General features: G+C 45.4%; 2 protein-coding genes and 2 non-coding genes across 9 annotated transcripts; 2 read left to right on the forward strand and 2 right to left on the reverse strand.

Annotated features, from left to right (window-relative positions):
• Positions 1-23,491: 23,491 nt before the first annotated feature.
• Positions 23,492-23,676, forward strand: LOC127483655 (U2 spliceosomal RNA). Its single transcript, XR_007910080.1, has one exon. It is a non-coding gene; the product is annotated as a U2 spliceosomal RNA (small nuclear RNA).
• Positions 23,677-32,467: 8,791 nt separating this feature from the next.
• TAF5L (TATA-box binding protein associated factor 5 like) lies at positions 32,468-56,629 on the reverse strand. 2 transcript variants are annotated; one of them, XM_002717393.5, is made up of 5 exons: positions 56,372-56,629; positions 47,043-47,187; positions 43,429-43,533; positions 39,795-40,519; positions 32,468-34,439 (listed from the first exon to the last, which is right to left on the reverse strand). In XM_002717393.5, the coding sequence occupies exons 2-5, from the start codon at positions 47,182-47,184 to the stop codon at positions 33,642-33,644; spliced, it is 1,770 nt and encodes a 589-aa protein (XP_002717439.1). In that variant the 5' UTR covers positions 47,185-47,187; positions 56,372-56,629; the 3' UTR covers positions 32,468-33,641. The 2 variants fall into 2 exon arrangements, with proteins under 2 accessions (XP_002717439.1, XP_051676652.1); XM_051820692.2 differs by lacking the exon at positions 56,372-56,629 and adding an exon at positions 56,087-56,206.
• LOC127483614 (U6 spliceosomal RNA) lies at positions 35,600-35,706 on the reverse strand. The gene has a single exon (XR_007910055.1). It is a non-coding gene; the product is annotated as a U6 spliceosomal RNA (small nuclear RNA).
• On the forward strand, positions 56,600-83,369 carry URB2 (URB2 ribosome biogenesis homolog). 5 transcript variants are annotated; one of them, XM_070055513.1, is made up of 10 exons: positions 56,600-56,797; positions 58,360-58,494; positions 60,877-61,053; positions 63,930-67,260; positions 69,755-69,915; positions 72,193-72,303; positions 73,690-73,932; positions 76,251-76,338; positions 79,295-79,434; positions 82,232-83,369. In XM_070055513.1, the coding sequence occupies exons 2-10, from the start codon at positions 58,369-58,371 to the stop codon at positions 82,427-82,429; spliced, it is 4,575 nt and encodes a 1,524-aa protein (XP_069911614.1). In that variant the 5' UTR covers positions 56,600-56,797; positions 58,360-58,368; the 3' UTR covers positions 82,430-83,369. The 5 variants fall into 5 exon arrangements, with proteins under 5 accessions (XP_069911614.1, XP_008266494.3, XP_069911615.1 ...); XM_008268272.4 differs by having other exon boundaries at positions 56,658-56,797; positions 58,356-58,494; XM_051820686.2 differs by having other exon boundaries at positions 56,705-57,022; positions 58,356-58,494.
• The last annotated feature ends 60,164 nt before the right edge of the window (positions 83,370-143,533 follow it).

Here is a 143,533-nt window from a genome sequence, read left to right on the forward strand (position 1 = left end):
CTCAGTGTTTGCTACAGTTAAGCCACAAAATAACAACAAGCCAGCAATTATTTATGTTCCTCCTATGTCTCCCCACTGAGGTGGTCAAAAGAAGGGAAAAGAGGGGGTGAGCATGAGGGTTGTCTTCCAGAAACGTCCTCAGGAGAGAGCACACCTGAAATGATTTGAACCGTGAAGCAACAGAAACAAATCCTGAGGGGGTAGCGTCAGGCGCCTTGCCTCAGTTGGGTAGGGATTTCAGGGGGAGACATCAATGAGACCACAGTTACAGATGAAGAAGAGTTGGAACGGAGGCCCAGGGACCCCATCTCAAGATCCTGGCCTGCCTCAGCCAGGAAGAGGGCTGAGCCCTGCACCCAGCCGGGCAGGGCTGGTCCTGACCTCACTATGGGATTGCCATCCCCCACCGGCGGATGCAGCCACCTCCCCAGACGAGAGGTCCTGGGGGGACCCAGGAGAGAGAAAGCCCTCAGCCAACCCAGCCCCCTGTCCGTCTCATTGTTCCTGGGGCCTCAACGGGACCAGGTGGCATGGAGGCCATTTCTACCCTCAGCTCCTGGAAAGTGGCATTTTTTAAATCTTCTCAATGAGGGGTGTGATGACCTCTTGCATCATTCAGCTGGCTGGCGGGGAGAACGTGCACACAGCCAGAGTGGCTTAGCGAACACTGACAGCACAGCTGGAAAGAGATCTTCAGAAGAATGAGCGTCGGCTGAGAAAAAGCGCATGGGCCGGCTGCTGTCCCCAGCCTTCTGTGTTGGGATGTGACTGCAGGATACACACTGCGCCCCTCTTGTCCTCACTGCACGATGGCTTATCCTGGTCTCCCATGGGGTGCAGGGCCCAAGTTCTTGGGCCATCCTCCACTGCCTTCCCGGGCCACAGCAGAGAGCTGGCCTGGAAGAGGGACAACCGGGTGAATCCAGCGCCCCAACCGGGACTAGAACCCAGTGTGCTGGCGCCGCAAGGTAGAGGATTAGCCTACTGAGCCACAGCGTCAGCCCAGCCCCTGGTGGTTTCTAATATCTTAATCCCTCTGTCTGGTATTGCTGGTGCCTCTCTCACTTAGGGCAATATGTAGACAACATGCCTCTTGAGAGGTAAGAAAATAGGTGTTCCAGGGCTGGCGCTGTGGCATAACGGGTAAAGCCGCCGCCTGCAGTGCCGGCATCCCATAAGCTCCTCTTCCGATCCAGCTCTCTGCTATGGCCTGGGAAAGCAGTGGAAGATGGCCCAAGTGGTTGGGGCCCTGCACCGGCATGGGAGACCCAGAAGAAGCTCCTGGCTCCGCTTTGGATCAGTGCAGCTCCGGCCATTGTGGCCAGCTGGGAAGTGAACCAGCAGGTGGAAGACCTCTCTCTCTCTTTCCTTCTCTTTCTGTGTAACTCTGAGTTTCATGTAAATAAATCTTTTTTAAAAATAGAGGATGTAGAGTTGTTAGCTCTGGAGGGAAGAGGGCCTGTGTTTGACCTGTTCCTGTTGCTAGAACACAAACACATGCCTTTAGGGTCACTGTTGGGGCCACAATGAAAGGCATCATTTCACAAGGCCACGTGGAAGAAACTTTGTATGTGTCAATATCACAAAGAGTTGTTCTTACGTGAATGACCAGTTTACTTTTATCATAGACATGGTGAGTGATGACATTACTGTAGTTCAGAACCCCAGAGCCGGCCTTGGGCCGGTTTGTCCTCAGTGGCCCTTTGGAGGTTTTAAAGCCCGTGGGAGGCGCCGGCGAACGACGCGCCCCTGGATAAGCCAACCTGCACAACACCCCTTGTGGCGCTCCCTGAGAGCGCCTCCTTCCTCTGCCTCTGCAAGTCTGGCGCACCTCTCAGGACCTCGGCCGAGGGCAGCCCCAGCGGCGACCTCCGTGGAGCCCCCTGCAGCCTGACGCCCGCTTCTCTGCACTGGGGACCCCGCGCACCTGGCGCTCACACTGGAGAGCTCAGGATCCAACGGGGGGCGGGGGGGGGGGGGGCAGCGCTTGCAGGTGTGGCCTATTGAAACCGCCAGGCAGGCGTCACGTGTTTTGTAGAATTGCAAGAACGAGACTGATTGTTCCTGAGAGTTCCTCAGCCAAAAGAGGGCGTTTTATTAGCTGTGGGGTCTCGAAGAGCCAGGCACGGCCAACAGAACTCCGCATCCCGGGTAACCCCAGCTCCATGTGGCCCGGGAGGGACGCACGAAGTCGCCAAAGCTCTGACCTTGGGCCACGTCGTCCCCCCACCTTCAGTCCGGCTCACCGTGGCCACAGCCTCTGGGAATCGTCTGACGAGGCCAGCTCAGCGTCCCGAGGCCGCCGGCCCTCAGAAGGCTGAGCGCTCCGAGGCTTTGCCTGCACGAGGGCACAGTTAGGCCGGTGCCCGGACACCCGCGGGCCTCGGCGGGAGGAGGGGGCATCCCGCTTTATTACTCCATTTCTGCACGAGACGGGCGGCTGGCGGCACCTGTTTGTTTCACTCCCTGTGCTCCGTGTCCCCGCAGCCTCTCCGGAGCTCCGTGTTGGGTGTGCCCTGCGGCTGGAGGTCCCCGGCTCAGGGCTGTGGAGACGTGGCGGGGACAGAAGTGTGTAGACACGCGGACCTCCGCGCCGGCTCTGAAACGAGCATTACCGAGCAGGGGCGCAGAGGCCAGCGATATTTTTTTTTCCCCGGAAATCCTGGCGGGTGCGGGTGCTGCAGGTGGCAGCCATACCCCCGACACCCACCCCGGGAGGAGGCTCCCACCCTCTGCACTCTGTTGCCGGGTGGAACACCGACTATTCTACTTGAAGAAAGCAGTCAGTTGCTGAAAGCAGCAGACTGAAGGCGGTGCAGCCCCAGGAGATGAATTCGCTGTGATGCTAGAGCCCTCTCCTGTCCAGCTGCCTGGACTTTCTGAGGTCGGACAAATTGTAACCTCTTGGATTTTCATAGAAACTTTCACTTCCATCCCAGGTAATGTATTTTTTTAAGGAATACCAATCCCAGGACAAAATTATAAATGTGCACGTTCTGTAGTCTTGTTCGTGGCAAAACCTGAAAACTGGAAATAGACTTTATGCTCTAATGGCTGAACACAGGAAGGTGGGTTTACACCGGAGAATCTAATACAGCTGTTACGGTAAATATGCTACATGTATGTTGTCCTCAGGGGCGCTGCATTGTTTCAAAAACTTGGCAGCTTTAAGTGCAGAGTCATGTGTGTAGTTAAGAATAAGTGAATACAATAACACTTAAAAATTATCTAAAATCTCTGTCACCTTGGGTTGGTCCATGTTTTCTTAGCTGTGACACTGAGGGCAGAAGCAACAACAAAAAGATAAACTGGACTACATCAAACAATATTATCAAAAAGAAAGCTTGATGAAAATCTACAAAATGTAAGAAAACATTAGCACATTATATATCTGATAACAGACTTGTAAGTAAAATATATGAAGAACTCTTACAACCGAATAACAGGACAGCCCTATTAAAAGAGGAGAATATTTGGATAGTTCTCCATAGAAGATGTAAAAATGACCATTAAGCATATCAGACACTTAACATCACTAGTCATTTGGATGATGTGCATCAAAACCACAATGAGATACCCCTTTCCAATCCACCAGGATGGCTGTACTTAAGAAGGCAAACATTAACAAATGTCAGCAAATTAAAAACCTCATTCTTTGCTAGTAAGACGTAAAACGATCCCAGTGCCATGGAAAATAGTTTAGCAGTTAGTTCCTCAGAAAGAAAACCCAGGGTTTCCATAAAACCCAACAATTTAGTTCCTATGTAATATTCCCAAGAAAAATGAAAACACGTGTCTACCCAAAGACTTGTATGCAAATGTCCCAGCAGCATTATTTATAATAGCCCAAATGAGGTTGAACCTGAATGAGGTTGAAGTGAGGACTGGCCACACATGTCCTCTATGTCCACACCATGGAGTCTTATTATTTGTTCACCGAAAGGAACGGAGTCCGGTGACATGCCGTGACACAGACATTGTGCCAGGTGGAGGAATCCCGAAAGACCACACAGAACTCCACAGAGACAGGAAGTGTGTTAGTGGTTGCCCAGAGCTGAGGGTGGGTGTGGAGGGAGACACTTGTCCCTTAAAGGGGTCTTTATTTCTAGTTGAGGAAATCAGTGTATTATACTATGAGAGCCAAAATGTTACCACTTGTACACCAACATTAACAAAATGAAATGGCTGCAAGGGTAGTATGGGTCAAGGGACCAAAGGTGCAGGATCGCCCATGGCGGAAAAGGCCCAGTGACAATCTCCCATTAGCATTCCAGTGGCACCTCTCTCTCGGTGTTAAACTTGAGCAGATTTTCAAGCAGCTTTTTCAGCAAAATAATTTTTACACGACCACTGCTGTTGTTCCCTTGGTCATCTTCTGAGGTCTCTAAGCAGCATGTGTCCTCTGATGAGCTCCTGAGGTCTCTAATGAAAATTTTTCTTGGAATCTGTTTTGGTGGGCAACATGTTCCTAAGAAATAGATAATGAAATCATGAATTTTCTGAGTTCCATTCTTAGAAAAATCTTTATAAAATATGTCAATCACTATGTTCCTAAATTTGTAGATATGAAATGCATGAAGTTTGTATACCTTAAAGAAGAGGTTTATTGGTTATAAAAGAAAACAAAAAAAAATTCAGCCAGTGCCATGGCTCACTAGGCTAATCCTCTGCCTGCAGCGTTGGCACTCCGAGTTCTAGTCCCAGCTGCTCCTATTCCAGTCCAGCTCTCTGCTGTGGCCTGGGTAGGCAGTGGAGGATGGCCCAAGTGCTTGGGCCCTGCACCCGCATGGGAGACCAGGAGAAGCACCTGGTTCCTGGCTTCAGATCAGCGCAGTGTGCTGGCCGTAGCGGCCATTTGGGGGGTGAACCAACGGAAGGAAGACCTTTCTCTCTGTCTCTCTCTCTCTCATTGTCTAACTCTGTCAAAAAAAAAAAAAAAATTTTCAATTCCTCTCTCCTAAATTCCATTTTCACCTCAGTTGCACCTTCTTCCCTAGTTCTTATACAAAGCAGCCTTGTATTATTCCAGATCTTAGAAAGCCTTTACCTTTTCCTTGCTGATTCTGGTGTTAGCTGTTTGTTGGCTTGTTATATGTGGACTTTATTGAGCTGAGATATATGTTCCTTCTATCCTTAATCTTTTCAGAGTTTTTATCATGAAGACATATTGAATTTTATCAGATGCCTTTCCTGAATCTCTTGAGATGATAGTATTTTTTTAAAGGTTTATTTATTTATTTGAAAGGCAGAGGCAGAGAAGGAGAGAGAGAGAGAGTCTTCCATCTGTTGGTTCACTCCACAAATGGCTGCAATGGCTGGAGCTGAGCCGATCCAAAGCCAGGAGCCAGGAGCTTCCTCCTGGTCTCCCATGTGGGTGCAGGGGCCCAAGCACTTGGGCCATCCTCCACTGCCTTCCCAGGCCACAGCAGAGAGCTGGATCAAAAGTGGAGCAGACTTGAACCTGCACTCTTACGGGATTCAGGCACTGTAGGTGGCAGCTTTACCCATAGTGCTGGACCCAAGATGATAGTATTTTTGTCCTTCATTCTGTTGATATGGCATATGACACTTATTTATTTTTTAAATACTTTATTTATTTACTTACTTGAGAGGCAGAGTTAACAGAGGGAGGGAGAGACAAAGATTTTCCATTTGCTGGTTCATTCCTCAAATGGCTGCAAAGCCAGAGTTGGGCTGGTCCAAAGCCAGGAGCCAAGAGCTTCCTCCAAGACTCTCATGTGAGCACAGGGGCCCAAGCACTTGGAGCATCCTCCACTGCTTTCCCAGGCCACAGGTGGAGAGCTGGATCAGAAGTGGAGCAGCGAGGACATGAACTGGCGCCCATATGGGATGCTGATGCTGCAGAGGCTTAGCCTACCACGCATGCCACAGGGCCAGCCCCCACACTTATTGATTTGTGTATGTTGAACAGTCCTTGTGTCCCTGGGATGAATCTCACTTGATCATAGTGAACAATCTTTTTAATGTTGTTAGATTCAATTTTCTAGTGTTTTATTGAGGATTTTCATGTTTATGCTTATCAAGGATATCAGCCTCGGGGCCAGTGCTGTGGTGCAGCAGGTTAATGCCCTGGCCTGAAGCACCGGCATCCCATATGGACCCGGGGTTCAAGGCCCAGCTGCTCCTCTTCCGATCCAGCTCTCTGCTATGGCCTGGGAAAGCAGTAGAAGATGGCCCAAGTCTATGGGCCCCTGCACCCATGAAGAAGCTCCTGGCTCCTGGCTTCGGATCAGTACAGCTCCAGCCATTTCAGCCAACTGGGGAGTGAACCAGCGGATGGAAGACCTCTCTCTGTCTCTCCTCTGTGTAACTCAGACTTTCAAATAAATAAATAAATAAATCTTTTTTTAAAAAAAAAGATATCAGCCTGTAACAGCTTTCTTGTGAAGTCATTCTAAATGGGGCAGTACGAGTGGAAGAATGAGGTAGGCAGCCACAAGGCCAGCGAGGGGCACCAAGGTAAAGAAGGAAAATCTGAACGTACTTACTGGGGACGGAATGGAGAGAGATACATGGGAGACTCAGGATCAACCTGCAAAGACTTGTTACACTAGGATGTGGTCTGTACTCTTGGTAATGATGATCCACTGAATAGCAGTTGAGTTATATCATGACAAATAGGGTTGAGAAAGGCTATACTGGCCGGAACGTAAAAATACCTAACAATTATCTTCCATAGAGGTCCTGTGAGGTTTGAGGCACCTAGAGGACTTAGAAGCCATGTCAGGATGAAGGTTTTGGAACAGGAGTAGACAAACTTGCTCAGGAAAAGCACATGGCATCAAGAAGATAAGAGGTCTACAATTCATTACAATTTAATAAGGCAAATATCCAGAGAATTCGGACATTCAGAAAATGAAAAAACGATCGAAACACTATGGGATTCAATTTTTCAAATATAGTCCAACATTTATTTCAAGAATATAAAACAGAACTTCATTAGTACAAGGAGAATATTTACTCCTGGAATATTCTGGTAATATGCATTTTTAACTTAATATAAATATTTAATCCTATGACAACATTCAAAATGCTACAAGATGAGTCCTTTTTTTGGGGTAAAGCTGCCACTTGTGGCTTGAGCATCCCATATGGGTGATGGTTCGGGTCCTGGCTGCTCCACTTCTGATCGAGCTCTCTGCTATGGCCTGGGAAAGCAGTGAAAGATGGTCCAAGTGCTTGGGCCCCTGCACCCACATGGGAGACCCAAAAGAAGCTCCTGGCTCCTGGCTTTGGATCGGCCCAGTTCTAGCCGTTGTGGCCATTAGAGGAGTGAACCAGCAGAGGGAAGATCTCAGCCTCTGTCTATCTCTCTGTAACTCGGCCTTTCAAACAAACAAATAAATATTTATAAAAATGAAGAGATTTTGAGAAAAAGAGAGCGAGAAACTGGAAAAATCAGCCATCCCACTCCCCATATGCTTACAATGCCAGGGCTGGCCCATTCCAAGGCTGAGAGCCAGGGACTTAGCACAACTCTCCCACATGGGTGCAAGGGATTCAACTACTTGAGTCATCGTCTGTTGCCTCCCAGGGTGTGCAATATCAGGGAACTGGGAGGACAGGAAGGAAAGAAAACCAGGCACTCCAAATTGAGGTGTGGGTATCTGAATCACTATCTTTACATACAGGCCAAGAGCCTGACTCCTAAATGTTTTTTCCCAAAATTTTTACTGAAAAGAAAAAAGGTCAGATTTAATGATAATGTATTCGGGAAGTCTTTCCTTAATGTCTCAATACCAGTAGGCACATACTTGCATTAAGTATGTATGCCGCTCTTTCACAACTAAGAAATATCTTCTAACAGTTACAGAAAACCTTAATAGGAAGGGCCGGAAAATCATTATTTTAGCTTCTAAAATGTGCCAGGCAGTTATTTTCACATTTTCTCTCATATATGTGATAATATAAAAATGGTTGTGATGATGGTTGCCTCATTTTGTAAGTCCTGCTCACTCCCAAATGTTAGGAGTAAAATGATAAGCCAATGTGATCTACTGTTTACTGCCCAGAATGTCCTCCTCCTGGCGCTTCCCAGGGAAGGCTCCCTCTCGCCCTCTAGTGGCAGGGTTACAGCCAGACTCACAAAGATCCACTGTGGCTGCAGAATTCCATGCTCACTCCTACCTTCCTCCAAACTGCAAACTCCCTCCGTAGTCTCGACTCTTAAAAATATTTAATTTTTAACAAATGTTTATGTGTTTTTACTTTTTTGGAAAGGTAGAGAGGTAGGGAGGGGGGACAGAGAGACAGAAAGAGAGATTTTCCATCCACTTGTCTATTCCTCAAATGCCTGCAGCAGGGGCCGGCGCTGTGGCGTATTGGGTAAAGCTGCTGCCTGCAGTGCCGGCATCCTATATGGGTGCCAGTTTGAGTCCCAGCTACTCCACTTCCGATCCAGCTCTCTGCTATGGTCAGAGAAAGCAGTGGAAGATGGCTCAACTCCTTGGGCCCCTGCACCCATGTAGGAGACGCAGAGAAAGCTCCTGGCTCTTGGCTTTGGATCAGCACAGCTCTGGCCATTTCAGCCAACTGGGGAGTAAACCAGCCGATGGAAGACCTCTTCTCTCTCTGGCTCTACCACTCTACCTCTCTCTGTAACTCTCTTTCAAATAAACAACAAAATAAATCTTAAAAAAAAAAAATGCCTGCAGCAGCCAGGGCTAGACCAAGCTGAAGTCAGGAACCCAAACTCCATTCAGGTCTCCCATGTGGGAGGTGGGGACCCAAATATTAGAGCCATCATGGGCTTCCTCCAAGCATGAACATTAGCAGGAAGCTGCATCAGCACCACAGTAATCAGGCTTCAAACTGACACTCTGATATGGGGTTTGACTTAAGCCACTGCACCAAATGCATGCACCTCTCTCAGATTTCCCTCACTCAACACTCTCTGCCGTCTTTATGTAAAGCACTTTGAGTGACTTAATCTGATGCGACCATGATAGCAGTATTCCTCATCTTGTATATTCAGTGTCTGACTGTCACAGGACATCACCAGCACTCAACAGCAAATATTATTCAGGGTGAAAAGATTTCAAATCTCACCAGAAGGGCCTCAAGTGCCAGATCACTGCTTTGCTTTAGGAAATTTGCAGTAATAGTTAGTCTACTGAAACTTAGCATATATAAAATCCATATTCTAAATAGCCTAACTTCCCATTTTTCTGGATACTTTTGCCACTTATTTTCCTTCAGGTTAAAAAAAAAATCCTGAAATTTAAGACACTGAATATTACTATAATCCCTTTGTCCTGTATTTGTGTCTAGTTTTCAGCTTGCAATTTGCTTTCACATTTTTTAACCACATTTTTCATTACACATCCCCAGGAATCAGTTATTAGCACTACTTTCATGGTTGTGGTCATTGGCATTCAGATAGTTTATATCATTTTTCCTCAAGACTCCATAGCAAGTATGTGACAGGCAGCATACTAACACATCTTAGGACTTCACTGGAGTTACTGCCACCACTACCCAGCAGCGCTTAAAATCTCGGGCCTCTCCTGTCTCGTCTCCCAGTTGACACCGTACTCCTGCGGTGGTAGCATGACTACCATAATGGTACTCGGTGCATTTTATTTTCAGAATGGTTGCTATTTATCCAAATACCGCTAAACCATACTATTGAAGTCCCACATATTTAATGCTACCCGTTATTTTCCTTTTCTTGAAAAGTTCTTTGCAGATCTCTAGGTACAGATCTAAGTGTAATAATGCTATGGAGAGTCAGGTGTGTTCTTATGTTCCAGGTTGCCAAAGTGTTTTTTTCTATATCTCATTGGCATTACGAGACATCTACAGCTACTATATAATCATACATACAGCATAGGTTGAACTAGAATAAATCTACATATTAGAGAAATGTAATTTCAGAACCCAACTGATTTCTGGTGTCCTTGAGGCCTGTGTGTGTGTGTGTGTGTGTGTGTGCTATGTTACATTGGCTTCATTCAGTAGCCAAGCAGATTTGTAGAACTGTACTGATGCAGCAGCACAATGCTTAGTACACAATGTATTGCCAATGATGAAAGCGTAAGAAAACAACTCGTAGTGGGCATATGCAGAGATGAGAAAGAAAAGTCAGACCATGCCCTTCACAGGAACTCTGATGTGTGTAGAGACCTGCATTCAACATGAGAGTGCCTACGTTCCGCTCCTGGCTCCCGATCCTGATAACCAGCTTCCTGCTAATGCAGATTGCAACAGCTGATGGCTCAGGCATGTGTTCCGCCTCTCGTGATGGAGACTTGCATTGTATTTCTGGCTTCTGGCTTCTTTCTTTGGCATGTCCCTGCTGCTTCCAAGAGAGACATTTAGGGAGTCACTGGGATCATGGGAGCTCTGTGCAGCTGTGTGGCTGTGTATCTGTATAACTCTCTGTCCTCTCTCTCTGTTGTCTTGCCTCTCAAATACTTTTTAAAAAGACAGAAACAGAAGCATCTCTCCTTGAATGTTTTAACACACCATGATGCTTATATGTAAAAATCATAACAAGAGACAGTATTTCAGAATCCCAGGGTAAATCAATTGCCCCTTGTGATCTTAAAGTAGACATCACATCTATAAAACGTAGTGACAGATCCACTAATGAGAACATCTAATACTGTGAATTTAAAATATATATATATTTATGTACATGTATATCTCTATTCATGAACATTTCAATAAAATACAAGCAATGGAAAGAAAAAGCTTCAGAAGTTTGAAGAGGTTTCAGGAAGAAGTTGGTCATATGAAGAAAGACAACAAAAGGGAAACACCAAAAAGAAATTGGTTTTCTATTTGAATCTATGTCACAGTTGGGACATGTATACCAACAGGCAACTAATGCATTAAGAATGCCTAAATGCTCCTTTGTATTTATCAAAGGTAAAGCAAAGAATGGGATTTATTAAAATTCACTGCTAAAAGTGACCTCCTGTGTACAAGGACCATAATCCTAATGGAGTCTATTACACTGACCATAAACGGTGTTATTAGCAGAATCGGCATCAAAGGCTGGTTTTATCCAACTTAAGTAGCATGGCTTTTCAGGACTGACAGAACTAGCAGCAGCTAGAAGAGAAGACAGAACCCAGTTTTCCAGCCCCTCGGTTGAAACAGTTCAGTCCAGGGTGAAATGCCCTAGTTCAAGAAAGCTAGATCATCTATGGGCATTGCAGTGTGCATCATGGCAAAACCTGAGAAACAGACAAGAACAAGAATCCTCACAAAAACTTTCCAACTGCCAGTAGAGAAGCGTTCATGAGTGATCAGGGTACTTATACTCACTAATCTACAGCTGGGGAAGATAGTTTGAGCTATTCTCTCCACGTTATGGACCAAACAAGGTATGAATTCAATTGATCTGCCATTTTAACCTCCTTTGGAAAGAATCTTTGGAAAGGTAACTCTGTTAAGAGTATATATACTTAGGGCTGGTGCCATGGTATAGTAGGTTAAGCCTATACCTGTGGTGCTGGCATCCCATCTGGGCACCAGTTCGAATCCTGGCTGCTCCACTTTTGATCCAGCTCCATGCTAATGGCCTGGAAAAGCAGTGGAAGATAGCTCAAGTGCTTAGGCCCCTTCACCCATGTGGGAGACCTGAAGGAAGCTCCTGGCTCCTGGCTTCAGATCAGCCCAGCCCCAGCCATTGCAGCCATCTGGGGAGTGAACCAGCAGATGGAAGACCTCTCTCTGTCTTTCCTTCTCTCTGACTGTAACTCTGCCTCTCAAATAAATAAATAAGTCTTTAAAAAATAAAGAGTATATATACTCTGAACGATATCGCATGTCCTGACAAAAGCTTAAGAAGAAAAACAGAGGGAATGGCAAGTTGCCACAAAGTGCAATGACATAAAAATCCATGTGGGTGTAGATATTGGGTACAGCAGAGAGAATGCCACCCGGATCTGATCCAGCTTCTCTCTTATGCACATCTTCAGAGGGTATAGGTGATGGCTTAAGTACTTGAGTCCCTACCATCCATGTGGGAGTTCCTCCCTCCTGGCTTTGGCCTGGCCCAGCCCTGGCTGTTGCAGGTATTTGGGGGGTCACTTAACTATCAGAATGTGCTAATAGCTGCCCTTCTCTCAAAGGGAGGAAAACAAATTCTTTCACATAAAGCATGTGTGTGCACACACACAAACTAGTCTGGCTTTCATGGCATTCTCACGACAGAGAATCTAGTGGTAGAAGGTCAGCCGTATTATAATAATATAGATTATTTCCATGTTCACCCCCAAAAGGAAGAGGATCAGTGAAGAATATACCAACTCATCTGCAGTATTCCCTTTTGGGTCTGAGTTGCAATTTCAAGGTAAGTAGGAAAGACTTAATGATGTCAATTTTATAAAATACAACCTTGAGATTATCCCATTCCACTGCTAGAGTCTATCTGGGTCCACCTTATAGATCAGGTTGGTGCAGCTAATCTTGTGTACTACTGCATGATGTCATTTTCTGAACTCTTCTGGCAAATGTTTACAGAAATAATGCTTTTTAAACTGATGAGGCATATGACATCAAAATCTATGCTAGCAAACAAAATTTTAAAAAAGGAAAGCAAAAACAAGGACACATACTGTCTTAGAAGATTTCATTCAATTACATTGGAACTTTAATTTTTAAACTTTCAGAAGAATATCCACTCCATTATTTCAACTATATGACTAATATGGGAATAGCAAAACTATGGAGATAGTGGAAAGATCAATAGTAGCCAGGAGTTAGGGGAGAAGGAGGGATGAATAGGCAGAGTACAGAAGACTTTTAGGATACTGAAACTATTTTATGATATTACAGATGTAGCTATCTGCCACTATATATGTATCCAAATCTAAAACATAAAAGGATAACAGCAATACCGAACCCTAATGTAAATTAAAGACTGTGGGTGATAATGATGTATGAATGCAGGTTCAATGATTTTAACAAATGCACTGCTCTGTTGGAGGATACTGATATTGTGGAAGGCTGGGCACGTGTTGGGGCATGATGTACACGGAAAATCTCATTCATTCTCAATTTGCTGTGAATATAAAACAGCTTTAAAATGAGGCTATTAATTTTTAAAAATCATACGTATGGAACCTACTATTATCTTATAACATAACATTATCAAACTTCAAACTAGGAGTTAATTAAAAATCAAGGTAACAGAATAGGGGTACCACCTCCCAAACTCACCTGTTTGAAAATACATGGTACATATGTGAAATACATAAAGCAACAGGCATATGGCACAGCAGTTAAGGTGCCACTTGGGATGCCACTTGGGCTAGGGTTAGAGTTTGGGATGGGAAAAAGTTTAGGGCTAGGATTACGGCTTGGCTTAGGGCTAGGGTTAGAACTACAGTTACGGTTTTCAGCTAGGATTAGAGCTGGGCTTAGACCTATGGTTAACTTTTAGGGTCAGGGTTAGAGCTAGGTTTGCTGTTAGGGTTAAGGTAATCATAGAGGTAGGGTTAGATGGGGTCATTGTTTGGATTAGGTGTGGAATTAGACCTATGGTTAGGGTTGGATTTAGGGCCAGGTTTAGAGCCATTGTTAATATAGTCACAAACATGTTTTGTGTTAGGGTTAGGGCCAGGATAAGATATATGATTAGGATGTTAGAGTTAGCATTAAAACTTGGGTTAGAGTAAGGCTTGGTCTATGTTTAGGGTTAGTGTTAGGTCTTAGGGTTAGAGCTATTATGGTTAGGGCTAGTTAGAACTACGGTTAGGGTTAGGTTTACTGATATGGTCAGAATAAAGTAAGGGTTAGGGTTAGGGCTAGAGATACAGTAAGGATTAAGGATAAGGTTAGGTCTAGAATTTAGTGGTAGTGTTACACTTAGAGTGAGCAGTAGGATTAGTATTAGGTTTAGGGTTAAGGTTAGAGTTATAGTTAGGATTATGTTTAGGGCTAGTATTAGAACTATTAGTATTAGAACTATGGTTAGGTTTAGGTTTAGGTTTAGGGTAAGGGTTAAGCCAAGGATAGAGCTAAGATTAGGGTTAGGTTCAGTGATAGGTTTAGAGCTAGGGTTAAGGTTAATGCTAGGGTTAGAACAAGGTGTAGGATTAGGTTTAGGGTTAGGGTAGAGCTGGGTTAAGGCTAGGGTTAGAGCTAAAGTTAGGGTTAGTTTGAGGGCTAGGACCAAGCTACTATACCCTAACATGCATAACAAAAAGTATTGGGTACAGGATTGTGTGTATAGCATGTTGTATTTGTGTAAAAATACACACATTTTTATATACTAAATACGCAAATTAAAGTTGATTAACATTAATAAAACAATAAAAGATAACTTCCTGTGTAGAAAAAAAGAAGAAAAATTTAAAGATACCAAAGGATGACTTACAAGGAAACTAACAAATCAGAAAACAAAAGGTGATTGAGCATCAGGAAAGATAGACAAGCAGAGGTCAGCATGTGGTACAGGAGGTTAAGCTGCTGCTTACGTACCGACACCCATCATGTACATGTTGGTTTGAGACCCAGCTGCTTCATTTCCAATCATATCCCTGCTAATGTACCTGAGAAAGTAGCAGAAAATGGCCCAAGTGCCTGGACCCCTGCCACCCAATTGGGAGACCTGATGGAGATTCAGTCTCCTGGCTTTGGCCTGCCCAGCTACTATGGCAATTTAGGGAGTAAGACAAGGAATAGATGACATGTCTGTCTGTTTGTCTCCCTGTTGCTAAATAAATAAAAATAAGTAAATAAGCTTTAAAAATACAAAAGTAATTACAGACTCATATCACATAATATCAAGGTTAACTTACTGTGTTTGAGAATATATTCAAGAAAATATAAACAGAAACATGAAAAATTTATATGAAGATTCTTTAAACACTGCTGAAAGGCACAAAAAATGGATTTACACCAATGGAAATACATCCAGTGTTAGTGGATAGAACTCAGTATCATAAAAACATTAGTTCTAAGTTAGTTTATAAATCTAATTCAATCCCAATAAAAAATCAATATTCTTTTCTATAGATCGAGACATTTGATACTAAAATTCAGATGGAAAAGTAAACATACAACTAGGAAAACATGACCAAAAAATGTGACAAAGTTTCAACCTCACCAGTAATTAAATGTTAATGAAAATCACAAGTTACCTGTCTCTCCCCATTAAAACACCACACATAGTGTCAGGAAACAGCATACCCACATACTTACTGATGAAATTCTTAATTGTACAATATTTTTGGAGGGAGATCCAATAACTTTTAAAAAAAAATTTAATTATTTATTTGAAAGGCAGAGTTACAGAGATGGGGGAGGTGGTCTTCCATCCGCTGTTTTACTCCCAAAATAGCCACAATAGCCGGAGTAGAGCCCAACCAAAGTCAGGAGCCAGGAGCTTCTTCTGGGCCTCCCACATGGGTGCAGGGGCCAAAGGACTTGGGCCATCTTTTACTGCTTTTCCAGGTCATTAGCAGAGAGCTGGATCAGAAGTGAAACAGCTAGGACAGGAACTGGTGCTCGTATGGGATGCCGGCACTGCAGCCGGAGGCTTTACCCATTATGCCACAGTGCTAGCCCCTCGATAACTTTTTTAAACAAACAAATAAACAAACAAGCAAGCAAAAATATTTGGGAGGTGGGTGCTTGACCTAGTGGCTAAGATGCAAACATTACACATTGAAGTGTCTGGTTTCAGTTCTCGACTCTGGCTTCCAATTCTAGCTTCCTGCTAATGCAGACCTCGGAGGCAGTGGTGCTGGCTCAAGCAGTTGGGCCCCTGCCACCAACATGGGAGAACTGGCTTGCATTCTAGGCTTCATCCCTAGTCCAGGCCATTGTTTGCATTTGGTGAGTGAACCAATGAATGGGAGTTCTCTTTCTCTCTCTTCCTCTCAAATAAGTAAATAAACCAACAACACTTGAAAATATATATTTCTCTTTCATATTCCATTTCTAGAAACTTAATGTAAATAAGTTGCTAGTAATGTGTAGCATCCCAAATGACTCACAGTTGAAGACTGATGAAACAAATATGGTAGCACCCTATAAAGTACTATTTTGAGGCCATTACAAATTATGCCGAAGGGGCTGGTATTGTGGCTCAGCGGGTTAAACGACCACCTGCGATGCTGGCATCCCATATGAGCACTGGTGTGAATCGTGGCTGCTCCATTTCTGATGCAGCTCCCTGCTAATGAACCTGGGAAAGCAGCAGCGGATGGCTCAAGTGCCTGGGCCCCTGCCACCTACGTGGGAGACCACCCCACCTCGAGTTCCAGCCTGTTGACTTCAGCGTGGCCCAGCCCTGGCTGTTTTGGCCATTTAGAGAGTGAACCAGCAGATAGAAGATTTCTCTCTCTCTGTAACTGCCTTTCAAGTAAATAGATAAATCTGTAGAAGAAATCATGCATTAGAATAATGACAAGAGAAAATATTTATGATATACTGTTAAATGTAAACAGGAGGTGACATTAATAACATCTTTAGTGTGATCCTGATTTTGCAAATGAAGACAGTTGTTGAACAGCCAAACTCTGCATGGTTGTCTGAAGGAAGTGTGCTTACCTATAATTCTAATATTTCTCTTTGTGATGATTGTTTATTTCCAAATACTCTCTAATAGTAAAGAACTTCTGTTTTAAATTAAAAAAAAACCTTATGTATTATAAGACATATTCTGTACCAAGGGTCAAATACTTACATAAGTATTTGAAATTAGGATGTAATGTCAGTTCCATTTTCCAAAACAGCAGTACTTCACTGCACCTTCAAGGTGATTAGGATAAGGAGGAATATGTGCACAGACACTCACTCTCTTTCTCATGCTTCTGAACATAGCCTGAAACCTTCCTTTGGCTTCATCAACAGAGAGCACCATGCCTGCCTACAAACCCTGCACTTCCTAATTTCTGAAGCAGATTCTGTGAAATATAGGGATGTGCATGGGCTTAAATGAGATTGGAAAAACAGCTGATGGTGGTTCTGCAGTTAAATAAACTTTGGAAATAGTTGCTAAAGTATCTGTCAAAAAGTGAAAAAGGTTGACTGTCTCATATAAACATGAAAGCAAAATGTGTCATGGGTTTCTTAGCTAAGCCACTTGGGATGGAGCCAGCAGGACGGCAAAGCTGGTTCAAGAAGGGTCTGAGGGTGCAGGCATTTGGCACAGTGGTTAAGATGCCACTCGGGGCTGGCATTGTGCCATAGCCAGTTAAGCTGCCACCTGCAGTGCTGGCATCCCATATAGACACCAGTTCAAGTCCAGGCTGCTCCACTTCCGATCCAGCTCCCTGCTAATGTGCCTGGGAAAAGAGTGGGAAATGGCCAAAGTACTACGGCCCTTGCACCCACCTGGGATACCCAGAAGTAGTTCCTGGCTCCTGGCTTTGGCTTGGCCCAGCCCTGGTCGATGTGGCTATTTGGGGAGTGAAGCAGTAGATGGAAGATTTCTCTGTCTGTCCTTCATTCTCTGTAACTAAAAAAAAGGAAGATTAGGGGAAAGAGAAAGGAAGGAAGAAGAGAAAGAAAGAGAGAAAGAGAGAAAGAGATGCTAGCTGTGAAGATGCTGTCCAAAGCCAGGAGCCAAGAGCCTCTTCCAGGTCTCCCATGTGGGTGCAGGGGCCCAAACATTTGGGCCATCTGCCACTGCCTTCCCAGATGTATCAATAAGGAATTGGATCAGAAGCGAAGCAGCCAGGACACAACAGGCACCCATATGGGTTGCTGGCACTGCAGACGGCAGCTTAACCTGCTGCGCCACAGGACCAGCCCTGGGCATAAACTACTACTACTTTTTTTTTTTTTTAAATGGAAAGGGTTTATGGGGGGAAACCCAACAGACCAGAGAGAAGGGGTGAAGAAGGAAAAGAGGGAGAAGGAGAACGTAAGAGAGAGATCAAGAGAGAGAGATCGGGAGACAGAGAGAAAGAGAGCCACGTGTTCAGGAACAGGTCCTCTTAAAACTTGGGCACAGACTTCTTACTCTACCTTTCCCACCATTGCTACCGCAGCATCGTGAGGCCTGCTGGACCAGATGGCCCAAGCAGGGGACTTTGCCTGCAGCCTGAGCCCACTGCAGAGCAGAGCTCCTTCCTGCTCCAGGCCGTTCCCAGTGAGGAGGCTTCTGTCTCACACGGCAGATGGACTGGAGAGGTGGTCCTCACTGTGGAATGTGTTGCCTCCAAAACCCAATGAGGCCTCTTTCTTTCGGTGAGGGAGGCTAGATGTAGCAAATCGGTCTTTCACTTTTCCAGAGTATCCCAGCATGCCCCTGACTACTGCACCCCTAAAACACTATCTTATGGGGCGAAACCCCTAATCTTTCTCCAATTTGTCACTCATTGGGCAAAGCATGTGTGTCTCACAGAGGCCTCCAGTACACTAGCCACTTCCCGCTCATCCTACTGGATGGGCATGGTATCGTCACTATGGTATACCAATGTTTGGAGGGATGTGAAAAACTCTCAGAGCATGTTATTATGCCCCCCCCCCACAAAGTTCACATATTTGAAGTCTTAGTCCCCATTAACTCATTATGTGACTACCTTTGGAGATATGGCCTTTAACCAGGTAAAGTGGAAGGAGGGTGTCAGGGAGGGCCCTGTTATAATTGGACAGGTGTCGTTGTAAGAGGAGGAGGCGATCAGGACACAGACACACATGGAGGGAAGACCACGTGAGGACTCGGGCATCTGCTAGCCAAGGGGAGGCCTCAGAGGAAACTTCCCCACCCTGCTGATGCCTTGGTCTCGGCCTTCCAGCTTCCAAAACTGGGATAAATACATGTCTGTGATGGAAGCCACCCAGTCTGTAGTAATTTGTCACTGCTGCCCTCACAAGTGAACACAATTATCAGGCACCAGACAAAACACCTACTTCACTGGGTTACCCATGGGAAAGCATTTTAAATTTAGCCAAGTCAAGAAAGCACTGGGACTATTACTGGAATGGAGAGAAAGACATGCTGATCAGAGCCTTGCTTATCTTGGTGTTATAACCAGAGACTTTCAATATAGCCAAAGTAGGCTTCTGAAGCAATTGCCTAAACTTCCCGACTTACGGGGGAGCAAACGGAAACCCAGAGAAGTGACGTGCATGTCCAGCAATGAGGATATCAACGGCCTTTTATTGGATGCTTCTCACAGGTTCAGCTGACATGATGTTCATCTTCACAGCAGCTTAATAAAGCAGTTTATGAGCCGGCGCCGTGGCTTACTTGGCTAATCTTCCACCTGCGGCACCGGCACCCTGGGTTCTAGTCCCAGTTGGGGCGCCAGGTACTTGTCCCGGTTGCTCCTCTCCCAGTCCAGCTCTCTGCTGTGGCCCAGGAGGGCAGCGGAGGATGGCCCAAGTGCTTGGGTCCCTGCACCCGCATGGGAGACTGGGAGGAAGTACCTGGCTCCTGGCTTCGGATTGGTGCAGCACCGGCTATAGCGACGATTAGGGGAGTGAACCAACGGAAGGAAGACCTTTCTCTCTGTCTCTCTCTCACTGTCTATAACTCTCTCTCTCTCTGTCTTTCTCTCACTGTCTAACTCTGCCTGGCAAATAAATAAATAAATAAATAAATAAAGCAGTTTATCCTCCCTTGTACCGATGAGGAAATAGAGGCACAGAAATCATACACCGTTAGACTGTTCACTCCAGTGGGTGGTGGCTCTGGGATGGAGATGGCTCTGACTACAAAGGTGTGCTGTTAGCCGGAACACTGCCCACTCCACCCTCCAGCCCTTTAAGGAGCTGCAGCTAGGGTTAGGAAGTTGATCTGTCATTTATTAAGTGCATCCCTTGAGGCCTGAGAACATTAAGAAACCTGGAAAGTATGGCTCCCTTTCCATTGGTCGAATCAGGCCTATAAAGTGGCAGGAGAACATGGTCAATTTCTCCAGTACAAAAATATGTGGTCTTAGGGGCAGCTGTTTTGCCTAGTGGTTAAGAGGCTGCGTAAGAAGCCCCTGTCCCAAATCAGAGTGCCTGGCTTCACTACTGAACTCCAACTGCTGACTTCAGCCTTCTGCTAATGCAGACCCTCCCTGGGAGGCAACAGGTGATAGCTCAAGTAACTGGGGGTCTGTGCCACCCACAGGGAGATCTAGATTGAATTCCCAGCTCTAGGCCTTGGTCTCAGCACTGGCCATTGTGGGCAGCTGCACAGTGGACAACGAATAGGAGCTCTTTTTTTCTCTTTGCCTCTCAAGAAAGAAAAAAAATGTTGCCTTAAAAAGCAAGAACGATTAAGGAAAATATCTTGCCAGGTACAATCATCAGATAACACGTAACATGACAAAATAAGCATTCAGTTTTAAACCGAGTGTTGAAATTTGCTATAAAACTTGATCTTGAGAGTTGTTTTAAACAAAATGCATTTAAGACAGGAGAAATTGGCTTTTCCTGAATAGTTTACATCCAGGCTATTAATGTTCACAGGATTCTTTTGAATTGTTGGGCATATTTATTAAGAAGTAAAACCAAAACAATGTGTCAGCCAGGATTAGCACATATGTCTCTGAGTACCTATTCTGTGCAAGCTTGGCTTCTCTATTAACTAGAAAAGGAAGTACCAGTTGAACAAATCTGGATGCCGAAATAGTCACCCTCCATCAAACAGGGCTTAGCTGAGGAAATGCCAAGTGTCATGACGTATGAGTATCCACCTTCGAGCCATTCCTGCACATTCTCCTCTTTGGATTTGCAGAACACCATGACTGGGAAAGGCTATGCTGCACCACCCAGGCCGATCGCCAGTCCACGTGCCAGGAGTCTTTTAGGTAGTTTGCTTTTCATAACTAGGCTAGGTCCACGGTGTTACTATTCGTAGGAATTTCTCGAACTGTTGCACACACAGGAAAACAGGCAGATCTTGAGCAAACATGGCTGATGTTCAACCTACAAGTGTGTGTTTCAGTTCAGTGAAGTGAGGTCCCTAATGCCAGCAGGGCATCTGTTAACTGAAAAATGGAGGTACCAGATACCCGCCACTGCTACCTAATTCATCACTGAATCTCTGGACCTAGCGCAATGCCTGGCAGCCAGTAGCCTTTATACCCGCCCCTGCTTCCTTCGTACATCCACTCCCTCCTGCTCTGAATATGCTTCAGAACCCAAGAGTCTGTTAGTATTACCATCGCATGTTTTAGGCTCAGCACTTAATCTGAGCTACCTAATGGCCAGTCCTGTGGCTATACCGTGGAATCCCACAAGAAAGAAATGTCTGGAGAGGCAGGGAGAAGCTCTGCTTCCTCCTCCTCCTCCAGGGGTTCACCTGCCCCATGTCACCTTCTTCATGCTTCACAAGGAGGGGAAAGGACAGGGGAGCAAAGGAGGACCTCCAGGGCCTTCCAATCAGACAGGACTGACCGCCGGCTCCAAGAACTACATCCTAGGAACAGAAAGCCCTGGGAGAATAAGTCAAAGACAGTGAAAAAGGGAAGGATAGTGAACGCCTGGCCTGCCTCCAATTCATTTAAATATTGCTTAGAGCTCAGCAGAGCGGGAGGAGAGACACTGGCAGGAGGCGGCGCTGCAGCTAACGGCAGACTCTCGGGTGTCCTTCTAATGGCCCTGTTTTGGATGGTGGCTCGGATGGGCACGCCGTGAAACAGAGGGCCATTTCAGGACTCCCAGCTGCAGTCAGCGGCACTCTCTGTGCTTTGGTGCCTGCAGCTGGAAGGAAGCCCGCGGCAGCTCCCTTCTGTCCTCACATTGTTCACAAGACAGCCATTCACGGGATCTGGGGAGCACTCAGCCATGGCAGCACGCCGCGTGAGAGCTGCGAACTGCACGCCCCAGTCCGAGCCTCCGCTCTGGGCTTCTGGGCTTCCGGCAAGGGAGCCTTTTTTTTTTTAACCAAGTCTAAAGTCAGAGACTAAACGGTGCTCATGATTTGGGAGCTCTATGTAAGCATAAATCTCATTTTAAAAAATACCAGCAGAACAATCCAAAATGCCAAACTTGATGCCTCAATGTGTGTTTGTGAGCATCCTCTGGCATTAGCCTTAAAAGTAGTTTAAAGTAGTCGAGTTGAAGTCTCCTCAGTGCCAGAAGGAACCTAGACTGCTGCTTTGTCCCACGCATGTGTAGATGTGCATTTTTTTGCTCATGTACTCAGTAAGCATTTGTGTGCAAACCATAGGCCAGTGATATCATTGAGAGGCAGTATCCTTTTTTAAAAAAACAGTATCCTTTTTTGACAGGCAGAGTAACATGGGGGTCAGGGGAGAGAGAGAGAGAGAGACAGAGAGAGAGAGAGAGAGTCAATCTTCCATCTGCTGGTTCACTCCCCAAATGGCTGCAATGGCCAGGGCTGGGCCAGGCCAAAGCCAGGAGCCAGAAACTCCATCTGGGTCTTCCATGTGGGTGGCAGAAACTCAGGCAGTTGAGCCATCTTCTGCTGCTTTCCAGGCACATTAGCAGGTGGGTGGATCAGAAATGGGGCAGCAGGATGGGGGTTGGGGAGAGAGCCCAACCCCATTCCCCCAAACCCCGTGTTGTGGCACAACAGATAAGCCACCAACTGTGACACTGGCATCTCATATTAAAGTGCCCGTTCGCCTGTTCTGCTTCTTATTCAGCTCCCTGCTCGTGTGCCAAGGAAAGCAGCAGAGGATGGCCTAAGTGTTTGGGCCCCTGCCATTCATGTGGGAGACTCAGATGGAATTCCAGGCTCCTGGCTCCAGCCTGCCCAGCCCTGGCTATTATAGGTGTTTGAGAAGTGAACCAGCAGAAGGAGGATCTCTCCCTCTCTCTCTTTCTCTCTAACTCTGCCTTTCAAATAGATCAATAAATCTTTAACACCACCACCACCACCAGAAAAGATGTGGAGCAGCTGGGACTGGACTGGGATGCTTGCTGCACTATAATGCCAGCCCCTGCAGGCAGTATCTTAACCTTTTCAATTTTTTTCTTTTAGGAACTACTTTATTGAGTTCTAACTTACATGCCATAAAATTCCCTCCTCTAGGGTGTACAGCTGAATGGTTTAAAGCAAAATTTTTTAAAAAATTATTTGGGGGTGGAGGGGAAGGCAGAAAGGGTGAGGGAAAGAGAGAGAGAGAGAGAGAGAGAGAGAGAGAGAGAGAGAGATGCGTGCAAGAATGTTCCTATTTGCTGATTTACTTCCCAAATGCCTGCAATGGCCAGGGCTGGGCTGGGCTGAAGCCAGGAGCTGGTTATTCAATCCAGGTCCTGTGCATGGCAGAAACCCAATTACTTGAGCCACCCCCTGCTGCGTCTCAGCACCTGCATTAGTGGGAAGTGAGGAGCAGAGGCAGGTATTGCACCAAGGTACTCAATATGGAATGCCAGCCTCTTAACTCCTAGGCTAAATGCCTGTCTCTCTCAAGATTTTTTAATATATTTTTAATATATGTGAATATTGTTATTTCAGTAGACCTGATTTTAAAGTTGTTTTTTCCAGGCAAATTTGTTGGCTTTGCAGTATTTTTAGTAGGAAATAGTCTATACTTTTCACTTAATATTTCTGATCCTATGAAGGCACCACTTGACCATTAAAATGAACTCTTCCATCGCTTCTCAGCCTTTTGGCTAAGATCAAGTGTAAAATTAACCCTCCTAAATGCTACTTTAATTCTGTTCCCCATCCCCAACCTGAATTTAATTTTCTTATTTGATCTAAGGAAGCATAGTTTTAATTAATAACTTTACACAATCATATGAAGGGTGCTTTATCCCTTTTTAAGTTAATTTTTATTATAAATTTTAACCAGTTTTTCTTTAAACATGTTATCTTTTTTCATTTTTTTCCACTCAATTTCTTTTTCTTAAAGATTTATTTATTTATTTGAAAATCTGAGTTAGAGAGAGGGAGAGGCAGAAGTAGAGAGAAAGAGAGAGAGAGAGAGAGAGAAAGGTCTTCCATCCACTGGTTCACTCCCCAGATGGTTGCAAAGGCCAAGTCTGGGACAGGCAGAAGCCAGGAGCCAGAAGCTTCATCCGGGTCTCCCATGTGGGTGCAGGGGCCTAAGGACCTGGGCCATCTACTACTGCTTTCCCAGGTGCATTAGTAGGGAGCTAGATTGGAAGCGGAGCAACCTCCATATGGGATGCTGGTGCCCATATGGGATGCTGGTGCCCATATGGGATGCTGGCACCACGGGCAGTGGCTTGACCTGCTATGCCACAGTGCCAGCCCCATCCACTTGATTTCTTAAGCTACAATTCTTCGCTCTTCTCGCAATGCATGGTCAGTTCTGACTGAACACCTCACACAGTCAGAAGGAAACAGTGCCTCAAGAAGGGGACCCTGGCCTACAGACAGGATGGGACCCCATTGCCTTGCAGCACCCCTGATACCTAGGGCGCTCCAATGCTGGGTGAATACACGTATTAAAGCAGCAGTGATCTCAGCTAGGGGGATGGAAAGTCAGAAACAACAGCAACAGCTGGTGCCGCGGCTCACTTGGCTAATCCTCCACCTGCGGCGCCGGCACCCTGAGTTCTAGTCCTGGTTGGGGCACCAGATTCTGTCCCGGTTGCTCCTCTTCTACTCCAGCTCTCTGCTGTGGCCCGGGAAGGCAGTGGAGGATGGCCCAAGTGCTTGGGCCCTGCACCCACATGGGAGAGCAGGAGGAAGCACCTGGCTCCTGGCTTCGGATTGGCGCAGTGTGCCGGCCCCTGGCTTCGGATTGGCGCAGTGTGCCGGCCATAGTAGCCCTTTGGAGGGTGAACCAATGGAAGGAAGACCTTTCTCTCTGTCTGTCTGTCTCTCTTTCTCTCTCTCACTAAGTCTGCCTGTAAAAAAAAAGAAAAAGAAAAAGAAAAAGAAAAAGAAAAAGAAAAAGAAAAAAGAAACAACAGCAATCCCCAGAGATGGCTGGTTCCAGGCTGTAGGCCTGCCTTGTGCCCCCCCACCCCACCCCTAAATTCTGGTGCCAATCTACGTTTGCATTTTCAAACAGTCCCCACCTCCACCCCCAAGCCTGAGTTACTGTGAAGTAGGAAAACATCAACGTGGAGACCCTTCCATGGGCTGAGTACTTCTTCACACCATTTAATCTTGCCAGCCTGGTAGGCAACCCTATATCCGCATTCACACAGGAGTCCCAGCACATGCTGTCGCTGGAGCTGCTGGAGCTGGAATTCACACCTCCTCTCTCCAGGCCTCTGAGTTCCTTACTCTGCAAATAGACAGCTGGCTCTTCTCCCTGCACTAGCTCAACTAAGCTAGCCAAATACAATATTCTCTCCTTCCCCCCAAAGCCCAGATTTCTTCCTTCCAGGCATGCACATTTCCTAATACCTGAAAGTCAGCGTCTGCATAGCCACAGGGAAGAAGTGTGGATTCACTGCTTTTCCTGGAAGCCAGATGAAGAGCAAAGGCTTCTGGGCTGTGAGAACATGAAACACAAGTTAAATGGGTCAGAATTACTCTGAAGTTACCCAGACAAAATAACCAGCATCAGGCGGACTCTCCAGCAGATCTAGAAAACTCCGGAGATCCTGGTGTGCATCTGTGGTGCATCGTCAGATCCAGGACGCTCAGATTCAGTAAAGCATCGAGCAGGTGTATCCCTGAGCACGGTGTGACCTATTTCACCCACACCTGGGTTCCCGCCCTAGGGACTTGCGTTGAAACAAAACAGCAAGCAGAGAGCTTAATTCTTGCTTCCACAACACTTTCAGTGACACCTCCACCTCTGCTCCCCTGCAGGTGTCTCAAATTGTCTGCAGCCCAACTCCACTCTCCACTTCCTCCTGTCCTTTGAAAAACATTTTAACACAAAGAAATAAACTTCTTTGCACCAAATAACTCAAGTGCACACCTGGCACTGCTGCCAACGAGGGCAAGAAATAGACCCTCGCTGGTGCTCTGCAGTCCACTGGGCCGCCCCCACCTTCTGTTTTTCAGTAGTTCGGTCGTCTTTGTACACATCCAAACAGTAGTCACAGTTGAGTTTTAGTTTAATTTTTTTTTTTACTCAACACTGTAAGGTGCACGGACTATGCTTTTTGTCAATCTTGCTATAAAACACCACAGTATTTCCCCAAGTTATTATAAATTAACATTCTCACCAACAGTATTTGAAAGTTCCTGATGCTTCATGTCCTTATCAACACTTGGCACCATCAGTTCTTCATGTTTTGTTAATGTGATGGGCATACAGTGTTATCTTGTTGTTTAAAATGTGCATTTCCTTGAGTGATAAAAGGCTGAGTTAATGCTTGCTGGCTACTTGTCTCCCCATGTCATAAATGAAGTGTCTGTACTTGTGGTTCCATTACCTTTCTACTCCTCAGTCCATGTCAGTCCTCTTTCCATTTCCATCACTGAACCAAAACTGCCGGTGCTAACATTGCCCACACCCTCCCCACCAAATCTAATGGACACTCTCCAGTCCTTATCATCATGCAGCTGTCAACTCCTATTTTGACGTATTTTCTTCCTTTGGCCTCTAGAACACTGTCTGCTTTCATTTTTCTTCCTTTGTTGACTGCTCCTTCTTTGTCTTTAAAAATTATTTACTTGGAAAGACAGAGAGACAAAGAGAGACAGAGATTGTCCATCCATTGGTTTACTCCCTAAATGCCTGTAAGGGTGGGCTGAACCGAAGCCAGGAACCAAGAACTCAGTCCTGGGTCTCAAACATGGGTGACAGGGACTCAACTGCGTGAGCCATACCACTGCCTCCCAGGATAAGCATGGGCAGGAAGCTGGATACGGTGCAGAGCTGGCACTCAGACGCAGGACGCAGGCTTCCCTAGCGGTGAACCACGGTGCCAAGAGCCTACCCCTGCTCCTCCTTTGTGACCTGCACATTTCAGTGAACTTCAAGGCAGGGCCTAATTCCTCATCCCTCTGTGCCCTTATCCTTGTTCAGCACACTTCTTTGCAGCAAGGCTTCAAATTCCAACTGCACGCCAGACTCTTGTACAAGACATGTGCTCGACTCCAATACTCACTTTTCCCTCTTACACAGCAGTTATGTCCAACGTGGGCTGCTGACCCCAGGACAGTAAGACTACCTCTTGCCAGGGACTATTTCAATGACTGAGGCCCAATCCAAGTGGAACAGGCTGGAGGGGGCTTCTAGGAAATCTGTGCCTTTAAGGACTGGGACGTGAGCTCATATTCCCACTAGAAATGATCGAGGGGCACCTGGTCCTTGTTGCTATGGTTAGCCCCCTCACAACCAGGGAACAAGGCAGCCTGAGAGAAGTCCACTGTCAAAGGGGGCAGAGCTGCATGACATAACAGAGGTGAGACCTTAGGAAGCTGCACTTGAATTGTACTTTCCATTATATCTACAAAATTCTTTATTTAAAAAATTTAAAAAATTTTTTAACTTCCATCCACTGCTTTATTTCCCAGATGGGAGTAAAGCTACAACAGCTTGGGCTGGGCCATGTGGAAGCCAGGAGCCCAGAACTCTGTCCAGTTCTCAGATGTGGGTGGCAGGGACCTAAACTTTGAGCCATCACTTCCTGCCCACACATGAGCAGGAAGCTGGAATTGAAAACAGACCTGGGACTGAAACCCAGGGACTCTGAAAAGAAATGTGGGCATCCCAAGCAGAGACCTAACTGCTGTGCCAAATGCCCAAGCCAGTGTTTATTTTAAAAACCACTTGGAGTCAGGTTTCTGCCCCTTGTGGGGAAGGCACTCTCGTGGATACAATTTTGCTTTAGCACAAGCCCAGGCGCGGCCACCCGGTGCCCACCTGGTATCCTCACTCGGCTCTCTCACAAGCATCTGAAACGTGTAATGTTCCAAACTGAACTCTTGATTCTTTCCCCTGAACATTTTCCTCTAGTGTCTTCATCACAATAAATGGCCACCCTGTCCAAGGCACTCATGCCACAAATGTGCAGGCTGCCCACCATTCCTCCTTTCTTCTCCCCTCTGCCCCCTCTCACAGCCCCATACAAAGTCCAGCCAAACCTCTTCAGTGCGCAGCAGGTCTGTCCATTCCCTTCATTTCCACTGTGCCTTGTTCCCTCCAGTCCACGTCACCCTCGTCTCCTCACTGGATGACGATTTCAACTGCCCTCCTACTTCTCTCTTTTATTTCTTTTTTTTTTGACAGGCAGAGTGGACAGTGAGAGAGAGAGAAAGGTCTTCCTTTTGCCGTTGGTTCACTCTCCAATGGCCGCCGTGGCCGGCGCACTGCGGCCAGCGCACCGCGCTGATCTGATGGCAGGAGCCAGGTACCTATCCTGGTCTCCCATGGGGTGCAGGGCCCAAGCACTTGGGCCATCCTCCACTGCACTCCCTGGCCACAGCAGAGAGCTGGCCTGGAAGAGGGGCAACCGGGACAGAATCTGGCGCCCTGACCGGGACTAGAACCCAGTGTGCCGGCACCGAAAGGCGGAGGATTAGCCTAGTGAGCCACGGCGCTGGCCACTTCTCACTCTCACACCCTCTAATCCACACTCCTTACTGCTACCAGTGACCTAAAAAACAAAACAAAACAAAAACATTCAGGATTATTTTCTACAGTGTAAGCATTTAAAAGGATGGCTCCATGGAGCAGGCACAGAGGGGGAGTCATCTTATAGCTGTACAACGAATGACACCAAACGTTAATGGCTTAAAACATTATTTCACAGCTCGGTGGTCCGGGATTCTGGGCATGCCTTAGCCGGGTGCCTGTGCCTCAAGCCCTAAAGCTTTGGCCTTTGCTGACGGCTTAAGCATGGCAGGATCTGCGTGCCTGCTTACTTGTGTGCCCAGGCTGGTGGAGACCACCCTCAGTTCACTGCTCCATGACAGGCCACTTTGCAGCAGACATCCATCTTCAGCCGTGCCCTGCAGGGCTTGGCACAGACCAGGCTGCCTGCCTGCTGTTGTTGTCCCGATGCTGAAGTGAATCCCAGGATGTATATGTGCTGGGGTCTCTCTGTCCTCTGGCCATTGGCAACGTTAGGGTGCAGACTGGACCACATCCTTCAGGGGCTTTCACCCCACCGAGGATAGAAGCCGAACGCCTGCCTGTGCCTAAGGTCTGCCAGCTCTCCCACCTCACGCCATACTGCTCCGCTCCTTATTCACTGCCTCAGCCCCGCGGGACTCACGTACACCTGTCTCCTCCCCATGTGGGTGCTTGGACCATTCTTTCCTAACTCCCACTTATCCTCTAAGTCCTCAGCTTACTGCTTCCTCTAGAGGCCTCTCTTGAATGCTCACTCCAAGTTAGACCTTCCCCTCCCCCCAGATCTTTTTCTGCACCCTGTATTGTGGTGACTACAGTTTGAAGTCCTATCCTTACTTATGGTAGTTTTGGATTAATCTCTCCCTCCCTCCCTGAACTACAAACTCAAGCCAGGGACTATGTCAGTTTTGCTTATGACTGGATTTTCACCAACACAATGTCTGCCCATGGTAGAAACTCACTTTAGTAACATAACAACATTTCTTTTAGGAATTTCAGTCAATCTTAGAGAAGTAACCAAACAGTCCTTCAATGAGTGGCGTCTACAAGGGACATCTACATTCTTTTAAGTCTATAACGGAGGTTTCCTGTTGATCACAAATGGTTTCAGTCACTTGGCTACTGAGGAGGCATCAATAAGAAATCTTTGGCGTGGGCTGAGCATAGACAATAAATACTTTTCTAACACTGAAGTACAGACTGATCTTCTAATCCATGTATTAAATACCAGGCTGAGCAACAGCACAATTAGAAGCCTGTTTACACAAGAGATTCTTTTATGCAACTAGGACGTTTTAGACATGGGAATAAAAATCATGGTCTTAGAAGATCTCGAACATAAAAACTTGAAATTGTTTCCTGTTTCTTCTCTATTCATCATTAGGTTCCTTTATCTTTATATGCTTGCTTCCTTTTGGTCAGTCTCCTGCTAACCAGAAATTGTGGCTACTTTTTGGGACACCATCCACTGCAGATTCACAACAATGGGATAAAGGTTCTTTCAGTCATATGTTGCTTAGGTTTGTCCTGTAAGCTCCCAGCCCTGTTTGGTGCTGTTTACTGATTTGGCTGAAGAAAGCAAGAATCTTCCCCACTCCTGCCTCTGCCCATACTGTAGGACTGAAGTAAGTGAGGTCAAGAGCACAGACCCTGAAGCCAGAATGCTCCAGCTGCGTGAGTGACCCTTGATGAGCGACTTAATCCACCAGTAACTGATTCCTCATTTGTAAAATGGGGATAAAAACACTTACCTCAGAGGGAGTTTAAGGAGATAAAATGATTTCACTAAAGCTTTTGGAGTGGTCTCTGGCCCACGGTAAGCATTATCTACATGCTTACTAAATGATTTATTTAGAGTCAGATTTTCTTTAAGATTTATTTATTTCATGTGGAGTGACAGGGAAGGGGTTGGGAGAGATCTTCCATCTGCTGGTTCACTCCCCAAATGGCCACAATGGGCAGGGCTGGGCCAGGCCAAAGATAGAATATAGAAACTTGATCTGGGTCTCCCACATGGGTGGCAGGGGCCCAAGTACTCAGGTCATCACCTGCTGCCTTCCCAGGCTCGTTCGCAGGAATGCTGGATCAGAGAAGTAGCCAGGACCTGACTCAGTACTGATTCCAGATGCTGGTGTCACAAGCAGTGGCTTGATCCACTGTTGCCTCAGACTCATTTTCCTTTTGGAGGTTTTTTGAAGTGTTTTTTTTTTTTTTTTTTTAAATCTTCAGGGCTATATGTTTTCGCTGGAACATGAGGATATTGAATTGATGGAACATTCAAGACATGTGACTGTTCCACAGAGGGTGAGGGTGGCTAAGGCAGCTTGGCTGGGCTTTTGGTGTCTCATTTATCAAGCTGCTGTTGCCAGGCTTGCAGGACCAGTGAGGATAACAGCCCTCTCCAGAGCACCACGTGCACGCTGGCACCTGCTATGTGCACACGGCCCTTTCAATACTTCTAAGAGTTTCAGAACTCAGGAAGGGTAGTCTATTAAGCCAAATTACCCAACTTACTAATTTTAATATAAATTAGTTTCCAAAAAGAAAAAACAAGGCCAACCATGCAGGTCAACAACTGAAATCATAGAGCACAGATGGACAGGGCTGGTACTGTGATTGGACTAACCTAAACATTTCTGTTTTTAATTAAGGAGAAAGTCTGCATCAAAACACACACAAGGTCCTTCAAATCATCCTAAGTCAGCTGATACTTGCACTTTGGAGACCAGTTTGCTACAGTTTAGGGATTTCATTATTTCCGGGAATATACCAGAGAATTCAGCCTAGAAGCTCACTTACCACAGGTAAGAATGCTTTGGGCTCCAGGTTTTATGTGCAGAACATGGAGAAGGTACACTGTCAGACTAAGTTACCAAAGGACTGTTTTTACCCAGTCTGAAATATATGGATTCTATGAATAAGAAACATTTCTGATTAACATCACAGGTTCTAGTAAAAAAAAAATTAGCACATAATTTTAGAGTGTTCCTGATAACTCTTGAGGTTCCTGTCAGAAATTCTGTTTTGAAGTGCACTTAACTGAACCCAAGTACACGGGCCATCTTCCACTGCCTCCCAAGTGGATTAGCAAGAAGTTGGACTGAAGTGTGGAGTAGCCAGGGCTTGAATCTACACTCCAATACGGATGCAGGCATTGAAAACAGTGGTTAAACCTGCTATGCCACAATGCCCCCTTGTACATTTTTTTTTAATTGAAAATAAAAATCTAGCTGTCCAATTTTAATCATCTGTGCCATGTTCCAATCATGTCACATGGCATACAAACACTATTTTTCTACCAAGTGAGGGCTAGTTTAAAGGATATTAACTCTAGCAAATGTGACCTCCAATTTCTGATCAAAGGGAATCCATTCTATCTATAACATATTAAAGTCAATTAATTTTAATACCATTTAAACATATTTTATTTAATTTTGAAAGTCAGTTACAGGGAGGGTGGAAGGGACAGAGATCTTTTGTCTGTTGGTTCTCTCTCCAGCTGGCTGCAACAGCCACGCCAAAGCTTCTAGGTCTCCCACATGGGTGGCAGGGGCCCAAACACTTGGTCCATCTTCCACTGCTTTCCCAGGCCATTAGCAGAAGTGGAGCTGAATCAGAAGTAGAGCAGCCAGGACTCGAACTGGCACCCATATGGGATGCCGGCATAACAGGTGGCAGCTTTACCTGTTATGCCACAATGGTGGTCCCCAATTTTAATATCATTTAAGCACTGAATTAGCATTTGCAATTGCTTAATACATAGTTTGAATTTATTAAAAAACTCAGTTCTCCCGCCCCTTTCAGATGTTATGGCAGGGTCCTTAAAGGAAGCTGAAAATAAGACCTTACCAAATAATCAGACAGTGAAAAATCGGTTGTCTCCAGTCAACCCATGGCAACCCTGGATATATAAACAGTATTAAAGGCCACCAATAATCCAGTGAATGCCAGGTGAAATCAAGATTCAAAGGAAGCCAAACAGAACACAAGGGCAGGTAAGAATGCACCTTCCTGGGGCCCAGTCTGGCCTCTGAAGCTCACTATCACACTGAACGGTACCCCAGAATGGACTTACCCATCTGTCTTCAGGGTTTAAATGAAAGGCCAACACCTTTTTTTCTTTGAAACTAAATACATTTTAATAGAAAACAAAATACAAAATAACTCTTTTCAGAAAACAGAAATATTTAATCCTTTTTCCACAATTAGAACTTGCTTTATCCTCAGAGCACAGTTTGATATGCGTGCGTATGTACTTACGATTCACAAAGTGTTCATTAAACTGATATTGCAGTGCAGGAGGTGGGAGCAGATCATCACAGGACAAAAAGACGTTGAAAGAGCTACACCTCTGTAGAAATGGTCACTCGGAAATTCACCATTTTTCTAATTTAACCTTGCGGCATCATTCCAAATTATTCTTTATCATAATCTTTCTTTTCAGGGGAGAAAATTATTACTTGAAGTGCAGCCATGGAAAGAATCTCTCCTTCCCACCATCACTGCAAGAGCCCAAAATGTTCGCAGTCAAACCCACCCACCCGCTTTCAGGAACATGTCAACCCGAAATTTCCCTTTCTCCCAATACACTGTGCTACCAAATTCTCTGAATTCCCTGAACCTCAAAATTCTAAGTATCACAGCCAGTGCCAGGAGTCAAACCTGAAAGGTAAAAGCAGAGAAGGTTCCCTCTGCCAGTGCTAGGTTTCTTCTTCTCAATAATAATAATAATTATAATTATAATAATAATAAAAAAAATCCTGGTTCTCTGTAATTACGGAAAAGGAAAAGACTTTTTGCCAGGACCATTCCCTCCCCTTTCCTGGTTCCCGCCCCAGCATCCCTCCACCTGTAAGGAACTCCCTTCCACCCGGGGATGGGCCACACGTGACACTCGTCGCACAGCTTCTCCTGAGTCCTCTGCAACTGTCCTCCAACCAAACCCAGCCCCGGGCAGGTGAGGAAAACGAGGCAAGGCAGGCAGGTGCAGGTGTGCAAGGTCCCAGTGGGATCTCTGCGAAAGCTTGGGAGTGACCCCTGTAGCATCTCATTCTTGCTCTCGTGTCCAGCCATCACCACCTTCCCCCCGCTCTCTGTCTCCCTGCAGTCCTTCAACACTGGGGGGCTGAGTGGAGGGGGCCTGCCTGGGATGAGTGCCCAGAAGAAAGGGGAAAGGGGAGAGGGGGCTCTTTCACAGTCACCCAGTGATTCAATCTCAGCTTGTCGGAGGACTGCAATTGGAGGCCTTCCACCACTGCCCCGGCCCACTCCAACAAAATTAAAAAATTAATGTTCCTGATTTTCTTGTGTGATTCCAGTCACCAGAAGGAGGTTACAGGCCATGAACTGCACGCTCAGGACGTTGCTCATCTGCCCAGTGTACACGCCCACGAGCTCGCTGGAGGAGCCGTCGGCAGGCGTGCTGCAGTAAGTGTTCCTGATGTCCCAGACGCGCACAGAGTTGTCCATGGAGGCAGAGGCGATCAAGCCGCTGTCCGGACTGAAGGTGAGGCTGGTGATATTGTCTGTGTGGCCTCTCAGTTCCTTAAAAAGGGTCCCAGAGGCCAAGTCCCACAGCTTCAACCGCTGGTCCTCGCCAGCAGATGCCAAGTACTTACCGTTGGGAGAAAAGGCAAGAGAAAGCACGGGGCCGCGGTGGCCCGTGAAGAGCCTCACCGAGTTCCCCTGCTGAGCGCTCCACAGTCGGACAGTCTTATCGGTAGAGCCTGTAGCTAAGTAGTTTGAATTGGGGTGGAATTTGACACAGTCCACATCTGCCAGGTGTCCTGCATATATCCTCAGCGGGTACGTCCGATCAAATGACCACAGCCTGGCGGTGCGGTCGTGGGACCCGCTGGCGAAGTACAGGCTATAGGGGCTGATGTCCAGGTCCCACACAGGATAGGCATGTCCTTGATACAGCACAGTGTTAGTGAAACTCCCCAGGTCCCAGTATCTGATGGTCATGTCTTCAGAACAAGAGAGCAACCCTGAGCTGTCTGCGAGGAACCTTGTGCTGTACACTGGTCCACAGTGTCCCCGCAGTATCTTCATCTCTGTGCCTGCATTATCATCTTCATCATCCTGGGCCCATTGGAGGAGGGGTCAGAAAGGAAAGACACACAAGGAGAAAAGGGTTAGTGGTCTGACAAGGAAAACAAATCCAAGAGAGAAAAAAAAAAAATAGAGAAAAAGGGAAACAGCATCTACCTAGTAAGCAACAATGGCCTTGATCTTAAAGGTCACTCGGGAAAACTTAGAACTGCACAACTGAATATAAAGTGTCTGACAATTTTCAAATTGTTTTATAAATTCGTCTTGCAGCTAAGTCTATATCACATAAAAGGAAAACTGCAAGGTTATTATTACACAGTAATGACTGTGGATCTTTTAAGTGAAGGATAACACATTTCAAAGTCTGATCAAAAAGTAGCTTCTGGTAACTTTCAGTGAGAATTCTAATATATGCCATTTGAAAGGTTTACTCCGGAATTTATGTTGAATTCTTTGATTCTTTTACTCTATGGGCCTCTCCTTTATTTGTCAGTTTTGGCTGCTTTATAAGCCATGTTGCTCCCTGTGTCTATTCTATTTTTAAAAGTTCTGACATGTTCATTACTTCCATGGTGGAGGTTAATGATGAAGGCAGACGTGGTCTCATTTCAAGATTGATATATAGCTATTGGGGTGTAGCCAAAACCAAAACCCGGATGTATAATTAACAGTAAGCTGGAAGCATGCAGTTATCAGTAAGTTACATCCTCCCCCACACTGTGACCAGCCCCAGGTTGCCGGCAACTTGTGGAGGGTCTCAAACATTTCCCCCAAAGTCCCAAAACAAGACATGGATCCAGAACTGCTTTAAACAAAGCCAAGCAACTCATGTGATTGCTGGAAATAATCTCCTGTGTGTGAGGACAGAAGAGAGCCATCATGGCATTTGGGAAGAAAAAGCTGCCTTCTCCCCAAGCATGCTGCTTTCACAACCTCCTTCATTCCCTCACAAATTCCTTAAAACTATAGCTGTCTCTACCCTGGAATGCATAAATTACAATGAATTTTAACCAAACTCTAAAGGGAAGGAATAAGATATAGATCCTTGGACCAGTTCTCTGCTTGCATTGTATCGGCCTTAGGTGCTTAGGAAAAGACTCATTTTCTACTTGGAAACTAGGGGGTAATTTAATAAGTGTGTGGAAAATGGGATTAAAAGATAAATTTATCTTGGTGCAAGCATTTTTTTTTAAAATATGGAACGCTTCATGAATTTACAAGTCAGCTTAGTGCAGGGGACCATGCTAATCTTCTCTGTATAGTCCAGTTTTAGTATACGTGCTGCTCAAGTGAGAACGGTGCAAACATTTTGGAAATTCACAAATAGGTTTTTATACAATACACATTTTCCATGAAATTTCCGAAGGCTCTAATATTAAATTCAAAACAAAATGAATGCCTCCAATGTGTACATATTTGAGAAAAAGTTAAGGGAAAACAAATACTGACATCCATGAATATTCAAAATAGCTATTCCAGACACTCAACATTAAAAACACATTAAGCATTTGGGAGCTCATGGTTCTACTAAGTGCTACCAAGAATATTAACAATTTTATTTTCCAAAGAGGTTATAGCAACACTTTAAAATTTCAAGAATGACTCACTGCTGTACACAGGAAGTTTATATAAGGACTACGGAAGCAAGTGACCCTGGATGAATTACAAAGATCCTTTGAAAAGTCAGCTGCGGTCCTCATTTGGAACAGAAGCTATGTAAGTGGGTCTTCACTCTAGTGGGGAATTAGGCACTGTGCTCCCTAGGGATCTTAATGATTGTCCTGGGCCTACGGAAAAGTCCCAGTTGGCTCTGAAGACCCAGAGATGGAGAAACCAGAATGTTCCTGCTGGTTATCACCATCAGCTCTCTGCTAGGACCACAGCTTAAAGTAACCTAGCCAGGTTTTCTGGTGGACTCAGCCCTGCAATCTCTTCCCTTCCTTTTCTCCTGCTAACAGGATTAGCACCGAGACTCCTATAATTCTGACTGAACATCCCACAGTAAGCAGGTATTATGCATCTCAAATGTAAATTTCAATTTGTAAAGTATATTCATGCAATAAACTACATTACATACATTATAAAACATGCATAAAATAGAAGTTTGAAGATTCAGGAAAATAACCATGAATAACCAACTATGTCCATTTGTGCTCTACTCTACTAGCCCTGCTCTAGATCATGGGGGCCCTAAAAAATCTCCCACACCACGAGGTCTGCTCCTTGGACTAAAAAGCTCCACAAACCTTAGCTCACACTTTGGGGCACTTTTAGGGGTGTGCCATTTAATTTTGGAATTTTCTCTAGTTACATGTCAACAGATAAAAAGAAATTAAACATGGCTGAGCTGGTGAATGGATTAAGATTGGGAAGCAAGCATGTTGCTGCTGCCTATATGAGAGACAGCAGCAGCCTGAAGGACAATAGAAAAGCTGGTTACTGACAAGTGCCAACCGATGAACACGGAAAACAGACATCAGTTTCCTGCTGCGTTTCTGACCTGGGGTGCTTCACCCCTCCTAAGGCTACCTGGTGGTCGGCTCCCGGGAGGTCACCACATAGATGCCAAACTCAGCGCAGACACCCGATTAGCATAAGCACCACAGCCCAGAACTCCTGGACTCAAGCCCACCCACTGTCCCTTCTCCTCTGCCGCCCTCCTCTAGCTGCCTGTCCTCTAATTGCTCACAAGCACCTCCCATCCTGTCCTGCCCCTTTCCAGCTACAGCCACATTATATTTCTTTCTGCGCTGGGAATCCTTCATGCTGTTCCTTACTTCTGGGTCTGTAGACACACTTCTCCCAGTGTCTGAAAACTTACACAGTTTGAGTTACAGGGCTAATTTTCAGTGGTGGCCAGAACAGACTCTTAACATTTTTCACCTTATTTATTAATCTTTTTAAGATTTATTTATTTATTTATTTTGAAATTCAGACAAAGAGAGGCAGAGAGCTCTTCCATCTGCTGTTTCACTCCCCAGATGGCTACAACGGGTGGCACCAGGCTGAAGCCAGAAGCAGCTCTGGGTAACAGGGGCCCACACATGGGCCATTTTCTGCTGCTTTTCCCAGGCCATTAGCAGAGAGCTGGATCAAAAGTAGATCAGCTGGTACGTGAACCAGCACCCGTATGGGATGCTGGCATCACAGGCGGTAGAGCTACACACCACCCCCAACATTTTTACTTTAGTCTACTGTTCGATCATCATGCTCTCTTCATTCATACTATTTCTTTATGCCTAGAAAAATCTCTAAACTCTGTATTATTGAAGCCAATAAAGCAATCAGGATTTTTTTTTTTTGTATTTATAGAAAACTGAAAGTAAAATGAAGGCAGTATTTCCCAGTTTTGGGTGAAGAACTCCCAAGCAGCAAGACCTACCTCCAAGGAAAAGAGAAGCTTGAAAATTTAAATACAAGTGCAACAAAAAAATATTTTGGAGGGTACTTTAGAATTCTAAAAATCAATGTCTGGAGTCGAGGAATCCAGGCTCTTTACTCATAACAAAATCTTCTAATTATATTGTCTCAGTTGCAACCATCAAAAATGCTGGGGCCGGAATGTGATGCAATGACCTCAGCTACCACCTGAAATATTGGCATTCCCTCAGAGGGCCAGTTCAAGTTGTGGCTGCTCCACTTCCACTTCAGCTCCCTGTTAAAAGTGCCCTGGAAGGCAAGGCCGCTGCCACCCTTGTGGGAGACCTGGGGAGCTCTGGATTCCTGCTATAGCCAGGACCAGACCCAGCATTGCAGCCATTTGGAGAATGAACCAGTGGATAGAAGATCTCTCTTTATCTCACTCTGCTTTTCAAATAAATAAATGAATCCCTTTCTTTAAAAATCTAAAGGCTAGGGGCTGGCGCAGTGAGTTAACACCTTGGCCTGAAACACCGGCACGAGACCTGGCTGCTACACTTCCGATCCAGCTCTCTGCTATGGCCTGGGAAAGCAGAAGATGGCTCACGTCCTTGGGCCCCTGCACCCACGTGGGAACCCGGAAGAAGCTCCTGGCTCTGGATCGGCACAGCTCCAGTTATTGCGGCCAGTTGGGAAGTGAACCATCGGATAGAAGACCTCTCTTTGCCTCTCCTCTGTGTAACTCTGACTTTCAAATAAATAAATATATCTTTAAAAAAAAAATCTAAAGGCTATACTAACTGGACAGTGACTCACAAAAGAGGAACTTGGGAAAAGGCTTAATTGAGCTCCCTAATATTCCAGATAAACTTATCAGCAAGCAGGATTTAATCAGTGTGTTTTTTTACTCTTTAATATTATAGCCCTGTGCAAAGAATTTCCCATCCAAAGTAACCTTAGTCAGAGTCTCCTGCATTTCATTGGTGAAAGGACAAAAATGTCACGGTCCCCATTCTTCTAAGATAGCAATTCTCAGTGATTCGACACTCAGGCTGCTGCGCCTGCACTTTTCAACAATTAATCTAAAACAAACCAAGACCATCTGACAACAGATCATTAGACAACTGGGCAGCCTTACTTCCTGCTACTTCCCAAAATGGAGTACAGACACACCCTGAGGCACACGGAGCCAGACAACCTGCGCAGGCCTCAGAGGCAGTGAGGGTGTAGGTGGCCAGTGTGCTCACTGCTGCTGAGACTATGATATGGTACCAACTTCTGTGGGAAAATGATTCTATCCATTAGTTTAAAATGTAGACCATGTGACCCACCTATCCGACTTCTAATTACTTAGACTTGCATAAACATACATACACACAAATGGATAGCTACTATGAATCTCAACTAAAGTCGATTAGCTAAAGATCTTGAATTAGGCTTAGTGAGGTCATCCACATTTCAGATAGTAATAACCACTGACCACTCATTAATGTTAGTGCTGTTAAAAATATTTTCTTCCTCTTAAGTTAGCCATGAGCAGAAGCTCAATGGCACAGGGTAAAGGCATTAGTTTGGTTTTAGTTATATCATGAGGGAAATAAGGAAGTCCATTCTCTGTATGATCTGTCATGTTTCCTAAGAATATTCTAGGGAAATTAGGAAGGCAGGTGCAGGGAAGAAAAATGGTATTTGGGGCCGGCTCTGTGGCGCAGCGGGTAAAGCCGTTGCCTGCAGTGCCGGCATCCCATATAGACACCAGTTTGAGTCCCACCTGCTCCACTTCCAATCCAGCTCTCTGCTATGGCCTGGAAGAGCAGTAGAAGATGGCCCAAGTCCTTGGGCTCCTGCACCCATGTGGGAGACCCGGAAGAAGCTCGTGGCTTCGGAACAGCTCAGCTCCAGTTATTGTGGCCAACTGGGGAGTGAACCAGTGGATGGAAGACACCCCCCGCCCCCGCCTCTCCTCTGTCTAACTCTTTCAAACAAATAAATAAATCTTTAAAAACAGAAAAATGGTATTCATACCTCTTCCTCCAGGATATCACAAGCCAAGTGGATGCGGGACACGTCTACTTGATGAGGCTCTGATTTTAACTTCTTGGATCGTAAACTCCAAAGTTTTATACAGGAGTTGTCAAACCCAGCAGCAAGCAGTTTGCTATCAGGGGAGATTTCTGCAGTGTTCAACAGTTGCTCTGTGTTGTAGAAGGCATAGAAGCAGATGGTAGTGAGGGAGGGAGGCCCATCCTTGACACGCTTAATGCTCTCCTGCAAGACCTCCAGGGCGGCCTCGTTTTGCAGAATAGGACTGGGCATGTCAGGGGGCTCTAAGCCGTTGCTCTCGCTGCGGGAAGAGCTACCACTGGTGTAGAGCTGGTAGTCTGTTCTCTTGGCAGGCTGCACATCAAGATGAATATGTAAGGTGAGGACTTTGCACAGGGCAGTATTGTTGTCACTTTGGAGGTAGCGGATAAGGTAGTTGTAGCTGTCTTCCTGGAGACGGACCACGTACTTGTTATCTAGGAATGCTCGAAGCTTTAAGTTAGAATGGATGTCCTGGATGGTTTGAGTGGTCTGTAGCTGCTCAATGACATCCTTCTGGCTAGCGTTCTGCAGAAACATTCCATGGAAGCGGCTGTAAAAACTTTCCACTGTGCTCTTCGGACTGTTCTGGACCAGGTTGAGATGGAGGTAGACAAAGAGAGGATAGAGGAGAGGCATCACTTCATGGCTATGCTGGGAATCAGAATCTATAATAAAAAAAAGTGAGGACTTTATAATCAGGATGACCTCATACAGTGCTGTTACCCCTCCTGGAGATCCCACTGTCACATACCACTTCTTTGTCAGGATCTGATTTTTTCACACTATCAATAGAAATATACATCAACACAAATTTCAAGTTCTTACAAAATTTAGTGGCTTATACTCAGGCCTCAAGGCTTACTTTTTTTTCTTATATATTAATGCTTCTCAAATTGGGACCTCAGACCTTGGTGAGTCCTTAGACATATCCTGAGTTCTTAAAAAAATCTTTTAAACTTGAGGTGATAATCTAAAAAACAAGGAACGCAAGCATATTCAAAATTATCTGGATGAACACATAGCAAGTAAACAATTACAAGCATTTCTGGTGCTTGTGTTTGTTTTTCTAGTTAATTCTGGCACCTACTGCCTACAGTAAAATCAAAGCATTTATTTTTAGTGGGTTTGTTAACAAGTCTGGCTATTCAGGCTAGCATGTTCTAACATTAAGATGACAACACTCACCATCAGTGTACTGATTTTGATCTTGTTAAAGTAAAGACTGTCTTTTGCAGAGACATCTTCATTTCATTAAGATTACACTAGCCGGCACCGTGGCTCACTTGGCTAATCTTCCACCTGCGGCGCCGGCACCCCGGGTTCTAGTCCCAGTTGGGGCGATGGGTACTAGTCCCAGTTGCTCCTCTTCCAGTCCAGCTCTCTGCTGTGGCCCCGGAGGGCAGCAGAGGATGGCCTAAGTGCTTGGGTCCCTGCACCCGCATGGGAGACCAGGAGGAAGTACCCAGCTCCTGGCTTCGGATTGGCGCAGCACTAGCTGTAGCGGCCATTAGGGGAGTGAACCAAAGGAAAAAGAAGACCTTTCTCTCTCTCTCTCACTGTCTATAACTCTCTCTCACTGTCGATAACTCTAACTCTGCCTGGCAAAAAAACGAAACAAAACAAAACAAACAAACAAAAACTACACTAATAGAGCAAGCACTGTGGTGCAGTGGGTTAAAGCCCTGGCCTGTAATGGGCACGAGTTTGCATCCTGACTGCTCTGCTTCTGATCCAGCTCCCTTCTAGTGTGCCTGGGACAGCAGCAGAGGATGGCCCAAGTCCTTGAGGCCCTGCACCCATGTGGGGGACTTGGAGGAAGCTCCTGGCTTCAGATTGGCTCAGCTCTGGCCTTTGCAGCCATTTGAGGAGTAAACCAGCAGATGGAAGACCTCCCTCTCTTTGTCACTACCTCTAACTCTTTCAATAAATAAACTAAATATAAAAAAAAAAACTACATTACTTATTAATTTGATATTTTCATACCATGAAACCATATGACAAGGTGTTCAAAGAGTATACAGCTTTACTTGTTATGGGCTAATGAGGAGAGGTATCTCTGACACCTAAGTAAAGTGTTTGTGGTAAATGAGGGCCAAGAGAGTGCCATAGGAGAGCAAGGTTATTCACAGTGGTGAGGGGAGCAGAACCACCTCAGGGCACAAACCCCCCAGAGTGGCTGAGCCAAGATTAGCCTGCATCATAGCTACCTGTGCTGTCTGGACTTTTTTTTTTTTTTTTTTTGACAGGCAGAGTGGACAGTGAGAGAGAGAGACAGAGAGAAAGGTCTTCCTTTGTTGTTGGTTCATCCTCCAATGGCCGCCACGGCCAGCGCACTGCAGCCGGCGCACCGCACTGATCCGATGGCAGGAGCCAGGTGCTTCTCCTGGTCTCCCATGGGGTGCAGGGCCCAAACACTTGGGCCATCCTCCGCTGCACTCCCTGGCCACAGCAGAGAGCTGGCCTGGAAGAGGGGCAACCGGGACAGAATCTGGCGCCCCGACCGGGACTAGAGCCTGGTGTGCTGGTGCCGCTAGGCGGAGGATTAGCCTAGTGAGCCGCGGCGCCGGCCGCTGTCTGGACCTTTGTTTGCAGGAGTGAGGCAGTTCTGGCAAAATCCATCTGGTACATTTGGTGCTTTCTTTTATAGTTTGGTTGGTACTTTATTTGTATTTATTTATGAGTTTGGGTTTTATACAGAAATATAAAAAGCATAAAGATTTTGTATCTAGCATGTTGTTGCTAATATGTAAATAGATTAAAAATGTTTTAAGTCAGCACTTACATTCTGCCATTACTTTAATTATGAAAAGGAATCTACACAGGGTTCAAAACTAAGGAACTCTGTTAGAGAATCCTGGCTCTCTTATTTGGTTAACAGAAACCAACAACACTGTATTTCTGATTAACATTCCCTTTCCCTATTTATGGCAAGGTGAATTAATCTGTATAATACATGCATTTTAGAATAAAGGTATACATATTAGAAGAACTTAAACTACAACAGTGTTTCTAGTGACCTGGAAGCTAAGACTGCAGTCCAGGTAGCGTGGGCTCTTCACACTTCTGGATCAACAGGGAAAGCAGGGAGCCACTGCAATGCCTGGGGCAACTGGCCCAATGACCAAGGGAAGCATGGACCGGCACTTTATAAGGGCAGCGAGGAAGAGGATGTCTGGCATAAGGAAATTCCTGTGCATCACTTGGTATTACCATGTCCTGTGACTGTAGTCAACGAAAAACCACAGCCAGGTAGCAGTACCAATACAGGTTTGGGTGATCCCACCAGGCAAAGAATCATGATTAGCTGGTTTAGCTTTTGTTTATTTAACATAAGTCACAAGTCACTGTACTGAGGGCCACAGATAAAACAGCCAGAATCCTCACCCTTGTTAACTTTAACCTTACAATTTCACTTTCTCCAGACTTTCAACAGGCCGAAAGTTTTGGAGACCATGCGAGGACAGTGCTGAAGTACCTGTGATCTCTACTACCAAGTATAACGCCTGGCACGTAGTAGGGTCCAGAGGGAAACTGCAGCACTCTAAGAATAGAGTTCCTGGTGCTGAGTACTTACCAGTGAGAAAATTCCTCAGTCGCCCAAACTGTACTTCATATTGCTGGGGTTCTGCCTGGCAAGGGGTTGCAGACACTATATTGGCACAACCAGATTCGGATTGAACTAAAGAGGAAAAGAGATACACGACAAGGATAAAAAGACAATTATTAACCCATTATGTGGCATGACAGGTGGAGGAGGGTACTGGGCATACATTAATAGCAACTGCCATTTCATCACATTTGCAAGGTATCTTGAGGGTTGTGGTTAAATGTGACATTGATGACACCTGTTTACCCCCCCTCCCTCATGACACCTAACCAAATGAGAAATGAAACTGTTTATAAAGTATAGGATAAGTAAGTCAAGTGAGAGAGGAAAAGCTGAGCTGTAGCTGGAAGTGTGTGACCCAAGTTCTGACACTTAATAATAACATGCCTTGGTGTGGAGCCACTGTCAAATACAGGCTGTATTACCTAGTGGGCCCTTTCAATCTGGAAATGCATGCTTCCCAGTTCCAACAATGACTCCATTTTCTTCAATCATTTTGAAATTCTCTCCTATCTGCTAAGACACCTGAGTTTTTTTTCTTAAGATATATTTTATTTATTTGAAAGGTACAGTTACAGAGAGAGGCAGAGACAGAGAGATAGAGGTCTTCCAGCTGCTGGTTCACTCCCCAAATGGCAGCAACAGACAGAGCTGAGCCAGCCAGAAGCCAGGAGCCAGGAGCTTCTTCTGGGTCTCCCACATGGATGCAGGAGGCCAATCCTCCACTGCTTTCCCAGGAGCATTAGCAGGGAGCTGGATCAGAAGTAGAACAGCTGGTATTCAAACTGGTACCCATATGGGATACTGGCACTGCAGGCTGGGGCTTTAACCTGCTACACCACAGCCCCAAGACACCTATTTCAAGGCTGGATATCCTAAATTAACCCATGAATTTTCTCTCCCATAGTCCATATTTTTGCCTTTTGGCTCTACTTTCTGGGAAGTTTCCTCAACTTTCAACTCCACTTGTGTTTTTTTTTTTTGTTCTTTGAAAGTTTTTTCTTCCTCTAAAAGCATTATTTTCTTGTTCCAAAGCTATTACGGTGGTTAAAGTTTTCTTCTGTTTCTTTTCATTGGTCTCTCATATGGGACACATTTCTTCTAGCAGTCTCATGGTTCCAGCGCTGATGAATATTCTGCAGTTGGTGTCACTCATCTTCCAGGCCACACTGGAGATGTCATGTGCCCAAATCAATGTCTTTCACTCTTTTATGGTGGGTAGGTCAGACTCACCATGGGACAATCTTTTCCTTGTAGATGTGCCTGGCTATATCATTCAAGGCAGCTAAAGAGGGGAAGCAGGCTGGAGTCTCTATATTAAATATGTAAACATGGACTTAATCCCATTCTATGAAGTCTATGCTTTCTCAAAAGAAAACTCCTTGGGGTAGACATTGTAGTACCATGGGTTAAGCCTCTACTTGAGGCACCCACGTCCCATATTCCAGTGCCAGTTTCAGTCTCAGTTCTTCCACTTCTGGCCCAGCTTCCTATTAATATATCCTGGGAGGCAGCAGATGATGGCTCAAGTGCTTGGATTCTTGCCACCCACCCGTGTGAGAGACCTGGATGGAGTCTAGACTACTGGCTACGGCCTGGCCTAACCCTGGCTGTTGCAGGCATTTGGAAAGTGAAGCAGCAGATAGAAGGCACAAGAAGGGAGATACAGATGAGAAGAAAGTCGGAAGACCCTACCAGAACTCAGCAGCTGGAAGCAGGAGGATCTGCTAGATAGCTCGTGTGGGAGAGCGGGACTCCTCCCTCACCTTCATAGTGCCCCCACCTTTATCTAATCAGTCACTAAGTCCCAGAGGGTCCGACAATCTACTCTCTCCTCTGCATTCCCATTACCACTTTCTTACCTTGGGCTGCTCTCACTTCTAACTGTTGTAGAGTCCCTGACTCCCTCCTCAATCAATACTGCCATCAGACTAACTTTACTAAAATTTAGATTCAATAACTTAGATGCCTTCCTCAACTTGCTTGTATATTCTGAATGGTTCTTTGAAAACCAGCTCAATCCTTCTATTGCTTACTGCCCTCTGTCCAACTGCCAAGAGCCAGGAGACCTCTGGGGAAGCCCTCCTTTGACCTGTCTATATAATGCCACAATCATGTTCTCTGTGCCTTCTGAACCCAAAGCACCCCATCTTCACAGAGCTTACTACATCACACTCTCCTATAGCCACTGATGTACCTGCCTCACTTCCTGATTAGAAAATTTAGCTTCTCAGGAGACAGGAGCAAATAGCTGTCTCTAGAATTTCCCAGCACTTGGTCTAGATGATAGTCAATGAACGTCTGAATGAAGACAGAATTACTTATGACAACCAGATCCCATGTTTCTCACTTTTCCGACAGTCCTCCAGGAGCAATACAGACTTGTCTCATAAACCACTGTATCTAAATGAGGATGACCAAGAAGAGTAAAGACCCTTTACCAGTGGTCATTCCTACTTTCTATCAACCACAGCACACAATTACTGCTCCCACAGTCCAAAAAACTACAGAGGGAGTCAGGAACCTCTTCTTGAGGACATCTTCAGGTCTGTACTGTTCTGCTGCTCTTCTGCTATAGCAAAGGCAATAAACCTTTGAGCATAAAAGGCTGGGCCCTTGACTTTGACAGTGGTATGAAACGAGGGAGCTGTGGTAACGCTGTGACCAATGTGGACCCCGAAACCATTAAGGCATGGAAAAGTTGGTGACAGATACAAGAAGAATAGAGGAAGGCCAGGAACAAGGAGGAGAAAAGGACCCAGGCTGAGCGTATTAAGATGGGAATGAGCCAGCTCCAGCACCACTGCCACAGAGCGATTACAGTAGTTCACATCCCAAAGCAACACCGTGATGTTTTCCCACAATCTCCAGTACTGTATACAAATTCCATGTAAGAAAATCATATCATCAAAAAGCTGACCTCACAAAATAGCTATACAACAATTACATTTTATTCCAGATAGAGTCAAGACAAGTTTTTCTCAAATAAGAGGGTAGTTCAAAAAGCTCATGGAAAAACAGAATTAAAAGATAAGTTTATTTTGGTGCCAAAAATTTTAAATCCATACAGACTTTTTCAGAATACACGTTTTCCAGGAACTTTCTGGAGACCTTCTCATAGATTCGAGTCACAAAACAAGTTTTAAAAGCCTTAGACTACATCTACAGTATCAGCATTTCCAACTACTGATCCCAAAGTACTCATTTACCCAACAAATGTGACTTCTGTGTGAGAGGGTCCAAACTAAAGGGGTACCTGTGTGAGAAGGGATGTAAGGGTCTCACAGGACAAGACTTCACAGAAACAAAGAGTAGCACATGCCATCAGGTACAGATAACGTGAGCTAGACACTGTGAACAGGAAACAGGGCTTTGGCAGGGGAGCCCCCAGAGGCCTGCAGATGTGGCAGCGAGCACAGACTGGGAGGTCAGACAAGGGCTCTGAGGCCAGCACCATCCACCCGATGCCGCTTACTGAGTCTTCTGGATAGTCTGCTCTCTAGTGCTGTCTTGAGAGGAGAAGTAATTCCACATGGGCACTGCCGTGAGTCCCCCTGCGGCACAGCAGAGCCCCTCATTACCTGTGAGATTGGCCGCCATCTCCTCGGCAGTCTGGGACAGCCGCAGTCCTTGCTTCAGGGGACCGTCTGAGTCCACGTATTGCCGGCGTTTGAGGTAGCAGGACACTGCCATCTGAATCTGTTCGGTGCGCACTCGTTTCATGACCTTTGTTGGAGGAAACCACAAGATGCAAGGTTTTAAGGGGTCTGGGAGATCACCCAATCCAGTGAGATCCACAGATGGTAACATCAGTATAGGGCCACTAGCCATGTTAAGGGGCCTTGTTAAGAGACAAACTCAGTACTCTCTTCCACTTCATTTATTTTCCCAATGACAATACAGCCATGTTCAATTACAGCAAAAAGGAAGAGCACAGATAACAAACCCTATAGATCGCCCCAGACTCCATTTAATACCAGCCCCATAGAACTTTCATTAGGGATGCTAACAAAGAGCAAACAGGGCCAGTGTGAATTTCAGAGCCTTTTATCTCTTCAGCCTACTCTGTGAGAGGTGTTAATTAGCAGTGAACCAGGAAAAGGGGGGGGGGGGGAGTGGTGGATGGGAGCAACCAGGCAGAAGGCAGTACAAAAATCAAAGAGATCTGAGCAAGGCAGAAACTGATAGATAATGTTGATGGAGTGAGATGTTAATAATGGAGAAGGGGGATGTAGTATTTTTTTCTTGATAGTCAGGAAAAGGCTACCAGCTCTAAGTTAAGAATATGATCCACATGTTTTCACTTTAGTAAATTATTTCTCTTTTGCAATTCACTTGAAGCAAAGGTACAGGAAAACATCAAAACAGTAAGAGGCTATGTTTATATGTTAGAATATGTCTCATAAATTCTTGAAAGTGGTAGGAAATGAGCTGAATGGGGATAAATCCTATTTTTTCATAATAATTCAAGGAGGAAGAATAAATAAAGCCTGGCCATGTTCAGGATTGCTAGAGACTGATTGGCAGATCCTGATTCTAACGACTGTGCCCAAATTCACTGTCCTAAATGGGAGCTTCTCTGAATCCAAACCATCATGTATGCAAAGGACCTCCTCACACCCTCCCTGAGGATGGGACAGGAGCCAACTCTAAGACCAAAGAGCATAAGCACAGGGATTCTGGCCATAACTCTCTTCCATAACCACATTGACCTTAAACACCAGAGATACGATCCAATCAACCTAGCTGGATTTTATCCCCAGGTACACATATGTCTAGTGAAACAATACATTAAAGAAAGGTTTCTAAGACAAATTGGTCCCCCTTCCCCTGCACCTCCAGGATGAGTTTCAGGGTACTAATATCCACTAATGGACACAGGAAGAGAAAAAAATTCCTTAAAATAGACTTAACTCTCTTGAGATACTCAGACATGACACGAACGTGGCAATTTCACACAATTTGCCCTGTTTTTCCTAAAATGATAAACTCTGAAAAATTTGAATTGGGTTTGCATATAATTATAATTTGCAACATTTTCAAAACTTCTCATAATTTTCAATTTATATAATAACTGTTAAAGGTAGGAACAGATGGGGCCAGCACGTGGCGCAGTGGATTAACACCCTGGCCTGAAGCACTGGCATCCCATCTCGTCGGTTCGAGAACCGTATGCTACACTTCCGATCTAGCTCTCTGCTACGGCCTAGGAAAGCAGTAGAAAATGCCCCAAGTCTTTGGGCCCACTGCACCTGCGTGGGAGACCCGGAAGAAGCTCCTGGCTTCGGATCAGTGCAACTCCAGGAGTTGTGCCAATTGGGGAGTGAACCAGTGGATGGAAAACCTCTTTCTCTCTCTACCTCTCCTCTCTCTCTCTAACTTTCAAATAAATAAATCTTAAAAAAAAAAAAAAAAAGAAGAACAGATGTCAAATATTCTTCTATCACATAACAGAATTTTTGGAAATTAAAATGAGGGCTCTGACACAATGTGTATCTATTTATCACATATAGACAGCTGATTACTGCTTCACTAATAATTCAATAAAGTGGCTATATAATTGTGCAGGAAAACCACAACCCCACTATTAACATCCAGCTACAGAAATATAGGGATATAAAGTTATCCAGAACCAGGCACACTCAAGCCAGACTAGTAAATCTCTTCAACTATTACACTCTGCATGCTAACCCCACTACTGATGTTTAAATGTACTAGGGTATTTCAGAAAATTTGTGAAGACACAGAATTAAAAGGTATAGTTCATTTTGGTATAAAATGAAATGGCCGGCGCCGCGGCTCACTAGGCTAATCCACCTTGCGGCGCCGGCACACCGTGTTCTAGTCCCAGTCGGGGCGCTGGATTCTGTCCCGGTTGCCCCTCTTCCAGGCCAGCTCTCTGCTGTGGCCAGGGAGTGCAGTGGAGGATGGCCCAGGTACTTGGGCCCTGCACCCCATGGGAGACCAGGATAAGTACCTGGCTCCTGCCATCAGATCTGCGCGGTGCGCCGGCCGTGGCGGCCATTGGAGGATGAACCAACAGCAAAGGAAGACCTTTCTCTCTGTCTCTCTCTCTCACTGTCCACTCTGCCTGTCAAAAAAATAAATAAATAAATGAAAAAAAAAAAAAGAAATGTATGCATTTTTTCATAATGCACATTTCCATGAACTTTTTGACAACTATTAAGATATGGCTGGAAGAGAGGTGCACGTGCAGATACCACTGGCTCATCACATCATAGAACTACACAGTTCTGGCTCATCTCATCGTAGTACTACAAAGTTCTGTCGAACGCCAAGAACACAGGTTGAACAACCCTGATCTAAACATCTGAAATGCTCCAAAATCCACAACTTTTTGAGCAGTGATGCTCAAAACTGTTTTGGTTTCTGGAGCATTTTGGATTTCATGTTTTTGGATTAAGGATGCTGAACTGATAAAGAGTACTCAAATATTCTAATATGAGAAAGACTGAAATCTACAAAATTTCTGGTCCCAAGCACTTCAGCTAAGGGATACTCAAGTTACACTGTTCCCCTTTCCTATAAGGTGGCAGCTTTGAGTAGGGTGAATTCAAGATGAGCCCTTGCAAACACACCTCACAATTTTCCAATCAGCTCCCCAACTGTCTTCTGAGAGTTAGTTATTTTTTTAAGTAAATGTATTTTTCTTGCAAATCTGGGCTAAAGACAGACAAAAAATTATATTGTACTTTACATGAGATGCCATGTAAAGTACCTACTAGGTATTCTATTTACCTGCAGTAGTATAAATGGTTGTAATAGCTATCAAAAAGTCATTTTAATTAAGTAGGACCTAAAAATTAGCATTTGTACTAATCATCATGAGAAAGTATGTTCAACTAACTTTGTGAAGATATAAATCACAGCTGAAAAATAAATAAGCCATATTTGCAGTTTTAGTTACACCTCATGTAATTTTAAAATTATGATAGCCTTTCTCACTTAGTATTTGCTCAGACTGATAGTTATAACACTTGAACTAGAAGCTCTGCTCTTCCCCATGGTGTTTTATAAATAAAATGGTCCATAGCGGGGCTCAGGATGCAATGTAAAGCCTGGAGTTTTGGTGGTAGGGACTGTGTGGAAATCACAAAACCTGACAGACAGATCCCTGGAGAAAATGCTTTTCTCCATTAGATGGGACCGCCTCAACATTCCAGAAGTCTCTCTCAACTACTTTCCCTACAGCTTCCTGCTCTAGCCAATCCAAACTCTTACATGTCTCCTAACCCAGCCAGCTCACCCTGCTTCTGACCTTAGAGGGCGACTGACTGACTGAGACTTGTGATTCCTCCATTCTTGTCCAGTAGAGGCCACTTTTCAGCACCTTCCGGGTCAGCCAGCAGGACTGGACCATGTTGAGCCCGCCTCCTGCCTCGGACTGTGCTCCCCTTGGGTTGCTTCCCTTCAGGCCTGTCTTCCCACTCTCCTCCCTCCGCTCTGCTTCTCATTAGTTACCTTCCCTTCAAAGTCACACTTAGGTGGTCTCTGGTCAGACTACTTCCCTGAGCTCAACAGACTAACAAGATGTTTTCACACTGAACACCTGGCATTCAACATGCTCACAACAGAACTTATCCTTCCCTCAAAATGTCTCATATTTTCCTGCCAGGTTGATGGTGCCATTTTCCACTGTTAAAAAACTCAGTTATCATCATAACAGTTTTTTTTTTCTCTCCTACTCTAAGAGCTCATCGACTTCCTATTTTGAATGAGACTTCGCTCTCAGCTTACAGAGTGGTTGGCTAGTACACCTGAATCATCCCTGCTCCCTATCCTCACTGCTGATACTGTACTCCTCCACTGGGTTATTCCAATATTTTCCCACTCTGATCAAGCTTTAGAATGCAGCCAGAGCAAATGACAAACCTGGTGTTACTCCCAGACCTAACACCACCACCTCCGTGCCGCCTGTCCACCCTTGCCGTCCCTGTTCCTCAGTTCCCTCAAACAGATGGAGAGATTCCTGAGTACAAGGCTTTCCTTAGCTCTAAAACTCACATTAAAATGAGTGCTATCTCATTTCTGCTTGGAATTCCTGAGGATTTACTGTAGGTTCACAATCTTTCTGGATTTCTGTGAACCTCGAGCTCAACAAATATTTGATTCCTACTTCAATACTGTTTATATACCACAGAAAAATCGCTTTTATGTAAAGCTTGGAACATGGAGGAATATGGCATAATTTACAGAATTGGACAGTTACTCTATTCACTATGTTTGACCACATAAAATTTTCATGTATCTCTATCTGCAAACATCACTACAGACAGGAAAAAATTGGGTGTTCCCTCTGGGAATGATAGGGAATGTGTTTCCTATGCTTACCACTGCTCCTGAAACTGAATTCAAATGCAGCAAATGGGGCAGCCTTTGGTCCAGGCGTTTAGCTGTGGGCTGGCATGCCCACATCCCCATAACAGAATGCCTGGTTTAAGTACTGGCTACTCTGCTTCTGATCCACTTCCCTGCTAATGGCTCAAGTGCTTGGTTACCTGCATTCACTTGGGAGACCTAGATGGAGTTCCAGGCTCCTGATTTCAGCCTGGCTCAGCCCCGGCTGTTGCGGCCATTTGGAGAGTGAACCAGTGGATAGAGGTTCTCTCTCTCTCTTTTTCTCTCTGCCTTTTAAGTAAAATGAAAATAAATCTTTTCAAATTTTAATGCAGTAAATGGGGTTTCAGAGATGCTTTAATGACAGTGAAATAACTGTGTGTTGGGGGAGAATGGTGCGTGTCAGAGTGCTATGAGCTTCAATTTTTCATCCTAGAGCGTTACTGTCCAAGAGATCTTTGGGCAATGATGAAAGTGTCCTAAGTCTGCATTAGCCACATAGGACTACTGAGCAATCACAATGTGGACAGTGTAACTGAGAAACTGAATCGTTCATTTTAACGTAAGCAGCACATTGGCCATGCAAACAATGGTTACTGTCATTGGACAGCACACTTCCAGAGGGGGATATTACCTTGTGAAACTAATGCATCAGCATCTTACCTTAAAATTTTAATTTACAAAGTGCTGCAAAACATTTTTGCTTACTGGTTACAAAATCTCCAAAACTATTTTTTGTAAAATGCAAAGCTACTTTTTATCATTGCTCAACACTGTGAAGGTATAAGATACAAACATATTTCAATGCTTCTTACCAGAAGAACATCTTTTTTGCTAAACAAAGAATTATGAATGGATATTTTTTATAACTTTCTAAACCTTACCAGTACACAACACTCTTTAAACCTTAATGTTAAAAACTGAGAAAGGAAAAGAGAATCTGCTTCAACAGAGAAACACAGTAGTTAATTTCCATACAACATCAGATTAAGGCAAGCTCAAATCTAAGATAATCTTTCCCTTGTAATGAGGAAATTAAAAAAAATTTGGGGGGGTCATCCTAAGTTTTTAAAAAAGTTTATGACTGAGGATGAAAGTAAAATATCTAGTTATAACATTTAACACATTTGCATATTCAAAAATATATAACGTGATACATTAGAAACAATTCCACTCCATTACTCACACACATCTTAAACAACAGGGACTGTGGATCAGTTAGCTAGGAACCATAAAACTCCACTTTCCTCCCTCTCTGCCAGGTCGGTTTCAACAGAGCACTTCTTGAATCCACACAGGATGCTCCTGCTGGAAATCTCATCTCTAACGAGCAGCACCTACACAGGTGGGTAGAACTTTTTTCATTTATCACTTACTGTATTGATTTTTTTTCTGTGATTTACAAATGCTGTTTCCAAGGCATCTAAGACTTGGCAGTTTGTGAGATACACCCCCTGGGGAATGATTACTGACTCTGGCTTTGTATAACTCTTTCTGTAAGACTGACTGACTAAATGTCCCAAACTAGCACCAGCCGAGGTAGTTTCAGCCCAGTCTGTTCTTCCTAAACAGCACCTGGTTGTTCAAATCAGAGCAGCCGAGTGCCCTGTAACGTGGAGTCCTCAACACGAGGCAACGTCCTCTTTTCAGAGGGAGACTTCTGGGGCAAACTCCGCCTTACGAGCAGGCATATACAACACACACTTTGAACAGACCTTTGAAGAAGGCTGCCTGGAATCATCTAAGGGCTCTTCTTGCCTTCTCGAAGTTCTCCCTAAGCTTCCAGATTTGGATAAAAAGCCAGTCCCTGCCAAACTGTCACTTCCCTTTTGGAGTCACAGGCAGTTAAGGCAGGTAGTGGGGCTTCCCCTGCTTTCAACCTAGTACCATAGGACTGTGGCCCACTCGTTCCCAAAAGCTAATTTAATGCCATCCACCCTCAGCTTTAAAACTTTCTATTGGGGCTGCCATGGTGGCACAGTGGTAAAGCCAACCCCCTGTGATGCTGGCGTCCCATATGGGCCCCGGTTCCTGTCCTGACTGCTCTACTTCCAACCCAGCTCCATGATGAAGGCCTGGGAAAAGCAGCGGAAGATGGCCTAAGTGTCTGGGCCCCTGCCACCCACGTGGGAGAGAGACCTAGAAGTTGTTCCTGGCTTCCACCTGACCATTGAGGCCATCTGGGAAGTGAACCAGTGGAAGGAACATCTCTCTCTACCTCTCTCCTTCTCTCTGCAACTCTTTCAAATAAAATAAATAAATATTTGAACAAGGCCCGTCCATTTGGTGGAGACACCCAAACACTGGCTTCCAACCTGGGTTGGCTAAAATCTACTCTGGCTTCTCAGCCATCTCTTCTCCCAAAGCCTCCTTAATCACTGGGCCTTCACCCACCAAGCCCAGGAGCAAACCCCTATCAGTGTTCGCCACACTAAGGTCTGTTTCCTAACTGCCACTGCTGATACCTAACACTTAGCGCAAATACACCACTAGTAAGATGCTGTTTTAAGTGCTTCACACAGATTATGCTCTAGAGCTCCCGACGACTCTCTGAAGTAGGTAACATTCTTCCAGCGAGAAAGCCGAGGCCCAGAGAAGTCAGGAAACTTCCCAAAGCTATGTAGGTGGCAAGATGGAAACTCAAGCTATCTGGGCCCAGGGTCCGAGCTCTGGCCCTTTATAGTACCCTGCCGCTTCACGGATTCTACAGCTGACAGGTGGCTTCCGGGGAATGCAGATCAGATGCTTGCTGGGAGAAGGATCAGAACAGTTACTACCCGAGAAAGCGACCGTCACACGGCAGAGAGGCTGCAAGCCAGACTTCTGGTGCTGTCCGCAGAATAATGCTCGCTTAACAGATGATCCCTAGAGTCCCCTGCTAGCTAAAACAAATGAGCAAAAGCAAAATCCCTCCGTTCCCCCAGACACATCTGTCATAGGTGCTAACATAATTTGCAAAAACAAACAAAAATGACTAGCCAGTTAAGTGAGGCCTGTACCGAATTTTACAGTGATAGAAACATAAACCTCACATTTAGAGACAGGAAAAACAAAACTATTAAGATACTCTAATTTCTTGTTGATGACAAAGAAAAACGGCCAGGGCAAGCCCACCTCTTGGTTTTCTAGTTTAACACTTACTTTCAAGACAGGAACGGTTTTCAATGCATAAAGCCAAAGCTAATATACATTACATTTAAGGCCTAGAAGGATACTATTCCACGAAGACGGAAATTACAATAGCTAGTACTTACAGAGTGCTTTTTTATTTCTCAGCCATTTTCATAGACAAGATTCTTGTTTCTGGGCACCTTTAAAAAGGTGCACCGTTATCAAGCATCATCCCATTTTACAGGTGAGGAAATGGAGGCTCAGAAACTACACACATAGCTACAGTTTCAAACCTCGGGCTAGGTCGTCGGCAAGCTCCATAAACTCTATCAAGCTTCTCCCGTAAGTACAAACTCTGCTCATTAGCCCCGCTTTCAGCTAGGGCCGTGACCAACGCTGGGGAACGGCCCCCACGCCCCGCTCCCCCAACCTCAGGTGTATCGGAACGCCTGTACCTCCCAAACAGGAGACAAACTCCGCCCTCACAGCGCCTCACCTCAGGGCACGCAACCGCTGAGAGCGGGAGTTACCAGTCCGAGATTCCCATCTGCAAGGTCAGAGTTGAGAGGATTTAAGACGAACGCCGCGCAGGATTGGCAGCCTCACCTTTTGATCCCAGAACCCTCCGGCCTGCGGGATCCGCAGTGTAACTATAACGACTTTCACAACCGATGCGCGACCTGCAAAAACCAGTGCCCGCACTCCACTTCGGCCGAGTCTAAAATGACACCGCCGTTCCTAACCATCCACTCGCTTCGGACCAACGCCTAGCTAGCCTGCCGAATGCATTCCCAGGAGCCGGGGGGCTTCCCGAGGTGGGAAAACCAGTAACATGCCCGACGCGCACCAACCCCACGCCGCTGTCACGAGGTACGGAGCCTAAAAAGCCACCTTGCAGGCGGGCATCAGCCGGGCTCCGGCTCCCGCGCGTCACTCACAGAGGTCGGCTCCGTACCCACCCACGCACGCTCACCATGTGCGAAGTTTCCTCTCGACTTCGCCCAGAGACGCCGGTTGCCTTTCCCCTTCAGTGGGGAAGAGACACCCCGAACTGCGCTCCCCGCCCGGCTGCCGCGCGCTCAGGACCCCTTCCCCGAGAGCACCCGCCCCCCGCTCCATCTCCTCCCCGACTCTGCAGCCGAACGCCAGGACCCACCCAGAGCAGAAACGCGCAGCCCCTCCAGGTGCGGCTGCCGACTGCAGGCCACGCCGCCGGCGCCGCCTGGGACTCGGGAGGCCGAGGGTGGAGGCGCGGCCGCCGCGCCCGCGCAGAGCCGCCGCCGCCGCCCCGCCCCGCCCCCACCCGCGCCCCACCCCCACTGCCCGCCGGCGGGAGCCGCGCCGCGCCCCGCAGGGCCCCTTCGCCCCCGCCCGCCCGCGCGCGCGCGCGCGGCTCGCGATCCCCTCATCGGCCCTCCCCACTCGTGCACCCTGCACTCACTGAACATCCCAGGCGGCTCCGGCTCCCCCCGCCGCCGCCGCCGCCACCGCCGCCGCCTGTGGGATCGGGTTGCTTCCGCCTCCGTCTCTCTGCCGCAGGGTCTCGCTCCGACGGCTGTCGGCTCAGCCGGGCCCTCGCGCCCCGCGCCCCGCCGCCCCCGCGGCGGCGGCTCTGAGCAGCCGCTCCATGACTGACTGACACGGAGCGGGCCGCGGGCTGGGCCGCTCGGGCCTCCGACGCGCAACCGTCTCCGCCAATGGGCGAGGCGCCTCGGCGCTCGGCTGGCGATGCCTGGCGTGCGTGCCGCCCCGCCCAGCCGCGCCGACGGCGTCGGGCGGAAGGAGTGTGGAGGCCGAGCCCACGTGGTGGGGTTGTGGGAGCCGGAGCCGGCCCCCGCTGCTGCCACTGCCTGGGGTGGGCCTCAAGGTGAGCTGCTTACCTGGGGACCACCCTCCGCCCCCCGCCCCGTCCTCCTCCCCTCTTAAGCTCAGTCAGTAGGCTAGACCCCCCTCACCCGAGCCAGGTCCCGACTTGAGCCTGCCACTCAGAGCCGGGTCCTGAGGCGCAGACCCCTGCTTGGACCCAGTCCAGAGGGAATCCGCTGCCCGATCCAGTCCCACGGTGAAGTCCCCCGCCCGGGCGCGTCTCGAGGTGGGTCCCCCGCCACCAAGGGGCTCTGGGCGAGAGCTGACTGGGGGCGCACCTGGCTCCCGTTTGCTCTCTCCCGATTCTCTCTACTTGGTCTCTAAGTGCTCGGCAGGATGCTCTGGGTGGCCTCAGCATGAGTGCCAGCAGGGCTGTGCTGCCCGCCCCGGACGGTCTCTGCATCGGCGGGTGGAGGGCCGGAGGCGGCTGGTAGGATCTAAGAGGGTCTTGGGCGCCGTCGTAGCCCGTTCTGCAGACACTGATTAGGCACTTCGTAGCCACTTCGATGGCGGTCTGTCGGACTGAATGTAAAAGTATTTTTTTTTTTTAAGTTATTTATTCTAAAGGCAGAGAGAGATAGAGAGATAGGTCTTCCATCTGCTGGTTCACTCCCCAGTGCCTGCAACTGCTGGGGCTGGGCCAAGCCAGGAGCCAGGAATTCTATCCGGGTTAAAGTGAGTTCTGAGGTCTTTAGGATTTAGGTAAAGTGCAAATGATGCAGCTCTCAGTACAGCAAATTTCTTTGATTTGACAGCCTGTAACCTAGAATCCTGGGACTGTAATATCTTTTAAACATTTACTTTGTTTTATCCGTGCTACTTTTATTTCAAGAACATTTGTCTCTTGGGGAACTGACTTGTTAGCTTTTATAATGAAAACGACTCAACTTGATACGTTTCCTCTTTACTATGATTTTTAGGAAACTCCAAATTATGTTTACCTCAGTTTTATAGTAACTATTGGTGTGTTTGATTTCTTCGATTATAAATGATTTTTAGTTTTTTAATTGTGTAGTATCTTTTCTCTAGTCTTTTTGAAAGCACTGGGTGTGTGTTTGTAAATTCATTCATGAACAAAGTTGTAGTGGGAAGTTGCTGTTGGAGATGAAATTTGGGGATTGGGATAATACACTATTTCTCATATTGCTTATTTTTATGTATATTTTAGAAAATAGGGACAGAGACTTTTGATTGCATACAATGTGTGAGTGATTGTACAAGTAATCTGAGCACTGATTTTGACCTCATTGAAGTCCTGCGCATGCACCTCCATGGATATGATGTTTGATCAGAGCAGGATTATTTGTAATCCATCTTTTGTGTGTGTGTCCATCTTCTGCCTGCTTTTGTCTGAATTTCCCTCAGAAAATTCATGGGATCAAGCATCTTATGCATAGACCTCTCTTGACAGTTTTGTGGATGTGTTTTAGTTCACTAAAATATATAGTAAAAAATGCATAAACTATAAGATAATACTAAAGTTATAATAATGTAATGCAGTTCTTTTTCTAGTGCCGTTCAGTTTGACCTTATATTATTTCCATTGCTTTCAATTATAGATAGAGTGTTGCAATGGCTGCTGTGTATTCTGGCATTTCCCTTAAGCTGAAGAGCAAGACAACTTCGTGGGAAGATAAACTAAAACTAGCTCACTTTGCTTGGATTTCCCACCAGTGCTTTCTTCCAAATAAAGAACAGGTAAGTTAAATGTGAAATTTGTATTTTTACAATCTAAAATAATTATCACCTGTATTAATTGCTTATTGATAGTTTAAAAAAAAAGAAAAGATTGAGGAGGAAACTTTGTTAGAAATTAAAACTAACACCAGTGACAAAAGTCTAGAGTCAGTTATATCATTAATTAAGTTTTTGTGTCAAAAACCTTTTTAGCGTGTCTTTTATTTGGAACCAAGTTGAATTACATGTAAACCTTAGTGACCATGTTGGGAATTAAGTTCTGGCGGTGCTTTGTAAGAAGTCTTCAGAATTTGGTAAACTGAAGGTTGAGAAGAAGAGAAGTGTGTTTGTGTTAAGCCGTTCTAGAAATAGGCTAGGTAGCAAGAAGGACAGTGCACTTTGTTGATGTTTCTGAGGCTCATCTGGCTAAAAGTACTGACTAGGTAAACACTAGGATGACAAGCTCACAGACTGGCAGTGTACATCCTGATGCTGGTATTTAAGAAGGCAGCGCAGAATGTGTCCCAGGTAAGAGACACAATGTAGTGTATAGAGCAGCTTTCCTGTCTAGTAATGTCTACACTTGGCTGCACAGGAGCATCACCCTGGCATCTCGCTGGTCCCCTGGCAAGTGCCATGCAGGCTGAGGCAGAGGAGGCCTGGCAGGCAATTTGAGCAGTGTCTGCTGTCCTTGTCCTGAGAGATGTTTCCTCTTTAACAATTTTACATACATACTGGCAGTTCTCGCATCATGAGCTGAGGCCTTAATACCTTTCCTCAGTGTTTTGTGAAGGAGCCAGCATGTCACAAACATGAGAACTCTATATATGTACAGCTCTCCTTTACATATAGCACTTTTATGTTATTGTACATCAGCTGTCTGTCTCCCAGGAGAGGTACACAGGGTTAGAGATTAAGTTTTGGGTAACATGGAGAAGCCAGGACACGAATTCCTACATTCTGACTCATACTTGCTTTTTTGATGTGTGTAATTCATTCTGTGATCATTCTGAGAGTTTGTTATGCTTCTGACTGTTTTTTTTTTGTTTGTTTTTTTTTTTTTTTGTTTTTTTTTGACAGGCGGAGTGGACAGTGAGAGAGAGAGACAGAGAGAGAAAGGTCTTCCTTTGCCGTTGGTTCACCCTCCAATGGCCGCCGCTGCAGCCGGCGCACCACGCTGATCCGATGGCAGGAGCCAGGATCCAGGTGCTTTTCCTGGTCTCCCATGGGGTGCAGGGCCCATGCACCTGGGCCATCCTCCACTGCACTCCCTGGCCATAGCAGAGAGCTGGCCTGGAAGAGGGGCAACCGGGACAGAATCCGGCGCCCCGACCGGGACTAGAACCCGGTGTGCCGGCGCCGCAAGGTGGAGGATTAGCCTATTGAGCCACGGCGCCGGCTCTTAAAATTCACCTTTTTTTTTTTTTTTTTTTTTTTTTTTTTTACAGGCAGAGTAGACAGAGAGAGAGAGAGAGAGAGAGAGAGAGAGAAAGGTCTTCCTTTGCCATTGGTTCACCCTCCAATGGCCGCCGCGGCCAGCGCACTAATCCGATGGCAGGAGCCAGGTGCTTCTCCTGGTCTCCCATGCAGGTGCAGGGCCCAAGCACTTGGGCCACCCTCCACTGCACTCCCAGACCACTGCAGAGAGCTGGCCTGGAAGGGGGCAACCGGGACAGAATCCAGTGCCCCCACCGGGACTAGAACCCGGTGTGCCGGCGCCGCTAGGTGGAGGATTAGCCTATTGAGCTGCGGCGCCGGCCTGCTTCTGACTGTTTTTTAAAGACTTTTATTTATTTATTTGAAAGAGTTACTGAGGGATAGGGAGATAGAGAGGTGGGATATGGGGTGGGAAGGGATCTTTCATTCACTGGTTCACTCCCCAGATCGCCACAACAGCAAGTGCTGGCCAAGGCTAAAGCCAGAAGGCAAGAGGTTCATCCAGGTCTCTCACATGGGTGGCAGGGGCCACCCTCTGCTGCTTTTCCCAGGCTATTCTCAGGGAGCTAGATCAAAAGTGAAATAGCTGGGACATGAACCAGTGCCCGTATGGGATGCTGGCATTGCAGGCATCCGCTATACTTGCTATTCCACAGTGCCAACCCCATGCTTTTGACTTGAAAAATGTGCTGTAACTTCAGAAAAGAGAATAAGACATGTTAATCTCACCTGAGACTTTTTGGTGGCCTCAGATGAAGATGAAATTAGTTGTTTTCCCCCTTTTATTCCTTAATAATAAACATTGTAAGTTACCAAAACATATAGATAATGTTACTGAGGCAAGTTTTAAGGAATTTTTTTTCCTGGAGGTTGGACTTGGTTGTGGCTAGAATGTCCCAGTAATGATCACCACTTTCTCTCCTGTGAAAAAAGTTGGTTTGCAGACTATGTTTTCTCCAAATTCAGGTGTTACTTGATTGGGCAAGACAGTCATTGGTTGCATTCTATAAGAAGAAACTTGAATTGAAGGAAGATGTTGTTGAGAGGCTTTGGATCTATATAGACAACATTCTACATAGCAGAAAATTGCAGAATCTCCTGAAGAATGGCAAGACAATTAACCTTCAAATTTCCCTGATCAAGGTAATAGCTCCTTCTTTGTCCTCTCTGTATTACATGCACCTCTGTTGATTCACTCTTAGTGCTGAGGCTTGTTTTTTTAGGGTCAGTTATCTGGAGGTAAGGAACTAGCAAGGTAGAGAGAGGAGAAGGAAATAATATTAGAATTGTAAGAATAATTGTGTATTGTATGTTCTAAACTGTGCTAAGCACTTTGTGATTTAATATCAAGAAAATCTTAGAACTTCTATAAGAGATTTTTGATTGCCTTTAAAAATTTTTTTTAGATTTATTTGAGAGGCAGAAAGTGTGTATGTATATGTGTTCCCATCCACTTGGTTCACTCCTTGAATGTCTGCAACAGTTAGGGCTGGGCTGGGTTAAAGTTGGGAGCTGAGAACTCAATCTAGTTCTTCCGTGTGGGTGGCAGGAACCCAGTTCCTTGAGCCATCACGCTGCCTCCAGGGGTCCACACTGACAGGAAACTGGAATTAGGCTGGAGCTGGGTATTGAACCTAGGCACTCTGCTATGGGATGGAAGCTAACTACTAGGCCAAACCATGCCTGCCACTTAATTACCTTTTAAGTTGGAAAAGCTAGCCAGTAAATTACGCTACTCTGTTTTTTTTTCCCCCTTTCACCTTTGTGTTGTCCTGGAGGGAGATCAAAGGTCAAAATCTGGATAGAAATTTTCTCAAATGTTTTTGACTAAAAGTGATTTTGAAGTCTCAGTTCAAAACTATGAACCTCATTGTAAAAACTGATCATTTTGAAATTCCATGACAATAACTAGTTACAATGAAAATCACCACGAATGAGCATTTGGTGATGTCAAGTAACTTGCCTTAAGTTATATGTTATAAGTGGCAGAGCTGGGATTTGAACATAGATCTGCCTGATTACAGAGCTTGTTCAGTTAAATTGCCGTGCCTCATCCACATGAGTGTACAGACAGGAAAAAAAAGAAGCAACCAGTAGAGGCTTGTAACAGAGAAGAAGGAAATGGTTCATAGGCTTTTCATGGTTCTTGAAATCATGTTCTAAGTTGTGACGCTTAAAATAGACCAGTGGTCACCAAAATGAATTACTCTGAATGATCCTTTGGGATATGGGAAGAAAATCTATTTTTATGGTTTGCAATAACCATATTTAATTGATTTTATGCACATTTTATAATTATATAGTTTTGGTACTGTGGTGTATATATATGATGTAAATTATAAATAAATTACACTTACTGGGTGTAAATGTGGAAAAAGTTTACGTATAGCCAAAAATTTAGAGGTCAATAGTGATACATTGACATTTAAGGTCTTGGCTTTTTTTCTTCTTCTTCTTAAGATTTGTTTTATTTATTTGAAAGGCAGAGTAACAGAGAGAGATCTGTCTGCTGGTTCACTCGCCAAGTGGGCCAGGCTGAACCCAGGAGCCTGGAACTCCATCCAGGTCTCCTAAATAGTAGCAGGGGTCCAGCCATCTTCTGCTGCGTTCCTAGGAGCATTAGCAGCTGGGACTCAAACTAGTGCTCCAGTATGGGATGCTGGTGTCACAGGTCATAGCTTAAAGATTTATTTTATTCATTTGAAAGGCAGAGTTATAGAGAGAGGGAGTGACAGAGAGATCCTCCATTTGCTGGTCCACTCCCCAAATGGCCACAACAGCCAGGATGGGCCAGGCTGAAGCCAGAATCCAGGAGCTTCCTCCTGGTCTCCCTCCTGGGTGCAGGGGCCCAGGCTCCTGGATCATCCTCTACTGCTTTCCCATGCACATTGGATTGGAGCTGGATTAGAAGTGGGGCAGCGAGGTCCCACCAGCACCCAAATGGGATGCTGGTGCCTTTATCTGCAATGCTAGAGTGATTTCTAAGAGTAATTTTTAAAGGTCCAGAGTGATTTCTAAAGGCCTGTAGCCAGCAGTTACTTGAATGTAGATAATGCTTATGTCACTGGGCTACTGGTAACTTAGCACCCAGGGTACACTTGATTTCTCACATGCCATAAGTACAAGTCACTTGACATATGAGTGAATTTGGGAATCTGCCTGGTCCTCATGATTTCTGGTATTTATGAATTTAGGAAGTTTAAGAGAGGTGGACAATGGATCAGCTGTGTGTAGTAAATGGTAACTGACAATATTTACTTTCCTTTTTTTTAAGATTTATTTATTTATTGTTTATTTGAGAGGCAGTTACAGACAAAGAGGAGAGACAGAGAGAAAGGTCTTCCACTGGTCCACCCCATAAATGCCGCAATGGCTGGAGCTGGGCTGATCTGAAGCCAGAAGTCAGGAGCTTCCTCCAGGTCTCCTACATTGGTACAGGGGCCCAAGTACCTGAGCCATCCTCCGCTGCCTTCCCAGGCCACAAACAGAGAGCCACATCAGAAGTGGAGCAGCCAGGACACAAACCAGCATCCACATGGGGTGCCGGTGCCACAAGCAGAGGCTTTGCCTGCAATGCCACAGAGCTGGCCCCTTGCCTTTCTTTCTTAAGGGTACCTTTTTCTTTGCCTTTTCTAATAGGCAACGCGTAACTGGGTGTAAAGATGTATTTTGCACCCTGGATCACAGCCCAAATGCCACTGTCTATGTACATGCGAACATCTAAGCCGAATTGCAGGGTTAGGGTATAAGAAGTGATCACTGACACCTTAGGCTCGCACAACTCAGCTTTGCAAAAAGGAACAGTAAATTTACAAAGGCATTGCTCTTCCAGATTAAGATTAGGAGGAGGTAGGTGTGTGTAGGAATTAAAACAGGCACTTTGCTCCCTTTTGGCATACAAAGCAAATATCAGGTTCGTTAAGAACTGGGGATTTCTTTCTAAAAGATGAGTTTGTTGGTACCTTTTGGTATATGTATGGGTTTATGGTCAGTAATAAGTTTTCTTTCTTAATGCTCAGGTCATCAATGAGAGGATAGCTGAGTTCTCTGACTGGGGATCCCAGAGGAACATCTGTGCTGTCCTGCGCTGTTGCCAGGGCATCCTCTCCACACCTGCCCTTGCTGTCATCTACACAGCCAGACAGGAGCTGATGGTGGCCTTGCTGAACCAGCTTTGCCGGTCTGCCTGTAGGCAGCCCGAGGGAGCTGTGGTAGCCCAGTTGTTCGAGGTCATTCACCTGGCCCTTGGCCATTACCTCTTAATCCAGCAACAGCAGGTCAACCCACGACGTGCCTTTGGCGATGTGACTGGGCACCTGCTACAGCCCTACCTGGTCCTGAGGCACTTACTCTCCGAGGGCACGTGGACACAGGCTGGCCAGGGCCAGCTGCGGCAGGCTCTGAGCCGGGACATCAGGAATCAGATTGAGGCCATGCTTCGAGGTGGAGTTTTTCAACCTGAGCTGCTCTCATCCTACAAAGGGGAGCTCTTGGACCACCAGGAAGGTGACACAAAGATGGGGGCTCTAAAGAGTCTTCTTGCTCCCATGGACACTGTGATTACCAGACTAGTAGAGGCTGGTTACTGTGAACCAAGCCTTCATGCCACGGTTGTGGCCAACTCTGTGGCCCTGCTGTATAAGCTCTTCCTGGATTCCTACTTCAAGGAGGGAAACCAACTTCTCTGCTTTCAGGTTCTCCCCAGGCTGTTTGGCTGCTTGAGAATTTCACACCTGCAGGAGGAGCAGGTAACAGCTCTGTCTGCATCAGATTGGACCACAGAACTTTTGGTTCTGGAACAACTGCTAAACTCAGTGGCCAACAACAATATCTACAACATTGCTGCTGACAGGATCCGGCACGGAGAGGTTCAGTTCTGCTTTTACCGCCGTTTGGCTGAGCTACTGATAAACCATTCACAAGCACCTGTGCCGGCCTGGTTCCGCTGTCTCAAGATTCTGATATCTCTGAATCATTTGATTTTGGAGCCAGACCTGGATGACCTATTGGCATCAGCTTGGATCGATGCAGAAGTAACAGAGTTTCGAACCAGAAAAGCACAGGAGGCACTTATCCACACACTCTTCCAGACATATGCCAAACTGCGACAGGTGCCACTGTTGTTTGAAGAGGTTTTGGGGGTAATCTGTCGTCCAGCTGCTGAGGCACTACGGCAGCCCGTGCTGACCTTGGGCCCCGCCACAGTGCTCCGTGAGTGCCTGCTGGAACTGTCTCCAAGTCAGATCCTGGACACTTGGTCCCTTCTGCTGGAGAAGTTCCAGTCATTAGTCTTGCCCTCTTTGCGGAGTGATGCCGACATGGCCCTGAAGTCACTGTCCCTGAGCTCGCTGCTGCACTGCATCATGTTCAACATGAGGAGTCTGGACAGCAGCACACCCCTGCCTGTCATCAGACGGACACAGTGTACGATGGAGAGGATGCTGGGAGAGCTTGTGAAGCCCCTGCTGACCCTTCTCCTGGACCCCCCAGACCCAGAGCCAGAGCTGTGGCTGCAGAAGGTCAGTGACTCTGCACTCCTGCTCTCATACACCTGGGTTCAGGTGGATACCATGCTCAATTTGAATTGTAGCCAGTATCACTCTGTGTCTGGGGCCCCAACAGGGGTTGCTTTGGAGATCTCGAGCCTCCCTCCATTGCTCCCTGGTGTAGAAACACAGCTATGGAAAGAGATAGAGAAGCTGACAGCTCAATTCAACTCTCTTGGGAGGTACTGCTTGGAACAGCTCTACCTTCAGAGAATGAAAAGGACTTTATTGCTAACCAGTTTCAAGTCTCAAGAAGCCCTCCAAACTTTGAGGTCTGATGCTGCCTACATTGTTGATTCTGGCAGAGAAAGCTTGGATCAAATGACAGTGGCTTCCTGGGATGGCCAGGTAGAGACAGTGAATGCACTCACATACCCTGTGGCACACTGGCACTTGATGGTGTCAAATCTCACGATTTTAACGTCTTACCTTTCTCCAGATGATGTGCACCACCTGGCAAGCGTCCTGTTAAGGACGTTGCCCATGAGCAAAGCCCAGGAAGCCTCAGCAGATGAAGAGCCATATATCACACTTGGGAAAATATCCAAGGGTGTCCTTCATAGCCCTCTCTTTCCAGAAATGCAGTCCCTTCATTCTGCTTTCTTACTCTGCCTGATTGAGAGATGTTCGAGCATTCTGTGTTCTGGTGTCCAGGGTGACCCGACTCTTCTTAGTCAGCAGCTACCTTGGCTTTTCGAAAAGGACCACATGGTTGTGGCTCACTGGGAGAAGAGATTTGCGAAAGTTGAAACTGAAAATATAGAATGCAGAGGAGAAGTTGCCCAGAACTTACTCTCGTTGGTCAAGAGCGACTTCCCCATCAGGCTGGAGGGAGAGCAGTTAGAAAGCCTCCTGGGACCATTGGAAGTCCTTTCCACTCTACACCTGGACAGTGTCTTGCCACCCTACCACGTGTCTTATTTCCTCCTGTTACTGTTGATGGCCGTCGCCAAAGTCGAGCGCACTTGCTCCTCACTGGCTCTCAAGTTCTGGATGACTTGCTACCAGCTTCTTGGTTACCTGCAGAGGGGAAGAAGTGCCCGCTCAGTGCTCAAGGTTGTATACGTTAGTGACATTTTTGAGATCACGCTGACCTCATTGTTGAAAGCCAGCAGTACACTCCTTATTGAGATGGATGACCCCTCATGGCTGGAATTCCTTCAGGTGATAGGAACATTCTTGGAGCAGCTCCTGCAAATGCTCATTCAGATAAAGCTAAGCCTGGTGCTCAATTTTGGAAAAATTACTGCATTCCTCTCAAGGTGTAAACCACACACAGAGGCAGCTTCCAGCAGAGAGTTGGAAAATCAAAACCCTCTGGGCAGGCAGCTGCTTCTGGTGTCTTTAAGCAAGGTGTGCCAAGTCCTGGGGGCTTTCGTCAAAGAGCGCAGCAGGCAGCCCCAGGAGGCCTCAGCAGCACTGCCCGAGCTGCTGCAGCAGACCACGCTTCAGATGGGCACTGTGCTCCAGCTCTGCTCAGCACCAGGACCAGGGGGTTGGCATCTGCCCTCAGCCCTCCTCCCGGCTGTCAGCACGCTCCTGGAAGCAGACCTGAGCCAGCACCGCAGCAATGAAGGGGCCGAGATTACCCAAGAGACGGGTGGAACGGTGTTCTTCCACACTGCCCTCTACCAGGATGTTTACTCTCAGATACTGCTGGAGCTGCCAGTCCTCACAGGAAATGTTCAGTCTTTCCAGGCAGCCTTGCAGTTTCTAACTCTGTTCTTTTCAGCCCCAGAAATCCATCCCCAAAAGGATTCTGTTTTTATCTCTCTGTTTCATTCTATGAGAAAAGTTCTTGCAGGTAAGATATTTTCTCTTGAGTTACTTCTGTGCTAAAGAGGTTTATGTAAAAAGGAGCTCAGGATGGCATGCCGGGTGGTTGCCTGGTCCTCTTTGGAACAGGGGAGATGTGAAAACGTGTGTGTTCACAGAGTACACAGGGATAAAGAGATCTCCCTCCCTCCCTGCCATGTTCACATTCTAGGCATGTGTAAGCAGTTACCCTTAAAACCATGTCCCCATGTTTTAGGCATTGGCAGCCTTTGAGGCATATTGGTCAATACCTCGGGTACTCACTTATTTGGGACATTGTTCCATATGAAGTTTATAGCTTTGTTTTTTCTCTTTTTAAAATTTTTATTTACTTGAGAAACAGCACCATTCACTGGTTCACTCTCCAAATGCCCACAATGACTGGGACCAGAGCCAGGAACCAGCAACTCAATCCAGTTCTCCTTGCTGCCTGCCAGAGTCTGCATTGGCAGGAAGCTGGAGTCAGGAGCTGGAGTTGGGTTTTGAACCCAGGGTCTCCAGCATGGGCTATGAGCATCTAACTCATTGGGCTAAAAGCCCACTCCTCTAAGTTTATTGTTTTGAAACTGACTCCTTTTCTGTTTCTGTTTAGCCTTTAACTTGTTCTGATCTCAGAATTCCCATAGCTAATTTCATCCTTTTTTTTTTTTTTTTTTTTTTTTTTTAATTTTTGACAGGCAGAGTGGACAGTGAGAGAGAGAGAGACAGAGAGAAAGGTCTTCCTTTTGCCGTTGGTTCACCCTCCAATGGCCGCCGTGGCCAGCGCGCTGCGGCCGGCGCACCGCGCTGATCCGATGGCAGGAGCCAGGAGCCAGGTGCTTTTCCTGGTCTCCCATGGGGTGCAGGGCCCAAGCACCTGGGCCATCCTCCACTGCACTCCCTGGCCACAGCAGAGGGCTGGCCTGGAAGAGGGGCAACCGGGACAGAATCCGGCGCCCCGACCAGGACTAGAACCCGGTGTGCCGGCGCCGCTAGGCGGAGGATTAGCCTAGTGAGCCGCGGCGCCGGCCTAATTTCATCCTTATTAAAAGGCTCTTTACTGGATTTTTAGTGACATAGATTTAATTTAAAAAGATGTAAAATCTGCTATCTGTTAAAAATAAATGTGAATGACTTAATTTCTGGGGAGACAAAGCTAATTGTTAGAGCGCAGAACCCTGCCTTCCTTCGTCCTGCTCTCCCAGGTGTGTAATATCCAGCTGTGGACAGTGCAGTGGCTGCTCACAGATGTCACCACTCTTCCAAGCCAGCTAACTGGGACCTGAGACATAGCCTAGTGGGGAGAGAGGTGATGTCTTCATGCCCAGAGAGTTGACTTCTGCAGGGTTAGTGTGATTACCATGCAGCCATGAAAACGATGACTGTGAAATACTTCTAAAATGTCTAAAAAATATGAAATGTTAAGCAGAACAATCCCCAATATAAAATGTTAAGTATGCCATGGTTACAGCTGCATAAAATAAACATGTTTGTAGGTAAGGGCAAGAAACACTGCAAAACTTAAAATAAATGTTGTCACTGTTATATCTCAGCCAGCATCTCAACCCTTAGGCCACCTCTTACTCCCTGCCGTCCACATGGGAGACCTGGGTTGGGTTCCCAGCTTCTGGCTACTGCAAGCATTTAGAAAGTGAACATGTGAATAGGAGTTCTCTCTCTGTCTAGTGAATAATATATTTTTTAAAAAGGTTATGTTAAAAATGCCCATCTATCAGAGATGAGTGAGATGTTGATTTTTTTTTAAACTAGTTAAGTAGCAGATATCCACATAGATCCTTGGGTGAAGGATGGGAGCCAACTAGAATTGTGGGCCTGTGGGTTGAAAGGTTGCCTGCAGGCCACACATGAGTGGACCTAGAAGGGTAGCTAAAGGCAGGTGACGCTGGAAGGAGACTTCATGTGACGGCTCCCTTGTCATGAGTTCCATATTCCTCATTTCCCAATCATAGGAGTTGGTGCTATCGTGCCCATTTCATTGGTGAGGGAATTGAGGCTCAGAGAGGTCATGAGTCTAGGATCTTATAGCTTGGAGTAGACTGAGACACAGGCCTTGATCTACCAGACCTTTTTGTTCTCTGCCCCCAGTGCTCTAAGTAGTAAGACTGACAACATGGAATGGTCCAATGGGGCCACTGCTAGAAAGATATGCTGGGGTCAGGCCATGAATGCTCTGACACTGGGCTTTGTGATAAAACTGTGAGCTGGGAGAAGTGTAAACAAAGTAAGTCACCGTCTTCCTGGTTCCCAGTTAGTTGTTCCTGAGTGTGGTTGTCCCTGTCTGGGTGTGCACTTATATGGGGTGTGTGTGTAGTGGCATCATGCTGTATATGTATACATACCCTGCTTTTTTCACCAGTACTTGTGACTATTCCCATGCCCCTAGAATCGTGACTTTGGGGGCTGCGTGACTGCACACCATTTCATCACATGCTGCTGTGTCCCTTGTCTGTCCCATCTTAACGTCTGGTTTCTTTTCTGTACAGATCCTGATATGCCTGTTCAGGTAACTCCGGAGATTAAGCCTTACTTGGAAGCCTTGTTTGCCAAGATGTTAGAGATGGGGACGACAGAGGACTTTCGTCTGGTGATGCGGTCTGTTCTCCAAGGATTAGACATCAGGAACACGTGGAAAGCAGAGCCGCAGGTGGGTGGCTGCTCTGCCTCTTGATTGCAGGCCCAGAGATGTTGGCTGAATTGGGAAGACTTGCTGGAGATGCAGTCACCCCTGAGAGTACACTAAACAGAAATTCAAACTGTCAGCAACTAGGCAAGGGGAGAGCCTGTGGAAGGGAGCCCTGCCCTGGGGGACAGTCTGGCTCTCTGTGTGAGGAGCCTTGTTTTGCAGAGGGGAACTTCCTCGTATTCCTGATGTGTGCTCTTATTACATGTGCAATACTAAGGAGTACTATCCAAAATGCTGACAGGTGAGGTACATTTTGCCCATCCTTTACTTAAGATCTTTCCTGCTGTACTTTTTGAAAAAGAAATTTTTAGATTTGTATTATTAGAGTGAGCTCTCTTGCTTGCATTTGCTGTTCATTTCTCCCAAAAGCCCACAACAAATGGAGCTGGGCAAGGCTGAAGCCAGAAGTCACCAACTCAGTTCAAGTGTCCCATGGGGATGGTGGATGCCCAGTTGCCTGAGCAGGAATCTGGAACTGGAAGTGGCACCAGGACTCAAACCCAGCCGCTCTGCTGTGGCACACAAACATCCCTCCACCCAGCATTTTAACGGCTCAGCCAGATGTCTGTCCTTGAAAGGTTTTGACTTGATTTGGTTGCACACCTGCATGCCAGCACTTGAGAAGCACTTGGCTTAGCAGCCCACTGAATACACTGCAGTGCCACTGCACAGAGCTCACCTGCTGGGATTCGCTCTTCCAAGTGGCCTGGGCACAGGACTGGCCAGACTTCCCACCCTCGCGTGAAGGAGAAAGCCCCAGAGCCAACGGCTGGCAGGTTCAAGCTTGCTGCCTCGCAAGTGGCTTCTTGAGTCCTCGTCACGAGCAGCACCCTGGGATTGGATTTTGATTTGGGTGGGAGGAGAGCTAGAGAGGGTAATTTCGGAGCTTCCAGAAGTGGGCAGGATGAGTTAGAGGGGACAGCGGGGAGAATTCAGTCTCTGTGTGTAACATTAGAGCCAGAGCATGGTGAGGACCAGCTGCTCCGCACCACCACTCTGCCACCTATGGCAGTTGCCTGTCTCAGGAACTTTTTCTTGTGTACCTCTGCAGCACAATTGAACCCCAGCTCTGGAAGCACTCTGGGCCCCTGCCTTCCCCTCAGCAAGCCAAGGAAAAACAAATTTCTGTTCAGACCAGTTAGTCCAAGGGGACTTCATGGAGGAGGTGTAATTCAATGGAGTGTTGGAGTGGAGAGCACTTGGATGGGGCAGCAGGGTTGGAGCATGGGTAAGTGAGCACAGTGCAGGCAGCATGTAGGTTCCTTGGGAGCCCAAGATATGTGAATATGAGAACAGAGATGGGCATGGGTGGTACAGGCCCTTGGTGCATAGCAGTGCCTCGCAGGTGGGCAGAGGGTAGGAGCAGTGTTGGTCTTGGTGGTCTTTGGGGTGTGGGTGCATGGTCAGAGGCAGGAGAGCAAAGCGGAAAAACCAGTGTTGGGGACTGACACTGTGGTGCTGGCATCCCATATGGGTGCCGGTTTGAGTCCTGGCTGCTCCTCTCCCAGTCCAGCTTTCTGCTATGGTCTGGGGAAGCAGTAGAAGATGACCCAAGTGTTTGGGCCCTGGCACCTGTGTGGGAGAGTTGACAGAAGCTCCTGGTTCCTGGCTTCAAATTGGCCCAGCTCCTGCTGTTGTGGCCATTTAAGGAGTTAACCAGCAGATTGATGACCTCTCTCTCTCTCTGCTTCTGCCTCTGCCTCTCTATGACTCTGCCTTTCAAATAAATAAATAAAAACTTTAAAAAAAAAAAAAAAAGCCTAGCTTGTAGGGCTGTATGGCAGGAGGGGAGGATGAAATGGCTAGCACAAGGCTGGGCCGGGGCAGGCACTTGTTTATGTGGCCCTCTGGCACTCCTGTGCTCTGAACCTTTACCGTGGTCACAGCACCCCATTCAGGTGTTGGCTTTGTGCCATGTTTTCTTGTAGCTGAAAGCCTGTCTGGTTCCTGCTCAGTTAAGATACAGCCAGCGTCCTCAGCGTGGACAGTATCTTGAAAAGACAGTCTCTATAGTTACGTTGTACTTTGTGTCCCTCTTTGAGTTCACTGTCCTGGCCCATTTCCCTGCTGGGTGTAGTGAGGCACCTCTGTTCAGCTTCTTCAGAACTGGCCCGTGCCCCCGACCCCAGGGCTCTCGGGGACGCGGTTGGTCACTTTAGCCCCACAAGAGGCGTCTTCCCCTGTGGCGCTCTCAGAGTTGGCTGGGGTTGCTGCTGAGCTTGTCCCCTTCTGCCGCAGGCTGTGTTGTCAGCTGTCACGTTGCTGGAGCTGCTCCTGACCTGCCCACTCAGTGGAGAGAAGGCGCGGTTGTTGTGGCGGGCGTGTCCCCAGATAGTCACGGCGCTCGCGGTGAGTACGCTCTGTGGGGCACCCTCCGGCTACTCACCACCTCTTCCTGTAAAGTTGCTGTCAGCCTGTGTGTGGGGCCCTGCTGTGCCGATGCTGAGGGGCTGCACCTTGAAGATGGGCACGAGCAGGGTTCTGTGTGCACACACTGGTGTCACAGGAGCTGCTCGGGTAAAAGAAATGTGGCAACAAGGTGGGGCCTCCCTGGAGGCCTGTTGGAGCTGTCTTTGCACTCAGGAAATCTTGTGGTCAGTGTATTTGTGGGAGTGTGCATGTGGGTGTCTCAGGCAAATAGTATGTTAGGTAGAGACACTTTCTAGAATGGGACGGTGATGTTGCAAACAGCAGGGTGTTGATAGAATCTTACCCGAGTGTTAACTTTCACGTTTTCAGTAGTCACTCAGCTTTTGGTATCACAGGGACAAAAGCCTGGTTCACACTGAGACTGTCTCAGTGCTTCTGCCTGCCAGTGAGGCTGGCCTGAGGAGTCACAGCTGGCCAGCGCAGCAGGCTGTTTCACTGTCTGCCTCGGCCCCGACTCCAGCCTTTGCTGTCAGACAGAACCCTAGAGTAGCATGCTTCCAGGACCAAAGGGTCTCATGAAGAGACTTGCTGTCATCTCCCATCTTCACTTTTGCGGCTGTGTCGTTTCCCTGAGAACAGTCAGTAGTGGCTAAAGCAATTATTGCCACCTGGTGTGAACAGTGAGCGGCAGGAAGAGCGCTTGGGCTGAGTGGGGAGGAGGCATGCACGTGCGTGGTCACAGCATGGATTGTGGGCATGGCAGACCTGCAGAATCCCCTCAGCTACATCTGAAGGCTGGAACACGCAGTCCGCACAGCCACAACACCCAGCATTATGAGTGACAGGGCCTAGAAGGCCTCAGCAGGCTGCTCAGTGTCTGAGCAGGGGAGTCACAGGGAGCACTCCAGGTTACGTAGGTAAGACATTGAGCTACACCACATCTTGAGTCTGTTCCCCTTATTTTATAGCAGTAACTGCTCATCTTTAGAGCAGATTGGTAAGAAATTTAACAAACCATACTTAACCATAGTCAAGTAGAACTAATGGTCTTTGTTGGAAAAATAACTTGTCTACTGTTTTTTTTTCTTGTGAACAATTGGATGAACCAGCTTCTTTACAAGAAATGGCTTGTCTTCACAGTAGGTGAATCTATCAAAAAAGTGCAGGCTGAAATGGCTGTGGCCATCAGGTCACCCAGGGGGCTTGAATGTTGGTCTCCTTGTCTCTTCAGACTGTCCACTGTACGCATCAACTCATTCTGGAGCTTGGACATTCTTACCTCTGCTACTTGGTACTTCCATTTTTGTGTGTTTGCTTTGGAGAGTCACTTTCCTTTTTTTTCCTTTATCCCATCTTGCCCTGTAGCTGCAAAACCGCGAGGCTTGTCAGGAGCAACCTGTGCGTCTGACAGTGGTGGGGCCTATTTTAGACGTCCTGGCTGCTCTGCTACGGCAGGGGGAGGAGGCCATCAGCAACCCCCACCACGTCAGCCTGGCCTTCAGCATCCTGCTGACAGTGCCTTTGGACCACCTGAAGCCACCGGACTATGGAAGCACCTTCCTGAAGTTGCATAACGTGCTCTTCTCAATCCTGCAGTGTCACCCAAAGGTGAGAGGAAGGGAACACACACCAGGCAGTGTTTCCTTTGTGAGCGGGGTGATTTCAGCTTCCAGAAAAGCAGCAGGGAAACTGTTGCCGGACAACAGAAAAATTGATGTGCTGAGCAAACTTTGTTGTTCCGGTGATTTTCAGGGCCAGGGTGGTTTCTCCAGCACAAAACTGCTTGAACTTCATACTGGGCTAATTGAGTGAGTTTATCTTTGTTGGATCTGACACTTTGCATTGTGTTTGCTTACCATTCTTTAAGGAACCTTATTAGACATTGCTGTCTGTGCAGATCATGTATTTGACCACTCACTTGCTCAGATCCCTTGTTGGGTTTGTAACTCAAATATGTGTGTGGAGTGAAGCACCCTAGGTTCCAGTTGTATAGGATTCTGCCTTTCAAGTTCAACTGAAACGAGCAATAAATGTTCCATGGCAGAGCTTGGATTGGAATTCAGCTATTATTTTTGAGAATCACCCCTTTAGCAAGACTGAAGGAAGTAGTAATACTGGTTTACTAAAGAAGATGAAATTCGTTATTGCTACGTGATTTGACCAATGTCACTTTAACCGAATCTAAATCTTAGACTGAAGATTGTCAGTGCCTTACCAGTGTTCTTATGGTACTGCCGCTATGCATGCAGCTGACAAGATAGAACTCAGAAACGTGACTTACATAGACATGTGCACGTGTAGGTAATTTGAAGTGTTGTGATGTTTTATGGATAGAGTCCTGCCAGCAATGCAGTTTTTAAGAAAAATAATCTCTTACAAACCAAACATTCATGAAATTGGACCTATTCCAAAGCTTTTCCCAGCTAACAGTTGCCTTTGGCCCTGTCTATCTAGTCGGCTTCTTTTTTTTAATTAAATCTCTCTGCTGATTGTTAGATTTTTATGTGCTTGTGTAATATAAATGTGATGCAAATCAGTTACTAGCTGAAACTGTTGATCTTGCAAAGGATGCAAGATTTTATAAGGATGATCAAGGTAAAATTGAAAAGCTGGTTAACTCTGCTGCAAAACTGTTCACCAAATGACCATCTAATGGAATTAGATCATTTAATAAATGGAAAAAATTGACAAGAATAATGCCTTGGTATTACAATAAAGAATAACATGACTAATCATTGTTGCTCACATGCATCTATTTCATGTACAGTTCAGTGAGGGAAGCTGGTGTGCAATCACAACGTTGACAGTATGCATAGTAGGTCTGTGTTGATATAAATACCCAGCTAGGATCCTCCTAGGTACTTCTAAAGGGTGTAACAAGAAGTTAGCACAGTCACAATACCCAGCAGAAAGATCAGCAGCTGATGCCATTCTAAGCATTTTTTAAATCATTTAGTCCTTGTGACAACCTGTTATTGTCATCATTTTGTAGATGAGGAAGCTGAGGCACACACACACACACACATTACACAAGCACAGCCAGAAATTTTGTTCAGGATCACATAAGGAGCCAGGGTGTGAACCCAGATACTCTGACCCAGATTTGTGTGTTTTTCATCAATAGGATAACAGTGGATTGAGAGAGGTCTGTGGACAGCATAAACTCTGGAATACTTTTGCAAAAATGATCTTTCTGAGCATGCTACAAAAAGTCAATAATTTGACTTGAAAGATACAGTGTTACATTCTCAAGAATTTTGCTGATTACATTTTACAAAAGAGAATAATCTCAGCACTTGATTTTCTGTTTGATCATTCCGAAGATTGGAATAACACTGCCTCATAGGGTATTCACTGGTGATGGACATGGCCCATCTGGTGACCACTGGCTGCCACTTCAGGTGTCTCCACTATTTGAAATGTGGCCAGTATAACTAGGAACTGAATATAAATAAAGGTAGTCCCATGGGATTCATGGTTCTCTATTGGACAATGTGTAGTTGTGATCCTGATCTAAGGATGGTTGAGTATAGAAGAAGTATGCCTTGTCTTCTTAGTGTTATTTTTCAAGGTTAAGTTAAGAGCAGAACTGTTCATTATTAATTGAGAATTTTTGGTCCCCATTTTAAGTGAATTTGCTGTGTGTAGTCTTTTTTTTCTGGTACCAATTATATTTAAATAACTTGGTCACCATTTTTCCTTTTATTATTTATTTCAACCCACTTCTAGAATGGATTAGAACCAGCTAAGAGCAAAAGGCACAGAATCAAGAAGTTCTAAACCAGAATTACTAAAGGCCTAAAACGGCACACACAGCCATTTTGAGCATGCAGATAGGTAAAGCTAAGGAAACGAGTATAAGCTCCTTTGAAGTAGAAAAACTTGATCACTTACACACCTCTGTGTTGTGTTGTCTGTCATTACAGGTGATGCTGAAAGCCATCCCTTCTTTCTTGAACTCTTTTAATAGGCTGGTGTTCTCAGTTATGCATGAAGGGCGACAGAAAGACAAAGGTAATTCAGAGTAGCAGTGTCAGATGCACAATTTTAAATATATTTACATGGGATGTCTTCTCAGCACATATGTTATTGAAAATGAAACTGAGTTTAAATGTTCAGATCGTTACATGAAGATTTAAAATAATTTTTTAAAAATTTTCAAGCTATCACAGTTTACAGTATCCAAAACATTGGATGCTGGCCGGTGTTGCAGCTCACTAGGCTAATCCTCCGCCTGCGGCGCCAGCACATCGGGTTCTAGTCCCGGTCGGGGCGCTGGATTCTGTCCCGGTTGCCCCTTTTCCAGGCCAGCTCTCTGCTGTGGCCCGGGAGTGCAGTGGAGGATGGCCCAAGTCCTTGGGCCCTGCACCCCATGGGAGACCAGGAGAAGCACCTGGCTCCTGGCTTCGGATCAGCGCGGTGCACCGGCCGCAGTGGCCATTGGAGGGTGAACCAACGGCAAAAAGGAAGACCTTTCTCTCTGTCTCTCACTATCCACTCTGCCTGTCAAAACAAAAAAACAAAACAAAACAAAACAACAACATTGGATGCGTCTGGCATCCCCTAACTGAAATATAACTTTTTCTGGGAACAAAATATCTAGATTTAGGAAGTATTTATTGAGCATGTATGTTATAAAAATGGCTACGATGCTGTTTCTGCCCTTAAGGAGTTTATAGTTTAACAATAAAACAAAAAGGAACAGGTGAGTATAGAGCTTTTTTATTTTATAAAAAGGATGAATTCCCACACCTCACCATTCCAGCCAGATCTTGGTCAGGTTGTGTTTGTTTACCATGAAAAGCAAACTGCCATATGGCAATGGCATGTATTATGTGTAAAATTCACCTTTAAGCTTTCAATTATGTTGATTCTTGATGAATTTCTAATTTTCAAGAGGTCCTCGTTATTTTAAAATAATAAATGGAGACATTGTATTTTATATTGCACTTACCGTGAAATGACATAGCTTGTTCCAGCCCCACACCATGCAGTGTGCTAATGATTAGTGCCGGGACAGGCGTCTCATAGGATGCTCTGGGGCCACCGAAGAGATTTATGACTCCCTTGAGGATGTCAAGAAGCCTCTGAGACAGTGATTCTGGGCTGATGAGAGATCTATGTGTGGTGCTCAACTTCTCCCCTGCCAATGTAGATTTTTTTGATTATTTATCTGAAAGGTGGAGTTACAGAGGCAGAAAGAGAGGGGTCTTCCATCTGCTGGTTCACTCCCGAAATGACTACAATGGCCAGAGCTGGGCTGATCCGAAGCCAGGAACTGCTTCCGGGTCTCAGGAACAAGAAGTGGTACAGGGGCCTAAGGACTTGGACCATTTTCTGCTGCTTTCCCAGGCCATAGCAGAGAGGTGGATGGGACATGGAGCAGCCAGGACTCACAACTGGCCCCCAAATGGGATGCCAGCACTGCAGGTGGCAGATTTACCCACTATGCTACAGTGCTGACCCCACCAGTGTAGTTTTGAGTAAAGAAAAACGGCCTAGTTCATTATGAAATTATCCTGCTGGGACATGGGATCGGGGAGTGGCACAATTAGGTCTTTTCTCTTTCTCCCATGCTTGGTGCAGAGCATGTGTCAGCTCAACACTGTGAATCTAGGGACTTGATTGGGGAGCAAGTTCCATCTCCCGCATCAACCTCAGCTGGTTGGTGGTGACTGTGTGTGATTGTGTTAAGGCCTTCAAGGTCATGTCAGAGCTCAGCAGGGAAGAGTCCCTGTTTGATAGTGATGTCTGCCTGGACAGGAAATGGGCAGCCCAGCCTAGGCCTTGCTGAGCATTGGTGTCCTTTGTCAAGCCTCTGGGGAAGCACAGGAGCACGTGCCCTGTCCAGGGCTCTGTGCTGCATAGTGAGGCGTATTAGTAAAGTATGTTTCCTGTGAAACTGCCTCATGAATACCAACAATTTACATAATTTCATGAAAACACATTGACTTGGAAAACTTTTATATGCTTATTATATGAAAAATGTATGCTTATTCAGGGTCTTAAATGGTATTGACAGTCTCAAAACTGACTTTATTGAGGTATGATATATGTGTAATAAATTACATCTGTTTAAAGTGTGTGATTCAGTGAATTTCAGCAGTGAAGCACATGTATGAAGCCATGACCAAAGTCAAAATAGAAAACATTTCCATGAACCCCAGAAAGACTGTGTTGTCTCTTCTGGGTGCATTCCCACCTCTGACCCTAGCCCCAGCCATGGCTGCTCTGCTTTTTGTTGCTGGGGACTAATCCACATTTTCTAGGTTTTTATCAAACCTGGGCTGCTAATATGCCCAAAGAAACAGGGAAGGTGCTCTGGCCTGTGCTGAAACTCCCCCACCAGCTCTAACTTGGGCCATGGGGACAAGTTAGGCTATAAGAGTTCTTGGGAGCAGTTTGCCGAGAGGGTCTGGGTAGTCTTGTCACCATCTGGGGAGAAGAGGTTGGCATCAGAATGAAAACCGAAGAGGAAGAAGGGAGCTAGTAATGATTGGGTCTTGCTTGTATCTGCCCATGAAAGGAAAGTCCTACGCAAACACTTCCTGAAACTTTAGAAGGTAGAGACATAATCAGGACGTCTTATCTTTCAAATCATGTGATGTCAGTAAACCATTGTTTTCTATAAGATGGCTTTCCATCTTCAGTCTTCCTTATAGAAATCCATCTTCTTTTAAAATACAACAGTAATCTTGGAATTCATTCCTAAAAATCTTGATTATTGTAGTTAGACCTTACACTTAGGGCTTGTTGTGTACTTTAAGTGTTCTTCCCTTTGTTATGTAGATAAATATTTGCATGTGTCTTTTCTTCTTTATACTGTCTGGAAAATAAGCCAATTAGAGAGTACAAAAAAAAAATTGGAGGGCTTGAGATCATTTCTGTGTATATGAAAAGTCTAAAATTGAAAGCGTGAATGTGTACTGTTTCTGAGCTGATTGGTTGGGAAATGCCTTGCTGTCTGCAGGAAGCACAGAGGACCTGCCTGTGGTGCTGGAGTGTGCGCGCCTGGTAGAACGGATGTACAGCCACATCGCTGCTCGAGCTGAAGAGGTCGCTGTGTTTTCCCCTTTTATGGTGGCCCAGTACATGACAGAGGTGCAGAAGGTAACCAAGTGCTTTCCTCTTCAGTCCTTAAGCAGAGCTTCATGTGTAGAATGGCAAGTGATACTCTGGGCTGCTCGTTCTCAGTTGTGAAGGGCCGTGGCACCCCTGCAAGGCTGTTTATTGTAAGGACTGAATGAAGTGACACACAGTGGCCTCAGCAGTGCCTGGGAGCTGGAAGGTGCTTAGTAATCATCAGTTCTTGCTCTAGCACAAGCCTCGGCATTGGTAGTGCTGACTCTTGTGTGATGTTATAGCGGGATGAAGACCCAAGAGCAGGAGCTCTCTCTCATAGGACCAGACTCAACAGAGACTGCAGAGAGAGTTCTAGGCCTAAGGTCCAGGGTTCCCCTCAGTAGCAGGAGACCAGGGATCTGTATCCTGGGGTCTGTCACTCGGGAGACTCAGCTGCTCTGAGGCCCCCAAAGGAGGTAGGAAGGTGTAGATGCAGGTGTATTTGTGTAGGTAAGGAAAAATACTTTAGTCAAAATTAATATTTTTGACTCAGTGTTCAAAGTAATGAATGCATTTTGCAATTGGTATCTCACTTTGGAATGTCAGTGTGCTCTTTTTCAAAATTCCCTGAGACCCTGTGTGACCCAAGGTAAGTTCACCGTTGGACTTTGTAAATTTAGGATATATAAATTTATTTTTTATAGTCAAATGTCACAAGCTGAAGCAAAATACAGTGTATTTGTGTTTCATCTACTTGTGTGTGTATACATTACACATTATATTATTTTCTCTCTATATAAAATGATGAGCTGTCCCTACTTTGTCAATCTTAGATCATGAGTAAGATCACCTGTCAGCTTGTTAGGGTGGAAAAGTCACTGTTTCTCAAGGGAGGTTAGGCTGAATGGACTTTCCTCTCCACTCCCAGTTCTGGGGGGTCTGTAACTGCTACATAACTTCCCACCCCACTGCCCTGCTCATCCAGGGTGTCAGATACCCAGGTCACCCACCCCATAAGTGCTCAGCCGCATCCAGTGGTGTGCCTGCAAGAGCCACTGCCCAGGAGAAGACCTTTGCAAATGGTCCTTCTGTGAGGTATGGGCTTGTGGTTGGCTTTCTTTGCAATTATTTGGCATTTTTATGGAATCCTCCTGTTTCCAAAGCACTCACATCATTAATATGTAAGTTTTTGATGAAAGAAAAACTGGCATTATTTTCTATTTTAATGAAGAACAAGACGAGACAAAGTAGTGTCACTTCACCAAGGGCCACCAAGAGAAGCAAACAGCGAGGGGTTGTGGGAAGGATTCTGTGTGGCCCTGGGGAAGTCATAGAGCCTCTTTTTTTCGCCTTTGGAAGTAGAATCATTTGCTTACCAGTGATGATTAAACAAATGTGCGAGTAGTCCACTTACATAGCACTCCGTCTGTTAGTACGCTCCAGGACTCCTGTGTTTTTGTTTGTTCATTTTATTTTGCTTCCCTCCCATTGCCTTGCTGTGAAACCACAGACAAGCCATTCTGCCTTCAATCCTTGAAGGCTCTCGTCATTTTTACAGTGGTAAAATTTAAGGCGATCACCTGTCAAAAATGTTTGTTTGAACTGTCATATGAAAAGGACTAGAACTTTGAAGAATAGTGTCATCTTGATGTTATCTTAATGACAGAAATGAATTGCCTGTTTGGGAACGTGCTTCCCAACAGTTGCCATTGTGAGTCAGAGTTCTCCTGGTTAATAAAACATGTCCTTGTCAGAGGCTTTGTGTTTGCAGAGCAGTGACTCTTTTCAAGTCATCCAGATTCATAAGGAATCTACCAGATCCCAGGCATGCCGGGATTTCCTACTATTTATAATTATTTTGACAAAGTCAGTATAACATGAATTTTACCCTCCTAACCATTTTTCAGAGTACAGCTCCATGGTGTTAAATACACTTGTAATGTTAGGTAGTTGTCACCACTATCCATCCTCCAAGCCCATCAGTCCTACTTCTTTTTGGTTCCAGCTCCTGAAGCATTCAAGCTGAAACCCAGAGAGATATGAATATGAGCAGAGGCAGCACTCTTGACCTTTTTGGTTAGGTGATACCTGAGTATCTACCACGGCTGGCTGAAGCATCAGGTGTAGCGAAGCTGGAACTGGCCTGCCACTCCTGCTGCCGAGCCCAGATTTAGTTACCCCAGAACTGCAGGGAAGACGTGCATCCTTCAGCACAGGGTCCACATCAGCCACCCTGGGGCAGCTAGAGACTTAGGTCATGCTGAGCTGTTGCTGACAGGAGAATATCCATTAAGGGGTGCTTGTGCATCCCTTCTGCAGCTGATCCAAAAAGCCTACTGATGATCTGTTTAGGTAGCATTAGAGCCTGCCTTTCCCACCAGGCTCTGGGAAGATGTGTGTCAGAGTCTCATTGTGAATGGTGATTGACAGTATAGAAGAATATGACACAATATGCAAGTAGCTGTGATTGTAAGAGCTTTAAATTTTTTTTTTTTTGAGATTTATTTTATTTATTTGAAAGGCAGAGTTACAGATTACAGTTTTTTAAGTGCCCGGCTAAACATGGATGCATGATTTACTAACTAGCAAAGCTACCTCTGCAACTTTGTGAGATTTAGTCCAGGCTTTTTTCACTTGGCTTAGCTTCTGTTTCCTCAAAAGAGAAACCTTGTAAGTATGAGTACTCAATTATTTGAGTTTTCTGCTAATTTATGCTTGAAAAGCCAGATCTTTTCTGCACTTGGAGGCACAAATTGAGATTATGTGAGTCCTGAGGATATGGTTGGCAGGTTGTGCTGCTTGCTTTGCGTCCCCAGTTTGTCCTCATGCAGGTCTGCCTTCCCAGGTGACCTTGTATCCAGCCGTGAAAGGCCTGCTGCAGGAGGGTATTTACCTCATCCTGGACCTCTGCAGTGAGCATGACATCCTGTTCCTGCGGGCCTCGCTGCAGCCAGGAGTCCGAGACGTCTTCAAGGAGCTGCACAACGACTACATCAAGTACCACAAGACTAAGCTCAAAGGAGAGAAGAGATACACCGTCTGAGGCTCTGCTGTGGGAGCGCAGCCAGTGACTGCACAGGGGCCTGCCTCGCGCTCTGAAGAACTGAAGATAGAAAAACTAGATAATCTAATATGCAGTGTTGCTGTACATGGAGAATCTTTTAGGGTTTGTGCAGTATATTTTTATGCTGTATCTTTTTAGGGTGTTTTGTTTTGTTTTGTTTTGTTTTGGAGAGAGAGAGAGTGAGAGAGCTGTCATCTGCTGGGTCACTCTCCAGATGTCTGCAAAAGCTGGGAACTGAAAACTCAGTTCAGATCTCCGTGGTTGGTAGGAACCCAGCCACTTGAGCTATTAGCACTGCCTCCCAGGGGCTGCATTACAGGAAGCTGGAGTTAGGAACAGAACAAGGCATTGCACCCCAGCGCTCTGATAGGGGACACCAGCACCTTAACTGCTAGGCCAAATGCCGACACGGACTGTTTTTTAAAATGTCTTTTTCTGCAGAAAGAATCCTAAAAGGAGATAAACTCAACAGAGGAATGATCACCTCCCATGACCTCTCCATGTGTGGTTCTTTTCAGTGGTTTACTGTCTCCCCTCCCCGCTAGAAACTTTGGGTAACTTGATATTTTTACTTGAGGTACAAGATATTTAATTACAACCTATTTAAATGGGAAGTTTTCTGGAAATGCCACTTCGTGCTCTCCATCTGAGTCTACCTTCGGCTGGAGCTGAGGAAATTGAGAGACCGGGATCTGTACAGCCAGTGTGCCTGCTGGATGGGACTGAGCATCTTTCAGCAAAGGCGCAAGGGCTCCTGGCCCGCTCTTCTTGCTTCTGTTCTCTGAAGTTCATTTTAGAGTTTTTTTATTACACTGAATAGCAGGGAAAAAAATCTTATTTTTATTACCTAATATGTTTTCAATATGGCAATCTCAGAAAATAAAAATAAAAGGGAAAATAAAAACTTAATATTAATCTATTTTCCTATTAGTGAATCAACTTTAGTATTATTGCTTTTTCTAAAAAATTTATTTATTTATTTGAAAGACATAGTGTTCCCACTCTCTGGTTTACTCCCTAAAAATGCCCACAACGGTTGTGGCTGGACGGGAGCCAAAGCCAGGAGTGGGGAACACAATCCAGGTGTTCTGTGTGGGTGGCAGAGACCCAATTACTTGAGCTGTCATATCCTGCATTAGTGGGTCTGCATTAGCAGGAAGTTAGAATCAGGCATTGATAGAGATGTAGGCATTTTACTGCTCGGCTAATTTCCCACACCTGAGTTTTGTTTGTTTTAGGCCTATGTGATAACACAGATAAGTTATTTTGTTTAGATTTAATCACTAAAAGATTATATACTTTGTGTAATTGTTTCTCAGTTGAGGATTTTCCATTTCCCTTATTTGCTATCTTTGTGAAATTCTTAGAATTCTCCTGGTACCCCATTTTAGTTCCTCAGAAGGTAGACTTTTTAAATTATTTAAAGCATCATCCTTAAGGTAAGCCTTTTTATTTTATTTTATTTTTAAAGATTTTATGTATTTATTTGAGAGGTAGAGTTATAATGAGAGGGAGAGACAGAGAGAAAGTTCTTCCATTGGTTCACTCCCCAGATGGCCACAACAGCCGGAGCTGTGCCTATCCCGAGCCAGGAGCCAGGAGCTTCTTCTGGGTCTCCCATGCAGGTGCAGGGACCCAAGCATCTTCTACTGCTTTCCCAGGCCATAGTAGAGAGCTGGATTGAAAGAGGAGCAGCCGTGACTAGAACCGGTGCCCATATGGGATGCCGGCGTTGCAGGCGGAGGATTAACCTACTGCGCCACAGTACTGGCCCCTTATTTTATTTTTTTAAAGATGTATTTATTTGAAAGAGCAGCAAGAAAGGGAGAGACAGAGAGATGTTCCATCCACTGGTTCACTCCTTCAAGTGTTTGCAACTGCCAGGACTAGGCTAGGCCAGACCAAAGCCAAGAGCCAGGAACTCCATCCTGATCTCCCACATGGGTGCCAAGGGCCCAATTATTTGGGCCATCTTCTGCTGCCTTCCCGTGCATCATCAGGGAACTGGATCAGAAGCAGAGGCCAGGACTCAAACCAGCACTTTGATATGGGCTTGTGGTGTAAGCGCTGCTAATGGATTCAGGTGGTTGTCATCCATTGGCTTAATGCTCTGCATTAACAGAGTTTTGTTTGCTAAGTTATCTGCAGGAGCCTCTGAGGGAGGCCGGGGACATTTCTCTTGTACACCTGGAGTTTGGAGTGAGCAGGTGACCTTTCAAGGACATGAGCTCCAAACAAAATGGGAGTTTAAGCCAGGAGCCAAAACCGAGTTCTTGGGTGTGCCCTTGGGGTCCAGTGCTCAGACAGGAGAGTCACTGTGTGGGAACCCCTCATGGAGTCGTGCCTAGGGTTTTCTCCTGGAGGTTCACCAAGACCAGACATTACCAACAACCTGTTTTCACTCTGCTTTGGGAGTGTTGGGTGCTGACAGCCATGGAGCGGTTCTTCAGGTTTCCTGATGGTGGCACTGCAGGGCCTTGAAAGGGTGCTCTGAGATGTGGAAATGACGGACTCAGCCACGGAAAAGGGGAGGGAGAAAAGAAGGCGGAGACTCCATGTCCTCCCCACGCAGTGCTCAAGTGGGATCCCTGCAGTGTTCCCCTTCCCGAAGAGGTGCTCATCAGTTCTGCACAACCCTTTCAATTTGGACTTCAAGCTTTCTCTGGAAAGCAATGTTTCCAGCTCTGTTTGCTGATTCTTAGAGAAGAAGAAACATTTTTCTTGGTAGTAATAATGGAGGCTGTGTTGTCCTCACTCTTATTTTTTTAGAATAGACCTCATGGTGAAAACAGTCAACCTGGGCCAGCCCACCGCGTGGCAGAGTTGGGGGATGGGGAGCACAGCAGAAGCCTGGGCTTCAGAGAACCGTCCCTGGCAGAACTGCCACGGTTCCAGACTTCTCCTCATCCAACTGTTGTGCATTGGTCATCTCAGCTTTATCCAGGCATAGGGGACACAGCCCTGGGCTTCAAGGAGCTTGTTTTCTACCAGGGCACATTAGCAACGAGCTGGTAAACAAATGGGCATGATCATGCCATAGGCTGGTTGCTGGGCTGGGGGCAAGGTGGTGCTCGAGCCAAGACCCACCTGGATGGACAGGAACTGGACCCTGGGGGGGTCAAGGCTGCTAGTCCTTATCGCCTACACCCAGTGCCCTTGCCAGCCTACTTTGGGCTGGGAGTGGACAACTTGAAATGAGGGGAGTTGTAGAAGATAAGGCTCAGGGTGTCTTAGTGTGCCAGGTGCCTCTGAGAGGGACACAGGTAGCAAACTGCCCTGTGCCTGACCTTTTCCTTGCCCGCTCCCTGTGGACCGCAGTGGACGGTCCCCTGCACAGGCTGTCCTCTGCAGCTCCCCACATTCAGCCTCGCCGTGGGCCTGCACCTCCCTTCTCACCATACCCTCCCTGTTTCTTAACTGAACACTACCCAGGGCTGAGGAGGAGCATGCAAGAGAGCATGTGGTACCTGGAAGGGATCTGAGTGGAGTCTGCAGTTTTTCCTGGTTTCTCATTTTGAACTTTAAAATCGGGGATTCCTTTGATTTATTGCTGGCATACCAGGCTATAGCCCAGTCTCCTTTTGTCTCGTAAGTTCACATTTCTGCTTTGGGTCTCATAAAAGCAACAGTAGAGGCAGCAGCTCTGTTTTTGTTTTTTAATTTCTGGTTCCCTTGTGCATCTTCTGATCACTCTTTCTCATCTTCATTCCCCATTCCGTCATTTCCCCTTTCCAGCCCTTCCTTTATTCTGCAGCCTGCCTCTCCAGTGAACGCTAACTTCTGTCTCACTGGGCCAGCTTGTCCCTGCGTTGTCCCCGTGCCATCCTGCGTCCTTCCTTTAATCACCATCTCCCCCCCTTCCCTAGCTGCGTCTGGGCTCCAGCTCCTAGCCACTCCTGCTTGCTGATGACGTCACTCCTGACCCAGTCTCCCCACTTCTTTCCAGCTGGCCCTCGTAGCCCGTGGGCATCTTGAGGACCCTGCTGACACATGCTGAGGGTCACCACCTCTGCTCCGCCATCAGCCAGTGACACGACGCCTTGCACTTGAGCCTCCTTATTTGAGTCTTCACAGCTTTCTGCACCAAGGATCCTGTTCCTGATGCCCCACCTCTGGTCTGCCCCGTTGCCCTTCCATCTCCTGTGCCTTCCCTAGCATCCCAGTGCCTCCCTCCCATGGCTGTTCACAGTGTCAAGATCTGGATCCGTCTTGTAAATGCACCTGGTGCGAGAGAGAAAGGAGTTCCATTACCAAGGAGGACATAAGGGATGGAACTTGGTAGAAATGTCATGGCCCAGGCCTTACCAGCAGCAGGACCAGACTTACTGAATGTGAACTTGTGATGGCATCTGGTATAAGAAAATGCCTTCGGAGCAATGTGGCCCCTGATGGGAAAATTCTAGTGGTGAATGCCTGGCCTGATGCCACAGTGAAAGAGGCAGCCAGAGCACACCTAAACATGCAGACAGGCACTGCCGTGCCATATGGTTGTCTTGAAGGGTGTGGTAGATCAGTTGTACCCACTGTGGCCATCTCAAAGACAGACTGATTGACCTTGTGTGAATAGATAGCGATGTCCGTGACAACCATTGTTAGGTATTCTCTGACTTGGCTTGCAGCCTGCACTGGCCTTTTCTCTAAGCTCCTTTTGAGCTTTTATCACAGATTCAATCAGTCAAACAAGCTCTTTTCCAATCAAATCCTATCCCTCTGTCTCTGCTACCACTCTCTTCTTTTTACAGACACACAGACAACACCCTTAATGTACAAGAGTGAGTGCTGATTTTGCTGTCCCCCACATCTCCCACTTGCCTCTTCTTGACCACCAACCAGAGCCAAGGCGGCGTCTCTCTTTGCTGTTTGCACATTGCCACCACTCTGTCCCTGGGTTATCATCTCTGACAAAACTGCTCAGTGAAGCACAATCAGACCCTTGTTGACCTGGCTGTTTCTGGCTGCTTGGTAGTCCATGGCCATCTCAGACTCCCTGTGCTGCTTGGGCCTGCCACAAGCTTTCCCATCTCCTGTCTGGGTCCTGGTGTCTCCACCCTTCTTTCTCACCTTCCACTGGCCCCTTCTGTCACGTTCCGCTAAGATGCTGGTGTCCCTGAAGGTCAGTCCTTGACATTCTCAGTCTTTTCCCTCCACCTCTTCTACCTCCTGGGGGTCACTAATCACCTCTCAAAACACAACTTCTGCTCATTGAATCGCCTCTGAAAACCTGGAGGTCATAACTGACTCCTGGTGTTGTCTGTCCTTCCCTGCCAGCTCGCATCCTTACTGCCTGTGGTCTTCCATCCCCTGTACTGATTGGACTGCCATCTTCCTTCCTGACCTCTAGGGCTCTCCCTTCCCTGGAGGCCCTGTGACTGACTGCACCTGTGTGCCACCTTTGTAGCTGTCCCGTCCACTGCATCTGCTCAGCAGGGACACTCCCCCAATCCAACTTCCTTTCCAGCGGGGCCACAGCCCCATGCTGCCTTTCCCTCTGCTTCTGTGTATGCCTGCCTCACCTTGCATCCTGGTTGGTTGAGTTTCTGGAAGGCAGGTGCCACCTCTGCTTCCCTCAAACAGCCTCAACAGGACAGAGACAATGGCAGTTTCCAACATGGTACCCAGTGCTCTTCACCTCAAGCGGAGTCCCAGGTAAGTGGGAGCTGCAGGTAACCCAGGCCACAGCTGAACCCCCTGGAAGTGGAACCCAGCACTGTCTTCCTCCAAAAGCTTGGCTCTTGAAATCATGTGGGTTGTTTGCAAACTTTTCCTTTTCTGCAGTGAGTCATTTGTATATGGCAAAGTCTGATCAAGAGTGTCAATATTTTCAACAGTTAAAGATTGCCATAGCTGAAGCAGACAGGAGCCTGGGAGCCTTGCCACCTGGCAGCCTGCTCAGTGCTCCCCTTGCCCCCAGGTCTCCCCTGGCTTCCTGCTCTGTCCCCCTCCCTTCCAGCTCTCTCCGCTGCTCACCTGCCTACCCATTCCACTTCCCAACTCAGGAACCTCCTTTATCTTTGGGAGCTTTACTTGAACATCTCTTTGTCCTTCCCAGTCTCCTTGCTTTGTAGCCCATCCTTGTTAATTTTCCCTCAGTTTTTGTGCTCTTTTACTTACGATGCATTTCTCTTGGTCTGTTTGGTTTTGCCATCACAGAACAACACAGATTGGGTAATATGTAAAGAAAGGGAATTTGTTTCTCACAGTTCTGGAGGCTGGAAGGCCCAATGTCAAGTGCTGGCATTGAGCGAGGAACTTCTTGCTGCCTCTTTCCATGGTGGAAGGCGGAAGGGCAGAGCATGGGAAAGCAAGAGAGAAGAGGGTGGGACTCCTGCTTCCATGATAGTGGCCTAGCCCTCCCAGCTAATCACCTCATAAAGGTTCTACTTTTAAGGTGTTGCTTTGAGGATGAAGTGTCTAACAGATGGGTTTGGGACACATTCAAACCATAGTAGTGTATTATGTACACACTTTGCCCTCTCTCCCAGTAGAAGTTCAACTCCACACATGCATACAGTGATCTGTCAGTGCTACTCACAGCTATTTCTCAGCATCTGAAATATTATCTACACACAGTAGGTGCTTAACTAATGCTTATTGAATGAAGACACCACCACCCCCCATGCTCGGAATGCTGGGACTTCCAGGCTGAGCTCCACTTTCTTGCTTCCATAAATGGTAATGAATATACTCTTTGTAGAATAAATATCAGAGGGACAAGTGAGTTTGGGAGTGAAGTCTTCTGTCTACTGCTTGTAGCCCAGTGGCCTGTTGCAGAGACTATTTACTGCAGCCAACTGACTTACTGCTTGAGATTGTAGCACATTATTGTTCCGCTTAGCACCCACAGTCTACATTTCCATGAAACCTGGAAATGTGACACTAGCACTGTATTTTTAAAGCTTCCTGATTGATGACACAATTTCCAGGTTCAGCCAGCGGATGTCAATAACTCATTTGCCAGGTGCCTAGTTCTGGTCATCACCAGGACTGGAGAATAGGTAGAAGAGAATGTCATCAGATTTGGCATCCTGCTACTGGCCCTGTTTCATGGTGCCGGAAATGCAGGTACCAGTGGCTCCCTTTGCAGTGGGAGCCCTGAGCAGAGGAGGAAGTTTCAGAGAGGCTGGGCCAGTGACAAGCTGCCAGCCTGTCCGTCAGTCTGTAGGGCCTCTCTGCAGAGCAGGGACAGTGGGCAGCCTTTAAATGCCTGTTTCTGGAATTGTCTGGCTGTCATTTGGATGCTTCTGTGGTTTGTCCATTGACAGGTTGTCAAAAGGATACCATGATGTCCACAGCTGCTGCTTTATGCATTCAGCAATTGCTAATGACTTCTTCCAGCTGCTTGGATACGTATTCATCACAGATGGGGACATTGCCTAGGAACCTCCAACCCCCTTCCCACCTTCCTCATGATGTCTCCAGAAGGGCAACTGTTTCTCCCTTTAGGACATCTGATCTTGAGTTCTTGACGGAAACCTGCTCAGGCTGTTGGTGGTGGGAGCAGGTGTAATGACTCAGACTGCCATGTGCGTAGGACAGGCTCCTGCAGCACGACCAGTAGCAGTGTCAGCTGGATAAATAGTTGTGCTTGCCTGTGGTCTTCTGGAGTGTGCAAAGTTTTGTAATTAACCTTTTGTTTATCTTGATGAGCAGTTTTGATGCTTCTTGCCAAGGTGCAAAGGGGTTCCTGTGAAAAGACTATAGAAGCAGAGATTGGGATAAGGCTGGTCAAGAGCCAGAGCAGGGGGGAGAAAAACCCCCTCCCGTCCTTAAATGCACTTGAAATGCTCTTTCAGCTTTTCTGTCGCCTTTGACAGCTGCATCACTCCAGTTTTAGTTTCTGGTGAATGTTTTGGGGCTTCTCAGCGCTCTGTGGAGCTCCCCTCCATGCCCAATTCTTGAACACCCCAGAATCAGAAGTGCTGGGGTGTGTCCCAGAATAAAAAAGAAAATGTATTTTTGATTAGAAACCATGACTTCTACCTTTCTCCTTGAGGCTGAGCTTTGTATTTATTTTTATCTTTTTAAAAGTGAATTCTCAGTATTTTGTCCTTTTTTAAAGATTTATTTATTGATTTATTTATTTGAAAGGCAGAGAGGGAGAGACAGAGAGAAAGGTCTTCCATCTATTGGTTCACTCTCTAAATGCTTGCAACTGGTGGAGCTGGGCCTCCTATGTGGGTGGCAGGAACCCAAGTACTTGGGCCATCGTCCATTGCTTTCCCAGGAACATCAGTAAGAAGCAGTATGGGAAGCTTAGAATAGCTAGGACTTGATCCAGGCAGTCTAGTATGTCCCAGGTGGTGGCTTAACCTGATGCGCTACACCTACAGACTGAGGTTTTTTAAACCAGCCTTTAGGGGAGCCACAATCCTACTGAGAGTCCATGCCAAGTTTGTAGGTGCACTTTTTTTGGCTGGTGGGGGGAGCTTCAGCTTCCACTCATCCTCCCTTCCCCTGAGGAGAACACAGTTGAAACTTGTGGAATCCAGCCTCTGCAGGAGGGAAGGAGGGCATGGATTGTGAAGGAGACAGTGGGGGGACAAGGAGAGAAAGAACTTACAGGGCGATGTCTTCACCCCTGCCCTCTGGGCTGCACCTGCATTTGGGCATCAGGTGAGGGAATGGGAAGGAGAAAGTGTTCCATCGAAGAAAGCCCTGGAGCAGGAGGCTCCATACAGTCACACTGTCTCTGTACAAGGTCAGAATCCACACAAAGCTAGAACAAGAGCCAGGTAAATCCAGAGCTCTGCACTAGGGCAACCAAATGGCTGATAAGAGTTCTCCAACTACCTGCCAAACTTCAGGCCAGCTGTGTACAGTTCTGCAGTTTACACACTCCCCAGAGGCTTCTGGCTGAGAGGACAAATGGCAGCTGTAATTGACCTGAGCTGTTTGCAAGCCTTGTACCCAAGGACCCATCCAGAACAGGCACTTTTTTCTAATTAGCTTGAAGCAGCTCTGTTCACTTGCTTGTCCATAGTGACCAGTTAGTGCCAGGTTGCCCCCTCCAGCCTCCTCTTCCTTAGCCTCCTTCATATTCTAGGCTCTACCAGCACCCCCATGGCCTGTGACCCAAACTAGGCACCTTGAACTACAGCCCACAAACTTCATGCACAGAATCCCTGCTCATGGGGCTCCTCCTCTCCTCACCTGCCTCTTTTGCTCCAGACCCTTATTCCTGGAATCAGTTGTGCCTTGGGTTTCTTGTGCCTGCTCAGATGTGAGGAGTTGGCCCTAGGTCACTTCCATTCCTTGGCTTCCTTGCTTCCTCCCTCTGTGTATCCAGGTACCCCAGCATACCCAGCCTCAGGGCTACCTCTGTCAACATAGGATCCTTGGGCACTGGGCCATGGAGGAAAAAAATCTGTTTGTAGAACGTTTGACAGCTTCTGTATCTATTTTTATGTGTGTATATATTCATACTTTAACTTAACCAACATTTATTAACTTTGTAGCCACTTGCTAAATGTAAGACTGGATAAATTATTTAATTTCCTGAGTTTCATGTTCCCAGAAAAGAATAATTGCTATTATTATGACTTTAAAAATTGTGTTCCCGACTATAAAAAATTCTTTCTTTTCTGAAAGGCAGAGATAGAGATAGAGATTTCCCAAATGCCTGCCACAGCTGGGGCTGGGCCAGGTTGAAGCAGAAGCCAGGAACTCAATCCAGGTCTTTCACAAGGGTAGAAGGGACCCAACTACTTGAGCCATTATCTGTTGCCTCCCAGAGTTTGCATTAGCAGGAAGCTAGAATCATAGTCAGAGCTGGGACTCAAATCCAGGTACTCTAACATGGGATGCTGGTATCCCAAGAGGTGTCATAACCACTGCATGAAACATTCACCATATTCTCAACTTTTCATTGTAAAAAATTTCAAAATTACACATATTGAGAAAACAGCAAATAAACATCCATGTATTATATATCTGGATTCAAAACTAGTTAAGATTTTAAGTATTTGATTTGCTTTTCTCTCCCTTTGTGTGTGTGTGCAGATATATATTTGTATATCTAATATACATATTCGATATAAATTTTTTAAAAATTTATTTGAAAGTCAGAGTTACATAGAGAAGGAGAGGCAGAGAGAGAGAGGTCTTCCACCTGCTGGTTCACTCCCCAGCTCGCCACAAACGGCCAGAGCTGCACTGATCCAAAGCGGAGCCAGGAGCTTCTTCTGGGTCTCCTGCACAGGTGCAGGGGCCCAAGGACTTGGGCCATCCTCCAGGAGCTTCCCAGGCCATAGCAGAGAGCTGGATCAGAAGTGCAGCAGCTGGGACTCAAACCAGCATCTGTATGGAGTGCCAATGCAGCAGGCAGTGGCTTTACCTGCTATGCCACAGCACTGGCCCCTTGTATATATAAATTTAAGAAAACTTTTGCTAATGCAGTGTGAACAGAAGTTGCTGAAAACACGTTTTATTCCTGAAAACTTCATCCTGCCCCTGGTAATAATGATATTCTACATAGCCACAATGCCCTTCTCACACCATAAAAACATAAGTAATTCTGTAAAACTCTTCAATGTCCAGTCTACATTAAAATTTTTCCAGTTGTCCTGAGAAGGATATTTGTAGGGTACCCAAAAATCACCTCAAGGATCACATATTGAGTATGAAAATAAAGGAAGATATGTTTATTATAGAAAGATCGGGCATTAGAGAAAGTTAACAGCAAACCAAATATTGTTAAGTAGTGGCCTGCTGCAGTGCACCGTGAAACACACACTGCCACCTGAGGAGGATCATGGCCAAAAATCTCACATGTAAATCCAGTCAAGCCTCAGTTTTCACTGTTTGACATGGTGGTTCTATGTGGCCTTCAAGCATGTGAAATACTACTGCTCCAAATGCAGATGCACTATAAGTGTAAATCATACACCAAGTTTTGGAAGATGCAGTTTGAAAAAATAATATATGTCGTTGATAATTTTAAAATATTGAGTCAGTGTTGGAATCATAATATTCCGTATAGTGTTGAAAGCATAGTATTTAGTGAGTCAAATAGAATATCAGTAGTTATTAAAATTGGCTTCATCTGTATTATTTTTTTTTTCAAATGAGGCTATTAAAGTTAAAATGAGACCTGAGGCTCCTAGCGTGTTTGACCTACCTGTCCGAAAGTCAGGAGACTGAGGAACCAGACAAGTAATATCACAAGGAAGCAATCAGATGGAACCAGAAGTTTGAGAAATCCCATGAAAAAAATCAATGTTGTGAAAGAAAGAAAAAGGTGAAGGGATTGTTCTACCTCAAGAGACTATGGGGAGCCGGCGCAGCGGCTCACTAGGCTAATCCTCCACCTTGTGGCGCCAGCACACCGGGTTCTAGTCCTGGTCGGGGCGCCGGATTCTGTCCCGGTTGCCCCTTTTCCAGGCCAGCTCTCTGCTGTGGCCAGGGAGTGCAGTGGAGGATGGCCAAGTGCTTGGGCCCCGCACCCCATGGGAGACCAGGAGAAGCACCTGGCTCCTGGCTTCAGATCAGTGCGGTGCGCCGGCCACGGTGGCCATTGGAGGGTGAACCAACAGCAAAGGAAGACCTTTCTCTCTGTCTCTCTCTTTCCCTGTCCACTCTGCCTATAATCTTCTGTATATTAAGATAATCGAAAATGAATCTTGATGTGAATGGAAGGGGAGAGGGAGTGGGAAAGGGGAGGGTTGTGGGTGGGAGGGACGGTATGGGGGGGAAGCCATTGTAACACATGAGTCGTACTTTGGAAATTTATATTCATTAAATAAAAGATTTAAAAAAAAAAAATAAATTGGCAAACAAAAAAGAGGTCTGCACCCTAATGTTTATTGCAGCTCAATTCACAATAGCTAAGACCTGGAACCAACCTAAATGCCCATCAACGATAGACTGGATAAAGAAATTATGGGATATGTACTCTTTAGAATACTATACCGCAGTAAGAAACAACGAAATCCAGTCATTTGCAACAAAATGGAGGAATCTGGAACACATCATGCTGAGTGAAGTAAGCCAGTCCCAAAGGGACAAATACCATATGTTCTCCCTGATCGGTGACAACTGACTGAACACCAAAAAGGAAACCTCCTGAAGTGAAATGGACACTATGAGAAATGGTGACTTGATCAGCATAGCCCTGACTGCTAATGGACAACTTAATACATTATCCCTCATAGTATTTTTTTTTTGTCTGTTCTACTTAATATGACTGGTTTAATTCTGTAATTATCACACAGTTATTCTTAAGTGTTGAAAATTAACTGAAATGTGATCCCTGTTGAACATGGTGGTGGGAATGGGAGAGGGAAGAGATGTATAATTTGGGACATGCTCAGGCTGACTTGCCCCAAGTGGTGGAGTTGGAAGCATACCAGAGGATTCCAATTCAATCCCATCGAGGTGGCATGTACCAATGCCATCTCACTGTTCCAGGTGATCAGTTTCAGTTCACAGTTGGTCATGGTGGAGGGACTGGGAGTCAAAGGGAGCACATAGACAAGTCTAGTACCTGCTAACGCTAACCAATGGAGTAAATAAAGGGGAGAGTGATCCAACATGGGAAGTGAGATACTCAGCAGACTCATAGAATGGCAGATGTCCTAAATAGCACTCTGGCCTCAGAATCAGCCCTAAAGGCATTCGGAGCTGGCTGAAAAGCCCATGAGAGTATTTCAGGCATGGAAAGCCAAGACACTCTGGCAAAAGATCTCTGCGAGTGAGATCCCAGTGGAAAGAACAGGTCATCAAAGAAGGAGGTACCTTTCTCTAAAGGGAGGAGAGAACCTCCACTTTGACTATGACCTTGTCTATACAAGATAAGAGTCGGAGAACTCAGAGGGCTTCCATAGCCTTGGAAACTCATGACTGGAGCATAGGGAGATTACTGATGCCATAGACAGGAGTGTCAATTGGTAAAGTCAACAACAGGAGTCACTGTGCACTTACTCCTCATGTAGGATCTCTGTCCTTAATGTGCTGTACATTGAGATTTAATGCTATAACGAGTACTCAAACAATATATTTCACTTTGTGTTTCTATGGGGGTGCAAACTGTTGAAATCCTTACTTAATGCATACTAAACTGATCCTCTGTAAAAAAAAAAAAAAAAGAAAAAAAGAAAAAAAGAAATTATCAATTCCCAACTTGACTCTCAATGGGATTAAACATGACAATAGGTCTGCTCTGATTTCATCATCATTTAAAAAAAATCATCTATTATTTTTCACTTTATGTTTCTGTGTGGGAGCAAACTGTTGAAATCCATACTTGATGTATACTAAGCTGATCTTCTGTATATTAAGATAATAAAAAATGAATCTTGATGTGAATGGAAGGGGAGAGGGAGTGGGAAAGGGGAGGGTAGTGGGTGGGAGGGACGGTATGGGGGGGAAGCCATTGTAATCCATAAGTCGTACTTTGGAAATTTATATGCATTAAATAAAAGTTTAAAAAAAAAAAAAACAAAACCAACACTACTAGTCGAACAATACCCTATACCTTGTGCAGTTGTGTGAGTGCAGCCTGTTGAAATCCTTGCTTAGTATATACTAAGTTGATCTTCAGTATGTGAAGGTAATTGAAAATGAAACTCGATGAAGGGCGGGATGGGAGAGGGAGTGGGAGAGGGGAGGGCCACGGGAGGGAGGGAGGTTGGTGGGGGGAAGTCATAACAATACAAAAGCTGCACTTTGTAAATTCACATTTATTAAATAAAAAAAAACTATATAACAAAAAAACAAAAAAGAAACAGAAAAAAAAGAACTTAATACTTTACCCTTTTAGTATTTTTTATGTTCTACTTAAAACTATTGGTTGAACTCTGTAATTAATACACAATTACTCTTAGGTGTTTAATTAATGCTATAAGTAGTACTCAAATAGTATTTTATACTTTGTGTTTCTGTGTGGGTGCAAACTGTTGAAATCTTTACTTCATATATGCTAAATTGATCTTCTGTATATAAAGATAATTGAAAATTAATCTTGATGTGAATGGAAGGGGAGAGGGAGTGGGAGAGGGGAGTGTTGTGGGTGGGAGGGAAGTTATGGGGGGGGGGAAGCTATTGTAATCCATAAGCTGTACTTTGGAAATTTATGTTCATTAAATAAAATAAAATAAAAAAAAAAAAAAAAAAAAGACTACGGGGATAAAACTAGCAGTATTTGTACCTGGATTAGATCCTAAACCAAAGACCACCAAGCAGGGTAGGTATTTGGCCTGGCAGTGGAGACACTGGAAAAGATGTATAAGTCCCGTATCAGAAAGTGTGGGTTTGATGTCCTCCTTTGGTTCCTGACTCCAGCTTGCTGCTTTTTTTTTTTTTTTTTTTTTTTTTTGACAGGCAGAGTGGACAGTGAGGGACAGAGACAGAGAGAAAGGTCTTCCTTTACCATTGGTTCACCCTCCAATGGCCACTGCAGCTGGCGCACAGCACTGATCCGAAGCCAGGAGCCAGGTTCCTCTCCTGGTCTCCCATGCGGGTGCAGGGCCCAAGGGCTTGAGCCATCCTCCACTGCACTCTCGGGCCACAGCAGAGAGCTGGACTGGAAGAGGGGCAACCGGGACAGAATCTGGTGCCCTGACCGGGACTAGAACCCCGTGTGCTGGTGCTGCAGGCGGAGGATTAGCTTATTGAGCCACGGCGCAGGCCTCTAGCTTTCTTTTAATGTGCACCTGGGAAGCAGTGGTGATGGCTCAAGTAATTGGGTTCCTGCCACCCATGTGCGAGGCCTGGATTGAGTTCCTGGCTCCTGGCTTTAACCGTGGTGGCCATTTGGAGGAGTGAACCAGTGAATGGGAGCTCATTCTTTGTTTCTGTGACTTTGTTTCTAAAATAATTTTTTAAAGTAATCAACTGCTCTTTCCGTCACTAAATCCAAAGTCATCAAGTCATCAGAAACAGTCTCAGAAGATGTTATTGTGGAAGATAAGCAAGAACCAGAAGTGGAAGGGTACAATGTGTGCTTTGATCAGGACAATCCAGGGAGCTGAAGAGGAGTTTGCTGTTAGCACTGATTCTGTTATAAGCTCCAGTTTCTGACTTTTGAGAGCAACTGCAGTATTCACAGAGACAACCCACCAAACCCCATCTCCACAGAGCAGGGGTTTATAATAGAACCAGTGCTGATAAAACACATAGTGAAATTTCAGAAAAACATTACCTTCTTAGCCGTTACCCTCTCTGTGGTCTTTGAGTCATTAAACTTGAATTACTAACCCCAGAGCTGGGCCAAGCCAAAGCCAGGAGCCAGGTAGGTGGCAGGGGCCCAAGCACTTGGGCCATCTTCTGCTGCCTTCCCAGGTGCATCGGTAGGGAGCTGGATCAGTTAGTGGAGCAGCCAGGACTTGAACTAGTACCCTGATAAGGGAGGCCATGTCACAGGCGGTGGCTTAACCCGTAGGATATTTTGGCAGGATGTTTTGGAGTGCATGCCCACACACACACAGGAAGGAGACACTTTGGATTCCTAACGTGGATGCAACCCTACTGGAATCACAATACCACAACGTGCCTGAAAGCTGGAGGCTGAATATGCCACATGCATCTCTGCAGGGCTGCTATTGCTTCGTTTTTATTTGCTACCTCTTCGAAACAGCTTGCTTTCACAGATTTGAAATAGTTTCTGCTCTATTTCATCTTAAAAACACCTGAAAATCAGCTGATAAGAGATGCATTTTATGCCAGCTCTGGGCTTTTCTCCATCCAAATTACACATTTATTGAGAACAGCTCTGTCTATAATTTCCACAGAACATGAAAAGACCATTTAAGAAAATTGATAGGCAGGGCGCTCTACACCTTTGATTGTATTTGCAATGTATTTCTGATTGGGGGTTTTGTAAAGTTTCATTATTTTATTTCCATTGTACTGTGTTGGGAAGAGATTTTCCCTTCCCTCCTCCTCCTCACCCTTGACAAAATGAATCTCAGATCAGAGATGTTAAATCTGCAATTTTCTTAATGCTAGAGTACAGGCATTTGGAAACTCCGATACTTATTTGCCCTAAGAGTTTCTGTGATTCTTGGTGACTTCAGTAGAACTTCCTGCTCTGAAGAGAGAGCTGACGGAACATACTCTGCCATCACCAGGCACCTTCTGGTTGAGAGTCACTTAGGGACAAGCACGTGTATTCAGGTGATGAGGTTGCACAGTGTGAGAATACCCTTCCACAGCTGTGAGACACACCCACGATAGAAGCCTCTGAGGGCACCTGCTAGCTGGTCACGTGCACAGGCAGGGCTCCCATTGTCATAGGCCCCCAACACAAGAGTCCCTGCACTCTGGGGACTCGACTCAGCAAGGGAGTTTCAGAAACTTCACAGTATCAGTAACTCCAGGATTGATCAGGTTCTTACCACTAACTCACAATTTCTTTAAAACACACACACACACACACACACACACACACACACAGATTTATTTATTTATTTGCAAGGCAGAACTACAGAGAGAGACAAATAGAAGGAGAAACACAGAAAAAGATATCTTCCATCCACTGGTTCACTCCCCAAATGGCTGCAATAGCTAGGGCTGGGCTAGGATGAAGCCAGTATCCCAAAACTCCATGTAGGTCACCCCTATGAGTGGTGGGGGCCCCGAGTCCTTGGGCTATCTTCTACTGCTTTTCTAGGCACATTAGCTGGGAGCTGGATTGGAAGTGGAGCATCTGGGACCTGAACCAGTGCTCATATGGGATGCTGATGTCATAGGCAGCCACTTAACTCACTGTACTGGCCCATAAGTTTCATGGTCACCAAAAGTAAAAGGGTTCCCCTTTATAAGATTCATGTGTTACCACATTTGAGCTCTTCACTAACTTCAGCTTCACCCAGGTACAGAGTCCTTGGCAAGTTGGATTCCTCACCTGGGCTTTGCTTGATGAGGATGATGTTATGTAAAGGGAACTGGAGGGTCCAAAGGGTATTTCACATAAACCTTTCTACCAAGGTCATGTTCATTTCCCCAGCTGTGTTACATGAAGGAAGCACACAAATGAGAGATGTATCAATTGAAAATTGCAACAAAAAAATCACAGCCTTCAATGTTTTAACTTTTATTGATGCCAAATTACCTGGAAAACACCTTACAAATCATCTCAAAACACCAGTGGCCAATTCTATGCCCTGTATCCAGTATCTGTCCTCCCCTTCTTTCACAATAACAGTTTTAGCAGACAGAAGGCTGATGAACCTCAAGATTATGTTTCCTAGCCTACCTGAAGGTGTAGTGGCCAGTGGGGTACAGCCACAGTGATGCCCGTATCCTCAAGAGGCATTTCCTCTAAAGAAAGAAACAGGTGTTGCCTTCTTGCTCCTGGAATGCAGCCACCTTGGACCATGCAGATGGAGCAATACCTTGGGAGTGGTCAGTGACCAGGGAGAAGGCGCTTGAGTCCTGTGCCTCAAGTGCAGTAGCTGCCAGGGCCACAGACATTGATTCCTAGGTCACAAGACACCTTTGAGCTCCTCCCCTGCATCAGGCAGAGCCGTGCTCAGTTGTGACATTTGATCACTTCCTGGCTAGAACATGCACGACCTTCCAGCCTCTGTTCCTCTCTGGTATGGGTGGAGATGGTGGAGACGGTGTAGGGAACAGCTCCACAGGGTACTTGGTGACATTACAGTATCTCCACTGACCACCTAGGCAAAGGCTTGCTGTGCGGCAAATCTGGTTCTTGCCAAGATGCCTCATATGCCTCAGAACATGAGAGGATGACAGCCCCTGAGGAGCTGCTGGGAGTCCTTCATCCATGGCCCCTGGATGATGTAGGGTTTCCCATTCCCTCCAGGGTTCCCAAGAGATCTGAGTCTTTCTGCTACACAATAAACCTTCCCTAGGATAAAGCTGAAGACCATGAAACCTCACGGTCAATGTCTGGAGCTCGCTCCTCAGCAACTGGGAGCCTCAAGGCCAACATCACTCAGCACCTTTGTTTCAGGTCATCTTTTTGGAGGACTTCAGCAGTGGACACCTTTGGCTCCACTTCTTTTCTCTGTGTTTGTAGCAAACTGTTTAAATAAACAGAGGGCTTCTTGTTGCTTCACTGACTGAATTTGCTAGACCTTGGGCCTTGCCTCAGCCTTTTGCTTCATGGAAGGAGAGAATCAATGTGGCTCCTTTTGCCACTGAACAAACTCCCCTGGGAAGCAGTCAGAACCTCAGCAACCATTACATGAGCGGGGAAGGTACCAGAAAATGCAGCATCATTAAGCCTCTGAGACTTCAGGGTTGTTTTGCCTGAAATATAGCTTAACTCAGTCCCAAGAGCACACTCACTTTTTTTTTTAAATTAATTTATTTATTTGAAAATCAGAGCCATGGAGAGAGATGCAGAGACAAGAGAAAGCGAGCTTCCATCCACCAGTTCCTCCTGAGATGGCTGCAACGGCCAAGGCTGAGCCAGGACGAAGCCAGGAGGTGGAGCTTTCCCAGGAGCATTAGCAGGGAGCTAGATTGGAAGTAAGCAGTGGGGACTGGAACCAGCGCCCATATGGAATGCTGGTGTTGGAAGCAGCAGCTTTACCTGCTATACCACAATGCAGGCCCCAAGAGCATACTCACCCCTCAAAAGTGACTTCATGGAGCAGAGTCCCCAGAGCAGCATAGATGCAGGAGAGAAACACAGTTCTAGCCTGTGCAGGACACTGTTATTTCAGGTTTTTATCAAAGCTTACTGGTTCCACATCCTAACAAACATTCAAAAATCCTGACATCTCATGTCTGCTAATTGAACAAGATGTGGTAAAACCAGGTGACCCATTTCAGCCTTAAAATATGAGTAGAGTCTAGGATTCTGGTGGCCAGAAGCTCTCTCCCAGTGATTCTCTTGGATTAAATGGACAAATTCTTTAATAACTGAAGAATGAGTGGATTAATCTTTTAGCGATCCCCTCATTCCTCTATTCCTCTACTCTTTCTTTCATTCTTCCTCCCTCCTTCTCTCCCTCCAGTCACTCATTATCCATCTATCCATCCATTCTCTACCCATCCATCCATAACCATCCAAACAGAAAAAAAAAATATCTCTGCCTGACTTTATGGAGCTTACTCTTTTACTAGTAAGAAACCAGAAAGATTAGAAAATTCCTTCTCATGTTTCCTACTTCCCAGGTCCCACTTGGTTAAGTGATTTGTTTTGTTAGTGACATGTAAAAAATTGGGTTTCTGTTTTCTTGGTTGCAGTCATGCTCCCAGATACCACCCTGCCCCCAAATCTCATTATGGTGAAGAATGCCAACTCTCCTTATTCTCACATATATACAGGCAATCTTTTGGACTATTTTTATAGAGAACCACGGTCTTTTAGTATGCCTTACTATTAGTTTCATTCCCACAGGATAACCTTACTTCCAAGTTTTTTGGGGCATTTTACTTCTACGCCTGAATGACATCTTGTGTACAAAATATGTGCATTCTTAGTTAACAAATACTCCTTGAGCAGCAATTAGGTACCATATTGTTCTAGGTGCTGCGGACACAGGAGAGCAGTAAATAGACAAGTCTGCCCTTACGAAGTTTACATTCTCATGATGCAATGGGGATTAAGGTGCCATTCAGCTATCATCACAATAAATGAAGTTGTAAGAGAAAGAGTGATTTGACCAAATTATTATTTTTTAATTAAAAATTAGTTAAAATGTAAAAATATATGTATTTGAGAGACATAGAGAAAGAGAGACAGATCCCATCCACTATTCGTGCCTCGAAAGCCTGCATGAAATCTCAAGTTGGGATGGAAACCCGGAGCCAGGAATGCAATCCTGGCCTCCCATGAAAGTGTCAGGAACCCAATTACTTTAACCATCACCGTTGCATCCCAGAGTTTGTATTAGCAGAAGCTCAGAGTTAGGAGCCAGAGCCAGGAACCAGACCCAGGTACTCTGATGTCTGATGCAGAGGACTTCACTGATGTCTTAACCTCTACGCCCGATCGACCAAATTCTTTTAATTCTAGTTGAAGCGGAAATTCAGGAATTTGCCTGAAATCAGCATAATAATTTAAATATCAACATATAATTTTTCTTCTATATATCACAGCAGTAGAAATGGTACTTAAAATGTTGACACTAGGCCATATTTTTCTTCAATTAACTTTTTCTGCTTTCTGTAATTAGTCTTATAAGACAACAGCCCATTCTCACTAATCATCATCCTATTTTTCTTTTTTTTTTTTTTAAGATTTATTTATTTATTTGAAAGAGTTACAGAGAGAGAGGAGAGGCAGAGAGAGAGAGAGAGAGGTCTTCTATCCGATGGTTCACTCCCCAGTTGGCCGCAACAACCAGAGCTGCGCTGATCTGAAGCCAGGATCCAGGAGCCTCCTCTGGGTCTCCCATGCAGGTGCAGGGGCCCAAGGACTTCTTCTACTGCCCTCCCAGGCCACAGCAGAGAGCTGGATCAGAAGTGGAGCATCCAGGTCTCGAACCAGCGCCCATGTGGGATGCCAGTGCTCCAGGCCAGGGCATTAACCCGCTGTGCCACAGCACCAGCCCCCCCCCCCATTTTCTTTCTCATTAAGATTTTCACTCAATACATTCCACTTTTACAGAGCTTTTGGATCGGAGCCACCACTAACTTCAAGCTGTATTATGAAAACCATTTCATGAGCAAAAACGATCGTAGATGATTTTCAAATGGATTTAATAGTTTTCCTTTTATGTTGAAACCCAGGAACACTTTTTGATGAGCCAGATTGTAAAGTCTCCATTTTATGGCAGTAGGCACATTCATCTTTCATTTAATTTCTGACTTAAAAAGAAACATCTGAACATTGTGTTCTGTATTTTAACCTACATGATGACTACTACCTGACTGACATTCCAAGTAATATTTTATTTGATAAGTTCATATATCTTGATGTAAACTCTACTAATATTTCTTCCTCATCAATCTCAGCTCTTTCCAAATTCTTTTTATTCTCATTGCTTTTTTTGAAACTAATAAAAATCTTCACTTATGAGGCATTTTATTTCCATTATAAAGAAGTGAAGAAATGCTTTCAATCTATAATGCTGTATTGAGTGATCAGAACTATACTGTAAAGGGCTGTGCCTCATGTGCTTCTATCTATAATCTGGTTGTAAACCCTGGTCATGGGGCTGGCACTGTGGCATAGTGGGTAAAGCTGCCACCTGCAGTGCCAGCATCCCAAAGGGGTGCCAGTTCGAGTCCTGACTGCCCCACTTCCGATCCAGCTCTCTGCTATGGCCTGGGAGGGCAGTAGAAGATGGCCCAAGTCCTTGGGCCCCTGCACCTGCGTGGGAGATCCGGAGGAAGCTCCTGGCTTCTGGCTTCAGATCAGCGCAGCTCCAGCCGTTGCAGCCAATTGGGGAGTGAACCAGCGGACGTAAGACCTTTCTCTCTCTCTCTCTCTCTCTCTCTGCATCTCCTTCTCTCTGTGAAACTCTTTCAAATAAATAAATAAATCTTTAAAAAAAAAAAAAAACCCTGGTCATTATTAGATTAAAACCTTTTTCTATTTATGATTAAACAGTAAGAATCACTATTTTTATTTTAGTGGCTTTTTTTAAAAAAATGAGATACAGAGAGAGAGAGAGAAAGACAATAAAAGAGCTCTCATCTGCTAGTTCACTATCCAAATGCTTGTAATCAACTGGCATCTTAACCTCTAAGCCAAATGGCTGCTCCTGTTTTTATATTTAAAACAATGAAAGGAACATAAAATAACAATGACCTAGAAATTTCATTTTGTATATTTTATTAAAATAGGTTAGGGTAGTTCAGATTTTTGCTTATTGACCTCTAAAATAATATTTATGATATGATATTGATTCATTTTGATCAAAACCAAATTATTCCATTTCAGAAAGGTGGCCACCAGACAATCCTTTGTAGGTTCTTAACTTTAACCTCTATCTCTGTCGCTGGGATCTTTTGTATCAGCAACACAGACTGCCTGTATCTCAGGTTCAGCTAAAAAATTGCAAATTAGGATTCTACATTATTCATATTAAACTATATATGGTGGATTCCTTGAAAAAATGCAATCCATTCTTACACACACACACATACATACACACACACATTTTTGTTCAGACCAGTTCACAGGGAGGTGTGAATTGGTCTGTGTTGGTTTGGCCTCACACAGAACTTCCTAAACTCAGATGTTACTTGACTTTATGCTGACTGCAATTAAATGTGTGAATTGAAAATGTCTGAGTATAAAACTCAGAGTATGTGTTGTAAAGGTGTTGCCAAGGACATCACACATGACATCATGGTGTTCTCTCTCTCTCTTTTTTTTTTTTTTTTTTTGCCAGGCAGAGTTAGAGAGAGAGAGTTATAGACAGTGAGAGAGAGACAGAGAGAAAGGTCTTCCTTCCGTTGGTTCACTCCACTAATGGTCACTCCCCTAATGGCCACCAGGGCCAGTGCTATGCTGATCTGTAGCCAGGAGCCAGGTACTTCCTCCTGGTCTCCCATGCAGGTGCAGGGACCCAAGCACTTGGGCCATCCTCCTCTGCCCTCCCGGGCCACAGCAGAGAGCTGGACTGGAAGAGGAACAACCGGGACAGATTCCAGCACCCCAACCGGGACTGCCGGTGCCGCAGGTGGAGGATTAGCCAAGTGAGCCACAGCGCCAGCCTCATGGTGTTCTCTACACAGACCCAAGGGATACTGAGAGGTATTGGGAAAATTAGGGATATCCTAAATTTATTTTTGACTTAAGGATATTATAATTCTTTTTTTTTTTTTTTTTTTTTTTTTTTTTTTTTTTTTTTGACAGGCAGAGTTAGACAGCGAGAGAGAGAGAGAGAAAGGTCTTCCTTTTTGTGTTGGTTCACCCCCCAAGTGGCCGCTATGGTTGGCATGTTGTGGCTGGTGCGCTGCACCAATCCGAAGCCAGGAGCCAGGTGCTTCTTCCTGGTCTCCCATGTGGGTGCAGGACCCAAGCACTTGGGCCATCCTCCACTGTATTCCCGGGCCACAGCAGAGAGCTGAACTGGAAGAGGAGCAACCAGGACTAGTACCCGGCGCCCCAACTGGGATTAGAACCCAGGGTGTCGGCGCCGCAGGCGGAGGATTATCCTAGTGAGCCACGGTGCTGGCCTATAATTCTTTTTTTTAAGGATTTATTTTATTTATTTGAAAGAGTTACAGAGAGAGGTAGAGACAGAGAGAGAGGTCTTCCATCCGCTGGTTCACTCCCCAGACGGCCACAACGGCCGGAGCCACGCCGATCTGAAGCCAGGAGCCAGGAGCTTCCTCTGGGTCTCCCACATGGGTGCAAGGGCCCAAGGACCCGAGCCATCTTCTACCGATTTTAGCAGAGAGCTGGATTGGAAGAGGAGCAGCCGGGACTAGAACCAGTGCCCATATGGGATTCCGGCACTTCAGTCTAGGGCTTTAACCCACTGCGCCACAGTGCCGGCCCAGGATATTATAATTCTTATGATTTTATTCCTCTTTTGCCTTGGCCATCAGGAATCTTTAGTTGGTTTCTGTGATTCGTTCTTAGCTTCCAGACAGGACACTCTGGGATATGTAATTTCTTAGACATATTTGTTCTTTACCTTGACTTCCATTATCCTAACCATTAAAAGCTTAAAGCTCTGCACTCAGACCTGATGTCTAATGTAGCCACCTGCTGTCTGTATCACATTGTGCAAGTTACTTAAAGCCTCTGTAATTCCCAATTTTCATCTGGAAAATGCAGATAATAATGTTGCCTACTCAGAAGGTTGTGGGAGATTAAATGAAGTTGATATAGGTAAAAAGCACTAACAAATGTCTACCCCATAGTAAATGCTTAGTAAATCATTTTTGTAAATTATAATTTTATAAACTCAGAAACCGCATAAAAAAGGTTATATTTATTGTTATCAGCAAACAAATGAATAACTTTGTAGGATTTCTTTTTCTCACACTTGTTAAGACTGGCAAAATATTTTTCTACGCCAAGAGTTGTAGGGGTGAGAGAGGAAAGAGCATGGAATTGAATAGATTTGGTGTCAGTGCTCTCTTTGTGAGTTACTACCTGTGTATATTTGGGATCTTTTGGCTCCCTGTGACTGACCCACGTCCTGGAGTGCTCATCTTTACCTTCTTAGAGCTGTCTTATTTTTGACTTTTAGATTAAAAAAAAAAAAAGCAAGTCAACAAAAATACATCTTAATCTTGTGTATGGGTGCTGTATTCAGTATGACATCTCTCTCACAGACGAGAAGACAGCTAATACAGATCAATTATTGTCCCTACTTAGGCCATAGTTTAGGAATTTAAGGGTGGATAGTTGTCCCATAATGTCCCTCCTAGAAATTGAAATTGAATTAGAGAGAGATCTAGACCACTAATATGCATATATTACTGGCCATCTTTTCTACCATATGGATGGGAAGAGCAGTGGAAGCCAATCTGCTGAGGAAGGGAAGAAAGCAGCTATTCTCCATAATAGCCACACCGTCTTCCATTCCCACCATCGACACCTGAGGTTCTAATGCTTCCTCACCAACACTTGTTACTTCCTTTTTCTTATGACAGCCATCCTAAGGTGTATGAGGCGGTAGCTCATTGCAGTTTTGATTTTCATTTCCTTGATGATTAGTGATGTTGATAATCTTTTCATCTGCTTTGTGGCCATTTGTGTACCTTCTTTGGAGGAATGTCTAGTCAAATCCTTTGCCCATTTTTAATTGGGTTGTTTGTGTTTTGTTATTATTGAGTTGTTACAGTCCTTTATATATATTAAGTATTAAACTGTTACCAGATATATAATTTGGAAATATGTTCTCCCATTATGTGTGTTATTTCTTCACTCTCTTGATATCTTTTGAAGAACAAAAGTTTTAAATTTTCCTGTCCAATTTATGTTTTTTGTTGTTAATTGGGTGTTTGGTATCCAATCCAAGAAATCATTGCTAAATCAGTGTTACCAGCTTCTTGTAAAATGTTTAAATTTTAGCTCTTCAATTTAGGTATTTGATTCATTTGAATTAAATTTAACATTATGTAAGATATAAGTCCTGCTCATTTTTTTATGTGGATATCTAGTTTTCCCAATACCATTTGTTGAAGAGACTAACCTTTTCCTATTGTGTATCATTGGCACCTTTTAAAGATCATTTCACCATGTACATAGGGTTTAATTCTTGGCTTTCTATTCTGTTACGTTGGTTCACGTGTTTGTCTTTATGCCAGTACTGTACTGTTTTGATTACTGTAGCTTTGTAATATAAATTGAAATCAGGAAATTTGAGGCTTCCAGCTTTTTTTTTTTTTTTTTTTTTTTTTTGGACAGGCAGAGTGGACAGTGAGAGAGAGAGAGAGAGAGAGAAAGGTCTTCCTTTACCATTGGTTCACCCCGCAATGGCCGCTGCGGCCGGCGCGCTGTGGCTGGCATACCGCGCTGATCTGAATCCAGGAGCCAGGTGCTTCTCCTGGTCTCCCATGCGGATGCAGGGCCCAAGGACTTGGGCCATCCTCCACTGCACTCCCAGGCTACAGCAGAGAGCTGGGCTGGAAGAGGAGCAACTGGGACAGAATCCAGTGCCCCAACCGGGACTAGAACCCCGGGGTGCCCGGTGCCTCAGGCTGAGGATTAGCCTAGGGAGCCGCGGCGCTGGCCACAGCTTTCTTTTTCTTTCTCAAGATTATTTTGGCTATTCAAGTTCCTTTGAGATTTCATATGGTTTTTCTATTTCTGTAACAACACAAATACTGTTCAAATTTTATAAGGATTGTATTCAATCTGTAGATTGTTTTAAGTATTAGGTAATCTAAAAATTATTATGTATTCTAGTCTATGAATGCAGAATGTTTCCATCTACTTACATTTGAATTCATTTCCCTTGGCAATATTTTGTAGTTTTCAGAATACAAAGTCTTCACTTCCTTGGTTAAATTTAATCCCAAGTATTTTGTTCTTTTTTATGACATTGCAAACAGAAATGTTTTCTTTTGAGGTTGTTCATTATGATTGTATAGAAATGCAATGAATTTTTTATGATTTTTGATGATTTCCTAAATTAATTTATTAGCTCTCACAGTTTTTCTTTGGAGGCAGAATAGTTAGAATATTCTACATGTAAGTCATAGTTTTTTTTTTCTTTGTGAACAGAGATCATTTTACTTTTCTTGTGCATTTAATTTTTCTTATTTTGTTTTTGGCCTCATTTTTTTGGCTAAAGTTTCTACTACCATCTTTAATATAAGTAGTTAAAATAGACTTTCTTGCCTTGGTCCTGATGTTAGCTGTTCATATATGATCTTTTTATGTTGAGGAAATTTCCTTCTTCTCTAATTGATTGCATGTTCTTAATATGAAAAAGTGTTGAATTTTTGAACATTTTTTTCCATAGCAACTGAGATAATCCTGAAGCTTTCCCTCCTTCATACTTACATAAATTGTGTGTGATTGATTTTCATATATTGAACTAACTTTGCATTCCAGGAGTATGTTCCACTTGGTCATGATGCGTAGTCCTTTTTTTTTTTTTTTTTTTTTTTTAATTTATTTGACAGGTAAGCTATAGACAGTGAGAGAGACAGGTCTTCCTTCTGTTGGTTCACTCCCCAAATGGCTGCTACGGCTGGCACTGCGCCGATCTGAAGCAAGGAGCCAGGTGCTTCTTCCTGGTCTCCCATGCGTGTGCAGGGGCCCAAGCACTTGGGCCATCCTCCACTGCACTCCCGGGCCACAGCAGAGAGCTGGACTGGAAGAGGAGCAACTGGGACTAGAACCCGGCCCCATATGGGATGCCGGCACCACAGGCGGAGGACTAACCAAGTGAGCCACGGTGTCGGCCCCATGTAGTTCTTTTAATATGCTATTGAATTTGGTTTGGATTTGAGTTTCACTACATTATGGTGGGAAAAATATTTTGTATGATTTCAATTTTTTGAAATTTATTAAGACTTTTTTGTTGCTCCTATCCTGGAGAATGTTTCATGGGCTCTTAAGAATAGTATATTCTGCTGATGTTGCATGGAGTGTTGTTTTTGGTCTAGTTAGTTTATTATGTTGTTCAAATATTCTCTTTCCTTCTTGATCTTCTGTCATGTTGTTCTGTAATTGAAAGTGGAGTATTGAAGTCTCTAGTTACTATTGTAGAAATGTCTATTTCTCTCTTCAGTTATATGTTTTTTTTTGCCTCATATATTTTGGGCTTTTTTGTTAGGTTTTTAGTTGTTATATCAGCCATTTAATCCAACCCTTTATCAATATATAATATTTTTCTTTATATCTTATAATCATTTGTTTAAATTAAGTCTTTTTATTTTATCTGAAAGTGTCAGGGGAGGAGAAGAGAGATATCTTCCCTCTGCTGGTTTGTGACCCAAATGCCTGCAACATCTGGGGCTGTTCCAGTCTAAAGCCAAGAGCTTCAAAAACAGTCTGGACCTCCCATGTAGGTGGCAGGCGTTCAAGTACTTGAGCCATCACCTGCTGCCTCCCAGAGTGTGCATCCTAAGGAAGCTGGGATTGGAAGTGGAGTCAGGACCCAAATCTAGATACTCTGATGTGGGATGTGGGCATTCCAAGTGACGTTTTGTGTGTGTGTGTGTGTGTGTGTGTGATTTTTAAACTTTTTGTTATTTTATTAGAAAAGCAGAGCAACAAAGAGACAGAAAGAGATCTGTCACCCATCCACTGATCTGTTCCCCAAATGCCTGCAACAGCCAGGAATGGACCAGGCTGAAGATAGGCACCTGGAACACAGTCTGGGTGGCAGGGACCCAAGAATGTGAGCCGTTACCTGCTGCCTCCCAGATTGCACATTTGCAGGAAACTGAGATGGAGAGTGGAGCTGGGCCTTGAACCCAGGCACTCCAATATGAGATATGGGAGTTTCAAGTGGTGACTTAAACACGGTGCCAATGTCTGCCCCAATTCCAAACACTCACTTCCCGGAGTAACATCTTAACTGCTACATCAAATACCTACCCCATGTTCTGTTTTAAAATTTAGATTATAATTTATATGACAATAATATAGCCATCTCAGTGACGTTTTCATTGTAATCTGTATGGAATGTAATTTTATATACTTTTAATATCGTTCTGTCCTAAAGTGAATCTCTTGTAGGCAGAATATAGAGGGATTTTGTTTTGTTTCAAATCCATTTTCTACTCTCTATCTTTCAGTAACTACATTTAATCCATTTACACTTAATATGATTAGTGATAAAGGATAATTTACTTCTGCCACTCATCTTCCTGTTTTCTATATGTTGAATGTTTTTTGCTCTTCAGTTTCTCCATTACTGCCTTCTTTGCATTTAGTTAATTTTGTAATGTACTATTTTAATTCTTATCTTCTTTATGTTTCTGTATATATATGTTCCTTAAAAATTTGTTTATTTGAAAGAGTAATAGAAAGATTTTCCATCAAATGGCTACAACAGCTGGGGCTGGGCCAGGCTGAAGCCAGGATCCCAGAACTCCATCTGCGTCTCGCACCTGGGAAGCAGGAACTCAGGCACCTGAACCAGCACTCACTGCTTCCCAGGTGCATTCACAGGGAGCTGGAGGGAAGGAGAATAGCCGGGACGCCAGCACGGGGTGTGGACAGTCCAAGCAGTGGCTTGATCTGCTGTGCCACAACATGTGTGCCACGTCACTGTATATTTTAAGGTGTTTTTTTTAGTAGTTTCTTTAGGGATTCTTATTAATACATTAAACTCATAAAGACCTGGTTTGAATAACAGCAACTTATTCTCAGTAGTATACAAATACTCTGCTTCTTTATGTCTCCATCTCTCCTCTATATTGTTATTTTTTAAAAAATATTTTTTTAATTTATGTATTTGAAAGGCAGAGTTACAAAGAGGCAGAGAGGGAGAGAGAGAGAGAGAGAGAGAGAGAGAGAGAATCTTCCATCTGCTGGTTCACTCCCCCAAATGACTGCAATGGCTGGAGCTGGGCTGATCTGAAGCCAGGAGCCAGGAGCTTCTTCTGGGTCTCCCACATGGGTTCAGGGGTCCAAGGACTTGGGCCATCTTCTACTGCTTTCCCAGGCCATAGCAGAGAGCTGGATTGGAAGTGGAGCAGTAGGGTCTCTAACCGGCATCTATATGGGATGCTGGCATTGTTGGCAGCGGCTTTACCCACAACACTACAGCCCCAGGCCCCTTTATGTTGTTATTGTCACAGATTAGATCTTTATACTTTTTATTGCCATTGGCATGGATTTATAGTTATTGTTTAATACAGTTGCATATCGGAAAGAGAGAAGTTACAAACCACACAAAACTCTTATAATATGGGCTGTCCTATTTACAGGTCTTTTGTATCTAACTTTATAGTTACTTTTATCAGGACTCTTTATTTTTTCTTATAGCTCTGAGTTTCTTTCTAGTTATGGGCTGAATTATGTCCTCCTCCAATGTCATATGTTGAATTTCTGTCCCCTTGTATCTCAGAAGGTGAACATGTTTGGAGAAAGTTCTTATAAAATTTCTTTTTTTAATTTTTATTTAATAAATATAAATTTCCAAAGTACAGCTTATGGATTACAGTGGCTTCCCGCCCCCCCCATAACTTCCCTCCCACCCGCAACCCTCCTATCTCCCGCTCCCTCTCCCATTCCATTCACATCAAGATTCATTTTCAATTATCTTTATATACAAATCAATTTAGTATATATTAAGTAAAGATTTCAACAGTTTGCACCCACACAGAAACACAAAGTGTAAAGTACTGTTTGAGGTGTTTTTTTTTTTTTTTTTTTTTTCCCAGAGTGTCTTGGCTTTCCATGCCTAAAATCCTCTCATGGGCTCTTCAGCCAGATCCAAATGCCTTAAGGGCTAATTCTGAGGTCAGAGTGCTGTTTAGGGCATCTGCCATTCTATGAGTCTGCTGTGTATCCCGTTTCCCATGTTGGATTGTTCTTTCTTAATTCTATCAGATAGTATTAGCAGACACTAGTCTTGTTTATGTGATCTCTTTGACTCTTAGACCTATCATTATGATCAATTGTGAACAGAAATTGATCACTTAGATTAGTGAGATGGCATTGGTACATGCCACCTTGATGGGATTGTATTGGAATCCCCTGGCACGTTTTGTAACTCTACCATTTGGGGCAAGTCAGCTTGAGCATGTCCCAAATTGTACATCTCTTCTCTCTCTTATTCCCACTCATATTTAACAGGGATCACTTTTCAGTTAAGTTTCAACACTTAAGAATAACTGTGTATTAATTACAGAATTCAACCAATAGTATTAAGTAGAACAACTAAAAAAAATACCAAAAGGGATAAAGTATTAAGTTGTTCATCAAGTCAGGACAAGGACTGATCAAGTCACTGTTTCTCATAGTGTCCATTTCACTTCAACAGGTTTCCTTTTTGGTGCTCGGTTAGTTGTCACTGATCAAGGAGAACATATGATATTTGTCCCTTTGGGACTGGCTTATTTCACTCAGCATGATGTTTTCCAGATTCCTCCATTTTGTTGCAGATGACTGGATTTCGTTTTTGACTGCTGTATAGTATTCTATAGAGTACATGTCCCATAACTTCTTCATCCAGTCTACTGTTGATGGGCATTTAGGTTGATTCCAGGTCTTAGCTATTTTGAATTGAGCTGCAATAAACGTTAAGGTGCAGACAGCTTTTTTGCTTGCCTATTTAATTTCCTTTGGGTAAATTCCAAGGAGTGGGATGGCTGGGTTGTATGGTAGGGTTATATTCTTGGCTTCCAGTTCAGAATGTGCACATTTTCTTCCTAATGTTACACATCAGTGTCCCATGTGGAGCTTACTGTGCTGTAGTGCTCTGGCTGTTCCTGTGGTCTCTGCCCTGTCTGTCCAGTGGTGCCCAGGCTCCTATTACAGGACTTTTGGGATTTGCAGTCAGATAACAATGTTTGGACCTCTGTTCACAGCACAGATGAGCATGTTGTCACAGTAAGCTTCATTTTTAAGACACTTATTTAGTGCTTACTGCATGTCGAGTCCTGTGGAAGGCACTGGGGTATTCCTGGGGATGAAATAGCAGCTCCGTGCTGGAGGAACTGTCCTCTGGCGAGGGAGACAGATGGCAGACAAGCTCAAGGACAAGGGGCAGTTGCTGCAGTGGAGATGTACAGAGGGTCCCCTGGGAGCACAGAGCAGGGATTTCCTGAACTGAGACTTGAACATTGGTTAGGAGACATATAGTTGAAGAAGGCCACTGGATGGAACATTCATAAATAGACCAGAATGCAAACCCAGGGTTTTTTGGGTCCCAGACCAGACAAGGCTTTCACAGTCTCATCTGAAAGAGACTCATCCTGGGGCCTGTGTTGTGGTACAGCAGGTTAGGTAACTGCCTGCAATGCCGGCATCCCATATTGGAATGCTGGTTTAAATCATGGCTACTCTGCTTCAGAGCCAGTTCCCTGACAAATACACTTGGGAAAGCAGTGAAAGATGGCTCAGGTACTAGGGTCCCTGCCACCCATTTGGGAGACCAGGATGGAGCTCCTGGCTCCTGGCTTTGGCCTGGACCAGCACTGGCTGTTGTGGCCATTTGGGGAGTGAACCGGAAGATGGAAGATATCTCTCTCTCTCTCTCTTTCTTTCTTTCTCTTTCTCTCTTTTTCTCTCCCTCTCCCCCCCTCCCCCTTCTCTCTTCTCTCTCTATTTAATAACTTTCCATTTCAAATAAATAAGTCTTTAAAAGAGATTCATTGAATCTGGGAGGATTTTTTTTCTTTTAAGGATTAAAAGACTGCTCTGGGCAGTCACTGCCTCTGTGTCACTATTCGTCATTCCATCCCATGTTCCAATACACATTGATACCTGACTTGTCAGTGGCTTCCAGAAGTGAGGTCTCACCTTTCTCCCTGAGATGGACTGTCGGCTGGTCTCTTTCTCTCTTGTCCTTATTGAAGGAGTAGAGCCCGTGTGGCACAATCCATCCTGGAGTCAGATGCGTAGAGCAGGAGTGGGCCCTGCCAGCCTAACTGAGCAGTCAGATCCTCTCCCCCAAATCTGGAATGTAAACACTTCCAAGTCCATGAACTGATTGTGGTGAGTTGCAGGTTCTCAGTACAGTTATACTGAATCAAGTTGCCTGGTGAGGCTCAGAAAGACAAAGCAATGAGCTAAACTGAAGTGATGGCAGAGCAGAAATCCCAAGCAATTAGTGGAAGCCAACACCGAGGAGGATATGGGAACAGGTGCAGAAAGAGAAGCCCAGATGAGCGATGACATGGCTTGAGAAATGATTGCCATTCATTTTCCTGTTCCCCTAAGCTGTACTCCCATAGTTGGGTTCTGTTAGTAGCTCTGTGCTTTGCACAATAAACCTATTGCTTGAGTCACTTTGTGTGGGTTTGCGATCCCTCAACAAAGGCTGCCCTGATTCCAGCAGTGCTGAAGTGCTTTCTCCCCAGGCCTTTTGGCTGATGTTATTTCTTCTCCTTTTGTTAGCTGGTCTATGAGAGTGAAGGCGATTCTGCCAACATTGGTGATTTTCTTTTTGCAAATGTTACAAAGGTAGTTTACCTTGACCAGGGCTTGGAGGGAGGGGCTGTGGGGGTGAAGGAGCATCTGTGAGGGAGTCGATGATGCCCCCTCATAGCAGTTGCACCTAAGCAGCGAATTAGCCATTGAACTGCTATGCTGAAATGTTTATTCACCGAAAGTGTAACTGTACTAGTAGCATCTGCATCTGGCTGTACAATAGGCCTGGAAAGGTACCAGACCCGGAGCCAGGGAGACAAGATGCCCAGTTCCAGCTCTGCCTCTAATTGGCTGTGTGATTCAAGGCCTCGGAGCCTGTAAGTACAGCATGGGGCTTCAGTGTCCTCCCTCTGTCCTCCCTCTCTCCACAGCGCCACATGAAACAAGGCACACAAAAGCACTGTGAATAAGCACGGAGTTCCTTGTCTTGAGACATGTGGAGAACTCTGATTAATGAGAGCTAACATCTTTCTCGTGTATCTGGCAAAGACCCACGGGCAGGACAGCAGAAGGGGAATACAGAGCCCGGCCAAGGGGTGGGGAGATGGCAGCCCTGGCTGTGCCTCGGAATCATGGTGGTGCTTGACAGACCAGGGGTTTTGGCTCCCCCAGTCCATCTGAATCAGAAGCTCCAAGAGCAAAGTTGGGAGGCCAGGGCCGAGAACCTGCTCTAGGCAGAACTCTGGGAGCCAGGTCTGTGCTGGCTCCAGGTGCAGTGAGGTTCCCCTGTCCCCCTATGAGGTCAGAGCTGAATGAAGAGGCAGCAGGAGCCAGAGTGCTCAGCTGAACGCAGACAGATGTTCATCCTGCCCCTTGCTGGTTACATTAGTGGGAACCAGGAGGGGAGAGACTGACGTGGGGGCTAACAGGCTGCAGCTGCTGTGGCTGTGGCAGCCAGGTGGTGAGTCAGCACGGTGATGGCTGGCTTAATGTGCCGTGGAAAGGGGACCTAAGGGCTGTCATTTCTCTGCCTCCCTTTGTCCCCAACAGAGCCCTGCCTCCTGGCGAGCAGTGCAGCTGGAGGGGCAAGTGAACTTGATGAACATCTAGTTCTGCAGAGACAGAGTGCTCTGGGTATTTCCATTGAAGCCAAAGGCAGGCCAGGTAGTTTCTTGTTTTAAATTAGTATTCACGGCCGGCGCCGCGGCTCACTAGGCTAATCCTCCGCCTAGCGGCGCCGGCACACCGGGTTCTAGTCCCGGTCGGGGCACCGGATTCTGTCCCGGTTGCCCCTCTTCCAGGCCAGCTCTCTGCTGTGGCCAGGGAGTGCAGTGGAGGATGGCCCAAGTGCTTGGGCCCTGCACCCCATGGGAGACCAGGAAAAGCACCTGGCTCCTGGCTCCTGCCATCGGATCAGCGCGGTGCGCCAGCCGCAGCACGCCGGCCGCGGCGACCATTGGAGGGTGAACCAACGGCAAAAGGAAGACCTTTCTCTCTGTCTCTCTCTCTCACTGTCCACTCTGCCTGTCAAAAAAAAAAAAATTAAAAAAATTAAATTAGTATTCACTTCATTTTTTAAAAGATTTATTTAGTTGTTGGAAAAGCACAGTTACAGAGATACAGGAGGGAGGAAGGGAGCGAGGGAGGGAACGAGGGAGGGAGAGAGAGAGAGGGAGAGAGAGATCTTCCATCTGCTGTTTCACACTCCAAATGGCTACTATGGCAGGGGCTGGGCCAGTCTGAAGCCAGGAGCCTGGCATTCCATCTGAGTCTCCCACGTGGGTAATAGGGGCCCAAGTACTTGAGTCATCTTCTGCTGCCTTCCTAGGCGCATCAGCAGGATCAGAAGCAGAGCAGCAGGGACTTGGATCTCTGCTCTGAAAAAGGATGCCGGGGTCACAGGCAGTGGCTTAAACCACTGTGCCACAACTCTGGCCCCGAGGCCAGGAAGTTTCAAGGTTTGACCCCTGGTGTCTGAAAAAAAAATAATATCTCACATGCTTTTGGGCCTTGGCAGACAGCAGGCAGTCCAGCCCCCTCTTACTCATCCATATGGGATTGCCCTTCCTACAGGCATTGGACCACACAGGGCTTCAGAGGAAGTTGAACAACAAAACCAGCATAGTCTGTACAGCAACCGGTGGACTCTTGGTGATATCACAGGGAAGTGATGCTCTCTTCCGTATCTTCTTTATGCTTCTCTTGTTTCTCTGGGACTCTCAAGCAAGGCCAGACTTAGACGGCACAACAATGGAAGAAGAGACACTTCCTCCAGATAATTGCTATGCACAGACCCAAGTGCCTTCAAATACCTCATCCTTGGCTGACCTCAATTCTGTAAACTCACACTGCACAAGACCACTCATCCCTCGGGACTTCCATGAGTGCCAGTCTAGGTGTCTCCCCAGACACACAAATGCTGAGGAAGCAAGGGAATTTCCACACCAATGAGAGAGAAGCACTTGCTGGTTCCAGGCCAGCTGAGCTGCCCTGATTGTAGGACAGGAGTGTGCTTGGCAGAGACTAAACTTCTTTTTTTAAGTTTTTAAAAAAGATTTGGTTATATACTGAAAGGTAGAGTGACAGAGAAACAAGAAGAGAGAGAAAAATCTTCTATCCACTTATTCACTCCCTTGCATGTTCACAATAGCCAGGGCTGGGACAGGTCAAAACCAGGAGCCAGGAACTCCATCTGGGGCTCCCACATAGGTAGCAGGTGTCCATCCACTTGGGCCATCATCAGCTGCTTTTCCAGGTGTAAAAGCAAGAAGTTGAATTGGTAGCAGAGCAGCTGGGACTCAAACCAGCATTCCCATATGGAAAGATGTCAGAGTCTCAGGCAGTGGCTTAACCTGCTGTGCTACAATACTGGCCCCCTGTCTTTTACTTTTTTTTTTTTTTTTTTTTTAAGATTTATTTGAAAAGCAGAGTTACAGAGAGGGAGAGGCAGAGAGAGAGAGAGAGAACTTCCATTCACTGGCTCACTCCACAAATGGCCACAATGGCTGGAGCTGGGCTGATCCAAAGCCAGAGCCAGGAGCTTCTTCCGGGTCTCCCACGTGGATGCAGGGGCCCAAGCATTTGGGCCATCTTCTACTGCTTTCCCAGGCCATAGCAGAGAGCTGGATTGGAAGTGAAGGAGCTCGATCTCGAACCAGCGCCCAGAGTTGCCAGCACTACAGGCTTTACCCACTATGCCACAGTTCTGGCCTCTCAATTTTTGATGCTGTTTCTTTGTTCCTTGGTTTGACCCAACAAGTGTCTCAGAAATTCTGTAAGAAAAGAGATTCTGTTATGAATGAAATGCTTTACATAAAATTTAGTAATTTCCATTAAACATTTGAAAAATAACAGAAACAGATTCCATACAAATGAATACATAGTTGTGGCCGGCGCTGCGGCTCACTAGGCTAATCCTCCGCCTGCAGCGCTGGCACACCGGGTTCTAGTCCCGGTCGGGGCGCTGGATTCTGTCCTGGTCACTCCTCTTCCTATCCAGCTCTCTGCAGTGGCCAGGGAGTGCAGTGGAGGATGGCCCAAGTCCTTGGGCCGTGCACCCGCATGGGAGACCAGGAGAAGCACCTGGCTCCTGGCTTCGGATCAGTGGCCGTAGCGGCCATTGTGGGGTGATCCAACAGGAAAGGAAGACCTTTCTCTCTGTCTCTCTCTCTCACTGTCCACTCTGCCTGTCAAACAAACAAACAAAACAAAACAAAACAAAAACAAATGAATGCATAGTTGTTACAGACCGCTCAGACTCAAAGAAGGAAGGAATTTGCCATTTACCTAGAGATAAAGGGAGCTGTTCCCAGTCTCTAAGGAGGATCCACAAAGAACAACGCCACACTGAGTTTGGCTGGGTAGTAGCTGCATTTGGGGTTCTTTCCAAGTTTCCATTCTGTGACAGAGACAAGCCTCCCTCCCACCTTTCAAAATGCTGGACTAGCAATTTACGCTTTAGGGGGCCACTCCACTTAGGGCTAAGAATCAGAATCTCAGAAAATTGTCTTTCTACCCCTCCCCCCTAGACTTTAGGACAGATTTTGCTTGCTCCCAACATACATTGCCTTTTACTATAAGTGCTGGTGTTGCCTTGTCCCCAGCCTGGGGTAATGTCCATGGGGGCGGGAGGAAGAAGCCTGTGCTGGGTGTCAATCCATGAGCATATTGTGCTCATTATGGGTAATGAAGGTCAGCTGTGCCACGAGCGCTCTCCAGAGCCTATTTATCTTGTTTACCAGCTGGGATTGAATGTGCCAGTCCTTGTGAGGACACGGGGATGCTGTAACCAGGAATCCTATCTTTGGATGTTAGCTTGTTTTTGCTTTTAATTAAAAAGTAAAACAAACAAACAAAGGTCTATCATAGGTCTGTTCTTTTCTTGTGTTTTGTTTTTAAGAGGAGGAAGAATGCTGGTTTTCATTTAAATTTTGTTTGTTTAAGAGGCAGAGAGGGAGAGAGAAAGCCTGCTCCCATCTACTGGCTCATTCCTCCAAATGCCTGCAACAGCTAGGGCTGAGCCAGGGCTGTCTAGGGCTAGAGCCAGCAGCCAAGAGCCAGGAGCTAAGTATGCAACCCAGGTCTCCTATGAAGGTGGCAGGAACCCAATTACTTGGGCCATCAGTGCTGCCTCCTAGGGTCTGCAGTTGCAGGAAGCTGGAGCTGGGAGTCAAACTCAGGTACTCTGATACAGGACATGAGCATCTTAACCTACATGAGATCACTAGCCTAACTGCCTGCCCCTCCCTTATGTATTTGGCTGTCTTGTAACTTGCTTCTCAGTCATGTCGCTAGCAATTTCCCCAGCTCACCTAACAATTACTCCACCTCACCTTTCTTTTTACTTGTTTCTTTTAAAAATATTTTCATTGGCCGGCGCCGCGGCTCACTCCGCCTTGCGGCGCCGGCACACCGGGTTCTAGTCCCGGTTGGGGCGCCGGATTCTGTCCCGGTTGCCCCTCTTCCAGACCAGCTCTCTGCTGTGGCCAGGGAGTGCAGTGGAGGATGGCCCAAGTGCTTGGGCCCTGCACCCCATGGGAGACCAGGAGAAGCACCTGGCTCCTGCCATCGGATCAGCGCGGTGCGCTGGCCGCAGCGCGCTGGCCACGGTGGCCATTGGAGGGTGAACCAATGGCAAAGGAAGACCTTTCTCTCTCTCTCTCACTGTGCGCTCTGCCTGTTAAAAAAAAAATACTTTCATTACCTACTAAATAGAGTTTCCACTGCTGCTTCAGGTGTGCAAAGCTATAAGCACAGGCTGCTACTACCCTGACAACAAGAAAGGCTCCACCTGATATATGAAATTACAGCTCTTTTGAGACATTCAAGAAACTGAATTTGTGAGATAGCCAGGGAATGGGATTCCAAATACATTAAGCTCAGGGTCTGGCTGTGCAGACTTTTGTTAATATCACAGAAGATCAAAAGGTTGGAGTATTCTGATGCACACAAAGCCCTTGAAGAGATTACGATCCTCAGAGTTAAGTGTCTTGAGTTGGAGAAGATCATCCACCCTGGGTTTCGCAGACAAGCTCAGGATACTCCCAAGAGTCCTGAGCCTGGCCGTGTCCTGGCTGCAGAGAACCAGAGATGGCAACACGGAAAAGACCCCCTGTGCTGTCATTGACTTTGAAAACAGAGACAGGGAGTCGCAAGCCAAGCAAGGTGGGTGACCCTACTTTAAATATAAGGACAGATGTACGATCAAAGTAGGTGGATGAGAACAGCCAACGAAATAAAACAGGAGTGGTTCTATTAATATCAAAATCAATTTCCAAACCAGGAATTAGCAGCAAGGATAAGGAGATACTTTTTATAATGACAAAGGAGTCAATTCCTTAAGCAGATATTACAGAATTAACTGTGTAGGTATCTAAAGACATGGCTCCAAAATAGAAATACATAGAGCAAACAAGAACTAAAAGGAGAAATATCTGTAATTAGAGCTGTAAATGTTAATATTTGTCTCTCAGTAATTGACAAAACAAGTAGACAAAAGGAATCATTAAGGATATCTAAAACTGAAACAACACAATTGTGTGAGCTGGCCTTCTAGACGCTCCTCAGTGTACCCACGTTCTGATATTTATACCTCTTTGTAATATCCTTCAGTCATATTTGAAATTCAGAATTTCTCTCTGTTATTTATGTCTTATTCTATATAATTTCTTGAGATTTCCATTTCATCAGTTCTCTCTATCTGTGTCTCATTTGCTCTTTTTTTTTTTTTTTTAAGATTTATTTATTTTATTTGAAAGGCAGAGTTACAGAGAGGCAGAGAGAGAGAGAGAGAAAGAGAGAGAGAAAAGTCTTCCATCTGTTGGTTCACTCCACAAATGGCTGCAACAGCCAGAGCTAAGCCAATCTGGAGCCAGGAGTCAGGAGCTTCTTCCAGATCTCCTACATGGATGCAGGGGCCCAAGGACTTGAGTCATCTTCCACTGTTTCCCCAGGTAATACCAGAGAACTGAATTGGAAATGGAGCAGCTGGAACTGGAACCAGCACCCATATGGGATGCCAGCACTGCAGGTGGCGGCTTTACCCACTAAGCCACAGCTCTGGTTCCTCATTTGCTCTTAAACCCTACATTAAGTTTTTTTTTTTTTTTTTTTTTTTTTTTTTTTTTTTTTTTTTTTGGATAGGCAGAGTGGACAGTGAGAGAGAGAGAGACAGAAAGAAAGGTCTTCCTTTTTCTGTTGGTTCACCCTCCATTGGCTGCTGTGGCCGGCCACTGCAGCTGGTGCACCACGCTGATCCAAAGACAGGAGCCAGGTGCTGTCCTGGTCTCCCATGGGGTGCAGGGCCCAAGCACTTGGGCCATCCTCCACTGCCTTCCCGGGCCACAGCAGAGAGCTGGCCTGGAAGAGGGGCAACCGGGACAGAATCCGGAGCCCCGACCGGGACTAGAACCCGGTGTACTGGCGCCATAGGCGGAGGATTAGCCTAGTGAGCAGCAACGCTGGCCGTTTTTTGTTTTTTGTTTTTTTTTTTTTTTTTTTTTTTTTTTTTTAGATTTATTTAGTTGAAAGGCAGAATTGCAGAGAGAGAGAGAGAGAGAGTTCTTCTATTGGCTGGCTCACTCCCCAAATAGCTGCAATAGGCAAGGCTGGGTCAGGCTGAATCCAGGAGCCTGGAAATCCTTCTTGGTCTCCCTTAGGCTAGCAGGAACCCAAGTTCTTGGGCCATCTGCTGCTGCTTTTCTCAGGCACATGCATAGGGAGCCAGATCAGAAGTGAGAAGCCAGGACTTGAACAGGTGCTAATCTGAGATGTAGGCATCATGGGAAGGTGGCTTAACCTGCTGTGCCACAATGCCAGCCCCCCAACACTGAGTTTTAAAAATTGTTACATTTTTCATTTTCCAAATTTTGATGGCATATTTTTATTTTGTAAACATATTTTATATATTCTTTTTAAAAATATTTATTTTTTATTTATTTGAAAGAATTACAGACCAAGGTAATGACAGAGAGAGGGGTCTTCCATCTGTTGGTTCACTCCCCAAATGGATGCAACAGCTGGAGCTGGGCCAATCCGAAGCTGGGAGCCAGATTTTCCACATGAGTGCAGGAGCCCAAGGACTTGGGCCATCTTCTACTACTTTCCCAGGCACATTAGCAGGGAGCTGGATCAGAAATGGAGCAGCCAGGACTCAAACCTACACCCATATGGGATGCCAGTGCTGCAGGCCAGAGCTTTAACTCGCTGTGCCGCAGCACCAGCCCCTATATATTTTTATATTTTGTATTTAATTCAAATTTCAGAAGTCATTTTGGGTCTAATTGTGATATTTGTTGTTTTCTCTGGATCTATCTCATGGAGACACATTTCCTTGGTATTAAATGAGATTTTTATCTGTGACTTCATCTTTTTTGCAACTTTATCTGTGAGAATTCTTTAAGAATCCTGTGAAAAGTGGCTTTCTCAGTGGAACATGGCCCAAGTGCTTGGGCCCCTGCACCTGCGTGGGAGACCAGGAGGAGGCTCCTGACCCCTGGCTTCGGATCGGCGCAGTTCCAGCCGTTGTGGCCATTTGGGGAGTGAACCAACGAAGGGAGGACCTTTCTCTCTGTCTCTCACTGTCTGTAACTCTGCCTGTCAAATAAATAAATAAAATCTTTAAAAAAAAAAAGTTTACAAAAAAAAAAAGGTGGCTTTCTCCAGGAGGAATTTTTATACTACAGTTTCCTGGAGCACTATTAACTCACTACTTTTTTTTTTTTTTTTAAAGACTCAGTTCAAGGTTTTTCTAATCATTAACATATGAATTTGGGTTACAAACCTGTATGAGAATTACCAGGAGATTATGAATCCCATCCTGTTCAGGTTTGAGACAGAATTTTCCTCATAGTCTAGTTGGGTGAGAACCAATGGGCTTTTGCTTTACCCTTGTGTCGAGAGTTCTGCTCTTTAGGATCCTGATCAATTTCTCACTGTAGGCAGCTCTCAATCTTTGACTCCTCTGTCTTATAACCCATAAAGCTGTAAAAACTGAGACTCAGATTCACCCATCTAGCAAATGCTTTCAAGATGGAAGCTGGTTTTAGCAGCCCATCTACCTCTATAGTTGTATTTTTCTTTTTTTTTTTTTTTTTTTTTTTACAGGCAGAGTGGACAGTGAGAGAGAGAGACAGAGAGAGAAAGGTCTTCCTTTGCCGTTGGATCACCCTCCAATGGCCGCCGCTGCAGCCGGCGCACCGTGCTGATCTGATGGCAGGATCCAGGATCCAGGTGCTTTTCCTGGTCTCCCATGGGGTGCAGGGCCCAAGCACCTGGACCATCCTCCACTGCACTCCCTGGCCATAGCAGAGAGCTGGCCTGGAAGAGGGGCAACCGGGACAGAATCCGGCGCCCTAACCGGGACTAGAACCCGGTGTGCCGGCGCCGCAAGGTGGAGGATTAGCCTATTGAGCCACGGCGCCGGCCGTATTTTTCTTTAATTAGGATTCTTTCCCCCCAGATTGTTAATTTCACAGGTAAATTGTTATCTAGTATAGAAACTATTTAAGAATGTTGCATGAAAATAATCTTACAGGGTTGGAGTCAAGGTAGACAGTCTGCCATATTTTAAAAGCCAAAGACTGTTTACAGATGTGAGGATCAAGATAGTGGTTCTTTACTGTCTGCATCAGTATTTGCAGGGCTCCTTGTTTAAAGCGCGGAGTTCTAAGACTCAGTCAGACCTATTGGGTCAAAGTTTTCTGGGGGTTGGATCACAATAATCTTTACTTTTAACAATTACCTTGAAGATTTTGATGCACATTCCAGCGTACAAAAATCACTCTATTAAGGCTTCTGTAAATGCAGAATAATTCCCATCTAAATTCATTGTATTATTGTGAAAATTAACAGGATTATTAAGTTGTTTAAAGAACTCCAACAAGTTCTTGTTTAGAGGGATGCCAGCAAAATATCACCAAACTACACTAGAATCCTTTTAAAGCTCTTAAATGGACTTGTTTGAATAAATTAGTCAATATTCATAAATTACAAGGTAGTAGAAACTCAACTTTAATGTATGCTACAGTGCATTTCCCAACAAGGTGCTGAATTTGAATCAGTCTATCATTGCTTGCCCAGTGACAGCAAAAGGCAGATAATCTTTGAGGAAAGATAAAGCAACAGACTTTCTTAGGTAATTAATTATGTGTGGACAAAAATATAGATGTCTTTAAGCGCAACAAAATTTTTTTAATGTTTTTATACTGGTGTTTGAATAAATTTTCATGTCTTTCCCACCAAATAAACCATACAAGAGTTCTGAACTAAAGGCGGCCCAATGACCACTTGTGGTATTCCCTACCTTCCCAGGCTAATGACTGATCCTGCCGTGACATTTTCAGGAATCCTGGGAGAGTGATGTCACTCTATGACCCATCTCTCCCAAAGAACAGGCAGGCAGTCGACCTTGCTAAGAAATATTAGGGTATGTACACATTCTAATTTCTTTTTTCTTATATCACCTTGCTTAAATTTTTTCTATAACGTACAACGCGCATACATTTTTATGGTGTATGGCTCAGTATTTCAACACAAATACACAGTGTAAATTAATTAAACTAAGCAACTGGACTTTCCACTCTCTTTTCTTTGTGTTTGGAGCCCACCACAAAAAAGCTTCTGTCTTTCAGCTTTTAAAAAAGTGTCAAATGTGTTATTGTGCACTATAGTCACCCCACTGTGCTAAGGAACACTAAAACTTGTCTGACTGTGTTTGGGTACCAATTATCCAACTTTGCTCAATTCTCCCTTCTCCTCACCCTTCTAAACTTCTAGCAAGCATTTTTCTAAGTTCAGATCAGACAATTAAAAAAAAAAACTTTCACATGTAAGAGGGAACCTATGTTTTTGTCTTTCTGTGTCTGGCTTATTTCATATAATATCATGATCTCCAGTTCTACCCACTTTGCTGCAGATATCAGAATTTCATTATTTTCTATGGCTGAATAATATTCCATTGTGTATATATACTATACTTTATTCACTCTTCAGTGGACATCTAGGCTGATCCCACATCTTGCATACTATAAATAGTTCTGCAGTGAACGTAGGAGTGCAGGTATCTCTTTAATATGCCAATTTCATTTCTTTTGAATATATTCCCAGAAACAGGATAGCTGGGTCACATGGTCGATCTATTTTTGACTTTTTGAGGAATCTCCATACTGTTGTCCATAATGACTGTACTAGTTAGCATTCCCACCAATAGTGGGTAAGAGTTCCCTTTCACCACTGCCTTGCAAGCATTTGTTACTTTTTGTCTTTTTGATAACATCATTCTAACTGGAGTGAGATGATACCTCACTGTGGTTTCAGTTTGCATTTCCCTTATGGCTGGTGATAGTGAGCATTTTTCATGTGTTTATTGGCCATTTATTTTATTTATTTGAATGGCAGAGTGACAGAGAGGGAGAGAGGGGTGGGGGGAAATTTTCCATCTGCTGCTTCACTCTAAATGGCCACAACATGGGCCAGCGTTGTGGCATAGCCATTTGAGGAGTAAACCAGTGGATGGAAGATTTCTGTCTCTCTCTCCCTCCCTCTTTCTCTTTCTCACTCTCTATCTCTCTGTAACTCTGCCTTTTAAATAAATCTAAGTGGCTGCAACAGCCAGGGCTGGGCCAGGCCAAAGGCGGGAGCCTGGAGTTCCATCAGGTTCTCCCACATGGGTGCAGGGGCCTAAACACTTAGGCCATCCTCCACTGCTTTCCCAGGTGCATTAGCAGGGAGCTGGATCAGGAGCGGAACAGCCTGGACTGTTGAATGCTGGCATCAGTGTCGCAAGCAGCGGCTAAACTGCGTCACAAATCTGGCTCCTGAAGGGAGCTTTTCAATGTGCAGACTGTTTAGACAGTGATAGTTCTCTGGGGGTGAGACTTATGGGGAGTGCCAAACCCATTCCACTCTCTCCAGGCTGTTACTGTTGTTTTTCTTTACTTCTTTATTTTTTTTTTTTTTGTTACAACAAAGACCTGAATTTTACTTTTTTATTTTTTGAAAGGTTAAAATTCTTTAAAAAAAGTTTTTATTTATATAAAGAGAATATATTTCATTTTCATGTACTTCATAAAAAACAGAAAGAAAGTTTTTCCATCTGCTGGCTCACTCCCCAGATGGCTGTAACAGCCAGAGCTGAGCCGATCAGAAGTCAGGAGCCAGGAGCTTCTTCCTGGTCTCCTACATAGGTACAGGGGCCCAAGCACTTGGGCCAACTTCCACTGCTTTTCCAGGCCATAGCAGAGAGTTGGATCCCAAGAGGAGTAGCCGGGACATGACCCAGCGCCCATATGGGATGCCGGCACTGCATGTGGAGGCTTAGCCTGCTACACCACAGCACTGGTCCCTAATTAATTTTTTTAAAAAATTTTAGGTAAATAAATTCATGTACTATATATATATATATATATAGGTTTAACAACATAGTGATGCTTCCCTCCTGCGCATGCACCCAGCCTTCATCCTCCTTCCTTTCTTATTCCCTCTCAATTTTTACAGTGATCTACTTTCAGTTTATTTTATACTCATAAGATTAACCCTACACTAAAGTAAAGAATTTAACAAAAAGTAAGAAGGAAAAAATGCTGTTCATAGGTACAGTAACCGTAATGCCCTCCTCCCATCTCCGTGTCTCTCAATCCCTCTCCTTCCCTCCTTTCTTTTTTCGCTAATTTTTGCAAAAACAAATTGCAGTCCACTCTATAATCACAAGTTTAATGCACCACTAGCTATAATATTCAACAAGTAAAAAAAATAAAGACCAGAGTTCCACAGTAACAGGGTTAAACACAACAATCAAATCCCAAGATGTCTGTTTCATTCCTATGCATTTTTTTGTATTCTATATTAACCAGTACATATCAGAGAAAACATGATATTTAACTTTTTGGTACTGGTCGTTTCCAGTTGCATCCATTTTCTTGCAAAAGATATTATCTCATTTTTTATGGATGAGTAGTATTTCATAGAGTATATATACACCACATTTTCTTTATCCAGTCATCAGTTGATGGACATCTGGGTTGATTCCGTATCTTAGTTACTGTGAATTGAGCTGAGGCTGTTGTTTTTCTAGGCTTTTGTAGAGCTGGATGAAGGAGGGTGGAATTACAAGGTAAAATGCCACATATCCCATTGTTCTTATGGATATAGAGTTGTTTTTCTTTAGTAAATATTCCTTGGATCTTTGTAAGCTTTTACCTTCCTGAGCTCCAAAACATTGACTTTAGCAAATTTTGCCAGTGTTCTAGTTACTTTTATGAAAAGCAGAATTTTATAGGTCCTTATTCTGCCATTTCAGAAGGGCTTCCTTTCTTCTCGTCACTTGGGAGAGCCATGTGTAGTCAGAAAAAAGAGACCTGAAACCAGAAATTTAGTTCATAATCTAGAGGGGCTAAAGGGGATTTCACAGCCCAGTTCTTTAAGACAGCAAACAAGAGAGGGATTTGGGCCAAGAGATGCATAGGTATGAACTGTTCTCTAAAGAACCCTTGGGAGTCTGTTGAGGTGGATTCTGGGGTTTGGGACCATGGGCCTACTAGTCACAACTACCAAGTTGCCTTCCTCTGCCCTACACGAAGATTTCTTGGAATATCCTGTCCATGTGAGTGTGAATCCTGGCTGACTTTTTCCAGCAATGTACCCACTGCTTTTTTCATTCACCTCTCCTCTGTCCTCTTACTGTCTACTATTCTGTCTCTTTATGTGTTGCAGCTTCTCGGCTTGAGTTCTAATTGTCCTTTCTAATTCTAAAGGCCACAGTGGAGAAATAGAATCTAGGTATAGTAGGTACATGGAGAAACACTGCACAGATGAACCCTTACAATGGGAGAACAAGGAAAGATAATGCCATCATTCTAAGTCAGTTTATGAATTATTATGACATGAACAGTAATCTTTGTAATTACAACATTTTTATAGTTAATAGTCAACTGTGGGTGGGGTTTGCATGGAAAGTAGAAAAAGGAGAGTTCAGAAGCAAAGGGTTTGAGCATGTTTATCCGGCACTGTCCAATGAGGAGAAACTGAATTGGAAACGATAAAAATTGTCATCACTTCAGCAGTTACTCATTTAGTAGCCCTGAGATCATTTTTCATGGTCTTCCCTAGACTGGAGGAAACAACTGATAAAACTCCTGGCTTTGATTCTCTGCTTAGTCTCCCAATGACTCTGAGATAACTTGCTGGTTAGGAGGTGTCCCACACAGTGCATCGAGGGGTTTTCATCTATATAAGTACCTACCTGCCTTCTCTCACCTCTCCCTCTCACTCTGTAGCCCTGCATCAGTGATCTTGGTTCTGATCCAGTCTCCTGTGGCCTGGGTTGGTGTGAATTCCTCCCCCTGGAGGCTGATGTGGGAAGTACAGTGTCTCTGGGATGGTCTGCGCAAAACTAGCCTGCCGACCTCCCTCTTTTTGCTCTCATTTACAACATTGTGGAAATCCAACATCACAACCACAACCACAAAGAAAATAAAAGGCACTAAGAGAAGGCAGTGCAGCTCCTTTGGAAACAGTGCAAATAAAAATGACAGCTAGTAAGTTTGTTTGCAAATAGCCAGGTCAATTCCAAAGGGCTATTGACGTGGGTAATTACAAGCCTCTAGCATCCCTTACCAAGATGTGAGGTACACAAGCACACCTGTAAGGAGAGACCCCTCATTTTACCTACAGTGCTTCAAGTTTTCTCATTAGACGACGCATTCGCTCTCTCTGCCAGATGTAAGCCACACTCATTTATATCAGGGAGGATTTTCATTGCCTCTGGGTTCCTTGCTGGCGTCTCTCAAGACCGCTGCTCACATTAGCCAGGCTGTGATATGCTTCCAAGCACAAGGAGCCTCTCTGCAGAAACAGATGTTAACATCCTCGGGCACAGTGTGCCCTCGCCCTGTGATACACTCCCTGCATTTGCATTTACGCTGTCAGTGGGGGGATTGCATGGAATGACAATTGACGCTACTGTTGAAGGAAGATGGGAGTGAGGGATGGGGAAAAGGAAGGGAATCATTAATTAATGGCTCCAGAAGGGGAAATGAGCTCTCTCAGTTCACACCAGCTTTTGAACTCAGGTAGGGTTAATTGTTTTATATGCCAGCACAGTAGCTTTCATTTCAGGAGATGGCACTAAACCAGTCTTAATTAGCCAACCTGACCTAATCTCGCAAGCAGCTACATATAGGGCATCACCCAGTGTGTTCTCAGTTCTTCTGGAGTGGATTAAAACACACGCACGCATGCACAGTGAGCACAGGAAGTGGTGAGTCATTCTCTCACTGAAGGATGTGGGAGGAAGTGCTCGTGTTGCCACCCTAAGCCTCTGAATCGAGCCTTGACTAGAGACAGGCCTGGGGGGGGGGGGTAGTTGCCTCGGGGTTTTTGCTGGAAGCAGCTGTGAGATGGAGCTTATGTGCCCGCGGTTGCTCCAGGGGCAGCACCTGTAAGGGAAGCAGGGAACAGAAGGGGACCTTGAGTTATGATGCAGTTGCCACAAATGCCTTCATCGATCTTAATGCTGTTCTGCAAGTGGCACAGCCCAACGATTGTCCCGGAATGCGACCAGGGGCTGGGCCTTTGATTCTGACATGGGCCAGCTCTGAAAGAGGCTATGGCTGGGGAAGGGCATTTACCTTGGTGCTTGTGGGGAGCAACCGGACTAGACTGAGTTACTGGAATTAAGACTTATTCTATGCATCTGCTCTCCCACAATATGGCGCTGGGAGAGAAGTAAACAGCTTCCGCACAGCTGCCTCCAGTTCAACCAATAAACTGTAGGACTTGCTCCTGATTGGAGAGCAGCGTACTCGGCGTGTGGGCAGCCGAGTTGGGATTGGTGGAGGAGGACTATAAAGGGGGAGAGAGACGGCGTGCACCAGGAACATCTAAGGGGAACATCTAGCTGAAGGAACACCTGTGCAGCCCCCGAGAAGAGCCGGCCGGCGGTGTGCCGCTCCCCTGCGGAAGTGGGGAATGTGGCCAGGGGGAACTGCCCTTCCACGGAGGTGGAAGGGACAGTAGCCAACCCGGGAAGAACCAGCAGCAAACCCGGGGAGGGCCGAGCGGACGAAAGAACAGCGCAGGGTCCTGTGTCGTTCCTCCACGAAGAGGGGGAGCGACAGTGCTTCCTTCAACCAAGAGCATTTCTCAGAGAGAGGCTTGAGTTGGATTCTCAGCCACTGATCTCCTGACGGCCTTTGTTTGAAGGGGATACTTAGTCCCTTACCAACGGCTAGCTTCCGGTCTGGGGCAGTGTCGAAAGCATTCTGGCAGCTCACTGCAGTGAGTGGGCATTCTCAACAGCCTTTCTGTGGAGATGCTGCTAAGGGAACCACCTGCAAGTCCCCTGGGAGTCAGGAGCCCTGAAGCCAGATGCGCACTTAAGGAGGCAGGTAAACAAACGCCCAGAGTGTTCGAGTGCTTGGAAGCAACTACCCCGACCTGGTTGTGATGGAGCTGTGATCCCACAGCAGGCCACCTTAAACTTCAGAACAGCCAGTGTTCCTTCAGCTTCCCAGTGCTGCCTTTACCATCTGTCGTTGTTTGTTTATTTATTTATTATGTGAAGCACAGAAGGACAGAATGTGGATAGAGACAGACACTCATAAAGAGAGAGGGAAAGATATCTTCCCTCCACTGATTCATTCCTCAAATGCCACAACAGCCCAGGCCAGGCCAAGCCAAAGTCAAGAGCCTAAATTCAGTCTGGTTCTCCCACGTGGGTAGCAGGGGACCCAACTACTTTAGCCATCCCCTGCCACCTTCCAAAGTGTGCATTAGCAGGAAGCTGGAAGCGGAGCTGGGTGTTGAACCCAGGCCCTCCCCCATGGAATGCAGTTGTCCCAAGCAGCATCATAACTGCGGTGTCAAATGCCTGCTCTGGTTATTTTTTGAAGAGGGAGTGAGAAGGAGAATGCATTTGCGAATATTAGCCTTCCTGTGCAATGCTTCACATGGAATGCATCTCAGGCTGCCTGTACAGAATGACCACCTGACCACTGGAAAGTCAGAAAGGTAACGAGACACCGGACAGTTGAAGCTCATTCTCCATTTGCTGCTCTGCCAGTTGGAGAATGAGGACTTTACTGATGTTCCTGCTGGTTTGCTATGACACAGATCCCTGCGGTCCTTGTAAGACAGGAAAAACTGCCCCTGGGGGACCTCTGTGGAGAGGGAACCAGGGTGCAGGAACAGGAAGAAGTGGCCCTGGGTCTGGGTGGAGTTCCTGGGGCAGCACGCAATCCCTTCTCACTCCATGGTGACTGCAGTCAGAGGAGGCAGCAGAAGAAACTTTATGAATGAAGTCTTTGTGTCAGAATGACTGAAAGCAGTTAAACCCTTGTTTGGGACGCCTGCATCCCACATTGGAGTGCCTGGGTCTGAGTCCTGGCTCCACTGATGTGTATCCTGGGAGGCACTAGATGATGGCTCAGGTGGTTGGGTCCTTGTCACCCCATGGGAGACCTAGATTGAGTTCCCAGCTCCTGGTTTCAGCTTGGCCTAGCTCAGGCTGTTGCAGGCATTTGGGAAGTGAACAAGCAGATGAGAGTTCACTCTCTGTCTCTGTCTCTCTGTCTAGAATAAATAGAGAGAGAGAGAGAAATCTGCTCTTCCTTTACGAAAGAATAAGTGTGCATCACCTTTGATCTTCTCATTTGTTTTCAACATCTATCCTGTGAACACCTTTGCTCTCGGCCCCCTTCCTCTACTACTGTGGTCAGTTGGGGTTTCTACCTGAGTGCCATCACTCTGAGCCTTTGATTGTTCTCAGTGCACAGTAGCTGCCTGGTAGACTTTGGTATATGGAGGCATATCAGTCCCGGAGGCTCTCTGGCCAACCCGGGGAGAGAGAAGGGGATCTTATACAACTTCCCTGTTTATATTCCTCTACTGCGGTCAACCTGTATTTGCTTCTCAGATTGAGCTGACATTTGCACACCTGTTCCTTCAAAAACAAAACAAGACAATCTTCAAACCATGCAAATGACTTCATACCACAGTCACAATTTATGGCTGGCTTCCCTGAGTGTCCCAAGTGTGGCAAAGCCAGGAACATGGGAAACATGGGTGGGAAGGAAGCAAACATTTGTTGGGAGCAAGGACTGCTCTTCACCTGATAGCACGTGGTAAGTGCTGGTTGGCTGCCTGTGTCACCTCGAGGACTTGTTGAGAGCCAGAGCAGCCAGCACTGGCCAGAAGTTGACTCCACATCTTGGGCCTTCAGCCAGATAGGGCTGTTTCTTGAGGCTTTTCCCATGGCTGAGCCTGGACAGGGAAGTTGTGTGCAAGTGGCCCTTCTTTGTTTGAGAAATGAGTTATCAGTCCATGCAGCAAGGGTGGGGAAGGCTGCACTTTTTTCAGTCTAAGTAGAGGGAGTGGAGAAAATGAAGCATGATGAAACACTCCCCACACTATGTCTTTTCCAAGCTTTCTCATAAATCAGCAAAGATCCATACACGCATATGCATATATAATACATGTTTGCAAGTATGCAAACACACACACACAAACATTTTACATAAAGGTATTGTTGTGGTTGGAAAACACACATTTCTTTTTAGTAGAGGAGCCAAACTTCAAGCCTGGAGACCAGAGCACACAGTGGCAACCCCAGAGTCTCTCTGCCTTTCCTATTAACTTGTTGTGCTGATTTAAGCAAGTCAATTAACCTTTCTCCCTTCCATTCCCTAACCTTCTAAGTAGGAAAGAACAACAGCAGTGGGCTCAGTGGGGTGCCAGCTGATTAACCTACATCGTCAGAGGGCGCATCACGGGTAGAGTGCTGTGAAAAGCCTGCACGTTTGTTTCTTTTATTCCAAGCTGGGTGACTGTCCCTGAGCTCCCTCTGCACCGTCACCTTGCCCAGGCCTCTCTGGGTTCTGCTGAAGGTGAAGCTGCTTCTGGAATGTGTGAAAATGAAAATGTCCTGTGCCTAACACTCTAAGGTTAAGTAAATGTTCTCTGCAAATAGCCCTGGTTCGGTGCACCGTGAAAACCCTCCAGCAGCATGTATTTGCTGATGAAATGTTAGAGAACAGTAGTGGCATTTGGGTGTAAGACTGAATTGAACTTTCCAGGGGATGGGTGTGTGTGGGAGAAGGAGCTAACATTTGGGGAGTGTCAGCCCTAACCTGAACATTAGGAAGTGTGACAACTTCTTGTCCGAAGGGAGTAGAGTGGCATCTTGTGCACCTCCCCTTACCTGGGACCCGGGGGTAGCACTATGTAGCCACTCCCCTTTTTGAAGCTAATAAAGTCCAGTGAAGGGGAGGGGTGCTATATTTTGTTTTGTTTTTGTTTTGTTTTATTCCCCCACTGCCACCCCTCTCCTTACCTTGTGGATCCAGGATGAGCAGAGCAGGGTATGAAATTCCCCTTTTCACCTTTCCTGGCCCACTCTCCCTAAATGAAACCCTCATGTGCATGTGTGTTCTTCTCATTTTCTAAATAAACCTTACCATGCTGCAAAAAAAAAAAAAAAAAGAAAAAAAAGAAAAGAAAAAAGAAAAAAAACAGGCATCTTGGTCAGTCAGCAATCCAGTTGCAGAAGGAAATCACACAAAGTGACATACTCATACCTTCCCATTTCAGTTTACTGTAAACCAGGAGTCTGCACATTTCTCTGCTGCTCTCTTCAATGAAAGCCAAGACCCCTTCTTGGCTACCTGGCTGGTGTTCTATCACATCTATAATCTATCACCTAAGATTTCCAATTCAGGATTCTTTAAAATGGGCAAGAACTTCAAGGTCGATGTAAGCAGTATGAAAGGAGAGTCTGCCTCGATTTTGACTATTTCTCTCCACTGTTCTACACTTGCTGCACATGTCTATAATCTGATAGGAATTTATTTTAACAGCTTGGCTTTCCAGAGACTTGCCAAAGCCTTCAAGTTATTTTTCATAGAAACAACCATGCTCTTCTTTTTGCATTCATATTTCATGGATTTAAGTCATGTTTAATTAAACTACATTATTACACTATGTAGTTACACATGGCCCATTGTAATTACAGTATGGAAAACAGGTTGGGTAACAAATACACCTGATTTCAGAATATTCTACCTCAGCTGGGGAGGGCAGGGATATAGCAAAGGCATGCAGGCCGTGAGTCTACAGCTGGCCTCAGGCAGGAAAAGAGAGACATAGTCAACCTGGCAAGTTGGCTAAGTAGAGACTGGGTAAGAGGCTTTCCCCTATGTCTTGCCTATGGTTGTCCCTCAGTGTCCTAGGGTACTGGCCCCAGAATCCCCTTGTAAATATCAAAATCTGAGGATAATTAAGTCCCTTTCATAAAATGGTATAAAATTTGCATCTAACCTATACATATTCCCCTCCCACATATTTTAAATAATCTCTAGGTACCTAATTCAGTTTGTTACATAAATAGTTGTTATGCTATGTTGTTTAGGAAATAATGACAAGGAAAAAGCCTACAAAGGGTTGGTTCAGACATGATTTTTTCCCCCAAGTATTTTCAATCTGCAATTGGTTGAATTTGTAGTTGTAGAACAAGTGGATGCAAAGGCTGACTGCTCTGTCTCAGTATCACTCTGAGTGTGCTACTGTCATCTCTGTTTGACTGATAAGGTATTTGCAGTCCAGAGCTGGTAGGGATCCTACCCAAAGTCACACAACAAGTGAGCGACCAACTTGGAATTTCCATCTGGTTCTGCTTCTGCCTATATGCAGGCTCAGTGAGACCTTTCTTTTAGGGACTGGTTTCTTTACCTGTTCTGTTGTGTAAAATTGTAACAACGCATAGAAGGAAAGCCATGATTTTTTTGTTTTATTTTGTTTTTGTTTTTTCTTAAATTAAATCCAGTTTTGGGCATCCCCTTCTTAGAAAGATAAGGAATTCAGTCTTGGGGCTGGGGCTGTGGAACAGAGGGTTAAGCTTGCAATATCAGTATCTTATATGAGTACTGTGTAAGTCCTAGCTGCTCCATTTCTGATCCAGCTCCCTGCTAATGTGCTTGAGAAGGCAACAGAAGATGACCCAAATGCTTGGGCCTCTGCTACCCGTGTGGGAGACTTATGGAGTTCCTGGCTCCTGACTTCAGCCAGGCCCAGCCCTGGCTTTTCTGGGCATTTGGAGAGTGAACCGTGGATGGAAGATCTCTCTCTGTCTCTCTTTGTATCTCTGCCTTTAAGACAAATAAATAAACCTTAGAAAAGAAATACAATTCAATCTCAATAAAGGTCTGGGGCACTGTAGCCTAGGTTGTTTGAAACCATATAAGTCTTACATATTTAGTTGGAAACATGAGTAGGACCTGATCCTTCAGCCGTGCAGATTGCTCTTTTGTCTAAAGCAGTGGTTCTCAGGGGGTGGCCCCTGGACTAGCAGCATCAGCATGCCTTGGAAATTTATCAGAAATACCCATTCTCAGGCCCATCCCTGGCTGACGCATCCAGAGCTGTGGGCCTGGCACTCTGTGCTTTGACATGGCACTCCAGAGATGCTGATATCATGCATTATTGGACGTTTTGGGGAACCACTGCTCTATGGGATTCACTTGTTCACTTGAAAAATGCTGAGAATCTGCTGTATGTCAGGGGCTGGTGAACCTAGAGCACATACATTGTGCTCAAGTGAAATAAGCCAGTCACAGAAAGATTCTGTGTGATGTCACTCACATGAGGGACCTAGAGTAGTCACACTCAAAGACTACAAATAGAATGCTGGTGCCTGGGGACAGGGGCAGCAAAGAGTTATTATTTAATGGGTATGCACTTTCACTTTGGGAAGATGAAAAGGAGTTCTCAAGATTGTTTTGCACAACAATGTAAATGTTCCTAACCCTGCTGAAATGTACACATAAAGATGGCTAAGGCGCCCAACTTCATGTTATATGATATTTTTTAAAAGATTTATTTATGTATTTGAAAGGCAGAGTTACAAAGAGGGAGAGGCAGAAGTAGAGAGACTCTTCCAGCTGCCGGTTTACTCCCCAAATGGCTGCAACAGCCAGGGCTGAGCCAAGCAGAAGCCAGGAGCCAGGAGCTTCATCTGGGTCTTCCATGTAGGTGCAGCAACCCATCTTCCACTGCTTTCCCAGGCGCATTAGCAGGGAACTGATACCCATATGGGATGCTGGTGGTGCAGGCAGTGGCTTAACCCACTGCACCACAGTGCCGGCCCTATTATATGTTTTTATTGCAATTTTAAAACAGGACATGTATTGGAAGTTTTAACTTGGAGAAGGGGATGCATAAAATCTTACTGAATATCTTTTAAACATATATGGGTAAGTTTATAAATAATCTCTCAATACTGGCAAATTATCAACTTTGTTAGTGACTAAATGCATATTTTAAGAAGCAGATAAATATCTGCCAGAAACCTATTATGTTACCAAAAATGAATCAAAATGATAAAACTCAGTGTTGGCAATATTTTGAGGAAATAGCTATCCCATTATGTGTTACCATTATACTATCCTTTTATTACAATTCTAATATAAACTGGTACTTTTTTTATTCTGGGGAAGGATCTGGCAGTATGAGATATGGTCTTAGAAAATGCTTATCTCCTCCAACCTGATTATTCCACTTTGGGGAGTTTATTCATTCAACTAACAGGTGGTAAACATTTACTTTCTATGCACAGGGTACTGTTCAGAGTGAATACAGTGGTGAAGTGCACCTGCCCTGACAGTTTACAACCCTAAAGGGAGCTAGAGACACCATCACGGGTATGGTGGGCAAGATTTTGGTGCCTGCAGTCCATGTTCCCTCTTTCTGTTTTTTTTTTTTTTTTTTTTAATTTTTGACAGGCAGAGTGGACAGTGAGAGAGAGAGACAGAGAGGGAAAGGTCTTCCTTTGCCGTTGGTTCACCCTCCAATGGCCGCCGCTGCAGCCGGCGCACCGCGCTGATCCGATGGCAGGATCCAGGATCCAGGTGCTTTTTCCTGGTCTCCCATGGGGTGCAGGGCCCAAGCACCTGGGCCATCCTCCACTGCACTCCCTGGCCATAGCAGAGAGCTGGCCTGGAAGAGGGGCAACCGGGACAGAATCCGGCGCCCCAACCGGGACTAGAACCCGGTGTGCTGGCGCCGCAAGGTGGAGGATTAGCCTATTGAGCCACGGCGCCGGCCCCCTCTTTCTGTTAATAGTCCAAATCGTAGGAAATATCCCTTCCTCATTTTCCACCACGTGAATGGACTGACCACCCACCCAGCCACATCTACTTTAAATCTATCATTGTATTTCACCTCCCTGGCCACTATGATTGTTTCAGAGATGGCCCATAACTCATTTGCAATTAATGAGATGAATAAAGATGTTTGCTGGGGCTGTGGCAAAGATACATCTCCCGCTGTGTCTTGTGAAGCTATGAGGCTGGCGACTGCAGCAGCCTCCTTTTTTTTTTGACAGGCAGAGTGGACAGTTGAGAGAGAGAGACAGAGAAAAAGGTCTTCCTTTGCTGTTGGTTCACCCACCAATGGCCACCGTGGCTGGCGCACCACGCTGATCCGAAGCCAGGAGCCAGGTGCTTCTCCTGGTCTCCCATGGGGTGCAGGGCCCAAGGACTTGGGCCATCCTCCACTGCACTTCCTGGCCACAGCAGAGAGCTGGCCTGGAAGAGGGGCAACCGGGACAGAATCCGGCGCCCCGACCGGGACTAGAACCCGGTGTGCTGGCGCCGCAAGGCGGAGGATTAGCCTAGTGAGCCGCGGCGCCGGCCTGCTGCAGCCTCCTCGATCCCCTGAACTGTGTCAGCCAGAGGATGCAGTCAAGCCCTGGAGAAAGGCAGAGCAAAGTGATTAGTGAAATGACTGGACAGTGTCTTCTGAGCCTCAGGAGCGAGGGGCCTGCAGCCAGCTCTGCCTTTGGAAATTCAGTACTGTGAGCCATGTGGCCCCCTTCTGTGTATAGCCAGTCTGAATGCACACTGTCGCCTGCAACAGAAGGAAAACCAACTCATGCATGTTTTGGTGTACTGACAGACTGTCAGCATAGGTTACAGGGCTTGAATAGGGGAACCAAGGGGTCACACAGGAAGGGCATCTAACCCAGCTTTTATGGGGAGAGTGACAGTTTTCCATTAGAAAATGCCAGTTTAGCTGAGACCTGAGACATATACTTAAGGAAATAGCTGAGAAGAATAGAGCAATTTATATCAAGATATTTATAGTAACCTTGTTCCTAGGAGAAACATAATTGGAAATAACCCAAATGTTCAACAATAGGTACATTATTAAGCACACTATTGCTTAAGAATATAATGTAATGCATGCCGTAGAGTGGAAAGCCATGAGGAATATGTGCACTATTTGGATACATTACTCCATCTGGTTTTGTGAAGCGTGCTCCACACCGTGGGGGTATTCGTATGAAATAGTTTAATGCTTTCCAATCCCTGGGCTCTGTCAAGTCCCCCTTTCTTTACCTTTGTGACATTTTTGGCAGATCCATAGGTTTCCAGTCACTTTCCCTATTCAAACTCCAGGCTCAGATTTGACTTCGGTCCGAGCTCGTCCTGCCCCCGAGCCTGGCAGAGCTCAGGAGGCTCACTTAGGAGGGAAGATGCAGCTGCTCTTTCACTGACTCCTCACTGTAGCATCCTAGAAGGAAGAGGTGTGTGTGTGTGTGTGTGTGTGTGCATGTGTGCATGTGTGCATGTGAGTATGATAGATGATTTTTTTTTCCTCAGGTATTTTATTTTAAAATATTAACAGACATATAAAAATTGTGCATATTTTCAGGGTACCATGTGATGTTTTGTTACATTATATACATTGTGTAACATCCAATCAAGATAAAAGATATTTGTATTTTGAAGCAGTTAACATTTCTTTAAAGTGAAAACACCCAGAATCCTATCTGCTAGGATTTTTTTTGGAAAGAGAAATAAATAGTACATTAACATGACCTACAGCACCCTACTATGCAGAAGAACCCCAGAATTTCTTACTCTAATCCAGCTATACCTACTATCTGACAATCAACCTTTCCCATCCCCTCCCAGCCTCTGTTAACCATTATATTTTTAACTTCTTTGAGACCCCCTATTTTTGAGAATCCACATATGAGTGAGGTCATGTAGTATTTGTGTGCTTGGCTTGCTTCACTTAAAGTAATGACCTCCAGTTCCATCTATAATGTTGCAAGGGACAAAATTTTGTCTTTTTTTTAAAAAAAGATTTTTATTTATTTATTTGAGAAGTAGAGTTATAGACAGAGAGAGGAAGAGACAGAGAGGAAAGTGTTCCATCTGCTGGTTCACTTCCCAAATGGCCACAATGGCCACAATGGCCAGAGCTGAGCCTATCTGAAGCTAGGAGCCAGGAGCTTCTTCTGGGTCTCCCACGTGGATGCATGGACCCAAGCACTTGGGCCATCTTCTGTTGCTTTCTCAGGTGCATTAGCAAGGAGCTGGATTGGAAGAGGAGCAGCTGGAACACGAACCAGGACTCATATGGGATGCTGGCACAGTGGAGGCATAACCTACTGCATCACAGCACTGGCCCCAATTTCATCTTTCTTAAGGCTGTATATGTGCCATGTTTTCTTTCTCCATTCATCAGTGGATGGAGCCTTAGGTTGTTTCCATTTTCTGGCTATTGTGAGTAATGCTGCAATAAACATGGGAGTGCAGATGTCTCTTCGACAGTGTGTTTCATTTCCCTTGAATGTATTCCCAGGACTGGGAATGCTGCATACTGCATCAGATAGGAGTTCTGTTTTTAGCTTTTTAAGCAACCTCCATACTGTTTTCCGCATTGGCTGTACTAATTTACATCCCCACCAACAGTGTGTAAGGGTTTCTTTTTCTCTACAATCTTCACCAACACTTGTTATCTTTTGTCTTTTGATAACAGCCAAGCTTGCTAGAATGGGGTGATAGCTCATTGTGGTTTTTTTTTTTTTTTTTTTTTTTTTTTTTTATCTTTTATTTAATGAATATAAATTTCCAAAGTACGACTCATGGGTTACAATGGCTTCCCCCCCCATACCGTCCCTCCCACCAACAACCCTCCCCTTTCCCACTCCCTCTCCCCTTCCATTCACATCAAGATTCATTTTCGATTATCTTAATATACAGAAGATCAGCTTAGTATACCTTAAGTAAGTATTTCAACAGTTTGCTCCCACACAGAAACATAAAGTGAAAAATAATAGATGATTTTTTTAAAATGATGATGAAATCAGATCAGACCTATTGTCATGTTTAATCCCAGTGAGAGTCAAGTTGGGAATTGAAAATTTCTTTCTTTTTTTTTTTTTTTTTTTTTTTTTTTTTTTTTTTTTTTTTTACAGAAGATCAGTTTAGTGTACATTAAGTAAAGATTTCAGTCGTTTGCACCCCCATAGAAACACAAAGTGAAATATACTGTTTGAGTACTCGTTATAGCATTAAGCCTCAGTGTACAGCACGTTAAGGACAGAGATCCTACATGAGGAGTAAGTGCACAGTGACTCCTGTTGTTGACTTTACCAATTGACACTCCTGTTTATGGCATCAGTAATCTCCCTATGCACCAGTTATGAGTTTCCAAGGCTATGGAAGCCCCTTGAGTTCTCCGACTCTTATCTTGTTTAGACACGGTCATAGTCAAAGTGGAGGTTCTCTCCTCCCTTCAGAGAAAGGCACCTCCCTCTTTGAAGACCTGTTCTTTCCACTGGGATCTCACTCACAGAGATCTTTTTGCCAGAGTGTCTTGGCTTTCCATGCCTGAAATACTCTCATGGGCTTTTCAGCCAGATCCGAGTGCCTTTAGGGCTGATTCTGAGGCCAGAGTGCTATTTAGGACATCCGCCATTCTATGAGTCTGCTGAGTATCTCACTTCCCATGTTGGATCACTCTCCCCTTTATTTATTCTATCGGTTGGTGTTAGCAGATACTAGACTTGTTTATGTGCTCCCTTTGACTCTTAGTCCTTTCATTATGATCAATTGTGAACTGAAATTGATCACTTGGAGTAGTGAGATGGCATTGGCACATGCCACCTTGATGGGATTGAATTGGAATCCCCTGGTATGTTTCCAACTCTACCAATTGGGGCAAGTCAGCCCGAGCATGTCCCAAATTATACATCTCTTCCCTCTCTTATTCCCACTCTTATGTTTAACAGGGATCACATTTCGGTTAATTTTCAACACTTAAGAATAACTGTGTGATAATTACAGAATTAAACCAGTCATATTAAGTAGAACAGACAAAAAAAAAATACTATGAGGGATAATGTATTAAGTTGTCCATTAGCAGTCAGAGCTATGCTGATCAAGTCACCATTTCTCATAGTGTCCATTTCACTTCAGGAGGTTTCCTTTTTGGTGTTGAGTCAGTTGTCACCGATCAGGGAGAACATATGGTATTTGTCCCTTTGGGACTGGCTTACTTCACTCAGCATGATGTGTTCCAGATTCCTCCATTTTGTTGCAAATGACTGGATTTCGTTGTTTCTTACTGCGGTATAGTACTCTAAAGAGTACATATCCCATAATTTCTTTATCCAGTCTACCGTTGATGGGCATTTAGGTTGGTTCCAGGTCTTGGCTATTGTGAATTGTGCTGCAATAAACATTAGGGTGCAGACCGCTTTTTTGTTTATCAATTTAAACTCCTTTGGGTAAATTCCAAGGAGTGGGATGGCTGGGTCGAATGGTAGGGTTATATTCAGGTTTCTGAGGAATCTCCAGACTGATTTCCATAGTGGCTTGACCAGCTTGCATTCCCACCAACAGTGGGTTAGTGTCCCTTTTTCCCCACATCCTCGCCAGCATCTGTTGTTGGTAGATTTCTGTACGTGAGCCATTCTAACCGGGGTGAGGTGAAACCTCATTGTGGTTTTGATTTGCATTTCCCTGATTGCTAGTGACCTTGAACATTTTTTCATGTGCCTGTTGGCCATTTGGATTTCCTCTTTTGAAAAATGTCTATTGAAGTCCTTGGCCCATCTCTTAAGTGGGTTGTTGGTTTTGTTTTTGTGGAGTTTCTTGATCTCTTTGTAGATTCTGGTTATTAACCCTTTATCTGTTGCATAGTTTGCAAATATTTTTTCCCATTCTGTCGGTTGTCTCTTCACTCTCCTGACTGTTTCTTTTGCAGTACAGAAACTTCTCAATTTGATGCAATCCCAATAGTTGATTTTGGCTTTGACTGTCTGTGCCTCCCGGGTCTTTTCCAGAAATTCTTTGCCTGTGCCAATATCTTGAAGGGTTTCTCCAATGTTCTCTAATAACTTAATGGTGTCAGGACGAAGATTTAGGTCTTTAATCCACGTTGAGTGGATTTTTGTGTAAGGTGTAAGGTAGGGGTCTTGCTTCATGATTCTGCACGTGGAAATCCAGTTTTCCCAGCACCATTTATTGAATAGACTGTCCTTGCTCCAGGAATTAGTTTTAGATCCTTGATCAAATATAAGTTGGCTGTAGATGTTTGGGTTGATTTCTGGTGTTTCAATTCTGTTCCATTGGTCTATCCATCTGTTTCTGTACCAGTACCATGCTGTTTTGATTACAACTGCCCTGTAGTATGTCCTGAAGTCTGGTATTGTGATGCCTCCGGCTTTGTTTTTGTTGTACAAGATTGCTTTAGCTATTCGAGGTCTCTTGTGCCTCCATATGAATTTCAGCATCATTTTTTCTAGATCTGCGAAGAATGTCTTTGGTATCTTGATTGGGATTGCATTGAATCTATAAATTGCTTTTGGGAGAATGGACATTTTGATGATGTTGATTCTTCCAATCCATGAGCATGGAAGATTTTTCCATTTTTTGGTATCCTCTTCTATTTCTTTCTTTAAGGTTTTGTAATTTTCATCGTAGAGATCTTTAACGTCCTTGGTTAAGTTTATTCCAAGGTATTTGATTGTTTTTGTAGCTATTGTGAATGGGATTGACCTTAGCAGCTCTTTCTCAGTCATGGCATTGCTTGTGTATACAAAGGCTGTTGATTTTTGTGCATTGATTTTATATCCTGCCACTTTGCCAAACTCCTCTATGAGTTCCAATAGTCTCTTAGTAGAGTTCTTTGGATCCTCTAAGTACAGAATCATATCATCTGCAAAGAGGGATAGTTTGACTTCTTCCTTCTTGATTTGTATTCCTTTGATTTCTTTTTCTTGTCTGATGGCTCTGGCTAAAACTTCCAGAACTATGTTAAATAGCAGTGGTGAGAGTGGGCATCCCTGCTTGGTGCCAGATTTCAGTGGAAATGCTTCCAACTTTTCCCCATTCAATAGGATGCTGGCTGTGGGTTTTTTATAAATTGCTTTGATTATATTGAGGAATGTTCCTTCTATACCCAATTTGCTT

This window comes from Oryctolagus cuniculus, chromosome 13 (genome assembly GCF_964237555.1).
Source record: "Oryctolagus cuniculus chromosome 13, mOryCun1.1, whole genome shotgun sequence".
NCBI classification, from domain to species: Eukaryota; Metazoa; Chordata; class Mammalia; order Lagomorpha; family Leporidae; genus Oryctolagus; species Oryctolagus cuniculus.

What these genes read in the sequence shown, in the direction of transcription:
- TAF5L (XM_002717393.5), bottom strand. Translation starts at nt 47,184, where the DNA reads ATGAAACGAGTGCGCACCGAACAGATTCAGATGGCAGTGTCCTGCTAC. An exon ending in GATGGCGGCCAATCTCACAG is followed by an intron (nt 43,534 to 47,042) that starts GTAATGAGGGGC and finishes TTTCCTCTTTAG; the next exon opens with TTCAATCCGAATCTGGTTGT. An exon ending in GTGATATCCTGGAGGAAGAG is followed by an intron (nt 34,440 to 39,794) that starts GTATGAATACCA and finishes CAATGGGCCCAG; the next exon opens with GATGATGAAGATGATAATGC.
- URB2 (XM_070055513.1), top strand. Translation starts at nt 58,369, where the DNA reads ATGGCTGCTGTGTATTCTGGCATTTCCCTTAAGCTGAAGAGCAAGACA. An exon ending in TTCTTCCAAATAAAGAACAG is followed by an intron (nt 58,495 to 60,876) that starts GTAAGTTAAATG and finishes CTCCAAATTCAG; the next exon opens with GTGTTACTTGATTGGGCAAG. An exon ending in CGTGGAAAGCAGAGCCGCAG is followed by an intron (nt 69,916 to 72,192) that starts GTGGGTGGCTGC and finishes CTTCTGCCGCAG; the next exon opens with GCTGTGTTGTCAGCTGTCAC.